Source organism: Actinia tenebrosa, unplaced genomic scaffold, assembly GCF_029948245.1.
Source record: "Actinia tenebrosa isolate PJP-AT-01 unplaced genomic scaffold, QUT_ActTen_1.0 PGA_scaffold4__44_contigs__length_22323623, whole genome shotgun sequence".
NCBI lineage: Eukaryota > Metazoa > Cnidaria > Anthozoa > Actiniaria > Actiniidae > Actinia > Actinia tenebrosa.
In genome coordinates, this window is record NW_028292581.1 from 14,072,308 (window position 1) to 14,197,653 (window position 125,346).

The 125,346-nt window shown below is 36.9% G+C and overlaps 11 protein-coding genes, 1 long non-coding RNA gene and 2 other non-coding genes across 14 annotated transcripts in view; 7 read left to right on the forward strand and 7 right to left on the reverse strand.

Annotated features, from left to right (window-relative positions):
* The window catches only part of LOC116288116 (uncharacterized), an 8,930-nt gene extending 297 nt beyond the window's left edge, over window positions 1–8,633 (reverse strand). The window contains exons 1-6 of the mRNA XM_031694857.2: window positions 8,405–8,633; window positions 8,174–8,248; window positions 7,834–7,911; window positions 4,003–4,143; window positions 2,999–3,097; window positions 1–2,393 (exon numbers count right to left, since the gene is read on the reverse strand). The exon at window positions 1–2,393 is cut by the window's left edge and continues 297 nt beyond it. Of these exons, the coding sequence (XP_031550717.2) occupies window positions 1,347–2,393; window positions 2,999–3,097; window positions 4,003–4,143; window positions 7,834–7,911; window positions 8,174–8,248; window positions 8,405–8,533 (1,569 nt within the window). The 5' untranslated portion in view covers window positions 8,534–8,633 and the 3' untranslated portion in view covers window positions 1–1,346. The remainder of the gene's footprint in view (window positions 2,394–2,998; window positions 3,098–4,002; window positions 4,144–7,833; window positions 7,912–8,173; window positions 8,249–8,404) is intronic.
* Window positions 8,634–12,931: 4,298 nt separating this feature from the next.
* On the reverse strand, window positions 12,932–37,053 carry LOC116288108 (tetratricopeptide repeat protein 13). The gene is made up of 25 exons (XM_089036444.1): window positions 36,846–37,053; window positions 35,901–35,980; window positions 35,439–35,517; window positions 35,162–35,232; window positions 34,459–34,524; window positions 32,995–33,087; window positions 31,807–31,923; window positions 31,031–31,141; window positions 30,113–30,268; window positions 29,572–29,640; window positions 28,612–28,716; window positions 27,856–27,919; window positions 27,365–27,483; window positions 26,776–26,813; window positions 25,917–25,962; window positions 24,773–24,987; window positions 24,322–24,414; window positions 22,907–22,990; window positions 22,253–22,334; window positions 21,974–22,089; window positions 21,111–21,234; window positions 17,247–17,326; window positions 15,402–15,480; window positions 14,106–14,185; window positions 12,932–13,134 (listed from the first exon to the last, which is right to left on the reverse strand). Exons 1-25 carry the CDS (start codon window positions 37,051–37,053, stop codon window positions 12,993–12,995), a joined length of 2,517 nt encoding a protein of 838 aa, XP_088892570.1. The 3' UTR covers window positions 12,932–12,992.
* Window positions 37,054–37,335: 282 nt separating this feature from the next.
* LOC148907164 (uncharacterized) lies at window positions 37,336–54,424 on the forward strand. The gene is made up of 5 exons (XM_089036446.1): window positions 37,336–37,968; window positions 38,198–38,297; window positions 52,290–52,622; window positions 53,913–54,173; window positions 54,243–54,424. Exons 1-5 carry the CDS (start codon window positions 37,336–37,338, stop codon window positions 54,422–54,424), a joined length of 1,509 nt encoding a protein of 502 aa, XP_088892572.1.
* Window positions 54,425–65,287: 10,863 nt separating this feature from the next.
* Window positions 65,288–78,928, forward strand: LOC116288112 (uncharacterized). The gene is made up of 14 exons (XM_089036636.1): window positions 65,288–65,360; window positions 65,449–65,525; window positions 65,616–65,724; window positions 65,965–66,017; window positions 67,467–67,617; window positions 68,407–68,756; window positions 70,185–70,240; window positions 71,112–71,170; window positions 71,746–71,855; window positions 72,503–72,583; window positions 73,352–73,373; window positions 74,055–74,914; window positions 75,030–75,060; window positions 75,845–78,928. Exons 1-14 carry the CDS (start codon window positions 65,330–65,332, stop codon window positions 78,058–78,060), a joined length of 4,206 nt encoding a protein of 1,401 aa, XP_088892762.1. The 5' UTR covers window positions 65,288–65,329; the 3' UTR covers window positions 78,061–78,928.
* A 1,244-nt stretch (window positions 78,929–80,172) lies between these two features.
* Window positions 80,173–80,393, reverse strand: LOC116288129 (small nucleolar RNA U3). The gene has a single exon (XR_004196147.2). It is a non-coding gene; the product is annotated as a small nucleolar RNA U3 (small nucleolar RNA).
* Window positions 80,394–81,148: 755 nt separating this feature from the next.
* Window positions 81,149–81,369, reverse strand: LOC116288130 (small nucleolar RNA U3). Its single transcript, XR_004196148.1, has one exon. It is a non-coding gene; the product is annotated as a small nucleolar RNA U3 (small nucleolar RNA).
* A 1,046-nt stretch (window positions 81,370–82,415) lies between these two features.
* On the reverse strand, window positions 82,416–85,648 carry LOC116288122 (methyltransferase-like protein 27). Its single transcript, XM_031694865.2, has 3 exons — window positions 85,420–85,648; window positions 83,332–83,704; window positions 82,416–82,698 (listed from the first exon to the last, which is right to left on the reverse strand). Exons 1-3 carry the CDS (start codon window positions 85,552–85,554, stop codon window positions 82,505–82,507), a joined length of 702 nt encoding a protein of 233 aa, XP_031550725.1. The 5' UTR covers window positions 85,555–85,648; the 3' UTR covers window positions 82,416–82,504.
* Window positions 85,649–86,778: 1,130 nt separating this feature from the next.
* Window positions 86,779–89,514, forward strand: LOC116288124 (uncharacterized). The gene is made up of 5 exons (XR_004196146.1): window positions 86,779–86,793; window positions 87,031–87,225; window positions 87,326–87,356; window positions 87,497–87,519; window positions 89,157–89,514. It is a non-coding gene; the product is annotated as an uncharacterized LOC116288124 (long non-coding RNA).
* A 1,211-nt stretch (window positions 89,515–90,725) lies between these two features.
* On the forward strand, window positions 90,726–93,414 carry LOC116288118 (solute carrier family 35 member G1). The gene is made up of 2 exons (XM_031694861.2): window positions 90,726–91,471; window positions 92,013–93,414. The coding sequence occupies exons 1-2, from the start codon at window positions 90,730–90,732 to the stop codon at window positions 92,312–92,314; spliced, it is 1,044 nt and encodes a 347-aa protein (XP_031550721.1). The 5' UTR covers window positions 90,726–90,729; the 3' UTR covers window positions 92,315–93,414.
* LOC116288119 (thioredoxin-related transmembrane protein 1) lies at window positions 92,694–99,712 on the reverse strand. Its single transcript, XM_031694862.2, has 8 exons — window positions 99,558–99,712; window positions 97,886–98,001; window positions 97,738–97,783; window positions 96,985–97,113; window positions 96,626–96,671; window positions 96,159–96,260; window positions 94,734–94,907; window positions 92,694–93,897 (listed from the first exon to the last, which is right to left on the reverse strand). The coding sequence occupies exons 1-8, from the start codon at window positions 99,704–99,706 to the stop codon at window positions 93,874–93,876; spliced, it is 786 nt and encodes a 261-aa protein (XP_031550722.1). The 5' UTR covers window positions 99,707–99,712; the 3' UTR covers window positions 92,694–93,873.
* Window positions 99,713–99,770: 58 nt separating this feature from the next.
* Window positions 99,771–102,729, forward strand: LOC116288126 (uncharacterized). Its single transcript, XM_031694867.2, has 3 exons — window positions 99,771–99,838; window positions 99,910–100,022; window positions 101,202–102,729. The coding sequence occupies exons 1-3, from the start codon at window positions 99,785–99,787 to the stop codon at window positions 101,389–101,391; spliced, it is 357 nt and encodes a 118-aa protein (XP_031550727.1). The 5' UTR covers window positions 99,771–99,784; the 3' UTR covers window positions 101,392–102,729.
* Window positions 102,730–103,906: 1,177 nt separating this feature from the next.
* Window positions 103,907–106,211, reverse strand: LOC116288105 (poly(A)-specific ribonuclease PARN-like). The gene has a single exon (XM_031694844.2). It carries the CDS (start codon window positions 106,148–106,150, stop codon window positions 104,342–104,344), a length of 1,809 nt encoding a protein of 602 aa, XP_031550704.1. The 5' UTR covers window positions 106,151–106,211; the 3' UTR covers window positions 103,907–104,341.
* Window positions 106,212–106,326: 115 nt separating this feature from the next.
* Window positions 106,327–114,946, forward strand: LOC116288120 (uncharacterized). The gene is made up of 11 exons (XM_089037117.1): window positions 106,327–106,591; window positions 107,195–107,398; window positions 107,850–107,960; window positions 108,271–108,342; window positions 109,154–109,260; window positions 109,768–109,924; window positions 110,409–110,521; window positions 111,100–111,213; window positions 111,731–112,428; window positions 113,113–113,150; window positions 114,013–114,946. Exons 2-11 carry the CDS (start codon window positions 107,258–107,260, stop codon window positions 114,121–114,123), a joined length of 1,662 nt encoding a protein of 553 aa, XP_088893243.1. The 5' UTR covers window positions 106,327–106,591; window positions 107,195–107,257; the 3' UTR covers window positions 114,124–114,946.
* A 1,427-nt stretch (window positions 114,947–116,373) lies between these two features.
* On the forward strand, window positions 116,374–120,397 carry LOC116288121 (EH domain-containing protein 3). Its single transcript, XM_031694864.2, has 2 exons — window positions 116,374–117,437; window positions 118,843–120,397. Exons 1-2 carry the CDS (start codon window positions 116,523–116,525, stop codon window positions 119,563–119,565), a joined length of 1,638 nt encoding a protein of 545 aa, XP_031550724.1. The 5' UTR covers window positions 116,374–116,522; the 3' UTR covers window positions 119,566–120,397.
* The last annotated feature ends 4,949 nt before the right edge of the window (window positions 120,398–125,346 follow it).

Below are 125,346 nucleotides of genomic sequence, written 5' to 3' on the forward strand. Positions count from 1 at the left end.
ATCTAAAAATTTAAAAAGAATCCTTTGCGCAAATTGACTACACAATGACTACACAAATAAAAAGTATGCATGTCATAAAATTATAAATTACTTCTCTTATTACTAAAGAAAAGCTTTTTCGATTACTATTATTACTTGTTAAAATAAAGTATGACAACTTGAAGGGGAAAAAAATCTATATAAAAAAAAAGATAAAATTGATTGGAATGATTGCACTAGTATTATAATAAAACATCTAATTTGCTTAGCCTGACCAATAAAATTCCTTCATCTAGCTGGTTTTTCTTCGTTATATTGAAGCCCTAGAAGCCGACTAAATTATTTCAAGAACAGCAGCGAAAATATACAAGAAAAAAAATTAAAACAGGGCTTAAAATAACAGCCAGTCATCTGGGGAAAAAAGTCAGGCCAGAAATAAAACTTGTCTGGTCAAATATTTGCCTTGACGGTCATTTTGACAATGTGCCAGAAATATGACTGAGCTATGAATAAGTTAGCTAGTCATCATGACCATCGATAGACTGACTATTATTTTAAGCCATGCTAATATTAGAGCATGTTGTGATATACTTCACGCCATAACCACTGGTATCTTGGCCTTCTGTATTCAGTACACTTACCAAGGACTTTGAACTATCGTGATTGATATTCGACTTACTAATTTTCAATTAATGTAAAAATGTGCCTTTTTGAAATTCTAAGGAAGAGAGACAGCCCCTGGTGCATGGAATTAAGAGATTGAATTTGATCATGCAAGACGACAGAGCTAATTTTCACCTCATCTCACAATTTTTTTGCATGACAAAGTCATTGTAGTCCTCCATTGAAGTTTGAAAAGTCAAATAGACTTCATTGACCATAAAACGAGATTCCAATGTAATCTTGCAATATTAAACACACCTTTCTTTTCTTAGGGACCCTTGCTTTGGGGATATGAGTCTAATAATGAATGCTGTACAGAGTTGATAGAATAAAAATGGTCTTAAATATCAATGATTTCTAATCTTTTATGCCATTGTATCCTGCAAGATGTGATATATCGTCCAAAAATCTTTGACCTGATACTAAGACGATTGTGTGTGTCTACGTCTTAGCCTTCATCTCCCTTTGGGAGTTGGAGGGATTTTTCGTAACGGAGCTGGGAGTAGTGAAAACTGTTTACCAAACAAGGACTTAGACCTTAAAGATAAATGGACAATAAATCACTTGATCTTGTTGTGGGAGATTGGCGCTCTTCATCTTGGGTAATTGCATGGACCGTTCGATAAGACCATTACAATATTATACTGTTTATAAAGGAATCCTATACTATAATTATTAGTATTATTTACTTGGTATTACTGCATTTACACCCAATAAACCTGTGATCCTTGACTGAAGGGATTCGTTGGCGCTGGACTTGACAATGGTGACCCAGTATGCCTAGTCGCTAACGATGCAAACTCATCTTCTTCAGGTACAGTTGGAATACTAGTTTTGCCCCAGACATTCGCATTTGGTTGCTGTGCAGCAGGTAATGATGCATTCATGTCCTGAGTCCATGCACCTGATATTCCATTATTTTGGCTTGGCACCGCAGAAAACGGATTAACGGTCGTCAAAAGACCTTGATTTGAGCCATTAACTTTGTTTATTTTTTCAGCAGATTCTAACCATCGTTCAGCATCAGATGGAGTGCGTTGTAATTGAGATGAAGGTGTCCACGCGCTGCCTTGTTGTCCACCAAATGGCTGGGCTGGACTTGCAACATTCTGGGCTGGTGTACCATAAGAAGTGTTCATTGTTGTGCTGGTTGAGCCAAGCCCATTATAAACTGGGGTATTCTGAGCAAGGCCAGGACTCATATTGGATACCTGTGGTGCAAATCCTCCAGGGTAATTCAAAGGTTGTTGTGGTGTGGTGGTTCCACCAACCAAAGCATCCACTGTTTGAGGTAGTTTCGGAGCTTGTGATTCCTCATGTAGTGCTTCATAACCTTTGACGTTATCTCTCAAGGGTCCAAGAGACATAGGTGTTGACTTATACCTAAGAGACATGTGACGTGTGAATGGTGATGGCGCAAAAGGCTGAGGCCTGGCTCTTGCGACAGGCGGTGGTGGCTTTAATACAGGCTGAACAGGTGATGTTTGCTGTGTGGTAATGACTTGCTGCGGCTGTGGTTGTGCAGAAGCCACAGGAATAGGGCCATTCATTGAAGTGCCTGAACCAGTTATGATAGGAGAAGTAGACGTGGGTTCTGTAGCTGTTGCTGCAAGTTGTTTTAGTGTTGCATGTTGATGTGGAGGTGTAACAGTAGCCCCTGAAGATGAAGTGGGTGTAGTTGTTGTACCTATAGTTGTAGTTGTAGGTGTTGCCGTTGCTGTTGCTGTTGTTGTCTGTCCTTCTGGAACGCCCTAATTTTATGAAAACATTTTTAAAGCTGAGTTATGACCCTTCAGCAAGGTAGAAGCTTATCATTGAGTAATAGATCAAAATGAAACACTTGTAACAAAGAACAATCTTGACAAACACAAGTTAATAATGATGATGATGATGATGATGATGATGATAAAAATAAAAATAATGAATTGGAATGGTAATATGTGCCTCAAAAAATCCATACATTTCTAAAATCAAAGTAGATTAAATACTTTCTACTTCAGGGACCCCAAACCCATACCACTTTTGGCCACTATTCACTACAGTTTCAAGTCTCAGCCCCTTTCTTTAAACAGTGCTCTGCAGCATTGTTCTTGTGTATTTGAAATGTGTGAAAACTTATCTTGCACCACAGCACAATGTAATATTTTGGGTTCTGGCAAGCAAAGATGCTTAACCAGGTTAACCATAAATGGCCTTACAGATGTACATGGATTGGGATGGATTCTTAACCAGGTTAACCATGAATGGCCTTACAGCTGTACATGGATAGGGATGGGTTCTTAACCAGGTTAACCAGAAATGGCCTTACATCTGTACAAGTATTGGGATGGATTCTTAACCAGGTTATCAGACTCACCTCTTTATTCTTTGCTTGTGCTTGTAATGCCTGTGCTTTCTGCTTTCTTTGGAGACATGCTGTAAATGCACATCCAACTGCATGGCTCAGCCGTTCACCCTAAGCACAAATACATTAAGCCAATCTGAATTCAATAACTAATGCAGGTTCCTCTTTCTTATACAGCTGTAGGGTAAGAGTCTAACAGAGTGACGTCTGCAGACTACCTGCACCAGGTTGGATGACAGTGACAATTTTAAATAGTTTACTATCATTATCTTTGAAGTGCAGCCAGCGAAGTTTAATGTCTCATTTGCAGACTAGCATTTCAATGAGAGTCAATCAAGGAATTGCAATAAAAACCCAATAACTTGAGTGAAATTTTGGACTGAAATAAAGATTTTAGAGGATTAAAGGATAAAGATGTATTTAATTTGGTCTAAAATCTACCTAAAGATATTGTTGTTTTCTTTTATTCTGTTCTTTGATTGACAGTCGTTGCAATGCTTACAAATGACAAAAAAAAAATCTCCCAGGAGGAAAATGGTTTTTCCACATACAGTTTACTGAACTTGAGGTATTGCCATCTCTGGTCACTGATTCTATCATCAGAATCAAGCTTATGCATACTAATAAGTACTAATAAGTACTAACTATATAGGAAATTGCACAATCTTGAGTAATTCAGAATTTATAGCTACGAGCAATGTTTTGAAACTTTTCAAAATTCAACGGACAAGTCTTTAGGTGAGTCTAATTTGAGAAATTGTAAAACATCATAATAATCTATAAATTCCAAATTCTAAGAGAAGATTGGGCGATTTTTTTTTTTAAATGCACTCAAAAAAATTGAGCAACTTAATAGGGACTTTACAGAATACAGAACTTGGGATTTAGTTGTATTCCTCTTGTCCAATCAGAATAGAGTAATTTTGTTGAGTGTATTATAATAAGTACTAATGAGTACTGATAAGTACTAATAATCATGTCAACATATTTGCTTAAAAAAGGGGTTAAATACTTACCGTGTCTCTTGTTGCAACAAAACAATGACACATCCATCTGCGTGTAGTCCCATCTCGGCATATGTATGAAAACACCCTGTCATCTGATGGATCAGGAGTACAGAATGATACCTTCTCAATTGTCTGGTCGATAACAAGTGACTGTAAAGAAAATGCACGTGGAACATTAACAACCATCAGCAATATTTACTTCCCTAGGCTATTTACTACTGTTTCATTGCTTATGTGCTGATCGAGACAAGTCTTGTTAAAGCAGGGCCCAGTTTTTGATTATCAATTCATTTGAATATGTTACATAGAACTACCAGAGAGCAGCTTACACATAATTCCAATAAGTAATAACTATAATTTTTTTCATTTTTTCTTTTGTGATATCATCACAAGTTGCCCCCCCCCCCCCCCCAAGTTTCTACAATTATATTTGAGTGCCCCCTCTACCAAGGTTTTACATGTACACTCTAACAAGGTTTTTGATTGGAAGTAGACTAATAACTGTCTTGTCTTACAGTAAGTGTTTTTCTTGATCAGTATATTCAGCATGTAGCAATAAAAACAAGGGTAATTAACTATAGGAGGATGATCGTCAGACCTATAGGGGGCCTTGGCAGAGGAAAAACATTTCTCTTCTGTTTTACTGCACATGCTGTGATCACAGTACTTTTTCATTTCCTGCGAATCCCATGGAAATTAAATAAGCTTCTTTCATCTGCTGTTCTCTCCTTTAATTGTTTCTAGTAGGTTTTTTCTCTAACTTTCCTAGTTTAAATTCTCTCATCAATGAATCACGTGAGTTTTAATAATCGTTGCATATCGGAGGAACCTTGCTAGCATCTAAAGTAAAATATTTCAAAACATATAAAAACTAACAATATCAAAATTGATAAAAAACATTTTAACATAATAATTATATTACTATCAACTAAGTAGAGTAGAATTGGAAAAACATTTATTGATCAGGTTACACAGCCTCCACTATCTTAAAGTATAAGGTAATAATAAACAACATTTTCTTCGACACAAAAATATCTAGTGGTGGATAAAACTTATTAATTTTACTCAGCATCTAAATTGTGAGTAAATGATGTCATTTACTCAACCCTTTTGTTCTTCTTGTTTTAAACCAAAAATGTTCAACTGCAAGTGGCTCCCAGGCTAAAAATATACTAACTGGTTTTCATATCATAATCAAGTCACATTATCCTCAAATACTTCATTTATTTCAACTGAATGGCTTACCGACGTTAAATATAGGTACTTTAATACCTTTTTTATATTTGAACTTTCAAAAATTGGGGCGTTTTCATCCTTAGTGCCCTTTTGAAGATTATGTGGAGGGTAAATTCTGGTTTACAATTTTTGAAATATTTTTTGCAGTTTTAATGGGTTAGCTGTGCCTGTGTTAGAAGAGGCCGGAGGTTGTTACAGAGTTTAATCCGTTGGTTAGCCCTGCACTGACTTAGAAGAGTGAAGAGGTTTCTTCAGGGCATGCATGTTCAAGCATATCATTATTGTATTATATATGAAATATGTACAATATGAATATTAAAGTTATAAAGATATAAGGTTCTATCTGTGAGTTAGCCAAGCACTGACTTCTAAAGACTAGCACAGATGTTTTTTCTGGGGTATTGATCAAATTTGAAGAAAGACAATCAGGTAAAAATCGTAAACAGTCTGATTAACTAGATGAATTATTAAATCATCGATATCTTAAAAGTTGAAAGCTTTACTAAATATAAACAAGTTTGTAAAAGTGGTATGTGTATGTAAACTAATGTACACAACTTTCTAGAAATAAAGTAATTATACATAAAATACAATAAGTACACATTTAAAAATAAAAAATATATCATGCATAAATTTAATGAATGAAATAAAATATATTAGATTATTAGCCAGAGCATACAGGAACTAGACATTTCTAAAGAAAAAGCAAATTGTTTAGTTTTTGATAAATATTTAATGCTAAATTAGGAATATCTATTTTCAATTTTTGTCCATATTGAATAGATATTCAAATGTATGTTTCTGTGATAATCAAGATTTAGGTGCTAAAAATACAACCAGAGAATCAGATTAACTATATTTTGTACGAAATGTGGGCTTTGTTATCAGATAACGACCTTCTAAATCAATCTTAGCTAGGATAAAGAACATAATATAAGATGGAATGTATTTACTACCAAGTATTAGGATGCCTTTCATTTCTGTCGAGACCATTTAATTAACATGTACATACATAAGAATGCTTTGACTATGAACTGTGAAAAAGATCAACATGTCATGTATAATTAATGGTTGACCAAATCTCTAAATTGTCAGAGAGAGATTGAATTTTATCAACTCTCTGCTGGATGTAAATGTAATTAAACTTTGATAGAAGGATACTGGTTGATGTATATTGGCAGGTCATGCAGGCAAATGGAGTACTGAAATATGTAGAAGATATTTTTTATTTTTTGGTATTATCTGAATATTTCTGCCTGTTCAACATTAAAGACAACTTAGCACAAACATTAGATCTTAAATCAATTATTTGCAAATCAGTAAAAATGATGAATTCTTGGAAAATGGAAATCATGTGAAAATTTGAACCATGAAAACGCAGCAGGAACAATTAACAAATGTTGTACAGATTGTAAGCCAGTATGGAGGGCTGGTGTAATTCAATAAAGCATATTGTCAGTCATAGACTTGTTTTTAAACAATTTGAAATGAAAAAAAAATTGCAAAACTAAATCACTGTGCCTGAAATACTTTTTGTCTAAATAATGCATGATGATCAACAAAACTATAAAACTATAAAAATAATGAAAACTTTAGTGAGTTTTTTCCCCGAAATACAATCGTAAATCTTGCTACGTATAGGTAATTTACAATTGGCTACTTGAATTGAATAAAAAACGTGACAAATGACAAAAAGAAAAAGAAAAGAAAAATTATATTTGTAACACTATGAAAAAAAAAGACTATGAATACTGCATTAACTCATTTTTACGAGTAATGTTATTTTGTAGATTTGATTCATAACCTGTTAGCTCAAGAACGTAGAGACACTTATCATTTTTAGTAGATAGTAACAGATCATAATATATATATAATAATAATATTATTTATTTTTTCAAAAAGTCTAACTAAGTATGCACATCCAGAAGGATTTTAAACTTTTAGACATTTTTTCTTCATCCAACTTAATCAAAATCAAAATATAATTTATTTACTTGGTCCGAAAGTGGCTTCTAAAAAATTCAATAATATGATAATGTCTTATAATGTGGGAAAGAGTACAGGACAAATATGTAGCAGTTGTAATCCTTTTATTAAAAAGCACACAGGAAAATTAGAATTCGAAATTCGAGATTTAAAGATTATGAAATCCGAAATCCAATATGTTGAAGATTTCTAGTAATTATCATGTGCATATAAAGTACAATTCAGAATTCATTATTTCTATTTTTATTCATTAAAAAATCCCCTTGCTTATGGTGCGCATTTACTTAATTTAAAAATCAGTTAGTCTAGTCAAATATTTTTATAGGCATCTGCTGGTAGAACGAGAGAATTCTAGATATATACGTTAATTATTGGGCCAGTTCTTATCTTCTCGATTATTTTTCAGTTGTGCGAAGTCGTAACAGTCGAAATAACTAAGATTGTACGTTAATATATTTTTTGTTCAAAAGTTATTCTGATTGCGATTTTTCGCTTTTCGTTCTCTTCTAATCAAGCAAAGAGTTCGTTTTGGACCAGAATTAAATTTATTCATGTAGTAACTCAAGCGATAAACACAGAAAACGTGTTTGGAGAACAGCTTTACGATATAAAACTTACTTTGGTTTCTTCATCCACGACTCGGATGCAGTCCGAAGTCACCAATAAAGTCATTCGTTTTTTCTTGTGTATTCCAGCCTACACAACAAAGAATATAAAGCTTTTTAGAACATAAATAAAGCTTTAATTCACGAAAAAGGGACGCTCGAAGCAATTCGAACTTTTGAACTTGGAGAAGTTGAAGTCGTTCAACTGCTCGACTCAAAACTCCAGAATATTAAGGGTTTCTATATTTGGCATATCCTGTATCGCTGGATCAACAACATGAACAGAACTAAACCCCAATCACCTTGCTTCAGCAGTATTAACAAAAAGAATTGTGGATAAACAATGAACTTACGTCCTTCATACGGCGAAAAGCTTCTGCACAAACTTGAGTCCCTCGTGACTCGGTAACTTCGATAGAACCGGCATACTGCAACAGAAAACACAAAAAAACACTCCGTTAGTTTTAAAGAACGGAGTTTCTGTGCCTCTGTTATAAATACCAGGACTCTTCTTTACCCTTTTAGATGGCAAATATAAATGAATTACGCAGAAAAGCTGTCAAAAAGGCTATGAATTCACAGACCTTAACGGGGAAGCTAACGCCTCCATTGCGAACTTTATAACTATCGTTCTCCCAAACTTGTGGTCGACTGCTTTCTGGAATATGCCTTCTGGAACTTCTTAAGCTAAGACTACGCTTCAAGCGCTTCATTTCCGAGTTAAAATGTTAAAAAATATCAAGTAAAAAGGTTTAAATGAAGGACGAGAATCCTCTTCTATTCAAGGAATGTGTATTTATCATTAGATATTTGCAATTTCGTGTTTTTGAATTTCCACCACGGCGCTTGCGCAGTTCTAGTTAATTATGCTAATGTATGCAAACAGGGTTTCAGGGCAATTCATCGCTAAATTTATCGATTACTGTATATATATATCCAAAGTTGATTGATTTCCAAGTAAAATGTACTTCTAGAGTTTCAGGCTAATTGTTTAAGTAATTCTTTCAACAGTTTTTCTTACGCTGAAAAACAGGAACACAATGTTCGCCGCATCCTTAATTTATTTTTGATCACTTTCGATAGTTCAAGTTATAGCTTCCATTTGATATTATTTATTGGTTATAATTGTCTTGTTTTACTTTGATTATATTAATCTTCGTTGCCATTGTTAAAGCAAATTGTTTGAGAAAAGTTGAAGTTTTAACTTATTTATTTCAACTTAGTATAAAGTAGCGTCATCATTTCCTCTTTGATATCATTACCATCCGATCATATTATCATCATCATAAACAATAATATCTTTCCTTGCCATTTGTCAATGACATGCAGCAAGTCAGAACAATTTCTGCAAATAAGAAACCACTTGTTGCATGTTTACCGTCCATGGTCTATGCTGAGGGACATACAGCAAGTTAGACGAGTTGCCACACCTGAGTAAGAAAAGAGTTGCTGCATTTTACACTTAGATTTGCTACAAATAAGTGACAAGTTGCTACAAATTGAATACGAAACGAATTGCTGCATTTTTGTGGAGTTGCTGCATTCAAACGGTAAGTTTGCCGATAGAAACTGAGTTCTAGAGAAGCTTGATGTGTTTGTCTTTCGTGGGCTTCGAATTTGAAATACCGTCTACGTAGCACCTTGAAATATATTTTTTTATTATATAATTACCAATGAAATATCTATTTTTCTCCTTTTCGAAAAATTGATATCTTCACACGTGAAAATAACATGTTATTTTCACGTGTGAAAATAACACCATTGCGATGGCTATCCAAAAATACACGGAAAGAATTGCCTGAAAAAGCCAAAACATACTTTCATTGATAATTATATAATAAACAGAATATTACATGGGCGCTTGGAGATACGAAATTTATCTTCTCGTGTTGAAAATCTCTCACTCGTTCGCTGCGCTCACTTGTGAGAGATCTTTTCAACACTCGAAGATAAATTTCGTATCTCCGCGCACCCATGTAATATCCTCTATATCACGATTATCATGACTGCCGGGCACGGATAAAGTGCCCGCCCTGCAGCAGTTTTTACTGTAATTTTCGACAACTTCTCAACTAAAACGGTTGTAATCCATTTAACGTTACGAGAAAAAAATGCATTTCTTTTTGGTACGCACAAGTTTCAGGTCACCCATCCAGGTATTCAAACCTCTTTCAACCAGACCTTGACTAAGTATTATGATATCATGGCCGGAAGCCCAATCTTTTTCCACTGGACCACGGCTAGTAGAATCAGTATAACAATTGCCGTGAGAACGATGCAACATTAACAAATAGACTAGACTTTTTAACATCAACTTTTCAACCGATTCCGTTCAAGGCAGATCTAGAATGCAAGAAGCTGTAGATATGGCCTGGAGTCGCCTAGTCTCTCCACTGATGCTTCGGCTAGAACATTTTCTCGCGTAATTCGTACACCCAAGGGCGGATGGCCTTGATTGCCGTCAGGTCCAAAGGCTCTCAGCATCATTAAGGCATGGCTCTCAGATGAAAAACTGTTTAGCTATATCATAGCCAGTTTTCTAAGAATCTTCCCCAAACTTGGCAAGTTAATGTCTTTTGTGAAAAGTAGGAACCTTAGAGCCTTGGTTACCATGGAAACTAAGTCACGTGACCACAAGGCCGCCATCTTGGATTTTTAAACAAGCCGTTTGAAAACGTACCTAAACATCTTTAAAAGTCATGAAAATGCAGATTACTATTCATATTTACAATGCCTATATGGATCTAATTGGATATCTTGGAAATTATTTTAAGTTTAGTTTTTAGAATATTTTCTATTTTTTCCAAAAAATTAAAAATATTCTAAAAATTTAGCTTAATATAATTTGCAAGATATCCAATTAGATCCATATAGGTATTGCAAATATAAAAAGGAATATGGATTTTCAGGTCTTTTGAAGTAGTTTCAATACGATTACAAACGATTTGTTTAAAAAATCCAAGATGGCGGCCTTGTGGTCACGTGACCTGGTTTCCATGGTAACAGATATGCGGTAATTGCTTGCCTTGAAGAATTACTACTACGAGCCAAATTTGGGAAAGATTCATAGTAAACTGTCAAAGATATGAATAAATAACTGACTTTCCATCACTTCCTCAAAAGAGCCATGCCTTAATGGTGCTGAGCTATTCGATATTTTGGGGGTATGGAACATTGGGATCGATTATTAGTTTATTTCATATTTGACGGTGGGTTCGAACACCTTGTATCCAGATGAGATTATTTTCATTTTTTAATGCATATTTTAATCAAGTTTGCAATATTTTTCAAGAAAGAGTAGTGCACGAGACTAACAAATTCTTTTTTGCTCATGATTAGTGAGAACTAATTGGTTTAGTACTAAGCAATCTCGATCGGAAAAATTGAGTGTATTCATGAAATGCCTCCTGGGACTATAGTACTTGTTTCTTTATCAACAAGAGCTAGCTTTTACTAGCTCCACTTGTTTTCCATTCTCGATATTTTTTTCTCTATATATTGCTACAGTTTTCAGGCCGTTTATATAGATAAATACCAAAACCCCACTCGTTTTTGTTCAGAGCTACCATTACTATTCACCATTTTCCATACATTGGTTCACTGGTCAAACACAAAGCGCTCAAGCGAGGCGCAAGGTACTTTCTAAGGATTATTCAAATTTGAACCTTGCAACCTCGACTGAATGCTTTGTGTTTGATCAGTGAACCGATGTATAGAAAATGGTGAATCATGCCTCTCCGAGAAAAAGAGGCACTGTCAGTTGTATTTCAAGGTAAAAACTTTTTAAAAACTGAGGGGCATTTATTCAGTCTGGCCCGCCAGTCTGATAATGAGCAATTATCCTACAGTACCATTATAGATAGAGTCGTTCGCATCTTCGCATTTTGTGCCGAGGAAATGAAGACAAACTCGTCAAAAATTGAAATCTATTAAAATATTTCTAAATATCGTTCAAACTCCACTCACGCTTAACACACCGCGGCACACACGAACATTTTAACCAACTCTCTTTCGCAACAATAACAATAAGAGTAATTAGTAATTCTAGGCTATAGTTATTTTCGATAGGATTAACCATTTTGGCTACTTTCGCACTACAATGCGAATAAATTGTCTTTTGTTTTGTTGTTGTTCTAGTTGTTTTTTTTTCAAATTTCAGTGTCTGCGTTTCTTCGGTTATAGCAAATTCTGCGCATGCGTTCCTACATGAACATATCCGCGTTATAAATATATTATTATTATTATTATTACATCATCTCAATTAAACGCATCTTGATTGGTAGACGAGTGTGCTCTCTTAAAGAACACATCATTAGAAATAATCTGTTATTTTGCGCAATTGCGACCACTCTTCGAAAGTGAAAGCGGAAATCTTTTAACTTTCATATTCGGCAGACAATTAAGTGTTCTATTTAGTTATAAAGGAAGGAACTAACGAAAATTGAAACACTTGTTAACTGAGGGGACACACTTGAGAATGACTCCAGTTTCTCCGGCTCATTTGACTCATTCGCTTCGATAAAAGTGAAAAACATCTCGATTAAACGTTCAAAATGTTGAGAGCCTCGAGAGGAATCATTTAGACTCGTACCCAGTCGCTTCTCTTACTCGCGCTGTGGTGGATGGGAAGGATTCATATTCTTCCCCTTCCTGTGTTCCATTGCGAGTACAAGGAATAAAGAAATTAAACTAGGCGAGGTCAAAGGCGGATCCAGGGGGGGTGGGGGGGCAAAGGGGGGCTGAAGCCCCCCCTTCAGCAGAAAAAAACGATGCTTTTTTATATTGTTTTCCGTTGTGTTGACGGAAGAAACTCAATTAGCCACCCCCCCCCCCCCCCCCCCTAGAATTTTGGCTGGATCCGCCCTTGGAGGTACGATTGGGTAAGAGTCTGAGGTAATTCTGATTCACGAGAAATTCGCACAATCAACACCCCACCCACCCCTCCTCCCCCATCATAATGTTGCCCCAGGTTTTATTTGGTATCGTTTGAGGAAGTGTAGAAATGAGTTATTCAAGTTAATGGGAAGCCATTTCAATCGTTACAGCATGTCTCACTTCATTAAGTCAGTAGCGCGAGTTACTTATATATTTCCACACCTGAGAACAATTCCTTTCTTTTCTTCTTTCCATTTTATTAAAAACTTAATTAATGAGAATGGAATTCTTTAAACATCAATTAACAGCGTTTCCTAGTTTTATCTTGTGTTCACGACAGTTTGCCTCGGTGAGGTCGACGTTTAGGGCCTCTAACGATGTTCTTAAGGTGGGAAAGGTTTCTTGTACAGATGGATAGGATGAGATTGGTTTGGATGGCCTGTGACAGAATGTAAGAAGAAAACGATGAAAATTATGACTTATTCAGTTGGTTATTACATACTTATATGTTACTTTATAAAGTTGTTTGTAATAGTTTAAAGATTATAATGTACACCACTAAACCACACTAAATACCTATATAGTTATATTTTTATATGTTTTATCAGATCTTTTTGTAAAGCGCCGTTGAACCATGGGGATATTTGCGCTATATGAATCATAATTTATTATTATTATTATTATTATTATTATCATTATTATTATATTACTAGGTGGCTACTAGATTGCTTCGAATATCATTCAGTATTTTGTTTAAAACTTTTAAAAAATGAAGACTGCTATTGAGCAATACAATACAACGTATCCAAACCACGAAAGAAAACTACAGAAAATTACATTATATGTACACCGTAGCCCAGCTATGCTACGCCACACCTTACTATGTAACACAACACAACATCATAACATACCATCCCACCAAGGCAAATCATATCATCAGCATTTAACACAACACAATCACAACATACCATCACGTCCTTCGCAACAGCCCACGTCACATCACACAGTACCATACACCATGTAATACAACACAATACAAGATAACACAATACAAGATAACACAATACAAGATAACACAACACTATCAACAAGGCTAGACCCAGACCGCACAACACATACCACACCGCGCAACACCCCTCCAGACCTCACGGCACCAAATTAAAAAACTACAAACATATCCTCTTACTTCTTTACTAAGGCTAGACCAGACAAGACAAGATCACACAATACATACCACATCGCGTAAAACCATACCACACCACACACCACACACCACGCACCACACACCACACACCACACACCACACACCACACACCACACACCACACACCACACACCACACACCACGCCACATCACATCACACCACTTCACACAAACATAAAAATAAGGATATTTCCTTGTAAGACTTACTTCTTCAAGGCTAGCCATCCTCTGACTTGTTTTGTAAACACTTCAGCGGTCCCTCCTATTATCGCTTCAAGATCCACTTCCTAGCAAACGAGGAAGAAAATGCTGTTATGATTCTGACAATCCGGAAACAAAATATCAGGAAAATGTCAGAATTCAAACAATACAAAAGTGATTGCGGAAACTAAGGATAAGATGGAAAATCCTTGAAGCAACTTTAGAATAACGGGAAATTTTAATTAACAAAGTTATGGAAAATTCATAATTAATTTTTTGAAAATCTTCTTCGTAATAGACCTCTTCGGCTTGGGGTAATGTTTTCCCATTTCAGACCACGTGTCATTCCCTTGAGAATAAGATTCTTTGTTTGAGCTGTATCCTTATTCATGTGTCTTCTCATGTGCAACCGAGCGCAAACCTTAAACAAAGAAATGATACCCTAGGGAATGACATGTGAACTGAAATGGGAAAACATTACGTCAGAGCCAAAGAGGTCTATTACTTGGTGATCCTTGCAAAAAAGGCACATAAAAATTGTCTCTAAATTTAAATTTGTAAACGGCACTAGTCATATACGTGTACTGTAATAAATGCAGCGTGCCGGCGCTAACTTGAATTTAAAACCGACTGAGGAAAACTTAAGAAACAAACAAGCAAATAAATAAATAAACAACAACAAATAAACAAAAGGCCAAGTGTTAGATAACTCTCATGGTTAATTGTGTCCCCCTCCTTAAATAAAGTTTATTGTATTGTATTGTATAAACAGGCAGGACAGACAGACAGACAGACAGACAGACAAAACAGACAGACAGACACAAAGAATATGGATGGTTTCTTGTAAGGTAGACTGTATAAAGCCTGGTTTTTACTAGCGACGGGAGCAGAAGCAGAAGTACAAACGGAAATAAAAGAAAGGCTCGTGTTATGCCAGAATTTCCAATTCTGATTGGCTAATATAAACAACTGGACCATGCTTCTACATGTGGGCGACAGAGGCATAAAAATCGGAGGAACGGAAGCAGAAGCGGAAGCATAAGAAAAGGTAAAACTTTACTTGTTTCTGCTTCTGCTTTCGTTGATTTTAAGCTTCTTCTTTCGTCTTCGTTTTTGATTTTCTAAAGTCAAAACTAATTGGTTTTACCACTTCATGTGGACGGAAAGTCTAACAGGTTTTGCAACCTACTTGAAAAGATTACTGATTTTTGGACAACTTGTCTGATTCATCTCAAGGTTAACACGAGTGGCGGGTTGGGAGATTTGAAGGCATATTTTCCAAGAAGCGAGCATTGCACTAACCTTTCCCTTAGGTATCTTTCCCGTGGCTTCTCTACCTGCGGCTAAAAATAGTCCTAACGCTACTGTATATGCCACCGCACTGAAAGACAAAAACACCAAAATTCAGTAGAGATTAAAACCTCGTGAAAAATAAATCACGTGTAAATAGCTTGAATGGGATACCACAGATAAACAGAAGAAAAAACATGTGGTGTATGATATTTTCTTGGCAGTGCACCAATGACGAGCAGAAAAATCGTTTTACTGCCCGGCTGGACTTTAACAACACGCAAGCTGATCAATAGACCCCTTGCATGTGACGTCTAAGGAGATCAATTGGGAGGACAAAAACAAAAGAATTTCAATCTCCGGAGAATCGGAAACCTATTGTTTTCCTTTCCAAATTGAGCTACATTCTGAAGAAGTGCCGCAAGGGGTCAATGGTACAAGGAAGATCTTCGAGTAGGGATTTAAAACAAAAGTTTTTTCGATTCTTAATCTGCTAACTCCACACCTTCCAAAATATCACAAAACGAAACATGTCTTGGTTTTTTATTTTGAAAATACATTGAACGAATGTGGAAGGAAGCTGTGTGTTCGCTATCGAACTTGTCAACCGACACTGTCTATTTACAGGGACCAACTTGGAATGATTTACAAGAGAATTTAACAGCAAAAGAAGATGGCGCTACGTTGGTTAATATGATAAAAACTATCTTTTGTTAAATTTTATCAACACAGCAGATATGAACACCAACAATTGTTACCAGACCACGTAGCAAAAATAATCCCCACAGGGGACCCACTAGGGGAGAAGGTAGTCATTGTTGCCCCGAGGGATTCCCGTAGAGAGATTAAACATCAGCATGAATGGCGTGTAAAATAACAAACGAACAAACAAGGTTAATAAAAATTGAAACTGGAACATTGTTTATGTCCAATAGATTTACAGCAACAAGGATATGTGCGGCGTGTATTTAGGTCCCGTCCACACGTATCCAGAAATTTTTGTATCCGCAAATTATTTTTTGCGGATACGAAAATGTTCGCGTCCACACGCAGCGTATTCGAATCGTTTTCACCGTCCACATGTATCCGTTTTCGTAAACTTTGCGGATACGGACACAAAAATTTGCGGACACGTGTGGACGCAACCCGTATCCGCAAAAAAAAATTTGCGGATACAAAAATTTCCGGATACGTGTGGACGGGGCCTTAGAAACAAATTATGAATAATGTATTCACTGAAATCGCAAAATTATGACTATGATTTTATAGAAAGCACTTGATATTAAGTTTTTACATTTTAGACCATTTGTCATTCACTTGACAACAAGTCGTTATCTTCTCATAAGACTTAATAATATGTACATTGGCTTTGATTTCATTTTAACAAAGAAACATATTCCAAAGGGATGTGAAGTTGAAAAGCGCTGTGTCCTAAATAAAATTGTAGAAATTTGGAGGACAAAACAATCAATTTCAAATTTCATGAGAGTAAAGGCGCGGACACCCGGTGCAACATTGCGCGCAACATTGCAGGCAATGTTGCTGAAGTAGGATAGTTTTCTACTTCAGCAGCGTTGCGTGCAACAAATTGCGTCGTGTGTCATGGCTCGCAACATAAATTGCATGCAACATTGCGCGCAATGTTGCACCGTGTGTCCGTAGCTTAAAATTCTGTTGTGTTGTCCTCTACGTTAAACTGAAATTCCCCGAAGTGCGAACTTTTTAGCGGGATTAGCAACAATAATACATGATTTTTTATGAGTTTTTGAAATAGTTTGTTTAAGTTAATATTTTTCAGGGATATCATTGCTGACATGATTGACAAATAAATTAAGACAGGGATTTTTTCGGATTTACCTTGAACCTCTTGACAAAGGCATTAAATTGAAGAAATAGTACGCCAAGGATAAGATATTCTGGCCTAAAGCGTCTAAGTCCTGTGAAAAACAAAACGACAAACATGAAGAATTTTCGATATTTGGCATAGCTTTTTCGATTCCGAAATGCCTTGACTGGAAAAAGAAAGAAATTTCAATGAAAAAAGTTTGAAAGAACTTTAATACAAAGACATTTTTAAATGGAAAAAACTGAAAGTACAAAAACTGAAAAAAATACAAGTATAAAAACATAGAAAAATAAGTATCAAAATATATGGAAAAAAGCAAATTAAAATAAATTAATGATACCACTACAAAAACAGAACATACAAGTACAAACAAACAAAAAAACAAAAATAAATAAATAAATAGAAATAGAAATAAAAAAACACAAGTACAAAAACTGAAAAAATACAAGTACAAAAACAAAAAATACTAGTACAAAAACAGAAAAACAAATACCGTATTTACTCGTTTAGACGCTGCCCCCGAATAGAAGCCGCCCTCAAATAAACGCCGCACCTGGGACTAAAAATGATAATCGACGTCGCCGAATAGACGCCGCATCTGCGGTGGCGTTAATTTGAGGAAATAATAATTTATGATAAATGATAAACAAAAAGTATATTTCAAGTTTAAACCAGCAACGGAAATTTATTTTCTTTTAGAACAACATTTTAAAGTTCAAAGTGACTGTACTATTTTGCTCTTGCGTTAAGTTCCCTTTCAAATTCTTATTGAATGAAGTAATTTTTGGATTAACGCCGCCCACGAACAAACGCCGCCCCCAAATAAACTTTGCGCATGGACTACGAGACTAAAACGAGTAAATACGGAAAAAGTAAAATTCTACAAAACGTTTTAAAAATTCTTTTAATAATAGATTGATTTTTAATTATAATTTAGCTATTTAGTGTCGTTTTTATAATACTAAGTTTATTTATTTTTATATCATATTTATTAATACTGTATTATGTATTTGTAAATTTGATGTGTATTTCATCAAATGTAATAAAGACTTTATTATTATTATTATTATTATTATTATTATTATTATTATTATTATTATTAAAAGTAAAACAACAAATTAACCTTTAAATTACCCTTCAAGTACAAAAACAAATAAAAATACAAGTACAAAAATGAATATAAATGTAATTACAAAAACAAATATAAAATGCAATTACAAAAACAAATATAAATGCAATTACAAAAACAAATATAAATGCAATTACAATAACAAATATAAATGCAATTACAAAAACAAATATAAAATGCAATTACAAAAACAAATATAAATGCAATTACAAAAACAAATATAAATGCAATTACAAAAACAAATATAAATGCAATTACAAAAACAAATATAAATGCAATTACAAAAACAAATATAAATGCAATTACAAAAACAAATATAAATGCAATTACAAAAACAAATATAAATGCAATTATAAAAACAAATATAAATGCAATTACAAAAACAAATATAAATGCAATTACAAAAACAAAAACAAATACAAGAAAGAAAAAAACAAATAAAATGTAATTACAAAAACAAAAACAAATAAAAATGCAATTCCAAAAAAATAAAGTGCAAGTACAAAAAGAAATAAAAAATAAAAGAGCAAGCGCAAAAACAAATAAGACAAATATACAAATACACTTTCCTCCACAATCACTAAGAAATCTGTCACTTTATTCATTCTCTCAATTAAACATAATTCCCTGACGCTATCCACCTTTTGGATTAAAAACATATCGCTTGAACTATCAACCCTTGATGCACTTGGACGTATTGATGCAGATTGTTAATGGGGCTTAAAGGCGAGATTGGAATAAAAGCTCAAGGATAATGTCAAAATTTCGAATAATTAATTGAACTTACTAATGGATATCATTATTTACAGCTATATATTCCAAAATGCGTTTTTGTGTCAATCTACTGAATATTGGGTCGAGTCATCGCGGTGAATCATCTTTGAGGCCCCGTCCATACGTATCCTGATATTTTATAAAACAGACTAGTCCATATATAGCGTTTTCGAATCGTTCTCGCCAGTCCACACGTATCCGTTTTCATTTCGCAAAGTTGCGTTTTCAATTAGTGCATTTACGGATACCGTGTAAACCGGGAAGGTCAATCTACAATAAAAAATTTCTGTTTTCAAAATTATCTTGATGCGTGTGGACGGGGCCTTAGAAGCCAAAACCTGCACAAACTAACAAATTTGACCAGCAAATGCATCCATTTTTGTATATCAACACAAATTATGCCTTATCATTGCTCTACTAATCTCACTAACGAGCAAAGGCGAATACTATTATTTAGTATGCAGAAACTGGACAGTGTATGCTGCAAATAGATCAAAAAGTTGAAAAAATTGATAATCGAGATAATCTAATCAGAATGTACGATAAAAACCATTAATAAAGGATTATAACTAATGGGGAAGGCTGTTATTGTGTGTAACACTTTTCGGGAAATCCGTTTTTTCCGGCCCGCTAGTATCAACTTTAAGCAAACGCCTTTAATAAGCACTTTATCTAAAAGGGGTTAAGGAAATTCGTTACATTATTATAAACATGAGGTGGCTTAGGAGACAACTCAGTTTAACAGAAGACTGGAACGCCAAATTAGAAGCATAAGTTGTTACGTTTCAAAAATAAAAGAAAGGAGAGGCAAGGAAAAGCATGTAAATATGTACGCAGAAAGCACTGAGAAGGATTAGCGAAAGTTTTCCACTTTTATGCTTCAATCGCCTCCCCCATATTCAGGGCTTAATATAAGATGGTATTAAGTCACAAACTCGTAAAGCTGATACTAATTTGTTTTTGTTGTGGTCAGTTTGCCAGGTGTATTAAAATTATTTGATATTATATTCAAGTGTTTTTGTGCAAGGATAGTTATTAAAGATTTGAATTGTTTCTTCATAGCAAAATTTTTCTCGAAAAAAAAATCCGAGCTCTTCAGGCAGTGAAACACTTTTGGCTTAGTCGCTCTAACCAACTGAGCTTCTGGAACTCATGTGGTGCGCGAGTGATGTTGTTTTCTTATTCGTCTTTCTACACGATTGTTTTTGTGAGTTGATTTGCTTTCCTTCGCTCTAGCCGCGGTTTTAGTTCTCGAGCTAAATTAATTTTTGGAACTTCACGGCAGTAGATCTTAATTATTCATTCCTGATTTTGTTTGCTTTTTATTAGAAGAAAAATACAAGCGAATATTCGGAAGCCCTGTTATTTATTTTCACATAAACATTTAACATGTTCACCCTACTTCCTTCGCTTCCCAAGCAACACACGCAAACTGAAAAAGAGAGGGAAACCATTTGACTTCCGGTAAAAGAACAACGCGCCTACCGGCGTGCGGGGATACACAGGGAGCCCATTTTAGAAAAAATTGAAAATAAACAAAAAATTTAAAAAAACTTTATACAGTCAATGTCATTAACGTTGTCCACCGAAAAAAGGCATTTACACATTTACACATTTAGACTAAAAGAAATATCACGTGTTTCATTATGTATTCTTTGCCTTGCGTACGTCAGCCTGAACCGTTTAAATGTAAAATTCAGCTCGTGAATCGAAAATCCAGAATGCCCCGACCATTTAGTGAGGATTTAAGATGGATAATGGTATTTCAGCGTTTGTTTTATGCCAGAACGTTCGAGGAAATATGTGATATTTCTTTTAGTCTAAATGCGTAAATGTGTAAATGTGTAAATGTCTTTTTTCGGTTGACAACGTTAATGACATTAATGACTGTATATAAAATTCTATCTAACAATTCATTAGTAATTAATACTGGGGAGATAATGTCATTTCTTGTCAGAAACAAGCTGTTTACCTTGTTTGAAGGTTTTCTTGCTTCGTTTAAAATCTGACTCCAAATAAAGTCTAGCTCGGAGTGGTAAGATGACGTACGACTTGGTGTAGTAGCCGTATCCATGGAGAACATTAGATTCTGACCACTAGATATTAATAAAACATGACTATTAATATATCAATATTGAATTATTAGTTATTAATGAAAATATTATTAATATATCATTTATAAATTAGCTGTATCCATGGAAAACATAGGAATTTGAACATTAGATATAGATAAAATATCAATAATAAATTAATAGAGTTTAGTTCAGAGTGGTAAGATGATGTATGACTCTAGGCATATCCATGGAAAACGTTAGATTCTGACCACTATATATCAATAAAACTATTATCAATATACACCTAATTGAAAAAACGTTGTCGGGTTCAAAAAAAGGTTATATCATCAAAGCTAATACAAAAGGGGAGTATGTGAAGACAAACAATTATCATGCTAATTTTATGCATATTGCAGTTTTCCCTTCCTGTGCACATTTTATGCATCATGGCTTTTAGCATGTTGTTAAATCTAGGTCGACCGAATTTTCTCTACTGTGCATTTTTACATGTCTATATGCAAATATAATACACATTTCGGAGTACCCAAAATCCTTTTCGGTCTTAGCTTCGATGATATGACCTTCTCGAAACCGACTACGTTTTTTCAATTAGGTGTATGTCTCGATAGACTGATTCTATAAGTCGTAGTTTTCGCTCCTTTGTGGGTTGTGCCCGCTCAACCATGTGTGTTAGCGATATCCAGAAGCGACAAAAGAGTGAAAACACCGACTTATGGAATCAGTCTCATGTCTCTAATATTATCAAGTACTCTTAACAAACCTTCCTTCAGACAACATCAGGATAATCCCATCCAGATTACTTTTCCCTCCAGTCTTCAAACTACCCACGTGAGTAGATAGCATGAGCCCTGGCTGAGGGTTACTGGGATTCTGGAGCTATTGAAACATGAAGATGAATCTAATTAATAAAACGTTAATATCAAAAGCATTGTAAGGGGTCGTTGTAAGAGAGCTGCTATTCCCCCCCCCCCCCCCCCCTTCCTTACTCACGAATACAAAAACACACTTTTAAAGTCGTTCCGCCGCAGTAGGTACAGACCTTTAAAACGTTAATTAAGTCATCACACGTTTTTGATTTTTCGATTCTTCTTTTAAACTCCTTTGTACTGAATTCATCCATTCTGAAAGAAAGAAATGTTATAGACTCGATCAAAGAGTAAACTAAGAGACTATAAGAGCCCAGTCAATCAGAATAAGACCATACCACGTTACGTCACGTCACGTCGCGAACGTCATCGCAACCCTTTAGTGGTACGAGAAGTCACAGCGGCCATGTTGTTGTACCAAAACAATACATTTTCTATCCTCCGGGAATCGAACTCTATTGTTTGGTACACCAATATGCCTGCCTTGTCACGTGAGTGAAAACGCTCTATAATACTTTATTCAATTTTTCGTTATCCCTTTAAAGAATTAGCCATTCGGAAATTGAGGAGGAAAATGGGTTGATTTGCCTTATTTGTTTTAGTGGATGTATTTCCAAGATGGCGTCTATTTTCTCTCATAAAACAGCCCCAAAATGCACTGCAATGCCAACTCGACCCAGTTTTTTCTCAACCTCGGAATAGCTAATTATGCAATTTCTACAAGTTATACAACTCATCTTATGATGTCAAAAGCGTGACCTTTTTGCGTTTGTTTTCTTAATAAATTATAAAATTTAGGCAAAATTTGAAACAAATTAAACACTTACTTGTAAAAATGCAGAAGCATTGTCTTCGTAAATTGAAATATTTTATCAAAATATTCTGCGTATCGGATATTTTTCATTTGCCCTCTGTAAAACCAGAAAAGGTTAACTTAATTTTCTCCGAGGTTAGATAGAATTATGTCACATTTCTCCATGCCACAGAGGGGAGAGGCAGGGGATAACATAACTCATTAATAGTCTCCTTCACAGTTTTCTGCGCCATCTTGAAAGGCAGCCGTGCCATTGCCATAAGCTTGCAATGATAGAGACCTTTTTTAAACACCTTGAACATGTCTCTATCATTGTAAGCTCACCGTTCGTCTCGCTTCGATGCAAAGGCACGGCTACCTTTCAAGATGGCGCAGGGAACTGTGAAGGGGACTATTTTTGGTAACTTTTAATATGGCTGCCCCCTACCCCTCCCAACATTTCTGGTTCCTCGCCATGCCCCTGCTTCATGCAATCCCTTTAGCTGACATCTTGTATTCTTAAATTCTTTATCATTTTGTATGTATAAATAAGGACGTTCATGGACAAAACACCGCCATCGTCAGATTAAAACAAAATTGCATGAAAGTACAGCAGTATCATAAAAGAAAAATAAAAAGTGGGGGTCACCGACTTTGTTTTTTAAAAAGCTTGAAAAAGCTTGCGGTAAGAGTTTAAGTGTTTTGAAAAGTGTTTAAGAAAAATGCTTTTAAACCTTGCAGTTTGTTTGAAAACAAAGTATGTTGATGGCTGTTTGTGTGGACATGTTTTAATTTCACTGGGAAATTGCTGCTACAGTGATTGGTTCTTTATTAAACGAGTTTTAACCACGCATTCTTTGAGGTCTTCCATCTGAGTGATGGAGCGCACAAGTAAAATTGGATGCAAAAGTTCACAGATGCAGTGAATAGATCGTTTTCGAATTAGTCAAATACCGCTGTGTTCCTTGATCACATACTCATTTGTACAGGGTAAGCCTCGATGGGAGCTTCAACAATACAAACACTTTGAAATTCCAAAGAACTTCACTGGAACACATGAATATTCAAAGAAATCGAGCCACCTAGCCACAATATTTTTCCATTTCAAATCACGTGTAATTCTCTAATAAGATTCGTTGTTTGATACAATTCCGTGTTCATGCGCACCCACTAAACAAAAAAATGATACGCTAGGGAATGACGTGTGGTCTGTAATGGGAAAACAGTGTATCAGATCTATTGCTGGATTATACTCCAGTTTGAAGTTCTCTGTTGCTCACCTCGATTTTATGTAGAACATTTACGTGTTCCACTGAAGGTCCGTGGAATTTTAAAGTGTTTGTATTTTTTGAGTTGTGCATCCTTTACTTTACTTTTGGCATTTGTGAACATTTAGACACTCGAAAAAGGTCTATTGCTGGAGTATTGCTGGATCAATGCGCCACTTACTTGACGAGGGTCATGTGGACGTTGAACCCTGCTTTAACACTCTTGCCAGGCATTTTGTCCAACCACAGTACAGGCTGATCTGGATCAACGAATCTAATGATATGAAGATGAGATCGGTTAGGGAAAGGAAAGTAAAAGAAAGGTAAGGAAATAAAATGAATTATAAAGGAAAAGAAAAACGTTAAAAGAAGGGGAAGGAAAGGAAAGGAAAGGAAAGGAAAGGAAAGGAAAGGAAAGGAAAGGAAAGGAAAGGAAAGGAAAGGAAAGGAAAGGAAAGGAAAGGAAAAGGAAAAGGAATGTCACCAAACGAAAGAAAAAGGAAAAACGAAAGAAAATTAAAGCAAAGGAAAGGAGAAAAAAGAAAAACAAATGAAAGGAAAAATAGAAAAGGAAAAGTGAGGAAAGAAAAAAGGAAACAAAAGCGAGACCCCACCTCACTCCCTTCACTCACCTTCGCCACTTGACAGCCAAATCAAACAGTTCTCTCCACGTCAATCTGTTTTTATTGTCTTTAGATGACCGTATTGACTTCCAGTGTTTATGGGCTACCTGTGCTACATCCAACATGCCTAAGCCCATAGCCCTGAGGTGACGCGTATTGGGCATAAATCCTTCTGTGTTGTACTGTATTAGGGAACCCAAGGTTGACGACTTACACACCAGTATCTTGAATGATACAGAAAATCATCAGGCGACAATTAACAATCACTGTTAACAGTGCGTAAACATTTTATCCCATCTATCAAACCCCATCTCTCCTCAACCACCGGTGCGCACATATTCCTTTTCTCCTTGCATTACAGGTATTCGCTGTCCATTCAACCCCTTAAAAATTATATTTTACAACTATCACTGCGCGTAAGCGGCTCTTCCGCGAGGTTCCCTCCACACTCACACTCACTACCACCACATTTATTTATTTACAACGTCACACAAAACTCAACTCACATGTTGATGATCAGGGAACAACAAAACAATCAAACTTAATTCACATTCAATGCAGTCGAGGACCGAAACCGCGACCTCAGGCAACACAGTGGTGAGAGAGTTAGCGTGGTAGCAGAACATGGGTGACAGCAACCCAAACTATCCCCCCCCTTCACCACTCTCCACTCAACCCTGGGTGTTGAAGTTTACTCTACGATCTACGTAATAATAATATTTTTTCTCCGCGTAGCCGCGCATTTAAACACTTCGGTCAGGAAGAGGTTACGCGGGGGTAAACCAAAGGTCTGTTTGCTGTGTGAGTCCAAGCCTCTGAAAAACTCATGGTACGGCCTAGTCCCGCCGTGATCATGACAGCACTGTATTCGAGAATTTTCACTGGCCAAAAAGTGGAGACAATAGAGACCTTTAGCGTCAGGTTTACCGCTTACCGCTAGGCACCAGGCCCAGAAACACCCCCGCAAACACGGAGAGACACTCAGCATCAGTGAAATTCAATATGGCTGCACTTCCAGCAACAACTTCAATATAACGCCTTGCTTAATGTCGAACGTTTGACGGAAAACGCCTGTCGTCGAACGGCATTTTGAGGTTTGCCGTCCCTAGTAAGATCGCCCTCCTAAAGGTCTCTAATATCTAAACAAACGTACCTGTGCATCGGGTGTTAGGTCTCCAAATGATACATCTTCCACTTCCCTAGAAGAAAATCATAAGTGTAACGGTAAGGAAGGTAAAATAGGCCACGTTTGAGATATTCAAATTCTAGCATAATACCGAGATACTCCGAAAGTAATGTTCAAAATTGCATTCAATTTCAAAAGGTTCAGTATAGATATAGTGTAGAATCGATTATACTATTGCTGAGTAGTGAACTGACAAGCTTTTTTACCAGTTTTTTCTTATTGCCGAAAGGTAGGAACGTCGTATGTTGTACATTATTTATTCCTACCAATAAATATATTTGGTGATCCACGTGTTTGTACCATACATGAAGTACCATACGACTATAGCTCAAAGTCTGAATTTTTAGATATCGAACGTGGCATCAAAGTCTGATTCAAGATGAGGGGGATGATAAAGATGGACGTACGATGACGTCATTTGTTTTCTTTTGGTGTTTCGAATTCCAGATGAAGATGATCATCAATGGAGCGTTTTCACCCATGTACCAAACAATGGAAACTTTCTGCACAGTTTTTGCATAAAAATAGAGTTCAATAGAACTCCTCGGTTCCATTTCAGACCACGTGTCATTCTCTTGAGAGTAATATTCTTTGTTTTTTGTCGTATCCATATTCATGTGTTTTCTTATGTGCAACCGAGCGCAAACCTTAAACAAAGAAATGATACTCAAGGGAATGACATGTGGTCTGAAATGGGAAAACATTACGCCAGAGCCGAGGAGGTCTATTCCCGATAGAAAATGTATTGTTTTGGTACACCAACATGACTGCTGTGACGTCACGTGAAAACTCTCTATATCAATAACAGCCTAGAGTAGTTACGTACCTTATATTCGGCTGTATGCCTGGTTGTTCAGTGTAATTCTGTCAATAACAAAATAGCTAAATCACTATATTTTCACTTTCAAGTATTGAGAAAAACCGTCTAACTTCCTCTTTTTTGTCATTTTTTCTTTTCCTTTCTTTTCTTTCTTTTTCTTTATTTATTTTTCAATTTCCATTCCCTATTTTGCTTCAATTCCATTTTTTCATTTCCTTCCTTCTCTTTCCCTTTTTCATTTTCCCCATTCCTGACTTGAATCAACCCTCGAGGTCGTTTCAGGGTTCCTTATTTTTTAGGGTTTTTTTTGAGTTCAGAGCTCGTGCTGAGGTATCCACTTAAAATTCAAGGACTATTCAAGGAGTATACAAGGACCCAAAAATGAATTTTCAAGAACTATGTTTAGCTAACTATGCCAAGGTTTTACACAGTGGTTGCACATGGGCGACTTTCAGATTTTCCAATCTTTCTGACTAGATCTATTTCAGAACCATGCAAGTAAAGATCAAAGCAAAAATTCAAGGAGTTTTCAAGGAGTTTAAGGAGTAGCACGAACCCTGATTATTACTTCTCTTAAGGCCTTGCTCCGACTTACATTTAAGTTAAGTGGGAGGCTTTTAACCCAGTGGTCTCTCAGACGTCCGTCTAAATCTACATCGGGTGAATATTCAGTCAAGGGAGTGTCCAGATAGGAATGCAAATAGCGGGAGTATTCTAAAGAGAGACAAGAGACTCATTAACGTATTAAGCATTATCGGGTCTCCTCGAGCATCATGCTTGGCCATGGCTTGCCTGTTCTTCATGCACGCTAAGATTTCGCTAGCAGACTGTAGCCCAGTATCACGCTTAAGCTGATCTAAAAAAGTAAGCTTTTGGCGTCCACGAGAAGCTCAATCTTGCCGGACTTATTAAGTATAGCATACAAAAAATATGGATATCAAAAGTCAATGTGAAGTAAGGGAAAAATAATTTCCCCCCCCCCCCCCCCCCCACCCCCCTTCTAATGAGCCCCCAGTCCAAAAGCACTGGAAAAAGAGTTAACTCCTAGGGGGCTAATAGAGTAAATATATTAGGTAGAGGGTTCACCTCTAAGGTACTGAGCTTTGACAGTTATTCCATTCGATAGATATGCAGGTTCATCAACAATAATCTAAAACCAAAACAAAAAATCCAAATTAGGGCCCTGACGATGATAATATCAAGTGTAGGACTCAAAATTGAGATCTCGAAATTCTCGCAACTTGCGTCACACATTCGACAGCGAAAAAAATGAAGCAGAGGGAAAATTTCAAAACGTTGAAACTCAGAGATAAAGAATAACAATAGTATTTGTTTGTTCGGCAATAGACACTTTTACCTTGCGCGTAATCTTCTCTCATTTCAGACCACATGTCGTTCCCTAGAGTATCATCTCTTTGTTTCAAAAACCGTTATAATCACAACCGTCAGTACAGCTGTGGCGCAGCTCAACGGGGTCGAACTGCAAGCAATGTGAAAGCGCCTGTGGGAACTGCTATACAGTCGACGCATGACCCCGGAGCTGTGCTCTTACCACTAAGTTTGATTTAGTCAGGGTTGGTTTGAGAGGAGGGAGGAAAAACCCTCGGAGTCAGACAGAGAACCAACCAACTCAGTTCACATGGGGCGACTGAATCAAACCTCGGACCGCAGATGAAGAGGCAGGCGTTTTACTACCATAGTTGTCCGACTCTTCACAGTTGTGAGTGAGAAGACATGAATATATGAATAAAGCCCAAACAAATGCCCTTATTCCTAAGAGAATGACAAATGGTCTGAAATGGCTGCGCTTAGATAAAGAGGTCTATGAAATGAATGAAATACCTTCGTTGTTGCTTTGACAGCCTCGTAGAAGTTTCCAATAGCCGCGTAACACAATCCTTCCATGTAGACACAAGCTGCATTGTATGGGTCTAGTTCTAGACAAGACTAATGATATAACGATATGTGAAATAAATAAATGACATTCGCAGATCCAGCTTTCAAACGAACACATGACACACCGGGGAATTTTTGGAGCATTTCAAAGGGAAAATGGCGGACGCACACTAAAAATGTGGAGGGTTGACATAAATGAACCATTCTAATTTCCTAAAGCAGTTTATGTCCACTTAAACTCTTATACCCTACTCACACCAGACCTTTAGTAAACATATTTAAAAGTTATAAAGTTTTTAAACTTTAAAACTAGTGGCCATTTACACTAAGCGCACGGCTAATTAAGTAATATATCAAAAACGATTGCGAGAGCGTTTCACTAGGGTTTGCAAACACGAGAAAACATTTGAAAGCACGAGGCTGTAGGCCGATGATGGGGAGGGCTGGGCAAAAAGTTGCCAGAGAATTGGAGTCCTTTTGAGACCCAATAATTAATATGTAGATTAAGGAATATTTTCAGCGCCGGTGATGAACATATTACAAACACTAACTAGTGGTTTTCAACTCGTGTTTCATTGGGTTTCAAAATATCCATCCTTTTAATCTCAACAGTGTGCTCACATTGGTCGTTCCAGCCTTGTTTAACTAAACTAACAAGGGGAAGTAGTTTTAATCCCGTTAAAGATGGCGGTCAAACAACAAACCAAACAAGGTTAATTGGTGTGAACGGGGTAAAGGCCTCTTTTTCAAGGAGCGTTGGATACGAGCAGACTTCCCCTTCCTTCTCTCCTCTCTTTAAGCGAAGAAGGAGGGCGCGTACTATTTCCCCTCTCCGCTTGTACTAAAGGAAAATATACATGTACTATGCTTGCAGGCACCGATGTTATCAGAACTACAGACACCAACCTGGAAATCTTTAGCTGCCTTTTTGGGTTTCCCATTCATGTAGTGGAGAACACCACTTAACTGGAATGTCTGGCAAAATGAACAGAAAAATTTTCAAGAAAATAAAAGATAGTTAGGAAATCCTTTTTTTTTTTTCAATGAATAGACCATTCTCGAGTTCCAAATTACCACTGTGTTCCTTGATTACAGACTCATTTACTCAGGGTGAGCCTCGTATCAGTGTCTAAATATTCACAAATACTAATGGTAAAGTAAAGAATGCACAACTTTAACCGATACAAACATTTTGAAATTTCAAGGACCTTCACTGGAACACATGAATATTCTGCACAAAATGGAGGATAACCCTGAGCAACAGAGAACTCTAAACTGAAACCAGAAATGAAAAGAGTACCTCGAGAAGGAGCAAAGAAAATAGAGACAAATGGGAGAAGAAAATAGAAGAAATGGGAGAAAATTAAACGATCAAACAGTGAAATAAAGAAAGCAATAATTATATCGAATTTAATGAAATGAGATGTAAACATTATTGTCTCCCTACCGGTGCACTATCGGGTTCAAGAGCCAAAGCGGCTTTAAAATGTTCTAATGCTGTCCTTGCATCACCTAGTTCTCTATAGGCGCTACCAAGACTACGGTGTCCTTCAGCATGGTTGGTTTGTGTCTTCAGGATCTTCTTGTACCATGTGATGGCTTGCTGCAATGATAAACGAATAGAATGGAATAGAATGGAATAGAATAGCTAAGAATAAAATAGAATAGAAAAGGAATAAAATGGAATGGAATGGAATAGAGTAGAATAGAAATAGAATGGAATAGAATAGAATGGAATAAGAATAGAATGGATTTAGGGAATGGAATAAGGGGGAATAGGAATAGAATGAAATGAAATGGTATACAATTGAATGGAAAAGGCAGAGGAATAAAATCAAATGGAATGAAATAGAATAGGAGAAAAATAAAATGAAATAGAATGGCATGACATGGAGAATGAATACAATGGAATAGATTGAAATAAGAATAGCACAGAACAAAAAATAGTGGCAGAGAACAAAACTAAAATAATATAAAACAGAATAGAATAGAAGGGAATAAGAATAGGATAAAGTAAAATAGAATAAAGGGAATTGCTACATGTTTTTCATGCCCCATGATGAAGACCTGCTCTGTGTATGCTGCACTATATATAAAATGCAAATGTGCCACTAAATAATTATCAATATACAATTAATTATTTTCTATTATGTCCATTTTCCACCCAATTATTTTTTTGTTTGTTTATTGTTATATCGTATAGTTTTTTAATAATTATATTTTTCAAGTTTCATAAATTCTACTTTTTGCTTTTGAGGGCCATAAGTTAGATAACTGAGATGTTAACTACACTGTATGTTACCCTCATTAAATAAAGATTTAAATAAATAATTAAAAATAAAAATAAAATAAAAATATTATTTACCTTGATCATACCCCTGTGGTAAAAGGATAGTCCTAAGTAAAGCATGGCAGTAGGTTCGTTAGATTTTTTCTCAAGAGATTTTTCGAACATCTTTGACGCTCCTTCATAATCCTATCAATAGAAAAAAGACAAATGAATGAAGGACTTTTCTGTCTCTTCCTGTACATTTATAGAATTTTTGCTGACTCATTACTTCTAGCAAAACATGAAGATGGCTAAAATGATAGTGATGAGGACAATAATGTCGATGATAATTTTCATAACAGTAAAGATGATTAGCAATAGTAGTGGTAGAAATGATTGTGTATCTTAATGATGGTAATGATAATTGATAATGGTGATGATAATGATAATGATGATGATGGTATCATAGGATGATAATGGTGATCGATGATGATGGTGATGGTGATCGATGATGATGGTGATAATGATGATATTATGATGATAATGATGGTGATGATGATTATGATGCTGATGGTGATGATGATGATGACAACAATGGTTGCAGTGGTGGTGATGATAGACCTAATTCATCTTGGTGCAATATTTACCCATTTCAGACCATGTGCCATTCCCTAACAGAATAAGATTCTTTGTTTGAGTTGTATATATCCATATGCATGTGTCTTCTCAAACAGCACCATTAAACAAAGAAATAATTCTCTTGGAAATGACACATGGTCTTATAAAATGTGATTAAAAACATTGTACCAAGATGAGATGGTCTAATGAAAAGAATGGAGTAATGGCCAAAACCTATTAAGTACTGTATTCACCTCTGTCATAAAGAGCAAAGTTCCTTTCATCAAATATAATTCTGCTGATGGCTGCAGATCCAATGCAACTGTGATGTCGGCAAGGGCTTCAGGGATACGTCCTAATGGAGAATATACCTAAAACAACAGTTTTTTATTGAGCTGTCAGCATCTTTATCACATGACTATACATTCTGTGTATTTTTTATCTCTCAATTTAATCAAATTACTACTAACAATTTAATGAGAATATGAAAGGAGTAATTTTTATTATTATTATTTTATTTATTTAACCAATATGTTCTCATTGTTAGCTCCAAGAGCCATAACGCCTCATCTAGGGAGATCACAATATTATGATAATAATCATTATTATGTATTTATAAAATAGCTGTTATAAATCTCACATTCTGATTTGTTGGGAGGGTGTGCTTTATGAGAGCACACAGCATGCGCGCCCACTTTCTCCTTTTTCTTTTGCATCCAAAATAACGGTTATTGTAATGTGTATTATATAGAAGAAATAAAAAACTTGTTTGCTCGTGCTGTGTGAAGCACTATGGGATTGGCAGAACACTCAAGAAGTGTTGAGAAGCATTCTGCTATTGTCCTAACATTTCTCTCGTGTTCTGCAAGCTTTACTTATATAACTCAACACAGCACATGGCACGTTTTCTACCCGGGGGGAGGGGGGTACTCCCCTATATTTGCTTGCCATAGAGGGTATGGTTTTCAGCGATTTTACTCTGGAACAGGTTATATAAAATCATGCTCGCTCTGGGACAGGGTATATGAAATCACGCTCTCTCCTCTCTGGAACAGGGTATCTATTTTCACAATACAGGCACTGGGTATGGTTTTCAGTGATCTTACTCTGGAACAGGATCTTTCAGCAATTTTACTCTGGAACAGGGTCAGGGTTCAGAGGGCTCAGCGGCACATCCCTACCCTAAACGGGCAAGAGTACCCTCCCCCTCCCCCCCTGGGGTTTTCTATGTCTTCAATAAATGCACAGCCTTGGAAATTCAAATCCTCCTGCATACATGTGAGAGGTACTGTGTGCATATTTGTGCTGAAACAACACAAAATTCCCTCCTCAGATCCTTCCTGACTCTTGAAAATACCAGTCTCCCCTAACGGGGAGGTATGAAAATTTTAAACTGAAAATAAAGAGTCAGTTATTCATTTGAAAATAGGAACATTTCTCACCTCTGCTCTTCGTATCCAGCCTTCAGGATTTTTTGGCTGATGTGTTATTACTGCTGAAAAGTCTCTGATTGCAGCTTCAGCATTCTTGTGATCCTTTGGGAATAAAAATAAAATTGAAAAAATTGGGGATTAACAGTGATTCTAATGAATTCCAGTTGAAATTTAGTTGTTGGTTTTTGTAGAGGGAGGAAAATGGGAGAACCTGGAGAAAAACCCTCAAGCACAGGAGAGAACCAACAAACAACTCTACTCGCATACGATCAACACAAAGCCCAGGAACCAAACCTGGTTTACATTGGTAAGAGGCAGGGGCTCTCAATTTGATGCAACCTATGCTTTATTTAAAAGATCAAGTCCATCAGAATGGAGTATATGTACAGGAGAGTACCAACAAAAGACTCTACTCGCATATAATCAACACTAAGCCCAGGAAGTAGGAAGCAGGGGCTCTCAATTTGATGCCACCTGTGCTTTATTTAAAAGTAATGATAAAATGGTAAATTACACACCGTGAAAAGCTCACACTAGTTTTTAGCTAATTATCTCTTCTTTATTTAAAAGATCAAGTCAGCCAGAATGGAGTATGTATGATTTAGTCTCGGCAATCGACTTATGTGTATCTCTGGATCAGATCTATATCTGATACAGCATGTCCTTTCTTTTTGATAACAGGGGGATAATGGTCAAAATTGGGTATTATTTGAAAAAGCTTGCAAGATATACATATAAGATTTTGACTTTTAATTAATTAAAACACCACTAACATACCCGGGGGGGGGGGGGGTACTCCCCTAATTTTGCTATACGGGTATGTGCCTCCCTATAGGGTATGGTTTTTCGGCTTTTGGGTCTGGGGTAGGGTATCATTTTTTGACATTTTGTCTGGGATAGGGTGTCATTTTAGTCTGGGATGGGGTTAACGATTTGGTCGTTTTTGTCTGGCTAATAGGCTACGCTTTCTGCCGGCACAAAAACATTAAAAATGTTAGTAAATATTAATTGCAATCGATTGTAAAACCATCTTTTCTGTCTTTTAGTCTGGGGTAGGGTATGTAAAATCAAAATTTTAGGTCTTGGATAGGGTCAGGGTTTTGAGGTCCTGACGGCACACTCCTACCCAAGTTGGGGTGGTAGTACCCCTCCCCCCCCCCCCCCCCCCCCCGGACTGACATATGAATTATTGGACATCCCTTAGTCAAACTATTTTCATGTTTTTTTGACTGCTAAATAGAGTGTTAGATAAAGCAATTTTTTAAGCCTACATGTACAATACCTCAGAGCAATGTTTTGCCGCTGCCATGATTATCAAAAAATAACATAAAAACAATGCTCTTGTTGATTTTTGGGGTTGGAATGCTGTTTTTCTGCAGCTTGATTCCACACTGTCCTAGAGAGCCCTCTCTCACAAAGTACAAATTTTGACTGAGTATAATTAATATCCATTTATCATGACAAACAATGTACCTGAATTCCCTTCCTTACATGAGCTGTCCCTCTACCAAAATATGCACTTGCTGAACCAGGATGCTCCTATGGTAAAATGTGGTAAATAATTTTAACCTCTCTACAGATTGGATCATTGAGCATACAGAGGGAAGAAGAGACGGATAAAATATGAGTAGATAACATTGCTAATCCAGCAGGATCGATGCTCCTATAAAATTGTAGAACCATCGAAATAGAAATAGAAACACATCTAGAAGAGATGGATGGACAGACAGAGAATGGAAGGAAAGGAGAAATGAATGATTGAATAAAGATTTAAGCAGGTAATGCACATGCTGATCAAGAATGCTCCTATCATACCATAAAAATGGAAAATAAAAATGTATTGATCAGATTGAAAAAGTCAGAATGTATAGATGGGACAGGCAGACTGTAGAGGGAGGGAGGAATGAATGAATGATAAATAAAATGGCTTACAGCAATATGGGCAGCCATATATGTCGATGGGTGAGTGATTGAACTAAATAAGAAGTAGGTGGGTAGGTAAATAAATTTTAAAATTACTCTAGTTAGATGTTTAGATATCAGATTAATTGATAAGCAACTCTACACTGTATAAATAAAATAGGACAGAACAATGAATGGGAATGAGACAGATGAATTGGACGATGTAAAAAATGGATCTTTCTTTTCATTTGATTGTACAAAATAGAAATTATACCTTGATAACCTTTGTGAAGTGCTCAACAGTACCATTAAGATCACCTGAGTTCATCAACACCATTCCATAAGCTGCCAATTTCAAAAACAGTAATGTCAGCTGGCTGGTGGGTTGATAAAATTAACTTGACAGACAGCAGAGAAAGCTAAAAAGTCTCAAACATATAAGGCTATTTGGAAAATGTTACATGTAACAATAGTTATTCAAATTGGTCACCATATTTTGATTTGGTAAAGAAATCTATTTATTTATCTGTAATCAGATATAAATTACTAACCAACTTTCTCATCTAGTTCATTGTTGCCTGTAGAAAAAAGTTTCTTTGCTGGTTCATGGGTTATGACAAGTTGAAGTCCCTACAACAAGTAAGAAAGAAAAACATTTATAAAGAGAGCAAACAATAAAAGTATCCATGAAACAGTCTGAGTTTTCATTAAAGTTTGAAATAATAGAAATGGAACATGAACTGCCGGAGATTATTATTACTATCATAACTTATAAGCCACAATATAGCAGTATAGTCTGTACATATTAATTATACTCTGATTGCATGTTTTACAATGAAAAAAATGGACTGCCAGTGTGGTGCTTTAAGGTGCTTAAAATGTTTCCTTTGCTTCCTCCCTCTCTCCCTTTCTAGCTCCCTCCCTCCCTCCCTCCCTCCCTCTCTCCCTCCTCCCTCGCTTCCTTCCAAAAAGAATCAAAGAAAATTTAAAATAAAATAAAATACAAGACAAACCTTAACGAGGTGACTATGAATGACAAAGTGATCTTCACTGCCTTGATTAAAATGCACATTAGACGAGCAACCATCACTTGCTGCAGTTGAACAAAAATAATAAAATAATATTCATAACTATTTAAGACTTCTTTCATAAATGATTTTTTTAAATTCTGGCAACTAGAGTAACTGTAGACACTGTAGTTGCACGCTTCATGCTGAAATTAGGTTTTTCAAGGCCATCAATCAAAAATAATCAGTCAATGTGTACCTTTTATACTTTTGGCTGGTGGCAGTAAAAAAAAAATTTACAACAAATCCCTGGTTGATAGTAATGGGTACCATGTTAATGCAAACCTGAATGAAAGACTTGAAGATATTTTTTCATTCATATATTCAACTATTTCATAAATTATGAATCTCAATTACTTAGTGCTTCATTTGAAATAATAATTTAAAAAAATAATAACTCATGGATGATCTATAATAAATCAAATAATTGCAAATAAAAGAATTTTGTATGCAGCTCCTTATGAGTCCACATGTGAATTATACGTTTGGACACGTTAGCTTTTTCTTTCTGCTTGGATTCTCTACTGTTGCACCTGAACTACTCGCATGTGGATTAGAAATAATCAAAAGCGACTTTGATTATTCTAGATATACATGTATGTATCCTTAATCGTATTTTAAAAACACTCGAATTCAATTCAATTTCAGTTTATTTACACTATTTTTTTCAAAGATCAGGATAAAAGGTTAGTGGGGGGAAAACAGATCTACAAAAAGTAAGGTTGGTGAATAAGAACCCCCATTGATCCATTGATCATAAGTTCGTATTGATAGTATTTCACTATGCTCAAGAAAAATTCAGTTTTAATAAACTCTAATGCTACCAGTATTTAAGCTTCATACTAAATAAACATCTCAAGGGAGATATAAAAAGACTTTTTCTCTTGGTACCTTTTTTGTCCTGTTCATTTGAGTGCAGCCCCATTGGAGTAGCGTTTAGTAAACCACAGGTGGAAGAGTCGTCACTGCCGAGATTTATGTGAACTACTTGTGAGGTCTTGAGGCAGAGATATTTGGAGTCATGACTGGAGGTGAATGGTTGAGCGCTGAGGAGATTAATGAGGGATAATGAAGGTAGAAACCACCAAAAGAACGCCATGTTTACGTGTAGTACTGGACCAGTTGTTGACTTTGATCATAGTTAATAACTATGCTTTGATGGAAGACACCATTACACAGGAAGCCCGAAGAAAGACCAGTAATACTGCGACTCGCTGGAAGGACGAACGAACGACAAAAAAACGACGAACAAACGAACGGTGAAGGAACATACGAAGTAACAAACGAACATAAAACATACATTATTTAAGAATTTTGGAAGCAAACTAAACCGTCTCTAGACAGCCATATCGAGATAAAACCAAATATAAGGGTGTTAAATATGGCCAGTAGTCGAAATCCAGAAGAAGTCTTTCAAGCATCACGAGGAAGAACCAACTATACAAGACTGACAACACTACTGATATGCGGAGGAACTACAATTTTAAGAGAGCTATTCGATTCTATCCATCCACCAGCAAATCTTTCAACTGTCTTGGCAAGTCCTTCTGTACTCACAACGCTAAATCGAATGCGAAGGCAAAGGATTTTAACCGTTTCTCAATGGAAAATTCTATTCCCGTCGCGTGGTACTTATGGTCAGTCGAAGACTTTTGATATTTCTTTGCTTTGTAAACTTCTTAGAGAGATCTGCAGCCTAACAGCGCCGGCTACCGGTTGGGACAGAATACCAAACAGCACGGATCTTTCTTTAACAGCTGATTTAGCTAGAATTAAATATTTTCGAAACGAGTTTAATGGGCATGTGTATGAAGCCATGGAACTGACAGACGAGGAATTTGTTCGCCTCTGGGATGAAATTAAAGACGCCTTAATAAGGATTGTAAAACACTACTCCACAAGTGTCTCATCTTCAATCACAGAGAATGCATGGGAGAATGCTATTGAAAAACTGCTAACTGCACCTCTAACTGACGAAGATAAAATGCACCCTGAAGAATTAGAGAAGATGCAGGTGAACATATTATGTGAATTGAGTTTGTTTGATGTGTTGTTTTTTCCTATGCTACGAGGGTTTTCTCCGGGTTCTCCGGTTTCCTCCCTCCGTAAAAATCAACATGAATATTGAATAGAATATTAAATGTAGTGGTAGTGCAGTGAGAGTGAAAAGTGTCTCCAATTAGTGCGAAAGCGCTAGTACGACTAGACACTTAAATAAAAGTGATTCGTTTATTTTATTTAAGAAAACACTAGAAGAAGCTATAAGAGGAAGAGAAAAATATGCAAGAGCAACAGAAGAAAAGACAGATACCTTACGAACTCAACTTATGACAGTTCAAACAGGTTAGTCTTTAGAAGGCAATAAATAGAGGTTATCAGTCGGCTAAGCATCTGATACTGCTGTGTATTAGTATTTTGGTGACCCTTTAGGCGAGTTGTTGTTTAGCATTGCTAAAAAAGTGAATATTCTTATACCACTATAATATAAGGAATTCCAAGGACAAAGAAAGTTTCAAAAAACACCTTAAAGTGCCTATGACCCTTTTTTTTTACTTTTTCATATCGAAATATAAGCTATTCTAACAAACGTGTCGAAAGAATTTTTTGATTCTGACGCTTCTTTCTATTTTTTTCGAGCGGTCAAATGTGAGAAAATCGGCATTTCTTTGACCTCTGGCCGCGTGAAATGATAACCTAGGGGACTGGGCTGTGACGTCATAGTAGTAAATTGGGTTTAGATGCTTCCTCATTCTCTCTAGATTTCACTAGTATTTATGACCAATTTTCCGGGGGTTTTTTTCTTCAAAAGGCCTCATATTTTTGGTTAGAGGATGTTAATTACTTCAGAATTCAGGAATGAAATTTTTTTGGAGTTAATTTAAGAAAAAGAGAAGCAGCGAGAACTTTTAACAATTTAAAATTTAAAATTTTAAAGTTTTAAAATCGCAACCCAAGGAAAACCTCATACTAGGTTGTCGAGCTCAGAATCAAGGGTAATAGATTAGCTTCAAAAACTTATATATTTCTCATACAGTAACTCTAAACACTACATGTACCTACACCCTTTAACTCATAGATTTTTTAGCATTATTCTTATTAATATCTCATGTATTTATGGATCAATATGCGAGTCCTTGCCGCGCGAAATTCTTCCAGGTCGTTTCTAAGTCAGAAACATCAAATATAAACAAGAGAAACAATGAAATAACTCCAGGTAGTTCACAAAATCATTTTCAATGTTCATGGCTTCGTCGCTTAACAGTTTTCAAAATCTAAACATGAATTGCATTATATGTATTTATACTGTAGTAGTTCAATCGAGGAAATAAGGGTGCATGACACTTCGTATCATCAGTCTAGAGTTATCTCTGGAGTTATCTGTTACTCTGCAGGTCAACATGGTTTCACTTCATAGTCAAATATAATATTTTCTACTCTATTAGTTTTCTATCCTTTCTCACAGTATCTAGCATGCCTATCTTTTAAGATAAAACGATTGTCTATCGAGGGAAATTCAAGTAAAAAATCTACAGAGCATTCTAAGAGGTAGCAAAGAATTAAAATATTGTGACTAGTAGTATTATTATGTTAATCGTAGACATCGTACCGGTATTTTGTCTCAACCATTCATTCCAGCCCTTTTAGGATTGCACTAAATACTTCTAAGAGTTTAATAATCACTGAAATGTTACCACACTCACCAAAACTGTTTGATAAATCCCGATGAGAACTGGAAATGGAATATTTAGATAATGAACTTCCTCATAGAAGCCCAAGAAAGCAGTTAAAAGTCCAAAGACTCCTAAAAAACCCCAAGAAACGCAAGGACGTTGTCAGTATCCCATACATTTCTTTGTAAATCAAGAACAAAGTGTTGCTACTATGACGTCACTAGCCCAGTCTCCCCTGTCGCTCGGTCATAATTTGGAATCTTCTTATTTTCGCACTTTTGACCGCTCGAAAAAAATAGAAAGAAGCATCAGAATCAAAAAATTCTTTTGACACGTTTCTTAGAATAGCTTATATTTCGATATAAGAAAGTAAAAAAATAAGGGTCATAGGCACTTCAAGACTTTTCTTTTTGATTATTTATTTTTTGACAATGCATAGTTAATTTGTTTTTTGTTGTTTTTGTTTTGTTTCTTCTTCTTCTTTTTTTTTCTTTTATTTTGAATTAGCCAACCAGTGAACAATATATTACCATGTTTTATTATATTATTATAGGGCAGGGCAGGGATTCAAATCTCGTTTAAAACTCAGATTTTTTTCTGAATCTTATAATTAGCAGCTGCATAGTTGTTTGATAATGATTTATAATGATAATGATTTATGATTTATATAGCACTCTTTCTATATGGATATAATCAAAGGCGCTTTACATTGCATTTTACAAGCATGAGAGATGGTTAGCACGAAGTGTAGGCACTGAGGGTGGTCACTGCCAGGGTTTTTTTACGTCCTCAGTGGTTCTTTTATGTCCCTACAATGTTGGTTAGTAATGATGAGTGTGGAGAGACGGGACCACCATTTAAAGTGGTCATCCAATCCACTTAAAAGTCTAACCATTTGCAGAAGTAATTACAGAGGCAGCACTTTCTCCTCAATTATTTTAAGACCCCAAGTGTTGGTCCACGATTTGAACCACGACCTCCCACATGAAAGTCTGATGCCCAACCAACTGAGCCAACCAGTTGGCAGTTGACATCCCATACAAGAATCATAATTTTTTCTGAGTCTTGTGATTAGCATCTGCATTTGTTGCTTGATGTACTGTGCAGATCAGCTCAATTTGATATATTATTATTGTTTGTTAGTACATATATATTTTGTGTTTTTTTTTCTTATATGTATTTTAATTCGTAAGGGCATTGAGATTTTGGGAATGCTAGAAATACATTATCATCATCATCATTAATATCATTATTATTATTCATTTATTATTGTTATTGACGGGAACTTGAATTAACTTGAATTAACTTGATATGGCTCAAAAGATATTGAGAAAGCCTTAACTGGCGAAATGTTTATTGACCTATTAAAGCGTCTGTGCCTGAAGAAGTTCTATCTTTAAATTATTATTATTATCATCATCATCATCATCATCATTATTATTATTATTATTATTAGCAGCCAGTTGTAAATTAACATGATATGGCTCTAAAGTTATTGAGAAAGCCTTAACCGGCAAAATGTCTATTGACCTACACTATATTAAACTGTCTGTGTCTGAAGAAGTTCTATCTTTATATTATTATCATCATCATCATCATCATTATCATCATCATTATTGTTATTAAGCAGCCAGTTGTAAATTACCTTTTTTAAAGAGATATTTACAATTGTATATGTAGCCAACAAATAGTAAAAAAAAGTTTCCATTATCTTTTTTATTATTATTCCTTTATTTCTCAGCAAGACATGAACATGATTGAGTAGGCATAGTACATGTTTTAATCCACAGTCTTTCTATTTCTATTTTAAGGTTCTGATAATTGTTTATTTTCTCTTTCTCCTTTCCATCTTCCCTGTCATATATTAGACTAGAACCTGCCTAGCAACAGCCACTTCCGGTTGTCACATACGGGACTTTATCTTTCTTGTTCTGTACTCTGTTTACTGAAAGGCTAGGTCTGAGGCTGTCTTGCAATGCTGTGGCCTCCTCAGCCACGGTTTCTTGAGCAATGGCTATCTTGTAGGCTTTGGCGAAAGTGAGGTCAGACTCCACGAGTAGTCGGTTTTGAATTTTCTCGTTCTTAATTCCACACACAAGTCGGTCTCTCAGCATATCATGTAGACTATCACCAAAATTGCAAGATTCGGCGGTTTTCCTCAGGTCAGCTACGTAATCGGCTATTTTCTCTCCTTCTCTTCGTACACGTAAATGAAATTTGTACCTTTGTACTGTCTGGGATTTTGTCGGTGCAAAACGGTTTCGTAAGACCGCTACCAACTCTTCATACGTTTTCTCCGCTGGTTTGCTAGGAGAAATTATGTTTCGTAGGGCTGAGTATGTCGCAGGGCCAATAATACTTAAGAAAATAGCACGTCTTTTCCTTAAACGGGCTTCAACGTCTCCCTCGTTTGAACCATCTCCATTCAGGGTTAATTTGCCCAGGTCATTCGCCTCAAAATACTGCTCCAGTCTCTCTACGTATTCTTCAAATTCCGCTTCTTGTCCATTAAACTGCTCTATTTTTCCAAAAGACGCCATAATCCCATCCTCGTCGCCAATTGTTATGTCTTGAAAGGTTTTTAATGAACGCAAGATGGATCCCCAATCCGTGTTGAAGTAACACTCAATGATATGCCTGTTAATTTCCAACTAGACACAGGAGCCCGGGTGTCCCTAATGAATTAGGACGATTTTAAGAAGTACTTTAATGATGCTCACCTTATGCCTTCCAGTTCCAAGTTACGCTCATACACAGGTAATCCTATTGGAGTTCGCGGCGAAAGGTTAGTCTCAGTTAAAATTGGAAACCAATATGCTAACCTGCCACTTGTCATTGTTGATGGTCAAGGTCCCCCACTTCTTGGAAGAAACTGGTTGTTGAAGCTGAGACTACCTTGGGAAAACATCTTTTCGGTCCTAAACCCTGAGCCTGAGCCGTCACAATTATCAAAGCTGCTACAAGAACACGAAGAATTGTTTAAACCAGGAGTTGGGTGCCTAAAGGACTTTGAGGCACATATCGAATTAGAAGAGAGTGCACAACCTGTGTTTTGCAAGTCCAGAGCTTTACCTTTTGCCATGAAAAAGAGAGTTGAGGAGGAGCTCAACAGACTGGAGAAAGATGGAGTGATCAGAAAGGTGCAGCACTCTGACTGGGCTGCACCAGTGGTACCAGTGGTGAAACCTTCTGGAGCTATACGGCTCTGTGGTGACTACAAGTCCACAGTAAACAAGTCAGCTAAGATGGATAGATATCCTTTGCCTTTGGTGGAGGAGATTTTTGCTAGCCTAGCTGGGGGACAGAAGTTTACAAAGCTGGACTTATCTGAGGCATACCACCAAATAGCCTTAGATGATGCTACTAAAATAGACAACCATTAACACACACTGTACCACACACGAGTACCTCCGCCTACCATATGGTATTAATTCTGCTGTTGGTATTTTCCAACGTGCTATGGAAAATATCATGAAAGGACTGCCTGGAGTGAGGGTTTACATGGACGACCTGCTGGTGACTGGTAAGGATGATGAGGAACACCTAGTAAACCTGAAGGGTGCTTTGACGAGACTACTAGATAACGATCTGAAACTTAAAGAGTCTAAGTGCAAGTACCTGTTGTCGGAAGTGGAGTACCTTGGCTATAAAATATCATCTGCTGGAATTTTACCTACAGGATCTAAGGTAAAAGCCATTAAGGAGGCACCTAAGCCAACCAATGTGAATGAACTCAGGTCATTTATTGGCCTTGTGAACTACTATGCAAGGTTCCTGCCAAACCTAGCTAGTAGCCTGGCCCCATTGTATGACCTGCTGAAAAAGGATGTGAAATGGAAATGGGGAAGTAACCATGAATCTACTTTCAGAAGGATAAAGGAGGAGATGTCTGAACATGCGTTGTTAGCTCACTATGATCAAAATGCTGAACTTGTGCTAGCCTGTGACGCGTCGTCAACAGGGGTGGGCGCAGTCCTTCAACAAAGAACAGCAGATGGAGACCTAAAACCCGTTGTTTTTGCCTCTAGGAGCCTCACGCGCACTGAAAGAAACTATGCACAAATAGAGTGGGAAGCCCTGGGTATTATTTTTGGAATGCAGAAATTTCGCCAGTACCTCTTGGGAAGAACCTTCACCTTGCTCACAGATCACCAACCACTGGTCAAATTGTTTGGTGAACACAGTGGAATCCCAGAACTTGCTGCAGCTAGAATAAAGAGATGGGCCATTATCCTGTCCGCTTACAGTTACCAAGTTAAGTACATTGCATCCAAAGAGAATGTTTGTGCTGACTACCTCTCTAGATCTCCTATTCAGAAGACACCCACTGAGCATGAAATGGAGAATGAGGAGGTAATGTCAATAGACATTAATGCACTGAGTGGAATACCACTTACTTCCAGAATTGTTGCCATAGAAACAAGCAGTGACCCATGCCTCTCCAAGGTACTGCAGCTGACCAAAGAAGGATGGCCTAACTGCTGTCCAAATGAGGAATTGAGACCTTTCTTCACGAAAGGATGAATTATCTGTCGAGCAAGGATGCTTGTTGTGGTCTAACAGAGTGATCATACCCCCTGTACTCAGACCTAACCTACTACTTGACCTTCATGAGGAACACATGGGAACAGTTAGGATGAAAGCCCTGGCCAGGCAGCATTTCTGGTGGCCAAAGCTAGACACCGCTGTTGAAGAGATTACAAAACAATGCCCCTGCTGTCAAGAAAATGCTCCCAAGCCCACCAGCCCTCCTGTCACTGCCTGAAACTGGCCGTCAGGTCCTTGGAAAAGGTTACACCTGGACTTCGCTGGCCCGTTTATGGGTCGCATGTTCCTAATAGTTGTAGACTCCTACTCTAAGTGGTTGGAGGTTTTACCTATGGGTTCCACTACAGCCCAAGCTACCCTACTACAGCTACGTAAGTTGTTCGCCACGTTTGGAATTCCAGAACACATTGTCACGGACAATGGGCCACAATTCACTTGCGGCGAGTTTCAAGAGTTCATGCTGAGAAACAACATAAAGCATACTCTTACACCACCAGGACACCCTGCGTCAAACGGAATGGCCGAAAAGTATGTTCAGCATTTCAAGTCTCACATGAAGAAGATGAAAGACAATGGAAGTACTCTAGAAGAAAATCTTGCAACAACCCCACACTCTGCTACTGGCGACACACCTAGCCACCTGCTCATGAAACGTCAGCTGCGAACATGGTTCTCTAACCTGAGACCTGGGCTTGTCAGTGACAAGGAACAGTCTGTGTTTGAGAAAAATTGTAAGTGCGAACCAAGATTCAAGGAACTTGGAGATGCTGTTTTCGTGCTCAATCTTCGTAGTGGACCACGCTGGTTACCAGGTACTGTGATTGATGTGCTGCAGCGCTCATACTACATCCAAGTGGATGAACACGTCTACAAGAGGCATGAAGACCAGTTGAGGCCCAGGATGCTTGACATGAAGGTTAGGCCAGAAGCTGACAGAAACTTAGAACCCCTGCTACAAACTCCAGTGCCTCTAGAAACAGCTGCAACCCCAGAAATGGCTAAAACACTAAAGACCTCAGTTCCAGCTCCATTTCAACCAGCCGAGTCTCCTCATAAAGAAAAGGAACCTAGCGTGAGTGAAGTGCCCAAGATGGAGGAAGAACAACCTCCTGGACTAAGAAGAAACCCAGAGAGACAGAGAAGGCCTCCACTTCGTTATAGGGAATGAACTATATGGACTTTTGTTATTTAACTTTTTTTTTTTTTTGAGACTGTTATTTCCAAGCCCTAAATTTAGAGGGGGGAAATTGTCATATATTAGACTAGAACCTGCCTAGCAACAGCGACTTCCGGTTGTCACATACGGGACTTTATCTGTGACGTCAGACACTTTTATCTTGGGGACTTTTAGAGTTAGTTTGTCCGACTTGTAAAACCTATTCTGAATGAGCGTTCATTAAAAACCTTTCAAGACATAACATTCCCTATGATTGTCGTCATTGCGCCGGAAGCAAGAACATATCACTCCTATGTACAATGCAGCAACGTATCGTTTTTAAGATTTTTTTACTTACTTTTAAAATTTTACATACTGTAACACCTTCCTATCTTTGTGACTTAGGTCAATTCTTATGTTCCTTCTTGCCCTTTAAGATCCGCCTCTTCTTTAAATCTTTTGATGAAACAATCTTAATACTTATGGCAAAAGATACTTTTACTTTGTGGCCCTGGAACTATGGATTGCTCTTCCTCCTAACATAAGATCTTCAATTTGATTTTTTAAACATGAGCTAAAAACTTAGCTTTTTAGCCGGGCTTTTGATTCCTTTGTATTGTTGCATTATTGTGCTGACCACATCAAATTCAAGATTCTGCTTATCATGTACAAATCACTTTATAACCTGGCTCCATCCTACATTTCTGATTTGATTTCTCGTTATATTCCACCAAGATGCCTTTGTTCTTCTTCTGCTTTTCTTCTCAAACACAAAAAGTACCAACTGAAATCTTATGGTTACCGTTCTTTCTCTGCATCTGCACCTGAACTCTGGAATGCCCTTCCATCTTCAATTAGGAACTTTGAAAGCTTGTCATCATTCAAGACTTCTTTGAAAACTTATTTGTTTAAATTAGCATTTAATGTCTGACCTTTACTACTTTTCTGGTTATCGTAATCATCATTTTTGTATTATTTTGTATTTCATCTTTCACAGCGCCTAGAGCAGCATAACTGGTTAAGCGCTTTACAAATTGTAATTATTATTATTATTATTATTATTATTACTAACAGTTGGTTTTGAATCAAATTTGAAAAATAATGTTGATCGAAAATACAAAAAGTACAAAAATATCATAAGGAAATTAAGTAGTGATTTTAAATCTGTTAAATTTGTAAATCTCTCGATTAGTTCTGTTCGAGTTTTCTCTGCGGAAAGCTCAACATTTTTAGAAATGTTCGACCAGCTGCATGTAGGATATGAGAAAAAACATAAAATGTATATAATAAGAAAAATAATCAACATTGCCATTAGATCCACATATTTCATTTTTTTGTAAACGAAACAAAGACTGGGAAAATCCTGATTTAATGAATTTTTAGTATCTTCATATCATTTCATTTCTTACTATTATTGTTTGTTTTTTTCCTCATCTTCTTGTATGTATCCAAGTACATATCTTGAGGTATAAGTCTTTCATTTCATGTATAACTGAATTTATCTTTAATTCAAGTAGCCGATTGCAAATTACCTAGTTACCAGCAAGATTTGCAATTGTAAAACAAAAAGCAACAAAATAAAGTTTTCATTATTATTATCATTATTATAATTATACAGCTTCTCATTAATCCCATATAGGCAACTGTCCAATTATTTTCTCTATTGGACAGGTCTTGTTGATATGGGATTAATTAGGCAGCTATATGATTAATAGGTAATGGGATTTCATGCTCCCCAATCAAGAAATAATTAGATGCAAAAAATTCCTCTGACTGCCAAATATGACTCGGCTTGCGGCCTCATCCAATTTTGTCAGTCCTCAGAATTTTCCTCGTCCAATTATTTCTTAATTGAGAATTTGGGTAGGGGTGTGCCGCTGGGATTCTGAAGGGGGTACCCTGTTTATGACAAAAAAAAAAAAATCAAATTTGTAGACCCTGTTTATGACAAAAGATATAATTAATTGCATTGAGTTCCTGTTTCAATTATCATGTCATCTCGCATATTGTTTTTTTACGACCATGATAACCAGTTTCGGTCAATACCAAAGTAGAAACCCTGAATATGACAAGAAACTCAGGAAGAACTTGGAACTTGAGTGAAATTGCATACCCTGTTTATGACAAGAAGCTCGAAAAACCATACCCTGTTCAGCGGATTATCCCCGTATAGTCCATATATGGGAGTACCCCCCTCCCCCCCCCCCCCCCCCCCCCCCAGGCATTATCGTTATCATTACCATACATAAAGCACCATACGACCTCAGAACCATGCACTGAAGTCTGAATCTAAAGATATTGGATGTGGCCTATTCGATTATTATTCAAAAGCAAGCTTTTCCCCCAGACTTTTTCCCACATTCAAGTCCCGGTTGTACAAAGGGTGGATAGTGCTATCCAATGGATAAATCCTTATCCAGTGTTGTTGATGCTGTTGCAATAAATAATTTATTTATGAATTATTCATCCACTGGATAAGATTTATCCATCACATTTATCTTTAATCGAGTGTTATAAGATAGTCTTTCAATCTTGGAACAACCTACCTAAGAAAGTAGTTGAGGCTGACAATCTTTCTGCATTCAAAAATGAGCTGAAAGCTCATTTAAGTATATAATTTAGTATTTTCATATATCATAATGACTTCAATAATTGATATATAATATATTAAACAAGACGCTCTAAGAGCGTATACTGGGTTGCCTTGTTATGACGTCTTCCAATGTTTTGATAAGCAAAATCTCATAAACATAAACGTCCGTAATCTCCGTGCATGTATAAACGAAGTCGTCCACCCTCCTTTTTTACAGCTGTATTTCAAGTTTTTGAAAATACTTCGCTGTAATTCCTAACTTAAGAGGAAAAATTGACAAAATTGACTCAGCACTTAGTGATTGTATTTCACTCAGAACATTTTTATTTACTCACCCAAATAAGACGAGCTTTTCCACAAATTCCTTTACATATTTTATTCTGGACGTCAAAGCTCCGAGTTTAGCTTCTGGTTTAACCGATTTGATATCAATCAAGCCGTGGAACACAAATAAACAGTGTTGCGTTATGCATGTCACACTAGTCTACTATACCTAGCTTGCCACGACCCGACAATATGAAATTGCCCAAACTTGCCCGCTGTAAATGAACCCAATGGAAGAAGTTATGTCAGTATTTCACTCATAAAACATTCATTTGCTCACTCAAATAAGCCAATTCTTTCTACGAATTTCCTTAGAAATATCATTCAGCTTGTCTTTATTCGGGTTTGTATATCACTGGTTGTTTTTTAGAGCAAATCTTCGAGTTGTTGACCGAGACGGCGTTTATATGGTCTGATATCGTTTAAAGCCTAGTTAAAAGAGTTCATTGAGAAACACTTGATTTATATGGTAAGTTAGGCTGATTTTTCCTCAAGATTCCATCGGAACTGGTATTCTTTTTGTTCTTTAGTGTTTTTTCAAGTTCTTGTTTTGTCGTTTATTATTTTATTGAAGAAATAATTGCGTAGAGTTGACTGTTACTAAAAGTGTTTGCCGTGGCATTGAAGCTTGTTGATTGCCCTTACAAAATTATTTTGGTCTTCGTTCAAATCAAAATTAAAACTCGAACAAACTTTTCTATGCTTTCTATGTTCGTTTATAGCATTTAATAATCTCACTGAATCAGTGAACACGAATGAGAATAAATGACTTACTAGTAAAACTCTGCGATGAAAGTCTACCGCGAGAAATTGAAGGTCGCCAACTTTATTCAATGATGGACTTTGCTCATCTCCCGATAAAAAGCTAAAGATATAAAATTTTGGCCACATATATCCTCAAAGAACATGCACATTCGATTCCACAATAGCCTGCATGTGAACTCGCACATGAAGTTATCAACACGTCATCCAATCCATATATGGGTAATATTGCGCAATTTTTCCATTTTGTCGAGGAGGAAAAAAAAATCCAGACGTATTCTAAGACTGTTTTCCACAGGCAACCCAGTAAAAATAAGTACTATAGACATATATCATTTTTCTCTAAAAGTCAGTGATTTAGATTTAGATTTCATCAGAGAATTTATGTATTTATTAACTAATATCACACCGCTGCTTTTGTTTCGTTTGTATGTTTGCATTTAGGGAGTTTTTTCACATAAGGCTAACCTCCAAACTTCCTTTCAGGGTGCTTATTTAATTCGGTTTATTTTTGCTGCGTTTTATAGTTTTTGCTTTCGCTCTTACTATTTTATTGTATTTCACTGATTATTTGCGTCCTGAATAACCTACTATTGTATTGTATTGTATGGGGCTATATCCACCGTTAGCACACCGGTCCCTGAATTTTAAGATAATGAATGTGGCCTATTAAAAATACTATATTGAAAGCAACCTTTTCCCCTTGACTTTTCCTTGACCCATTAGAACCCTGTGCCTGGAGGTGAAAAGTCCCAATGAATATTTATGTCTTGTTGAAAAGTCTTTTTTTTTAATGACAGTCTGGGCGGCAGTTTGCGGCCAGTTTCTCTCTACAGCAGCCTGAGAAAGCCGACGTTCTTTGTATTTTACTGTTTACCTTAGGAGATGTTTAAATGTGTGAATTTATAGGCTTGTGGTAGGGAAGAACTCCTACTTCCTATAAGTTCCTTTCGTAAAAAGATCGAATAACAACTTTACAAACTAATTTACTAACCTCGAATTTGCCGTCTTTTTTCGCTACAAACTTCTGGGGAGGAAACCATATGGGAACCATATTAAAAAGTACCATAAGTTTACTGGAGGAGTACAATGTTTGGGTTTTCCTGTTTCTTTTTGAGAAAAAAACATTCGATCACAAGGATTTCCGCGCGCTTTCCGAAGACGCGTCTGTGCCTTTCAGAAAGTAAGGAATCGGCAAGCGCCGAAAAATAAGCGCCTGTGAATTAAAAAAACATGCCCAAAACAAAACAGGCCCAAAACAAAACAAAAAGTGATGCAAAGAAAACTGAGATATGAAAGGAAAAAATGCTTGTGGAAGAATAACGCAACAAGCCCATCGCTATCAGTACTGCTTATAGCTTGCAGTTATCAGGTCAGAGGGATTTTCATTTTTTTTTTAAAGCTTGCTTTCATTAGCTTTATTGATTCATAGCACAGTCTTTAGTCTTCTAAAAAAATTAAGCGGACTTCTGAAATTTGGTATGATAAAATATGATACAAGGCTTCTGACTTCTTTAGCAAAAACTATTAACTAGAAAAGTTGTTTTAGAGTGGTTTCCATAAACCCTCCGTGAAATACACTTTAGATTATTTAGTACTATTACTTTCTAATACTTTTGTTTTCTATTGTGTTTATCCGACTATTCTCTACTTTCACATCCCCATAATACTTTGCGTCTTTGGGGGGTAACCAGAGGGTAAAAACCCACTTATTTTGCTGAAGGCTGATCAGACAATGTTGACAATACCTTGTTTGGTATCCAATAATAAAATGAAGAAGTAAAAAACAGAAAAAGATAAAAGCTTGAAGACGTTTAAGGTAAATCTTAAACGTTTTTTCATAAGTCAATACATTTTCTGTAAGACCAAAACTCTTGATGATCTGTACACGCAAAAATAACTTGGAATAAACTGATAATCAGTATTGTACCGATAAAAGCAGGTATAGTATAAATTCAATTAAGAGACCTTTCAATTTGGGACAGTTTTTTGATTGGTTACCCCCCAAAGACGCAAGGCATTATATGGATGTGAAAGTAGAGAATTACACTCTAATTAGTACATTTTGTTTCATGGTTTTATGAAAACCACTCTATTGACAAGGGAGAACTTAACACTCATTAAAAATTAAGAAGAAAAGGGAGCGTTCACAATTTATGGGGTGGCATTGGGGGGCTATGTGGATTTGGAGGTGGACCAGCCATTTTTTTTCCGACAACGATTTTGGAACCATCGACAATATGTTTGATATTTATGATTTTAGTGTCTACTAAAGGTTTGTAGTTTGAAGGTTCACTAAAAACGTGTTGAGTGGGTATATATATAAATTATGAACGCTCCCAAAATGGGTTGTTCCAGGCTCGTTTTCGCGAATTTTATGAAACCTAACTTCCGTCAATTTTGGACGCCAATTTTTCACCTTTTCCCCGACTTAACTTTCCTGTGGTATTGGCGCGAGGTACCTCGTAACAGGTCATAGAACCGCCACTGAAAATTCAGCATTTTGTTCGCTTAATGAACCGGAAATCGTTCTACGACAAGACAAAAACTCACACGGCGCTGTTCTATAAGTAAAAGTAATTTTTTTTTTTTCAAACTTTGACCAAAGATTGATTAAGGTGGCTGCCTACTTTTGAACGTTCGATTTGAGCCCACGATGTGTGCGCGCTCAAAAACCGCTGAAAAATCTACAAGATTTTATTGAAGAACCATACGCGTTTTGAGCTTCAACAGGGCAAAACTCTCAAATTTTGCACGGGACTCTCTATCTTTTAATAGCTTATTTGAATAAACTCCTAAAAATCTAGGTTATATCAACATTTTAGAAAAATTTAAATATTTTTTAGGAGCACCGAAACTACAAAATATGACAAATCAATGCATCTCTTTGTCTTTTTGTCGAAAATATCCACGTATTATTGTAGAATGATTGACTAGCCTTCATTCGTGCTATCATAGTGTCTGCAAATAACTAGTATCTTATGAATCTTAATTTGATTCTAATCACTTCCGGTGGCGCAATTTTTGCTCCAAAAGCTCGCGCGTAGGCTTCCATTAAATGCTGATTATCTCGAAAACAAGCTCGGGACACCCAATTTTTCCTTACAGATTTGGAATTTTGACTCGTAAAGCAGTTCAAGTATCAAACCATATAGTCCAAAATAAATTTCATATTTTGGATTACGTTTGCCAAAAATATCAGTTCATGATCTGGACCTATAATTGATAAAGTTTACTAATGTATTACTGATACGTATGATACCTCTGTTTCTAAATTTCAGGAAGTGGAAGTAGTTTTAACGTGGAAGATGATCAGAAAAGATGGCTTGTAACCGGTTTTTGTCTCAACAAAACCCTCCTACCACCTCTACGAGATTTCGTTGAACCAGAAATGATCAAGCATTACGCTCGTCTGAAAACCACCCAAAATATTGACAAGCAAAATCACGAAAAACACTTACCCAAAGATGGAAAGTGCAACAGTTTGAATTATGGCAGCATCAATAACAATGAAGCAAAACACAAGAAGAAAACCAGCCTTTACGACTACAATGTCAAATCTGAAGTTGACTTGGCTAAGCTGTACTTGCAGCCTTCCATGGCTAAATTCACAGGTTAGAAAATGTCCACATAATGATTTCTCTTTAAATCCTAAGGACTACAAGTTCTTTGCTGTTTTACGAATTTACCTGGAGATTTATTGAGGGGAACTTTATTAAAGTAAGAGTACTTTATCATTTTAATTTTAGTTAAACTGTTGACTCAATGGAATCCGGCTTATAAGCTTTCAAAAGGAAGTTGTGGTCGTGAAACTTTCTCAGCATCATTAAGGCATGGCTCTCAGATGAAAAACTGTTTAGCTATATCATAGCCAGTTTTCTACGAATCTTACCCAAACTTGGCAAGTTAATGTCTTTTGTGAAAAGAAGGAACCTTAAAGCCTTGGTTGCCACGGAAACTAAGTCACGTGACAACCATTTTTTCCAAAAAATTGAAAATATTCTAAAAATTAAACTTAATATAATTTCCAAGATATCCAATTAGATCGATATAGGTATTGCAAATATAAAAAGGAATATGGATTTTCATGACTTTTGAAGTAGTTTCAATAGGACTTCAAAAGGCTTGTTTAAAAAATCCAAGATGGCGGCCTTGTGGTCACGTGACATGGTTTCCATGATAACACATATGTGGTAATTGCTTGCCTTGAAGAATTACTACTACGAGCCAAAATTGGGAAAGATTCATTATAAACTGTCAAAGATATGAATAAATAACTGATTTTCCATCATTTCCTCAAAAGAGCCATGCCTTAATGGTGCTGAGTTGTTGCATTGCAAGTTGTAGAGCAAATATCTCTCGCATTTTAAGCAGCAACCCATTTTCACTTTTACGAAGAGTAGAGCCGGAGAGATTCTACCGAGCTTAGTGCAACAACAAAATTTTGTTGTAGTTCAACAACAGAATTTTGTTGTTGCATGGGTGGCAATGACAGTGACACTGGCTCTACGATTTGCAACGTACCGCACCTTAACATTCGTGTCCTGACGAGATTAAATGGCATGCTCAACCAGCGAGATTTGAGAAAATATCCCACTCCCCCGGCCGTTGAATTACAGATTCAAATTGCGCTTGTTATAGTATTCGATAAAATTTGCATATTTGTCATTAAAATTTCAGCTGCCTTCTTTGAGGGATGCTGTCCTGGCTCCCAGATTCTTAATTGCACACCATTGTCTCAAAGTAATTAAATATGCAATTTGCTACATATTAGTGTTTTACTTCGTGATTGGCCGTAGTATACGTAAATAAGAGTGTACATGCCTTGTTTGCCAAAGGGTCTTCAAAGCTCCAGTGTCCAAAGTGCACTGACTTTCTGTTTATTTTTTCTCGTCTTTTGACAGGTTTTGATGCTACTTGTGATATATCTGCAGTACTTGTTATTCTCTCTTCTGCTAGTGTATTTTCTACTGCAGTTCAACTGTCGTCCAGCCATGTCCGAAAAGACGTCAGGAATGAATGGGCACATTGTAACTTTGGGATCTGGAATGGAACAAAGTTTGCAGAGTGCTTCCAACAGATGGAGTCACTTGTACAAGATCTAAACTTGTCTCCAGCTGAAGAGAAGCAAATAATCGATGAGCTTCAAGACTGGAAAGCAAAAGGTATGGATGGCAGGTTGTTCCTAAAACTCTCTTTGAAGCATTATTTATACCATGTTGCATCATTTCCAGGTTTACAACTTTGTATGGGTAACATCGTGGACGCAGATCTGGCCAAGGTTATCGAGACAGGAGTTGCCCAGCTGAATGAAAATGTAAAACGTCTTGCAAAAAGCCAAGCAGATGAAGCCCTTCGAGTGAACAATGCCTTGCAAAGTATCCTCGAAGCCCTTAAAGAATACAAACGAGATTGAATCTATGAAAGAATCTCAGGAAATTATCAGCCGAAGAGTAGACGAAGTGGTTGATAGCACATTTGCTATTGCTGAGAGTGTAAGCTCTTTGAAAGATGATCAAGAAAATCTTACTGTAAAAGTTGATAGTATAGAGAAGAACCAAGACACGCTAACAAAAAGAGTAGACGAAGGAGACGAAAAGCATGCTTGTCTAGAAAAAAGGGTTGAGGTCTTGGAAACTGCAAAAGACACAAGAGGCAGTCAAGAAGCAGTTATTACTTTTCAAGCTCCCAATCGTATCCCGTGTTTCCATGGTCGTGTTGACGAGCTGGAAATTCTAAACCAGCCATTAGAGAAGAAAACTGCTCCATGCAGTGACGACTGTGTATGGACTTGGTGGAACTGGCAAAACCTCACTTGCTATTGAACACATTTGGAGGAACAAAGATGTCTACAGTGGTGGTGTATTCTGGATATCAGGTGAAAGTAATAGTCTGTTTAATCTTTCAATGAGGGAAATGGCTCGACAGATAGGGACGTTTGATGAAGATTTTCAAGAAACATTGTCAAAAACAATAAGTTGGCTACAGCAAAGAAAACAGTACTGGTGTCTTGTGATCGACAACCTGGACGAACTTGAGCTTTCAACTGAAATGTTGAAGCTATTTGACGGCCACTGGAAACGACAAGCTAAAGGACATATTATGATTACTACAAGAAGAGAGAAAAATCTTCTAGAAGAAGAGATTTCTGATTTTTCAAAAGAAAGCTGCATTGAGTTGAAAAATCTTTCGGAAGCTGAAAGCATTAAGTTTATCAAGATGCGAACTGGTAGAACAGGCACTCAAGATGACGCAGTGATTCGTAAGTTGGTTGTAGAGTTGGGAACCCTTCCTCTGGCTCTGGACCAAGCTGCAGCCTTTATAAAGAACAAGAAGGAAATATCATTCGTCCAATACTTAGATGAATATAAAAAGCAGAAGTTGCAGATATTAAAGAGATCTAAAGCTCACCGTCCAGTCAAAGATGACACGTCCAAGGACAGGATTGCTGTGCATACCACATGGCAGCTAAACTTTGAATATGTCTCTAGGCTGTCCGAAGAATATGGTATTGGCCAGGCAGCAGCTCTTGTAATGGAAGTGTCCGCGTTCCTGTCGCCAGATGATATCCCACGAGAGATCATCAACCAAGGCTTGCCTCCAGTAGATAATGAAGATTTTATAAAGTGTCTTTCCTCATCATTTGGAGTCACTGACATAGTGAGTGTGTTGACCAAGTTCTCGCTGTTCCAGACATTCACAAATAACTCCTTCAGTGTCCATCGACTTGTGCAAGAAGTGATTAGAAGTAGAGTCAGCAAAGAACACCTGAAAGATGTCCTACTGTGTGCTTGTAGAATGCTATGCTATGCGTTTGATAACGCTACGTCACCGTTTGAAGTTTGTAAAAGTTTTGAAGGCGATTCCGTCTTCAGCCAAGAGAAACTACCTTCATTACATTTATGGGGGAAACTTGGTGCTCATGCTTCCGTCTTGCAAAAATACTTGATCCAGAATTCTCAGACGAATGTTGCGCTTCGTCAAGAAGTACTTTACACGGAAGAGTCTGCTATGCTTCTCAACGAGGCCTCGCTTTATTTCAGCGTTTGTCATCAGAAATTTGAAGCAATGGAGCTTCAAGATTCTAAATTAAAAGTGATGACACAATTAGAGGAACTCTCCCAAGAAAAGCTTGACCACCTGAAACACTTTGATATTCCGTTGAAAAATCTTGAATTCAAATTGATGTCGCACTGTATGACAAGGCAGGAGAGTACTCCTACAAAGTCTACAAACAATTCAAGGCCTAAAGGAGAGGCGGAATCTGCAAAAAAAGAAATAGAAGTGGCAAACCAGTTAAGAGAAAAGGGTAATGATGCTGTTAGGCAACAGAACTACGACCAGGCAATCAATATTTACACTGAAGCAATAAAATATAACAAGGATGATCCTCGACTGTACAACAATCGAGCTCATTGCAAATTGATGCTAGGGAAACCAGAGGAAGCGTTACTTGACTGTGAGCTGTGTCTAAAGTTGGAGGAAAGCAATGGTAAAGCATTGATGAGAAAAGCCTGGGCTTTGTACGAGATTTCCAAAACACAAGGAGAAAAGTTGAAAGGAAGGATGAGAGCAGCTGCTGCTCTTGCTGCATATGTCGATCCAATAATCGCGGATGGAGAACGGTTCAAGAAGATGTTTCCAAGTCCTTCATTTAAAGTTATTCACAATTCTATGCAGCTAGCTGGAGCATTTATGTACGGCGTCGAAGGCGGGAAAACACTGCTTCTCAACGAAGGATATTACGAACTGAATGGAGCAATGTTAGACCAAGACTTGCAGTTTGTTGCTCTCAGTAAAGGTGTCGTTTTGAAATTCAACAGCTTAGGTATATTTGGATGTACTTTTTACGCAGAAGGTGTTGTGTTTGCCAAAGAGAGCGGGGGAATAGTATGCAGACATAAAGGATTTCTTGATCTTTATAAATGCAAAATATCTGGAGGTTTTAGCTGTTGTGATAATTACCCAGATTGTAATGGCGGACCTGGATGTGTAGCTGCAAAGCTCGCTGGACGTAAACCGTGTAACCGAACTGGTAAGTATGGAGAAGAGGAAGTGTCTGGTATTACTGGGAATCCAAGCATTCAAATCATACGGGAAAGCACTGGTTACATAGAGAGTTGTGACATCGGAGAGTGCGGCGGAGAAGGTGTCCTGTGTCAAGGCGAAGGCTCTCATCTGACAATGAAATCATGTCGGGTACACAACAATCGGCAAGCTGGAATTGAAGTTCGTGAAGGTGGTCGTCTTGTTGCCATTGAAAATGAGATCTACGCCAATGGATACCGCGGCGTTAATGTTGGCCCGTCAGCTGGTGAGTGTGAAATAACCAAAAACAGTATATACGAAAACAACAAAGAAGGAATCTTTGTTGAAGAGACGACGGGGAAAATGATTGTTGTAAACAACAATCATATCTACCATAACCTCGGGTATGGAATTTCTTTAAAGATTTGTCAAGTGGAAATAAAAGAAAACAACATATTCGAGAACGGCTTTTATGGGATTGGGGCAGTGGACGACACGAAAGCCGACATCGAGAAAAATGATATTTACAGCAACAAATGCGGTGGTATTCACGCGGGAATCGACTCCTCTGGTCATGTCAGTATCAAGTCAAATACTGTAAGGGACAACAGTGGACCCTGGCTGGACAATGTTCCATGCGATGAATCAAATTCAGGGGCGAAAAATCCGCGTTCTTCAAAGAAAGGGAAGAAACATCAAAAAGCAAACACCAAGGCAGAGTCGAAACTTACTATTTTCGATGACAATAGCATGAAAGGTAATGATAAAACGTTCCATCCAGAGGAAATGACCGAAATCAGTGAAGCAGAGTGTGGATTTTGCCGTAAGACAATGAATCTCTTAAGGTGCTCGAGATATAAAATAGCATCATACTGCAACTCGACCTGTCAAGAAAGACAATGGGAAAAACACAAAGCTTTGTGTTCAGTTCTGACAAAGCAGTACTGCATAACTGTTGATTTAAAGTCATCACCAACTGCCAATAAATCAAAAGGAGGTGGCTCAAGGCCAAAGAGCAACAAAAGGTTTGTCGTGAAGGTTGAAACACGTCATCTTAATTGTCATCCACTGCAAAGCTTGTCTGTTTGCAGCCAGAAAAGATCGGTCGATGGTTTTACACAAAGTCCTGAACTGTTTCACGTGGTTATGGAGTGTGGTATTCTCGGCCAAAAGTCTCAGTTCACTCGCAAGAAGGCTTTCTTTTATGCAACGTTTGCAGATGGTGGAAAGAAGTTGAATATATCTTTGGGAAAGTTGGCACCGAAACAGGACTGGTAATGGAAAAAAATAGCCCAAAACATCTGCACATCTGCACAATTTGTCTTACAAGTGTATCACTAATAGTTAGTAGCTAACAAACTTTGTGGCCCTCGCTTCGTGATCGAACTAGTATTTGGATAAGATTTGATCGTTGTGGAGGAAGGAAAACGTAAGAACCTCGCCAAACGACACGCACCTTCCAGAGCTCCTATATCATATCAGCTGAATTAGTCTTACCTTAATTCTCTGTATAAAGTACATGACAAGTAGATGACAATAACAAAAAGTAAACACGAAGAAAGAATGGAAAAAAAAAAGACCTCCTTGTTATTATCGTCATAAGAAGAAATCAATCGGGCGTAAGAAGAAATCAATTTGTGCACAAATCGAAGATTGACTGTATCAAGCTTCCAGACATCTAAATAACTCTCGTCGGATAATCTGCTATAATTATAGTCATAAGCGACTGTGAATATCCATTTTTTAATCAGCACTAGAAACAACAAATTTTCATAATCAAAAAGGTCACTCGGAGTTTTACCTAGCAATTATATTCTCATATCTGATTTTTAGTTGTTTTGTTTTTAATAAATATGTAAACGTCTCAAAAAATGTAATTACTTAATCAAAAGTTTGTAAATAACTGGGACATATTTACAAACTAGACGCATATCTGCGTGAACTCGGGCTTCATAGCAGATAATCGAAAGAATTCTTCGTGAACACTGTCATCCTTCTGACGAAACCTTGAAAAATTCCGCCATTGCTCGACCATGTGCTTATGTGGCGCATACTACGCACGTGCATAGAACTTGCGCATGCGCTTTGAACCCAACTGCGATTTGTGACAGAATGCAAATAAAGCCCAATTTACACCTCGAGAATTTCTTTGAAAGCCCGAGTAAAAATATCACTTTTAAAGCGTTGCCGGAAATGTTTCACTAAGGTTTTTTATTTGCCAAATAGAATTTTAAACATTAAATTTACAATTTGTGTCTATTTATTGGGTAGTGTAAAAAAACCTAAAATGTTTAAAAATAATCATTCGGTGCCTTAAAATAATGTATATACTTATTTATAAAGTAATTGGGATAGTACGCGCGCTACGATTGGTCGAAAACCATGTTTGATGAGGGTATCAAAGCACGCTCAAGTCATCCTTTACAAATACATCAGAATAATACCATATTTTTTTCCGCTTTTTTCGAGAAGCCGGAAACCACTCCGCTACGCGTCGTGGTTTCCTACGCTCCTCTCGTGTTCTCTCAACATCCCGTGTGTTTTGATCAGAGTATCAAACACGGAAAACTTCTTTTCATCTGTTAATTCAAGACCGACAATTTACATGTTTCAACCACTTGATAACTATAGCTGGTTTTCAATCATTCCCAAAAGAATGTAATTACAAAAGACACGGCGGCTATGTTGGATGACATGTGGATGATATAACAAAAGAGACTAATGAAGATAAATTCATCCAACATGGCGGCCGTGTAAACCATCAATTGATGACTTGTACATCTTTTACCAGTTATAGTCTCACCTTTTCTGAGCATCTTCAAGCTGCAGTTTGTATCCAAAAAAACTAGTTTTATATGAAAAATGTCCCATGACCCTCGGCGATCTCAGCTTTTTGGGTTTTTGGTGACTAACTTTATTGCAATAAGTATATACAAAATTACACGGGAAAATAACGATCTAGAATAAACAAGAGAATGAAATAACAAAAGACACGGTGGCCATGTTGGATGATATAACGAAAAGAGACTAATGAGGCTGTGAAACCATCAAGAGGAGATATTAGAGTTTTATTGCCTCCAAACAGTTGTTTCAAATCGAATCATTTGGGTCAATAGGGTGCAAACCATATATCAGTGAAAAAGCAAAAAGACTAAATAGCACTAAAAACTTCTATTCCTAATGTTTTCAATTGCTTCATTGTTGCTATTTTGTACTAATAAGTTAGTACTATTTCACGGATATATGGTTGGCACTCTATTTCATGGGGACAATATTGACTCGAATTCTTTTGTTTGATTGACCATTCAACGAGAAAATCGAAAGTTGGCTATTAAGGCCCTTTTATTGGTGCTATTTTGTACTAATTGGTACCAGCATTATTTCACGGATACATGGTTAGCACTACTAGTCTACAATGAAAGTATGGGAACTGGCCCTTAAATGCGACACTAATTGTTTGAAGGCTATAGAGCGCAACTTCAATTAATATCCTCCTATGATTTTACTGTAAAGGCAATGACACGAAAAATTACTGTAATTTTCAACAACATGCAAACTCTGCGTCTGCGAGCTGCACGCTGAAATATGTTTTTTCGCTGCCGTCAATCAATCCTAATCAGTCGGTACCTTTCATATTTTTGGCTGGCAGCAGCGAAAAACCAAATTTCAGCGTGCGACTCGGAGACACAGAGTTCGCATGTTTATAAAAATTGCAGTAAATGGACGAGATTTATTATATTCCAATTAATGTCTGAAAGGCATTAATGACTGGACTGGCTACATTCCGTACTGATGCCCCTCCCAGTTCGGTAGGGTGTGTTCATTACGTCACCTGTCACTTGGATTGAAGACGATCCTCTAAAGCACCAATCAATCACTGAAATAGATGTTCGTGCTGACAAGCAGTTTCCTAAGACCGCTCTATTAGAGGTTTTCACAAGGTAAAGTCAAGTCATTACTTGCATGGACGCATAAATTTATGCATTCTTAGTAAGAGGATTATTATTTCACGTATAGAGTGGTTTTCAAAAACCCGCGTGAAACAAAGTGTAATAACTAAGGTGTAATAAATTGTAACACCCCGAAAACACAAAAGAAAATGTGGACAAATTAATAAAGTGTATTAAAGTGTATTTCACGGGTTTTTGAAAAACACTCTAATGTCGATGTCATTTATACATGCAACGAGCACTGAGGGGGTACTTCCGCCTCCAGAGCGGGCCGAGGCTAATCCCTACAACAGCATTCTAGGTCACACTCGGGGATAAAATAGTTGTTAAAGATAGGGGAAAACGGTTGTCTCTTATATTTTACCTATAAGATTTTCGGTGTATTTATACATGCATCGAGCACTGAGGGGGTACCTCCGCCTCCAGATCGGCCAGAGGCTCCTACAACAGCGTTATACGGCCACACACAAAATTGGGGGTCGTTGTTAGGAGATAGGAAAAAACTTATTTTTTACATATAATTTTCAGTGTAATTTATACATCGAGCACTATAAGGGGGTACTTCCGCTTCTCGAGCGGCTGCAAGAGGCTAATACTGCAGTTTCGGGTTCTGTTGCTCAGTTTATAGCCTCGGTTGTTAGTCGACTCGATTTAAATTGTGCAGAATATTCATATGTTCCAGTGAAGGTCCGCGAAATTTCCAAGTGTTTGTGTTGTTGTGTGCATTCTTTACTTTACCGTTGGTATTTGTGAATATTTCGACAGTGATTCGAGGCGAAGGCCCGATTCATACGTCGCCTATTTGGGTCGACACAATTACAATAGTATCGACGTTGATTCATACGTCGCATTTAATATGTTGAGCCAAATACTCTGAGCAAGAGTAAGCGGTAAAATCAGTCAGCGGAATTACGGTAAATTGAAACAATTCAAATTAAAACAAAAATGGCGGACGATCCAAAAATACTACTTTTTCTCCGTGCTATTCGATATGCAAGGGAAAGAAGGCAAAATATCATGCAGTCAATGCTGTTACTTGTTAGCAGAATAAGACATATAGCTGGTTTCGCTGTAATGCTGTTGCTTCTTTCCTTACAAAATGGTGTTTACACTTCGGGGACCGTTGCGAGATCGTGTCGCCGCCTCTCAAGAAATGCCGGGTGGTGGGAGACGAGTTGGACTCAGTACACCAACAGAAGATTCAAAAAAACAAAAAACAAAAACCGTATCGCGCATACTCATTACCAAATACCGCTGCTTTTTAGGTACGGGCTTACCTAATTTTAATGTATGCATTTGATTCGGCACAACAGGAGCTCGACGTTTGAATCAGTGTCGAACTTTTGCCGTGCGGCTCGGCTGGCGCGGTCGAGCTCATGCAGTACCGTGTCGAACCTAATCCAGTCGTGCCTTCATGTGCCAAATAGATACTATTAGGTTCGGCACATAAAAAGCGCGACGTATGGATCGGGCCTAACTCTGAGTAAATGAGTCCGCGTGATCAAGGAACACAGCGGTAATTTGGGAGTTGGAAATGGTCTATTCTTGTCCAGAGCGTTGTAGGCCACATTTTTGAAGCAAAATCGCTTGTTAGGGTGATTGTCATTTTACAAAACCTGGATTTAGAGGGGAGGGTTGCGGTTACCCCGGTACCCACTACCTCAGAAAGGAAAATCCTTGATTTTGTCCTTAAAATAGTAACCAAATAATAACCAAAAGTTAAATCCCACAATATAAAAGCACTGAACGTTTTCATGTATACTAAACGTGTATCTGTGTGTAGAAATAGTAGTTCTGACTAGACAGAGCTTTTCAAAAGGTTATCCATAATCATGCATGCATCACTCCAGTGTACGTCTGATAAGACAGTCAGCTAGCCTTGCTAAACTTAGCGGTGTTTACCACAGCGCTCCATTGGCAGACTTAATAATTCATGACACCATGCATATGAGTTCGGCACATGAGTAAGGTATTATTTTACATAGCTATAGAAGTTAAGCCGCGTGGCAGATGCTGTCAGTACATGAGGGCGTAGAAAATTTCGGAGCAAATCGCTAAACATTTGGATCAGAAAGAATTCAAACAGACTCGTCAAATTGTTGACACTGTTCCAAAGGGCGTCGAGTATTAATTCTGCCTTCGTACATAATCAGCGTTCAAGTTTATTACTGAACTATGTACCTATGAAAGGAATACGCAAGGACGGTGAAGCACCCTAAAAAGTAGAGATGCTGAGATTGGAAAAATATAGGAGGCTAGTATGCAAAAGGAAATTAAAAAAGCAAGGGGGATATAGCTTAGCTAGCCAGCTCCTCCCCTCCCCCCACCTCCACCCCCTGGCTGCGGCTGCGGCTGCGGCTGCGTAGGAGACTCAATTCGAGTTAGATGGTAAAGAGTTGTTATTTAACCGGTATTTACCACCTCTGGAGGTGAAGTACTGGATTTTGTCCACTTAAGTCTCCAAAAAAATAAGCCAATACACGGCATAATGCTATACACCGTATTTGTGCCGTGTAGAAATAGTCACTACGCAACCGGCTATCGAGCATTCCTCCAATATGTCTCTGAGAGTATTTATTTGTCACTGTTCCAAAGAGCTTTGACTATTCTGCCTTCTTGATTATAAGCCTGCCAGTTTATCGCCGAACTACGAAAGGACAAGGTTAAACATGAAATTGTATTCTTAATTACGGAACCAAAATTAGAGGGGTGGGGTGGGGCTAACCCGGTACCCACCACCTCTGGAATTGAAGTCCCTGATTTCTTGCACAGATATATTCGAATATAAAAGTTGTACGATATAAATGATTGTACTTTATGTTTACATGCCAAATAACGTCATTGTGTATAGAAATAGTCGGACACCGAGTATTGAACATTTCAATAGGTCTTTGAGGGACGGGAGGGTAACCACATAATATAAAGTCGGGTCCCTATTTTGAATATTATTTTGACCTTGCCCCAAAGAACTACATTTGGTCTGAAGTCAGGGAAATCGCCGAGACGTGAAACCGTAGCTTGCATTGGATCGCCTGACCAGAAAGAATTCAAGTTGTTATTAACTGTCTTCTACGCCCCGGAAATGAAGGGAACGAGGAACGTTAATGAAAGAGAGAGAGAGGAAAAACCATATATTCGAATTTAATTATAGACTAGAGGGGGGAGGGGGAGGGGGAGGGAAGGGGTGGGGAGGGGGTGGGGAGGGGAGGGGGTAGTAGAAGAAATGTTGCGCGCACATTAACAAGCATATTTTCCTTAGATATTTCACCCTTAAACCACCGCAACCCAGTACTCTTCCTCAACGATAAATATGCCCTAGTCTTCAGTGTGTTGACTAAACCGTCTCCTTCCTTCTCTCCTCTAGTTTCCGGTGTTGTTGATCCGCCGTTTAAATTTATTGGAGATGTTGTTTAGCTTGGGACCACCCAACAAGTAATCTTGGTACAACCAAGACAGCGTGTTTTCCAACGCCTCCACAAAAACTCTAGAAACTAAGCACCAATTGGTTTAAAATCCGTAAGGTCAATAGTTGACCTAAAAAGGGGGTTTCATTTTTCCTAGGGAAAAAAACAATCAACAAAAGGAACTTTTGTTCTGTTTCTTTATTGCAAATTCAACGCAAATCTTCGAGTATCAAGAGAAGAAAAATCAACACTATCAAGAAAAGGCAATAAAAAATTATCATTATGTTTAAAATAAAAACAACAAAAATTGCATTATTTTGAAAGTTAGCCGAAATAATTTCGTTTACACATTATTTTATGTTAGGACAAATAAATGAAACAAATGAAAGAATTTTTTATTTTATTTTATATATATATTTTTTATCTGAATCTATTTTGAGAAAATGTTGACCTTTAAAAATACAAGGGAAAAATTCTGAGAACTCGCTTGTTTTGAGCAATCTCTTTACAATTTTAAGTAATGAGGATTCTGATTGGTTACTCGACAATCGGGGGCGGAGACTACATTCTCTAGCGCGCGCTCTTATGATTATGGTTACGGATGTATCTTGCAAGAAAACCTATATTGATCAGTAATAAGAATTTTAAATTTATTATATTTTTATATTTTGAATTTATATAAATGATATAAGTTATCACTATATGACTTCAATAATAATAATATTTTTATTTTTTTCAATCTTTTTAAAAAAATTGTTATATTTTTCTTAGAAAAGGTAAAGATGTAGAGGCTCTTGTTGTAAATTCTCTTTAGAGTTAGTAAGGGAGAATTCATTGTTTCATCAGCGTCGATTTAAACGTTCGAAGTTGATTAGCATATGCGTTTTGGAGATATTTTCCTCACTGGTAGAAACCGGTACTGCATTGCACCAAGTAGAGATGTCGAGCAAGCTGGATTCTAAAAAATCTGGTGAGTTTTTTCGGAATATAGCCTATGGATATTTCGTAATCTATCATCATCTTTAGTTATATTGAAGGTAACACTTTGTCCATTACAGATAACATTTTTAATGACAGTGGAAATGGACAAGCTCTCATGAACTCCGCATATCAAAACACTACAGTCAAGTCTAAAGTAAGAACCCTGTCTAGGAATCTTTACTGATTGAACTTAAATGTCGAGCAGTACACATAGTAATTCTGATTTCTCTTTTGGGAATTTTAGGTCGATTTTATCTATGACGCTGTTCCTTCCAGAAGTAAAAATGACATACTCTTAGTCTTGCAGTCGTGCGATTACAATGTTGATGCAGCTATTTCTATTTTTTCTCAAGGTAAAATGGACTCATAAGATTAAATGTTTTGATACCAAGCTCTAAGAATTGCTCTTCAAAGGCTTTACAAATAGCACCTGTGTTTGATCTTTACTTAATTTCGATGCGAAACTATGCTTATAATTTTAAATAGTGTGTGAACTGGGGAAATCTTGCGTTTGCACGTAAAAGTTTATATAAAATTCTTTAATTCATCGCTAAATATTATCAGCGAAGAATAATTATTTGTTTTTTTTTTAGGTCGAGCTGACGATATCTTGAACCAATGGAGCCATAAAGTGAAAAAATCCAAGGTTAGCAGGATAAAAATGAAAGTTTCCGAGGCAATTCCTCAGTCGTTTCTTCTCTGATCCTCTCGTTATGTTTTTCAACGTTGCACACAAGTTATGAAATATTTATCGATTAACAAACTTTGGTAATCGAGAAATATTTCGCCTTTTTTACTCGAAAGTTTGACCACTGCAGCTCCTATTATCGAAGATTAAGACTTCTTCTTTTTAGGATCTTTTCGTCTTGTTAATCATATGAATTTTTCAGAGACCATAACTCTCAGTGTTATATAACTTCCTAAGTCTATAAATGTTTAGTTAAGCATTCTTTCATTTCATAACAACCTCGAACGTGGCTTCGCTCAGACAAGTCAACAGAGCAACCATTTATTTTTCTTTTTAACCTGCCTGATGTTTTTATTTGCTCTGAATTTTCTATTATGGTTTTGTTTTGTTGCAAGTACTATTTTATTTTCTGTCACCCTGTTTATTAAACCGTTTTTTAAAGGAAACCGGTCGAATTGTTACGAATTATTGTGTAGTTTGACGTAGTTGAGGTTGAAATACCCTTTCACGAGGCAAACTTGCATAAAAAGTCAAGAAACCTCACAAGAAAATTGTTTTTACTGCAAGTAAATATTTCAGGTTCTTAGATCACCGTTTTTAAACTTTAAATATATAAGTAAGTTTCATTTCGTACAAGTATCTTTTTTTAAAGTACGAGATTTAAAATCTTGTACTTTTTGGAACTATAATTTATGCATATGACGTACATAAGTCTTTTTTCCTTGAAAGGTTGGATTTTTTGTTTACTATGTGAATTTTATGTCGTCTTCAATTCCAGTCTTTTACAAGCTGTTCTAAGAATTGCATATCATTTATTTAAAAACGTTCTTTTTAAGGAATTTCGAGAGCAGAAATATTAATCTAGAATTTTCTATACTGTATGACATTTTATTGGAAACATTTCAGGAAGTTATGCTTTTACACTCATCTTTTATATCCATAGAGCGAATAAACTCTGAATTTATATCCCTTATTTATTTTCTTGAATTGATATTTCTCAAGAAATCTAAAATCTGAATTAGAAAATCATGTATTTATAAGCAAAATATTTGCACATATTAACCTTTTTGTAATAAACTACTAAATAAGATTTAAGAATTGTTTCATAGTAATTACGTCTACAGTTTTAATAATAAAGGGGGGTTGGTTTCTGGGCTAACTTCCTGGATAGAAAGGAAATGAAAGAACGGATGAAAAAATGGAAAATAAATACCTTTCTTTGCATAAAATGAAATATATTCAAAAGATATTTAAAAGCCTTTAAAGATATTTAAAAGCATTTTTTTCCTTTTTGCTTGCATTTGATTAAAAAGGTTTACCAAAATGGGAGTTAAAATGGTTGAAAAAACTTGGAGAATATTCAACAATTTTGGATTTATATTCATGAACAGTTTGTTATTGTTTTAGGATGGAAATAAAAAGAAGCGAAACAAAAAGAAACAGGTTTCTGTGAATGTACAGGATGTTGAAACAAAAACAGAAGAAGAGAAGAATCCTGGGGAACAACTAATGCTAGACAAGGCTGAACCATCTGTTGCAAAAGGTCTAGGCGCATCAGGTAGAAGGAGTGTTCTAGGTTTAAAATTTAAATGTCTGTGTGGCTTTGTTGTAAGTGTCATCAAAAGATGTCTATATACAGATTATGAATCAATAGAAGTAAGCTCATTTCACTCATTCTTGGCAAATTATTTAATCATTTACTCATATTTGATTATTTGCCTGAATTAATGAGTATTAGCAAGCAAAGTTTTATTTCTTAAATCTCAGTAATTGTAAGCTACATTATGGTTGATTTCAAAATCAAAATCGGATTTGGAAATATTGATTAGTATTGTAAGGTGGGAAGAAGCTGTTACTGCCATTTTCATAAGCATGCGAACTTGGTATCTGTGAGTGGCATGCTGAAATTTGGCTTTTCGCTGGTGTTAATCAAAACTAATCAGTCAGTACTTTTTATAATTTTGACTGGCTGCAACAAAAAAAAAAACACCTTTTAGTGTGCAGCTTGCAGCTACCAAGTTGGCATGTTTATGAAAATGGCAGTAAGAACCAACATCAAACTTAGAAGCAACAAGCAACTGTAATTCATGGCATAATCATCACCAGGTTTGGTGAATAAAGCCTTGGTCACATGACGTAAGATATTACTGTGCACAGCATATCAATTGCATACTCACCCATGATTTTTTACATGTGTGGGACTATTGGCAAGGGACATGAGGCACTCTTTTAAAGTAATCCTGAATAGCTCAAAGTATGACATAACACTAAATCCCAATTGAAAACAATTCCTCATTATATAGTAGCTATTCATAGCTGAAAAATATTTTATTGGATTAAATTTTAGAATGTGCCACAAAGCCTCCAATCCCAACCAATCTCAATTTAAATACCAACAATGAAGCGTCAGTTTGTCCACAACAAACAGATATGAATGGAATTTCTACCTTGAGTTCCAATAGCTCATTAAGTTCTGATCCAGCAACACCAAGCGATGACCCAGTGGCATTGCCCAGTAAACCAAATGACCACCCAAATCACTCATCTTCACATCATCATAAAACTAATAAACACCATCACCATCCAAAAACTGAGAAGCTGAGCCCGACCACCAGCATTGATGCCTTGAAGAAGACAACCAAAGATCTGACAAGATCGAGCTTTTCTCTTGGTCGATACCAACTTGTTCTGGAAGAGGTTAGTGCAATATAATTGATGGTTAATTTGCATTAATACTATTCCCAAAAGAATAATACTTTAAGTATAGATAAATAAATATATATATACACAGGAAAAAGAACGGATTCCCAAATTGGGAATTGATGGTAGTTTCCTTGAATTCCCAATTCGAACACCGTTGGAATTTATTGTTGGGAATTTCGTTGGGAATTCAAGGAAATCCTCAACAAATTCCCAATTTGGGAATCTGTTTTTTTTTTCCTGTGACACGTATGGCAGACAACCATGTTGGCTGCCATGTGGTGCTTATGTAATTTTATAAAGAATGCTAATGGAAACCACCAACGTGACCTTTTTGATGTACAAACACGTAAATAGAGAAACTACTGTGCAGGAAGACTAACCATGCAGGACCACTTGAACAAAATTTCAGATTAAAAAAAAACAACACTTTATCCAATTAAATTAGGTGAGGGCAAAATCAGTATTGACCTTAGCTCTGCAGCCAATCACATGTTACATCACCTATTAATTCTGTTTATGTTGTTGATAACATCATTTTCCCCCCTTAGATATCTAGACTTGTTACAATTGCTTGCTTCTGATTGATTGATTGTTTTCAACCTGTCATGCATATGATTGGTTAACTTTCTCATCCTGCATTTAGTTTGTCGATCTGCACAGTAACAGTTCATGTGCTAATATTTTTATTTTTATTTTAATATATTCTTACTTGAGATTGCATGTGTAAGTTGTTTCGCAGCTCTTTTAATTATCCCTCATATTGTTGTCATTAAGAAACTAGTTTCTTGACCAGGCTCAAATTCTGTGGGCAGCAATAATTTATGTTTAGATGGAATGGAATAACATTATGTTTGAGTAGTCTGCAGAATAGCTAGAGCTGAATAGGATCTTAATTAATTGACTTTAAGCTATGTAGCTATTATTGCTATATTGATAGACTTGCAAGGCCATCTAATTGCCTTTAGAGTAGTAGAAACAAATTTAACTCATTCCAGCTGCATGGATTTAAAAATTTTCAATTATCAAAAAAAATTTTTTGACTATCAATTATTTAGTGGACTTAAATTTCGATCACTACCAGTATTTTAACTTTTTAAGAAGACAATTTAAGAAGAAGAGTTCAAATGTGTCTATTATCTAGACTAGCTGTGAGCAGTCCCAGGACTTTCTCCTGATCCAGACTCAGTAAAAAAGACAAGTGTTTCAGGAAGAAAAACTGGCTCACTGCCTGCATTCTGAAATATTTCCACCATTTTGCATTATTTTTTTTATATACAACTCATGATCCATACTAGATATGTTTAAAATATGTTTATCTTGTCTTCATATCTACTGATTCTAACACCTATACTGCCTCCCATACTACTGGTAACGTTCTGTCTGTATATCCTTTTCAAATATTCCAATTATTTGCTTTTTAAGGAATGTGAACTTTCATTAAAGAGGATGACTAAAACATTTGAAAACATTAGAAAAAGGTGAGTATGGTAGTGAAGGGAATCAAGATTGACGTAGCAGTAAAGCACCTGCCTCTCAGCTCTGGGGTCTCTGGTTTTGTTCCTAGACTTGGTATATTTTGTGAGCAGAGGTTGATCTTTCTCTTCCTCATTTCAAGTGTAATTCACCACTTTTTTCAGTCTTTAATTTCTCCCTTCAGAAAATCTAACATGGTAAATGGCCATACTATACACCTTTTGGGAAATGATGTCACAAAATTATATATTAAATGCCAAACTCTTATGATGTACTAACCATGCATCCCCCTGACACAAAAAAATCCTGTCGCATCAACCTCCTGAGTCTGCCTCTGTAATGGGAAAAATTGCACCCCAGGAGCTGGGGAGGGGGGCACTTTTCTCTTTTTCCCATACTAGTCTCTTATATTTTCCAATATTAACCCCTCCCCCCCTCCTGCTACACACACTTTTAAGAGTGCTCTGAGGCCCCTGCATCCTCATTCTGAACAGCAAGTAACAAATCTGTGAAATAATCATAACATTTCTGCCCATGAAATGGTATCACGATATCCCCCTTAGGTATCCCATAGTGCATCACTATGATCTGAACTAATGTTTATTCTTAAAGATGATATCACTCAGTGGCAGCGGAACCCCCACGAATTTTTTTGGGGGGCCTGGACCCCCCATAATATTGGTTCACATGAAATATAAATGCATAGATTCGATTTTTAATACTGTTATTAAGTTATTGTTGTGATTTTTTCCAGTGCCCCCCCCAAAGATTTTTTCCAGTGCCCCCCCCCCCCCCCCCCCCCCCCAAGATTTTCAGCTTCCGCCGCCCCTGTCACTTCGATATGTACCTTCTTTACATTCTGATTTTATATTACAGCATTGATGAAAGACAAGCAACACTCAGCAAGGCTTTGGAAGAATTCAAGGAAGAAGCAGGTTTATGTTTACTCTGTTTTTAAAAACGTAGACGGTCGGAGATCAGAAATCTGAGACATGAAACGAATTGTGGTCTGCGAGCTGTGAATTTAATTTAAAAGAAAGTCACAATTGTTTTTGTTATTTTAATGAGAAGTTTGCAAAAAATTAATATGCCACCACTTTTGAGTGATGACCTGTGCTAGCTGTCGAGCTGTCTCTGATCTCAGTTCTCTGATCGTTTTTTGAAATAGGTGTATATTTTACATTCAGTCCAGTCTGGGTGTATTTCCAGTGACATATAAAATATGACTTAAAATATGTGTAGGTATACGATCGTAGTGGAGTGTTGGTAAAGTGACGGTCGTCAAGTGTTGGCTGATAGTCGATGAAAGATTACACATTTATCATAAAGTACGGGAGTGTTGGTGAAGTGACGGTCAATGGTTGGGGTAGTGTTGGTCAACAGCCGGAAGACTATCGACCAACAGTCGGGCGATATTCTACCGACACGTGTCAGTTGGTCATGAAGTACACGATTACCTAATAAGGGAATTGAATTTATGTATTAAATAGAGAATGATCTTTCTTTCCAGTAAAACTACTTCAACAACGTGCAGAAGATGCTGCAGCTCTGAAGTTGAAAACCGAAAGAGTGCACAGCATGTCAGAAGATCAAATTGCTCTCCTAAGAGCTGACATTAAGGTATTCTGTGTTTGTCAACATTTAATTTGGCAGAGTCCTGGCTAAATGAAGAAACATGTTCCAGAAACATGTTTACCGTGCACATGTTTTCCCGATGTTTACAAGTTTAGCAAGATGCGAAACAGTGCAAAAAATTTTACTTCCAAGCTGCAAAAATGTTTCTGCTGTGCGGCAAAAATATTTATGCTTCCAAAACGCATGACAACAATGTTTCCCGATGTTTCCTCGTTTAGCCACGAAAGTCAATCCCTGATGCTTCCAGACAGTTTTGCCAAATTTGGAAACATTTAAAGAAATATGTTTCCGGTTTTCTAGTTTAGCCATGGCGTGATAAGTGGAAAAGCGTTTTTCCGTCATATACCTCTGGGAGTTTGCTGGTTGGGATGCAGGTCCCTCGCTAGGGTTGGCTAGATGGTTCGAACGAACCCCTCTCTCCAACTTTGTAGGAGTATAAGAAATAATGTTTAGCGCTATTTTAGTTTTTCAAGAATTGGCATAACTAAGATTGTTGGAAAAACGAACCTTCCCTTTCTAGCGACGGGCCTGTGATGGGTCACTAATTTGATGCTTGTGGAACATATTTATTAGGGGAATTTAGATCATTAGCAAGACTCGTTGTTTGATGTGTTAATTTAATTGTGATTTAGAACTTTGTTGCTGAGAGAAAAATTGACGAAGAACTGGCACAAACAAAACGTTTCATATGTGACGAAGAAAATTTCTTGCAGGTAAATTATCACGTGAATTTATTTTTTAATCGTACACAAGATAGTGTCTATAGAGTAACCCTCCCCCCAAGAAAATGAAACATTTAGGAATTAAAATGGGTCTTGGCTTTCTCGCTGTTACATTCAAAATAAGAAAACACCTTGATATGTCTGGAATGTTGAACATCGTGTTTTGACCAATCACATGCGACAGTTAATTAGAAATGAATTCATTCTCGCATGCGATTGGTCAGAACATGATACTTACCATTCCAGTCCGATTGCTGCTGACGCGAGTGAAAAACGTCTGCGCATGCTCTCAATCCGTATGCAAATTAGTCAAACCATAAGTAAATTTGACTTTCAAGCATGCCTGATAAATTGGACTTCACAAAATGCCAAAACTTAGTGTCCATGCTTTAAACTTAAGGCTAATTCTTTCATATTGTGTTTGTTAATACAGTATCTTGGTCTGACAAAAGTATATTCTCGAACTTTTTTGTAAACTTGGAGAAAACAAGCATTTATTTTCTCACTCAATCTCTTAAAAATTCTTAGAAAACGTTTTGAAGTGCACGCTTGCGCAAACGTTTTTCTCTAGTATCATATTGCTGCTAATGTTGCTGCTTCTTTTAGCATAGCTTAAAAACACAGTACATAGCCTGGGTAATTATATATTGATTCGCACTCATACAATGGACATTAACATATGAATTAAAAATAAATTAATAATCTATTAATATAACTGTTTTGAAGAAAATGTATTTATCTTATAAATTATAATTTCAGGGAATAAAGACATTTGGTGAAGGTAAGTGTCTGTGATCAAAAAGTTACTTCATACTTATATCTAGAAAGTTCGTAAAATGGCGGTCCCATCTCAGGGCCTTAACCAGGGATCTTGCAGGGTGCTAAAACTAACAGCCATCTTGAGTTGCAGAAGAAGAAAAAACTTGCACACACACAAAAAAAAAAACAAGAAAAAAAAAACAATAAGCGATAATTGAAATCCTACCATTTGCAGAAAATGGAAAAAAGGGGGCAAACGAAAAACAAATGATTCAGCGGACCTTCAGCTTACGTGTGGGTGGGGGGAGGGTGCACCCAATGCACCCCACTTGGTTACGGCCCTGCATCTGATCTCCACTCGAGTACACCGATTTCAAAAAATGTTTTCGGTCGAATATCTGATATCTGAGACAATTCGAATTCGCCAGTGCAGAGATGATCTCTCAAAAGTGGTGGCATATTTAGATATTAACTTATTGCAACTACTTATTACAAAGACATTACGATTACAACTTTAATTAATGCTTACAATCCACAATCATGTCATTCTCACATTTAGCATTTCAGATTTCCAACCGATAACGTTTTTTGAAATACGTGTATTCACATAGGAAGGGTGCTTAATAACTCATAGAACATTTTTGACCTTTCTTGATAAATGATTAATTGTTTTCGTTTTCTTTTGACTTGTTTTGACACACAGTTGTTCCCATCAAAAGCACCTATACTCCCGTAGTACTGAACCACCCAATGCCTTCAACAACTCCAAAACACTCTTTTGCCAAGACTCAGTCGTATAGGTTTACTCCCGTAGTACTGGACCACCCATCGTCTTCAACAACACAGAAACCCTCTTCTGCCAACACTCAACCGTCGCTCGTAAACCATCCCTCTACAGTGCTTGATCACCCAACGTCTTCAACAACACAAAAACCCTCTTCTGCCAAGACTCAACCGTCCCTCGTAAACCATCCCTCTACAGTACTGGATCGCCCATCGTCTTCAACAACACAGATACCCTCTTCTGCCAACACTCAACCGTCGCTCGTAAACCACCCCTCTAAAGTAGTGGACCACCCAACGTCTTCAACAACACACAAACCCTCTTCTGCCGACACTCAACCGTCGCTCGTAAACCATCCCTCTACAGTACTGGATCACCCAACGTCTTCAACAACACACAAACCCTCTTCTGCCGACACTCAACCGTCGCTCGTAAACCATCCCTCTAAAGTAGTGGATCACCCAACTTCTTTAATAACACAGAACCCCTCTTCTGTCAACACTCAGCCGTCCCTCGTAAACCATCCTTCTGAAGTCAAACTACCAAACACAACTCAACCATCAAATGCTGCAAAGGTCTCAGAGACATCAGTTCTTCCGAAGAAACCAGAACCAACACCTTCAGCAACAAGACGACACCCCATTGCAGCAACGTCTGGTCGTCCTCCAAAAATCCAGTCCTTGATATCTTCAGCAATGGCGAAGACCACTATTGCTGTTGGAAACTTTCAAGGCGCAGAAGATATACATTCAAAACTAAAAGAAGATGCCAAAAAACAGGTAAAAAAGCGCTCCTGTTTTATGATGCCATCTTGTCGCATTCCACGTAAATTTTGTAATATTTGTGTCTAGAACCTTAGAATCTAATAGTATAACTTTACATTTTTTTAAACAGGGTGTTTTCAGTCAAAACGAATCAAAAAAAGGTTAGTTTAAAATATAAAATACGACAACTGTAATTTTGAAGGCTGAGTTCTTGGCGCCATACTTTCCCGCCAAAACTGTATTGTAACATCTTCTCTCATTGTACAACTTAATGTTACCCTTTAACAGTTTTTGGAGAAAAATTAACTCAAAAATCTTAGATTCTGTAGCATAGTCTGGAATAATCCGGATAAAGAAAGTGGAAAAATTGGCACTGTGATACTTTTTTGCTGAAAATTTTAAAACACAATTTCAAAGTTAAGTAATCTTGTAATACTTTGCAGTCAACCTTCCTTTTCATTTTTGATTAAGATAAATAAGATTATCATTACTCAAAAGAAAAGTTATATCCAGAAATTGAATTTTTTTTTTTTTTTTTTTTTTTTTTTTGGCACAGAGGTTGCAGTAACTGTCATTTGATTTCGGGTCTTGTTTCTGTCTTTTATTGTTTGCCTTGTGAGCAAGAAGGAATTGCATTCCTAGTGTAGTTTCTTCAGGGTGGTAAAGTGGGGACGGTGTACAATTCATCATTTTCCATATATCGGTTCAATGGTCAAACACAAAGCATTCAGTCGAGGTTTCAAGGTTCAAAATTGAATATTCCTTTGAAAGTAACTAGGGGCCTCGCTTGAGCGCTTTGTGTTTGACCAGTGAACCAATGTATGGAAAATGGTGAATGTACTTTTCACAAAAAATAAAAGCGGTCAAATCACGTTTCACGAAATAACCCGTCATTGTTTCTTCGAAAATTAACTCGCGTTTTATTTTTTCCTTTTCCATTGTCAGAAAACCCAAATCAGGAGCACAGACAGCAACACTCAAGACAAACCACAGCTCCATATCAGCAAGGAAAACAACAACCCAAAAGAACGCAAGAACCACGACCACGGCGACCACAGTCGAGCCGCCAAGGCAGCAGATCAAACCAAAGACATAAGAAAGACGAGAAAACTTCCGATAGAAAGCCGAACGAGACGTCTCAAACGGACGAAGCGAGAGCAAAAATGAACCAGCGTAGTTCCTCTGCGCAAAATGAGAAAAGGAAAGAGGGAAGCGAAGTAAATCATAGGTCGACAGAAGGAAGACAGTCGAACCCGCCTCGGGAAGGAGAGAATAAACGTCCACCGCGAAGAAGAAGAAGAAGAGGCGGAAGGGATAATAGGCTGAGTGGAGAAGAACCAGCTAAAGAAGCTTCAGAAGCGAGTGCAGAAAAGGATAATGATTCTAAGCAGAGTGGAGAAGAACCAGCTAAAGAAGCTCCAGGAGCAAGTGCAGAAAAGGATGATTCTAAGCAGAGTGTAGAAGAACCAGCTAAAGAAGCTTCAGAAGCGAGTGCAGAAAAGGATTACGATTCTAAGCAGAGTGGAGAAGAACCAGCTAAAGAAGCTTCAGAAGCGAGTGCAGAAAAGGATGATTCTAAGCAGAGTGTAGAAGAACCAGCTAAAGAAGCTCCAGGAGCAAGTGCAGAAAAGGATGATTCTAAGCAGAGTGTAGAAGAACCAGCTAATGAAGCTTCAGAAGCGAGTGCAGAAAAGGATTACGATTCTAAGCAGAGTGGAGAAGAACCAGCTAAAGAAGCTTCAGAAGCGAGTGCAGAAAAGGATGATTCTAAGCAGAGTGTAGAAGAACCAGCTAAAGAAGTTTTAGAAGCGAGTGCAGAAAAGGATAATTCTAAACAGAGTGCAGAAGAACCAGCTAAAGAAGCTTCAGAAGCGAGTGCAGAAAAGGATTACGATTCTAAGCAGAGTGGAGAAGAACCAGCTATTGAAGAAGCTCCAGAAGCGAGTGCAGAAAAGGATAATGATTCTAAGCAGAGTGGAGAAGAACCAGCTATTGAAGAAGCTCCAGAAGCGAGTGCAGAAAAGGATAATGATTCTAAGCAGAGTGGAGAAGAACCAGCTCCAGAAGCGAGTGCAGAAAAGGATGATTCTAAGCAGAGTGGAGAAGAACCAGCTAATGAAGCTTCAGAAGCGAGTGCAGAAAAGAATTACGATTCTAAGCAGAGTGGAGAAGAACCAGCTATTGAAGAAGCTCCAGAAGCGAGTGCAGAAAAGGATTACGATTCTAAGCAGAGTGGAGAAGAACCAGCTAAAGAAGCTTCAGAAGTGAGTGCAGAAAAGGATTACTATTCTAAGCAGAGTGGAGAAGAACCAGCTAAAGAAGCTTCAGAAGCGAGTGCAGAAAAGGATTACGATTCTAAGCAGAGTGGAGAAAAACCAGCTATTGAAGAAGCTCCAGAAGCGAGTGCAGAAAAGGATTACGATTCTAAGCAGAGTGGAGAAGAACCAGCTATTGAAGAAGCTCCAGAAGCGAGTGCAGAAAAGGATAATAATTCTAAGCAAAGTGGAGAAGAACCAGCTATTGAAGAAGCTTCAGAAGCGAGTGCAGAAAAGGATAATGATTCTAAGCAGAGTGGACAAGAACCAGCCATTGAAGAAGCTTCAGAAGCGAGTGCAGGAAAAGATAATGAATTTAAGCAAAGTGGAGAAGAACCAGCTAAAGAAGCTCCAGAAGCAAGTGTAGAAAAAGAGTCTGTGTCTGACGTCAAGAATGGACAGAGCACGAATGACGGAAGCCACGTCGAAGAAACATCTGATAACAAAGAGGAAAATGCAGAATACGAGAATGAAATAATCGTTGAAAATAAATCAGTAGATGGAGCACTTCCTCAGCGGTCGCCTAGAACTCGAAACCGAAGGAGACTTCGAGGACGGGAAAAAGATAGCTCGGAACAAGCTGCATCGCAACAGGTGAATGATGGTGCAAGCAATGGGTTAGTAAACAACCACGCTACTAGTGAGGAAGAGAGAAAAGAGATAGCTGGTAAAGAAGAGAAAATCGCCAAACTCACTCCCGTTGTCGACCAGCCATTGATAAATGGACATAGTGATGCTCGCGAGAAGAAAACTGCGAAGCAAGAAAATGGTGAGAAAGAAAATATAGAAATCAATGGATTTACTACAAGCAACGGAAATGGTGACGATTGTATGGTTGGTAGATGACAATAAGCTGCATGGATTTCCATTTCAATTAATTCAAATAAAATCTCCAATATTATCGTAGGGAATTAATATATATTCACTACTCATTTCGACCCTTTGCCTTTAAAGGCAATGAATTCAAATATCGTTTTTGTCCGCAATTTTTCAAATTTTCGCGTTTCGAATGCTTTTATAGTTGCATTGGGCAATGTATCCAGGAAAAAATGTCTGATAGTACTTAGATAAATTGAGGTACTCTCAGTTTTATATAGTCAAGAAAAAAATCCATGCAGGTTTTTATTATTGTGCAGTATATATATACCTATTCGTCGAGGCTCATTAATTTTGGTTCGCAAGAGCACTGGAAATTTTAAAATGACAAAGCAGTGTTTAGAATTCCGCAGTTGAACTGTTTGACACGTTAGAGCAGATTTTGTCTGAACGAAAAAAAAGCTAAACTAAATTTTCCTTGAAATTTAATGGCTTCCTTATTAAATTGCTGTGATTGGGTAATAAATGTATTCGAGCTCAATGATTGGTTCAAAATAGAAGCCATTTCTATTTTTTTACTCATACAAAATCTTCCTTTAATTTCACTTGCTTTTTGTCGTTGTCATTTTATTTATGTCATTTTTTCGGAAATAGGTATATAAAAATGAATTTATGAATATATTATTCGGTACCTTTGTGTGAAAGCACTTTAATTATCATAATCAAATAAATTTTAATATATTCTCTATGCAATTTATATGAGAAATGCTTGAAAGTCGAGCAGAATTATATCAAATATTTGTTGTAAAGAGAAAAAAAAGTATTGAATTTCTTGTGAAAAAAAAAAAAGCACGATAAGTAGTTACGGGAAAACGAAATAAAAGGGGGTTCGTACTCAGGTGAAGTTTGTTTTATTTTTAATGACGAGTCAAGCAAATTTAAAAATTCTGTCTTCCAAAGTAATGGATGACACTGGTCTCAAAGAATAAAAGATTCCAACCGGGTGGCCCATTTGGCTTGGAATGTAACCGCTCAGCTACGCGACGAAGGGTTGCTTTAGCTTTCTCGTCCGCCATCTCTGCAATCTACAGTAAGTGTAGTTCGTGCAGCACTAAAGCACGTGTGATGAGCCCACGTCATCACTGTACAGCGGCTTACTATGGCATACGTCAAACGCACTCTTGCGTGAAGTTCAATGGTAGAACTTGAATGTTGGATTGTAATCCAACAATGACGGAAAGATTATGTGTTTGTATCTAAAAACTTTAAAACCTTAGTCCTTGAACGAGAAATTCTAATGGTTCATTTCAATATACTGTTTAGAAAATAACGTTCTCAAAGTTGAATGTTGAACTTGATGTATGTCAAAAGAGCAATGTTGAATTTTGTCCAGACACGGAAAGCTATTAAAGGATTTTGAATCGTGGAACTCGAATGTTGGACGAGATTACAGCTAAGTTGAAACCAAAATCTTCAATGTCGGAAAAGCAACTAACAATATTGCATTGCAAGTGAAACACTGAATTCTTTACTAGAATGTTGAAAACCTGATGTTGAATTTTGTCGGGAATATAACGCCATAAGGCTTGGGGGGACTAGCAAGAACGTCGTGCTAAAAGTCTCTAACGTTCAACCTACGGCAAATCGAGAAAAACTTAAGGTAGTAGCTATTGTTGGGTTTTATTTAACGTTATTTCCTGTGTTTTGTGAAATATTCATTAGCTGAATAACAAGTTTTCCATAGAATTCTTTCTGGTTGATAACACATGGTGGTCAGTGTAACCACCATTTGGAGCACATAATGACATTCACTACGTGGCAACAGTTAATAGAGAGGTACAACAATAAATGCGGTTATCGGTGTATTGAGCAAGATTCTTGTACGTCCCATGAGACGTAGTCTTCCGAGCCACGAGGGATTCACAATCCCCAATGTAAAGAGCCAGGTTTTGACATTTTAACATAAGCAGGTAATCGAATCGGGGACCCTCTACACCAAAGCCGGGAGCGCCAACCAATGCGCCACCGAAACTCTTATACGGTGTTAAAATTATTTATATCATTCCGAACAATTAATTATATACTTCTCTGCATCATCTATCATGCCGTTTTTTTTTTCTGTCTCGTAATGAATAATCTTCAACCACTCTGAATGCGTTTCCTTCCTCCTTACCTTCGCTAAGCAAAGGAGAAGAACGTTCATCAAGTGCCAGTGGCGACTTGCCAATGAAGGCAATGCCCTTGACTAGCTTCGCGCTCAGAAGGAAACGGTACGACTCATCATCGTGGTTGAAGAGGTTACCTTTCTTGGGAAACAAAGACGGGACACGTACTATAGAAATGATCCTAGTAAGTACGGTCTTTATTGGACAGCGATACTCAAAATCAACAGTATCAATTGATTGCGTTAGCTTAATGTGGGATCACAACAATATCACGCATGCGCGTTAATTCGATGGATAATAATAATGACGTACCGCGTGACTCTTTCGAGAAAAAAATAGATGATTCATACCCCCTTCTAAGTGCTTTGTCAGTCGTCTTCGGAGGAAAAGCCTTCAATTTCCGTTCGTTTTCAAGATTTAAACAGGATGCTTCTTCACTATAGTTATTTTCCAGCGGGTCCTGTAAAACCAATAATGTTACAATGTTGAGTAATGAAAAACATTGATGAGACGAAATACAAATAAACAAACGCATAAAATGACAAGTTTTGGAAAGCTTCAAAGAAATTGAAATGAAACTGAGAAATCCCAGAGCATCGTTTGATATTACTTAGATGTTCAATTCTTTCATAGCTTGATAAGATATTCTTTGTTTCCCCCAATTTGTTTTAACACTTGGCAGTCGAAATTCACTTCCATTTCTTGTGTTATAACCAGGCTCATTTAGCTTGGTCAACTTTAGCCTGCGTAGCCAGACGTTCCTGAAGAAGACGGGAGCCGAGAGCCGGCAGCTCCCGTCCTCTTCAGGAACGCCTGGCTACGTAGGCTAGGTCAACTTTGAGATCTGACAACAAGAAATTATTATATATCAACTTCATAGCAACTCGAAATAGTTTGCTCATTTTCTTTTGAATTCTTACATACTATTATACTTTATCTTATAAAAATCTCCAACCACTCTGAATGCGTTCCCTTCCTCCTTTCCTTCGCTAAGCAAAGGAAAAGAACGTTCATCAAGTGCCAGTGGCGACTTGCCAATGAAGGCAATGCCCTTGACTTCCTTCGCGCTCAGAAGGAAACGGTACTACTCATCATCGTGGTTGAAGAGGTTGCCTTTGTTGGGAAACAAAGACGGGACACGTACTATAGAAATGATCCTAGTAAGTACGGTCTTTATTGGACAGCGATACTCAAAATCAACAGTATCATTTAAATGTGTTAACTAATGTGGGATCACAACAATCTCACGCATGCGCATTATGTTGATGGTTGGGTGATAATAAATAATGACGTACCACGCAATCTCGTACATGAATAACTGAATAAAACTGTCATTTTCAATTTTATTGAGTTTAAGGTTATTACTTTAGAGATGGAAAATTAATGTTAGTCGCGACAAGAACATCTAAATACTAAAGGTAATACTTACTAATATCAAATCTAATCAAGGAAATAGTTCATTTCAGAAGTTGCAGGATAAAATTCCAGGACTTTTCCAGGACATTTGTAGGACATTTTTTTCAAGGACTGTTTAAGCGAGAAACTGAATCGCACTTCTTGTGGTTTTCGCAATACCTTTTGGAAAGGGGGGTCGATTAATTCCTGAATACCAAGGAGCCCATACGCCATTTTGAAATTTTTCAACAAAAAAACAAAAACAAAAAAAACTGATGACCAAGATTTATCCTGCTTTGGGGCGGAATGCGAATTATGCCAACCGGAACCCACAAACTTTAAGGACAAATTGGAATATTCAAGAAATATTCAAAAAAAATTTCAGGGCTTTTCAAAGGCAAAAAAATAATTTTTCATAATTAATTAATCGTTTCAAATGTACTCAAATTAGTATTCAACATTGTGTCGGCAGGGTGCGTCGCAGTCGGGCAGAACGCAGGCTAACATCCTGAGGGCCGTATAGGGCAATATATAGCTACATCCCGGCGATTGCGGGCTTTTATCTAGATACATCCCTTGATTTCTTAATGAGCAGGGAAATATGGGATATAAAGCTCTACGAATAGCAAAGCAAGCCATGTCAAATTTAAACTAAATAATGTGAACGTAACTGATTGTGAAGAAATAGAAAACGCGCGCGTGTGCTGTCTGTAGTTATAAAGCACGCGGGGATTGGCAGAACACCAGAGAAGTCTTCTCTCCACAGAGCACAACAAGCAAGTTTTTATTTCTTTCATTGAAATACAAACTAGAGTAACCGTTATTTTCCATACGAATGACAAAATAGAAAGTGCGCGCGTGTGCTTTATGCCCTCAAAACCATCAATCAGAACGCAAGATTCATAACAGATATTTTATAAGATCCTGTATGCAAAAATGTAACAATTCTCATATTCTACTCTTTCTCCTACATTTGTATGGTATACAGCGGGTTGTTTCTTCACCAAGGTCCATTTCCTTGCCTTTAAGAGTTCGTCCATCTTTTCTTTGTACCCGTAGTTCGGGCTGTCATGAACATCGACGCGTATCGAGAAACATATAACACCACCTATATTAGATGATAATTAAGTTAACAGAGTTGCTCCATTCCATATAGATACAACTGTACAGATATTTCAGTTAATTATAATTATATAAAATTGAACCAAAAAGTTCTGAAGTTTAAAATTTGTCAATTCAACTTTGAATCAGTTGCGTTGATAAAATATCCTCGGATTCACAAAAAGGGGATACGATTCCTCTACATTCCCTAGAACTGTCACTTTGCTCCACACTTATGGGAGAATATGCAAGAGCACAAAAAGTTCACGCAGACGCAATTAGGGTCGTCACGCAAGGGTTATCTAGCTTTGCGTGACGACGTGACGACCCTAAGAATGTTTGCCTAGGATGCTACACACATTTCCATCTGAGCGGTCAATTTTGTGTCAGCCAATCACAGCGCGTTTAGTGTTTTGCCGACTGTAACCGAACTTTTGCGTATAATTTTCTGTTTTATTTTTTAACTAAAATATAATATACATGCCTACAAGAAGCAGAAACTATGGAAAGTTTTGCTTCGTTCTTTGAAGCTCCAAAAATGCTTAAGGCCGGTCATTTTGTCCACTAATGCTTTGCGCGTCGCGTTCACCGCTCACTGGCTTAGACTGCTGTAAAATATCTTCAATGCGATTCAATTTACCTGGTTTAACGAGTCGCACAATCTCATCCAGAGCTGGTGGTAATACATGTCCAACCGTTATAGTTCCAGAAGAAATAAGTGCATCATAATAACCTGTTTGGATCTGATCTATCTTCTTCTCACTGAGTGCTGCACAAATCAGATTCTTGTAAATCCCCTTATCGCGTGCAATGTTCAGCATTTTTTGAGATATGTCCAGTCCATCGATGCCCGTGTATCCAAGTTCCTTCAGGTGCTGCCCTATGATACCAGTCCCCGCCCCAACATCTAAGATCCTCATCTTTTGCTTGTCATTGCCAAAAGCGTTTGTCATTTCGACATTAAAAATATCTGCACACGTTTTATGAGACACATATCCATAAAAATTTGCATCCTAAAAAAATAAAAGTATGTATTGTATTTCTGTTTTTACTAAATTCATTTTTGCTCGGCATTTCGAGACCCCGCCCGCAACCAATCTGCCACAGCGTGCATTGCTTTCCGTTTCGAATACGCCAAATTATATACGTCGCAAACATCATAGACTTTTATACTTTGATAGACGTTTGTACATCAATGTCATGCGCAGTGAGGTTTGTACATCAATGTCATGCGCAGTGAGGTTTGTACGTCACTGTCATGCGCAGTGAGTCCAAAAACAGGCTTCCACAAGTTGAAGACAGCATGCCAACTCAAACAAAGGCACTGGTCGACGATATTTTGTGGGTCGTACGTGAGGCTCTAAGTCTTCATGTAAACTTGGATGCACCTTTAATTTATCTCTATTTGATGGAGTCGTCCTACGACAACTCCATCAGAGGACTTTATGGGGAATTTAATATTCATGCACGTGACGTGTATGGTAGCTTCAATTGGTTCAAAGGCTCATTAATTATTCATGACTTTTCATCGTAATCGTAATCGTACTCGCAATCGTAATCTTAAGAAGGTTATGCTCTAGTGTAAATCAATATGACGCAAGCAGAATCGTAAGCCTCGTTTCCTTGTTATTTTTCCGCCAGCTTCGAAATATTCATCATCATCATGATCGTAACGAGCGTAGTGATTGGTCAATCTTTACGATTACGATTACGTTTTCTTGGTTCGCACTCGATCGCAAATTGACTGTAATCGTAATCGTAGTCGTAAGGAAACAAACCTTTTGATCTTAGCTTACGATTACGACGCTGTTACGATGCACCTTACGACGGCGCTCAAGACTACGATTTTTGATTCAGACTGAGTTTTAACGCTGCTTACGATTACAATTACGATTATGATAATGATTACGACGCTAGTGTGAGCAAGGCTTTATATAGCACTTCACTTAAAATATGCAATGGCCAGTTAACTTTGACCGACAACTTCAGAATAAGAATAATAGCACATTAATCCCCTATTGTTCTTCTATTGTTATTGCATCGTTTTCAAAAGACGTCCTTCATACTAAAACGAAGTGCATGGCCGGGTATTCTGAAGTTGCTCCTCTTCTCTTGTGAATGCACTGCCACTTGCTTATTTTTAAGGCTTTAAAGTTGCATGCCTGCATATATGCTTTGCGTATTGGTTCCTCGTGTGGAAAATGAAAATGAATAGAATTACAGTCACGCTGGTAAAAGAGTTATTCACCATTTCCCATACATTGGTTCACTGGTCAAACATAAAGTGCTCAAGCGAGGCGCCAAGGTACTTTCAAAGGATTATTCCAATTTGAACCTTGCAACCTCGACTGAATGATTTTTGTTTGACCAGTGAACCGATGTATGGAAAATATTGAATGCTTTCTTATTCAACACTGAGAGTTGTTTTAAAAGACCTTCTTAGCGTTTATTTTATCGTTATACGTCACACGCTTTTTCGTTTACATGAAGTGAAAACCATGGTTGAATAAGAAACAATGTCGTGGAAAAACATCACTCGCATCCCTCTGCAATCCAGGGCAAACAAAGAACACAAGATATCATCATTCTGATGAAGGCTGTCGCTTAGTTATAGCCGAAACATCATGTTTTTTAAAAGCTCCTTCGCGTTTTATCCGTAATCTTACATTTCATTAATCATGTCTGAATGCCTCAAAGATACTAACACAAGATATAACTCTTACTACACCTTGTCGTAATCTTTGGCCCATCTGTTGTAAAGCTCCTTTACGTCTTTTTCGGAATTTGAGCTTAAAGCAAGCTTTGAAAGATCAAGGGAGCCATTATACGATCCGTGGTCAGCCTCATCATGAATTTGTTGCATTTTTATAGCTTTCTTTTTATCTTGATGGCAGTGATTGGCAGAGACCTTCGTCTTTCGACTGGTAAGACAGTCTTTTACCAAGCACTGTCCCTGAGACAATGACGACCGGAAGGCGCCGGAAGACTCTGGGTACGAGGTTGGACTCTATCTTGAATGTTCCGAATATCATATTGGACTAGACTTAGCCTGCAAAGCATTTGGGAAAAAACCGGGGTTTTGGGGAAGCTTTGGGAATTTGGAACGAGCGAGAATTGAAAACCCATCACAAGAACAAACACTGATTATCTTAATTAATGCTCTAGTTTTTAGTAAACTTTTTTATTGTTCGCCAGTCTGGAGTAATACGACAGAAACTAATCTCAATAAGATTCAGGCTGTGCAAAATTTCGCTTGTAGGATTGTTTCAGGGGCCAAAAAGTATGATCGTGGTTATCAATTAGGAAACAACCATATCTTAGGAAAGCTACTCTAGTTTTTAAGTACATGAACGGAATGGCACCAGGTTAATTAGCGGACAAGTTTGTCAAAAGATCTAGCATCTCTAGCCGTCAAACTAGCAGTTCTCAGATGTTAAATATTCCGCTCCTTAAGACAATCACAGGTCAACGTTCCTTAGGCTTAAACTTTGTAAAAATGTGTAGTCTCTTAAGCATGCCAATCACGAAAAAAGCTTTATAAAGGAATTTCTTAATAATTAAATATTTACTTTATAATAATTATAATTACAATAATTATACAGCTTCTCATTAATCCCATATAGGTAACTGTCCAATTATTTTCTTAATTGGACAGGTCTTGTTGATATGGGATTAATTAGGCAGCTACATAATTAATAGGTAATATGATTCCATGATCTCCAATCAAGAAATAATTAGACTCGAAAAATTCCTCTGACTGCCAAATTGGATGAGGCCGTACGTCAGTCCTCGAAATTTTCCTCGTCCAATTATTTCTTAATTGGACAGCATCGAGTCCTATTACATATACTAATTAGATTTTTTTTTGTTCTTTTTTTGTTTTGTTCTTTTTTTGCTTTGTTTTTTAATTTTTTGGTTTTTTTTCGTTTTTTGTTTTTGTTTTTTTGTTTCTTGTCACGGGCCCTTTTGAAAGCAGGTGTATATATAGTATATTTTATCTCTTTTTTTTCGTCTTTGTATTCAGACCTTAGATATGTACATAATTTATACTACTAAGTTCACTTCAGTTCAACGTCGACCGTCTTAATCTACACATCGTTTTGTAAGTATTCATTCCTATTTCTTTTGCTTTTTCCGTTTGCATTAATCGTTTTCTGTTTAAATATTAGTCTTTCCTTTATTATTAGGAACTCTAACGTGATATCTAATAAACGTAAACGACGAGTAAAGCGTGTGTATTTTTTAACCGCCATACCGCACCAATATTTATACTTATATTTGCATTTATATATTTTTAAAACTTTTATATCACGTAATTTTTATTGTTTTTTTTTTGTAGTTTTAATGCTTCTGAAAAGCCCTGTAAAGGGATGAAGTAATCAAGTAATGTATGTACGTATGTAAGAACTCCTGCTCTGTAGTCTGGCTATATTGGACTGGGTTACCTGTGTACTAGTCCCAGTCCCCACCGCCAGGCTCTGTACATACGGGATATTCCAATAGTTAGTCCTCTTTGAATCATCCATCTTGAAAGGTTAGATGTATATTTTTTTCTCTGCGAATCCATTTAAACTCTCCGTTATTTTAAGCCATCCTTCAAATTAAACAAATTTATTTTGTTCTCTATTTATTAGGAAATCTATTCCTTTCATCATGAGAGACAAGGTACGAGGATTTTAAGAGAATTTTGGGTTTTAATAGAGGGTGTTTAGTGTGAGGGTGACCACTTGTATATCCGTGCTGTTTACTAACTATTCCATGTCTTTTCTTTCCTTTTTCTTCTAAATTGATGAACTAACAAACAGTGGAAGAAGAAGCGCATGAGGAGGTGAGTAAATATCTTTAACTTTCGAATTTGAAAAGGTTCAAGTTGCATCGTGGTAGGCGCTATACAGCTTCGACAACACATGGCTTGTAATAACTTCACATAGAAACGAGCTCCCTGAACGTTAAGTCAACGAAATAGCTGTGATGCTATGTAATAAAAAGTGTATATCCGTTTTTACTACAGAATAGTGTGTGCTGCACTTATCCAAATTAAGATTTGAGTCAAACTTTGATGTGGAAGATGCAAATCAAGTGTTTAACAAGCAACTAGAAGGCTTACCATTGTCATAATTGTTGTTAGGGAACGAATATTTTTTTATATGAATATTATCCAATGCTTTTAGGTGCTCGATTGTGAGAAATGCTATCATGTTTCTGCAATAAACTAAAATTTGTAGATAAAAGCATTTTTGGCTTCAATTCATCTCAGACTCAACTGTATTGTAGAAAAATATGAAGCTTCAGGGCTCGAAATAGAAAACAATTGTAGCCTGCCATAGTAGTTTTAGGAGCATGTTATTAAATTTTGCGTGCCATTTTGTTATTCATTTGACAATGCACTGTTATTTTTGCCTGCCAAACCTGAAATTTGGCCTGTTGTTTAGCCATTGGCAGGCTGCTATTTTGGGCCCTGTTTATGCATTGTTTGCAGAAACATAAATGCTTGAAGGGAAAGAAAAACTTTCAAAGCATAAGTGAGATAGTTAAGGGTTAGAGCGTGACCTTCTGTCGTAGTGTTGGATTTATTTGTTATAAGTCTGAGCTTTCGCTGTCTACAGCATCATTAGTGTCTGATAAGATATTCATGCAGTGCAGAAAAGATAGTATGCTTAGATCTGTGGAGCGTAAATGATGATTAACGATGCTGCTGAAACACATTTTCAAACTATTACATAACTGAAATTTCCAAACAAACAATGATCCTTCCATAAGATCATTCTGGAATCTAACGTAACCATTATGGTGAAAGGTAGTTCGCTAACAGTATACACTACTTAAGCTTCCATTATTTAAAATCACTCTATCAATGGCTATAATCAAATAATAAAGACATCAGATTTGTCTATTCTTGGATTGCATGTTTCATTTTTGTGGCCATGTAGGTGCTATTTAAGAAAAGATTTCTCATTAGCATCCATTGATCACAAGGGTTGCATGTGTATCAGTAACAATGAGGTACTGGAACATGTTTTACCCTAATAAAATTGTTAGTATTAGTATTATATTTACTTATTGACCGAGTGCGAGGGCTGTACGGGGAAATATTTGGCTCGAGGTGACAAATGACAATATTTTCCCGCATGGCCCGTCCTAACTCGGTCAATAAACATTTTATCATATGACCTTCACGAAAAGAATAATAATAAGATAATAGAAATAGTAAATAAAAGCTAAAAAAAAGAGAAAGCTGGGCCATACAGATTCGTACGCCTTGCTCATTTAAAGCCTTCCAGTCCTGCTCACGGCATTTTCCCAAAGGTTTTTTTTAAGAGAGCACGCCCAGGCAGATACGGGTCATATTATTATTATTGATATTGATATTCACACCAAGATAGCCACCATGTTTCTGTCTTTTGGGAATGTTTGCAACCCATCAGTATGCTTATCTTAATTATCGACTTTAAACTTTTTCTATAGATTGAAGCGCAAAAGAAGAAAGATGAGAGCCAGGTCTAAGTAAACACCACGAGCACAAGAGACAATTAACTTCCAGATTACTGTTCTGCTCCTTGGAGACAAGAATAATACAGAAATAGCAAGATCATCTATATTAGAAGTGGCAGTACACTTGTCCAAGAATACATTCCACCTTGACTAAAACTTATAAGCTTCACCAAGAATAATCCATTGTAAACAATATCTACAATAATATTATTCATCAGGACTGAGGATATAATGAAAGTTGCAGTACATCTAGTATTTTGGATGTTAATGGTGTACAACTCCATCATGTAAACCTGTCTTTAGTGCAAATAAATTTGTTTTTCCTTTAAAATGTTGAAAGTGTCTTAGAGATTGAATGACAAGTGAGTCTGGGAAAGCAGTTATGAATACACTCATCTTGATCTATTAATGGTAATAAGTAAAAGATCTTTCCCAAACTTGATTGATAATTAGATGATTCTGAGTTGAGATTGTATAAATTTATCAATTCTGATCTTGGAGTCATTGTTTTATGGTCACTTGACAAATCCAGGAGAGGTCTTTTTGTATATTTATATATACCAGACTCCCTTGCACACTTTCTTTTGAAAAATTTGCGAAGTCAAATGAAGCCAGCATGCAAACGTCTTATATATGTCTTGGTCTCGATTCAAAGAAAATATACCCACCAAAAAAACCAAATCAGTCAAATTGAAAACTAGCAACGAAATTCATTGAAATATCCATTCTCTGTTTTCCCCTCGCTGTCCTTTTGTCTGGTCCCCTTACCCTACACCTCCGTTGTTTTTGAGGGAAAATGCAACTTCGCTCCCATTCAAAAAGGAAAAACCAAGAGAATATGAACTAGTTCATATTCTCTTGGAAAAACCATTTAAGTTTTATTATTAATAATTTCTATTTTTTTAAATGAAATTTTAGCATGAAACAGTCTGAAGCATAAACGATGTGAGCTAGTGATTTACAGTATAAAGTAAATGTGAAGTGATCGTGTAAAGATGTAAAATATATCTAGCTATGAGAATGGATTCCAAGAAGAAGATCGAACGATGGCATGCATGTCTTAGTGTGTTCTGCAGGGTCTCTGGTTCAACTCCTGCGGGTTTATCATCGCATGTCAGGAGTAATAATTTGTTAGGTCCGGTTTTCCTGCCTCAAAACCAAACGATAAATTCAAATTTTGATCAGTTTAGCCGTGTCCTGGCTTCGATCAGCTCAGACTAGTTAAGTTCAGGTATCGTTAAAATGTGAAGTCGAGAGGAAAATCCTTTGACACGGTGATCTGTCATTTTCCCACTCCTACGTGCCCCTACTAAAGCATGAGTAATGTCTCCCCTTAAATCTCCCACTGATTTGTTTAAATTTGACAGAAAATTACTCTAGTTTACTCTGATATTAAAGCATTTAAACGTTGAGAATGTACCAGGTGAATATGCCAACATCTGCGCAAATCTCACAATTTTACAGTGATTAAACGGAAATGGATTAAGAAAAACCGTATATTTGAAAGCATTGAAAGAGCATCCCAGAATTAAAAAGAGTCACCCTCATGGTGGCACAGAAATCCATGGAGAACGAAGATGCCGATTCTGCGAACCGAATTCTTGGTCTTCTCCTGGCAGCTTTTTCGTGCGTTTTCTTTGCCATTTCCTCATTGTTCGTAAAGCTTTTAGGCGAAATCCCTCCACAAGAAGTAGTATTCTTCCGTAGCTTGATTCAACTGATCTTCTTACTTCCACCCATTGTGTACAGTAAAGCGCCTGTATTAGGAGAACTGCATCAGCTACCTTATCTGTTCGTACGAGCTTTGACTGGAAGTCTAGCACTCTGTTGCCAGTTCTACGCCTTCCAGCACATGCCACTGGCTGATGCTACAGTCATTGTTTTTTCATCTCCAATCTTCACCGGGGTTTTGGCGTATTTTATCTTGGGCGAGTCGTGGGGTCTGTTCAATTTTTTCGGCACTCTCTTATGCTTCGTTGGGATCGTCATGATAGCACGTCCAACATTCCTATTCCCACATGCTGCTGATGGAGCCACGTTCAGCAGCAGTAGCTTTCAGCAAGTGACAGCGACCCTGGTTGCTTTGTGTGGTGCTGTGCTCACTTCAATAGCATTGATTACACTCCGCAAGTTGAAGGGAATCAGCTATCTGGTACCTCCCCTATACGTGGCCATGGCTGGAGTCATTCTTACACTGGCTGGGATCTTGGTGACAGGTTCCTTTAAGAGTGTTCAATGTGGGTCTTATCATCAATGGTTATTAATGATTATTGGCTTATGTGGAATCGGTAAGTCAGAAAAATTGTACTAGGCTGACGTTTGAAGACTGCAACGAGGTCTATGCGTCTAGGTCGTTTTCGAGCACTATAACTGTATAGCGAGAGTTCGCCAACATGACCAAACACTATTGCTTAGGGAGGTACGTTTCAAAAAGTTGAGTGCATTTTTTTACTCGCAGTAAAACAATCACGACACTCTTTTAAGTCAACGAGGAATATATCATCTTTCTTCAAAATATAAGGGTTTGGCCGTTCACAAAAGTTCATCATGAGATTTTGTTTGATCGACCCTCCTCTTTGAGGCCTCAGCCCTCCCCCCCATAAAAACGTACATTCCCTGCAAACATAGCATTATGATATTAATTTGCCAACCCTTCTCCCTATAAGTTAGGGAAAGCAAGAAAGGTTACCGGGGAAAAAACAAGGATGAAAAAAGAAAAAAGGAAAGAAAAGGAAAATAGCGAAAGAAAACACAACTCGTTTTAGGAATGCATGTAGTGAATATGATAAGTTTTTAAAGTCTTTTTATTTGTAACGTTATATTCGATAGGTGGACAGACACTCCTAACAAAGTCCCTCCAGCTCGAGAAGGCAGGAATTGTGGCTTTAGTGCGAACCCTTGACATCGTATTTGCCTTCATTCTACAGCTCGTATTCCTGGACTACAAGGCTAACGTGTATAGCATTATAGGTGCTCTGATGGTAGCTGGTTGCAATATCCTGGTGATTTTGAATAAGTGGTGCGACAGTCCCGCCTGTTGTAAAGCGTCTGCTGAGCAGCGGAAAATCGTTGCTTCAGAAGAGCAACAATTATATAATACTAATTCCTCCGCGTCACTCAAAGAAAAGTAAACTTGTAACATGCGGCTGCATAAGACGTGTGACTTGGTTGGCTAGTATTTGTTTTTGTAAGATACTCATCTTTTATTAGCCATGTTAGTGGTACTACCATTTTAGCCTCGCATCCTGATTCCAAGATAATTTGAGAAGGATCCATCAAAAAAGTATTTCTTATTACAGGGACGGTGGAGACCGGGGAGGGGGGCACTTTTTACTAGAATTACATTTTCATTTTGTCTAGGAATTAGAAAAAAGTTCACCTCAAAACAGGGAGGAGAGGACTGTACCCCTGCATCCCCCCCTTAAAAACTGTTAAGCCGTACCAGTATTAACTTCCTTCGTTAACACCAACAGTATGGCTGTTCGCTTAGAGACTCATATTAGACTTAAATATATCTACGGCAGTTTATTTTCACTCTAGTTTATTTGCTACAAAAACTAAGTACTAATTTTACTTCACTCCTAATAGTGTAACCAATGATTGAATATATTATTGACACAGATTCGTTTTGAAAATATTCGCTATTCAGGAGTGCTCACTCATTTTAGTTTTGCCATTAAAAAATGCCAATTGACAATTGCTGGGTTTCAATCAGCATATAGCTTGCATTTGTTTCATTCCCACTTCCTCCTCCCAAAAGCCACTACGCAGGCTACAATCAGCATGGTTTGCCAAACACTGACTATTTGCTATCAACCAGAAATAATCTTACTGAAAAATTGTGTTTCTGATAATGAATATTCTTCACGAGACAGGAAAAGTTGTCAGGTGAAACCCAGCAGTACAAATCAAAATTGGTCTTTGAAGCGCATGGGTGGACTGCAGCATTAATGTGTGGCATACTGTTTCTATTACTACCGTTGTACTGAAGTATCTTTTTGTCAGGGCCTTTGCAGGCTGTATAGCCCAAGGCTTTTTCAAATACAAATGACAATAATGCTGTAATAAGGTGATAATAATAAATTACAAAAGAAATAATACTAAAAGGAAAGAAATATGTAGCATATATTAAAAGTTCATGCAATCCTGCTGAAAATGGGGAAACTATACATTGACTTTGAAACAGATGAGCTCATAGTCTGGAAGTGATGTATTAAATCGTTAAAAGTGAGTGATGCATGGTCTGAAATGTGACAAGATTATACCCATTGAGACCCATTTGTTACACCCATTGGGACTAAAGGATAACGACCTATTGTGTACAATCTTTGCAACAAGATCTGAACCGCATCTGAATCATAAAGGTTAGGAGCTCATCTCTGACACATTTAGATGTCCTAATGCTGTAATAAGAGGCTGCTATTTGTTACACCCATTGGGACTAAAGGATAACAACACATTGAGTACAACCTTTGCAACAAGATCTGAACAGCATCTGAATCATAAAGGTTAGGAGCTCATCTCTGACACATTTAGATGTCTTAATGCTGTAATAAGAGGTTGTTATTCGTTACACTTACAGATCATCAAGGAATGAAAAACTGATTAATGCTAAACTCTATTTGCTGGTAAAGTAGAAAACGGGTGTCAGCTAAATAGAATGCATGCAAGAAGAAGGGTTGGTATTTTATTAATCTGTTGTAGCTTGTGGTTTCTGTTGACAAAAATATAAAACACTAAATGTGAATAAGACATGGTCAACTAGACTGGTCTGTAGGTAGATCTTTAGAGCAAGACCCTAGACTTGGATCTAGACTTGAACCTAGTCTACCCTAGACCCAAGACTTGGATCTAGACTTGAACCTAGACCCTAGACTTGGAACTCGACTTGAAACCTAAACCCTAGACTTGGATCCCAGTCTCGGACCTAAACCCTGCACCCTAGACTTGGATCTGGACCCTAGACCTGGTCACTATAGTTGGACCCTAGACCTGGACACTAGACCCTAGCCCCTAGACCTGGACCCTAGACCTTTACCCTAGAGTTTGACCTCGACCTGGACCCTCAACCTGGACCCTAGACTTGCACCTTAGACTGTATCCTAGACCCTAGACTTGGACACTAGACCTGGGCCCTAGACCTGGACCCTAGACCTGGGCCCTAGACCTGGGCCCTAGACCTGGACCCTAGACCTGTACCCTAGACTTGCACCCTAGACTGGATCCAGGTCCCTAGACTAGGACACTAGACCTGTACCCTAGACCTGGACCTGGACTATAGACATGGAGCCTGGTCCCTAGACCTGGACCCTAGACCTGGACTCTAGACTTGGACATTAGACCTGGATGTAAGACTTAGACCAAGATGCTTGGACCTGGTCCCTAGACCTGGACCCTAGACTTGGACCCTAGACCTGGACTTGGACACTAGACACTAGGTCCCTAGGCCTGCATCTAGGCCTGCAAAAAGGCATCTAAGGTCCCCTAGAACTCCATCCTATCAAACCTGTAACTAAAAATGAATTGGAAAAATGTTGAAGTTGATTTTACCCTTTTCCTGACTGGCTGGTCTGCTGCTTCCTTGTTCTCCTTACATTCTTCTGGTTTCAATTCCTTGTCTATATCATCTTCATCCTTTTTGGAAGCAGGTTTTGCTTCTGGTATGTTTGGTATCACAGGAGGTCCTGGTCTACCAAATATGAAGTCTGACACATAAACTATCACCTGTAAAAGAGGAAGAGGTAGAATGATACCCTGATTAAAACAGCCCCTTACAGTGAAACCCCTCTATACCGGACCCTCAGTATACCGGAATTCTCTCTAAACCGGACAAAAGTTTTGGTCCGGAATGTTTCCCATATATCTTTTGTAAAATAAACCTCAGTAAACCGGAACCTCTCTATTCCAGAAACCGGACGATAATTTCGGTACCAAACGCTATTTGACAATAGAATTCAACCCCGCTAGTCCGGATGACGTACCGTTGTTTCGGAACTACCGTCACTAGCTTATTCTAATGTTTGTGGGTGTATAAATTTAGTCTACAGTGACAAACTTCTAAACTCACAAAATCATCGAAAATTTTCTTTAAATAGTAAATCTTGTTCACAAATAGACATATAAAGACTTTTTAATTGTTTTCAATGTATAAATGTTCAAACAGAATGCATAAGGAAGGTTTATTAATAGTGTTGAGAAATACTAAAGATCGAATGGTTCGCAAAGTTGCCGCCGCCATGTTTTTTCATGTCAAATGGTTTTGGGGTCATTCCCAGTCCATTTTACCGGGGATTTTGTTCAGATCGTATCTAGAATGCTTCTTCTTGGCGTTCTTTTGAAAAAAAAAATTTGGAAAAAAAAAAAGAAATTTGTTTAGTTTTTGATCTTATTGTTGATACTTTTACTTGAACTTTCGTTTACGTGTTTGTTTATACTGACGCCAAACGATTAGACACAAACACATTTTCAATAGGTGTGATATCGCACTTATTCAAATCGAAAATAAAAGTAATTTGCAAAAACCTCAGTATACCGGAAGCCCCGCTAAACCGGAAATTTTTATCGGTCCCCGCACTGTCCGGTATAGAGGGGTTTTACTGTATTAATCAGACACCCCTTATTAAACAAACAGCTCAGGAACTGATCAAGGAATCAGAGAAAGGAGGGTCCAGATATTTAACCTTTATGAATTGGAGAAATGTTGCCAGGAAACCTTCACTGTTAGAAGAACCAACATAAATAGGGGGCCATGGCCCCTTGTGCCCACCCACTCAGCCCATGCAGCTGCAGAGGTCCCAATATTCCTTGAACTGTCTATTTTTATTAGTTTAAGTATTTTCTTAGTTTTTAGTAATTTTACTTTAGTCAAAACATTGTACAGCACTTTTGGGCTTTATTGGAAAAAAGCACATCATAATAAAGTTTATTATTATATTATTACTATTATTATTATCATTACTATAATTATCAACTTACCAATCCAAGAATGAGACCTGCAGAAATTGTTGCAACACCAAAGATTGCAAGAGAAGCCCACATTGGAAGGCCATATGTAGTTGTTAATTGTTCATGAATGTCCTGAAATATATTAGGTGTATAAACCAATGAGTCTATTTAAACTAGTAAAAACCAAGCAGAGCTCCCCATTCAAACCTGCTTTGCTGAACTGGGCACCTCTGTATAAATATTGTTGATAGATAAATAAATAACCGATGAGCTAAACTCAAAAAGATCTGCTGGTATCAACCAATGACCAGTTTCATATATATATTAAAACTAAGAAAATCTAAAATCTAAAATTACAAGAATTTGAACTATAAGTTAATTAAACAAACAAACAAAAAACAGATGTGGTGACCTCTCGTTAGTCCATCATACTTGAGTCATGAGGGAAAAGAGTGGCTAGTGCACTTGCATCATTGTGTTTTCACTTGCAAGATTACCTTCAAGAATAAAGAAAGCTTGAAAAGAATTCCAAGAGCACCCATCCTAATAAATAAAAACAAAAAACAAAATCATATTAATGTGATCAAATCAGACTGGTATTATAATATCAGCTGGGCTTGAGATAAATAATTTAAGGAGGCTCGAAACAAGAGAAAAACCCTCGAATCAAGGGAGAGTCCTAACAAACAAACTAACAAATTGAATTACTCAAATGTGATGCCAAATTTGGGAATCTGAGACCCCAGAGGTGAGTGGACTACAAACCACCTCCTACAAACAACCCACTTGCAAGTACATTTATATAACTAGTATGAACTTCGTAGGTGTAAAGATAAACTAAAATATTTATACTTACACAAAGGAGCCTGGAGATTTCCAAGATGGAACAGGCTCATTGTCACGCCACTTTTGCTCCTTCACAAAGTTGACAAATTCATCAAGAAACCTTGAACCATCATAAACACTAAATCGTCCATCTTTTACACTGAAGATAAAACAGAGCCTTAACAATTTTGTTTGAACTTGGTTTGCTTTTACTGGATATTTCAGTGATGGGGTAAAATCACAGCACCAGGTATGGTCAGTGGCTCGATACGAAAAATATAAAAACATGAAGTCAGTCTGACTCCATGCCAATTTCTTTAGGAATAGAGGCTTTGCCTCAGTCTATTCATCGTGTGATGGCAGCCATACCATCACATGATGGCAGCCATACTATCACATGATGGCAGTCATGTTAGATGGCAGGAAACATTATTGTTTTACAAGAGAAATTATTAAAGCAAAAGAAAGCAAAGGGTTTTCATTGTTCTGCCACCAAGCATTTCCAAGAAATAATGGCCCTGGCTACAAGATGGCAGCAGTCCAAGCTGCGTTATGGGTGCCAGCACATGATGGTTCAGTAAGTTTTTTCATCTTTTCATGGTGTAAAATTTACCCTTTTATCATTACTGTTTCATTAGAAACACTGACACAGCTCACACTAGTTTTTAGCTAGTTATCTCTTATTAGAATTCTTGCAGTCATGATAATAATGTAAATATCTAAACTGTAATGTATTCAATTATTTTCATTATGATTGATCATCATTAATAGACAAGCTACTCACTGATAAATTGTTGGCAAAGAAGATACCATAAATCTTCCACTCAGGGCTAACAAGGATAAGGGACATTAATAAATCAAACTAATAAATAACTAATAAAACTTGAAAGAGAATTAAAACAAAGATAAAGATGGAGATAAAGTATCAATACCAGATTGGGTTGTTACATCTACTTCGGCAACATTAATTCCAAGCTGCTTTCCTTTTAAAGCAAATGCTGACCAGGTTGGTGCAACATGTTGACAGGCAGGACACCAAGGAGCAAAGCTGAAGAAAATTTAAAAACAAAAAAAATCATTATTAGTGCTAACCAATTGGTAAAAAATAGCACCAATGAAACAACTGAAAACCAAAAGAAATAGATGTGTTTAGTGCTATTTAGTTTTTTGCTATTTGTATAGGAAATCGCACGATCTCGAGTACAATATTGAAATTAATAGACACGAGTAATGTTTTGAAAGTTCTTGTAATTGCACAAGCCTTTAGGCGAGTACAATTAAAGAACTTTCAAAACATTACGAGTGTCTATTAATTCCAAATTGTACGAGAAGATCGTGCGATTTTTTGTTTATAGTTCACTCAACAAAATTTCAGTAAAAAATGCGAAGCGACGACGTTCATCTTTGTCTATTTGGCGGCCGATTTCCAGTCCATCGTGCAACTGAAATGCATAAAAAAGATTAGTTCTTACGGCTTTAAAATTTTTTTTAATGCTTTTTAAGTACAAAATGATAGAAAATAATTGTTTTGACATTGTTTTGGCCGTGTTGCCATAGCGACTTAATTCGGTACTCCTACGGAGTACAATTAACGCCATAATTGTACTCCTCTCGACGAATCAGAGTCGAGTAATTTTGTTGAGTGTACTATAATACATAAAGCCAATTAATATTATTTTGCTATTTACTCTCTGATTAGTTCAAAACTGTAGTTTCTCATAGAATATATGGAACCAGCACCTCTATCATTCTGATCGATAGTCTAGATCAAGTTTTAATAAATATCACATGGGAACTAAAAAAGTACTAATTTTCATGTCTTAGGGAAGAAAATTTTTTATTGAGGGGGGAGGGTTGGGGGATTCACAGTAAACTTATAAAAATTAAAAATATTCGTAGCCCTCCCCCTTTGAATCAGTAAGAATTCATGACCCTCTTATTAAGTCAACAAGGAAAGCGTTTGTTAAAATACAAAGGTTTAACCCTCAACAAAAGCTATATTTTTTACCATGATGACCTTCCCCTATGAAGCCACAGCCCCCTCCCAGCCAGATATGCTGTTCATATGTCAAAACCCACAAATAACCCATGCTCACCATAGTCTCCATTAGCTCAGTGGCTAGAGCATCCAACTAGTATACAGAGGGTCATGGGTTTTATTCTTATCTGGGACTCAGAAATTTTTCTGAGTTCCCTATGCCTATATTCCATTAGTTTATAAAAATCATTATTTATTATTGATATATCGTTATTCTATTGAGTCGTAGGTTGAAAAATTAAGAGCAAATTAAAAATTAAAGCTGTAAGACATAAGCTCTTTAACTTAGTATATATCCCAAATTATTTCTCTCAGCTCATTATCAAGTACTCTATAAAAAAACATTGAGTTTGGGTTTCCTGTGGTAAGTATCTCAAAATGTAATTCCACAAAGATAACAGTATGAATTAAATGAAATATTGCAAAACATCGAAGTACAATTAAAGAATATTCAATAAAGGATGTATATCCCAATGATTGTTACTTCGAAACGACGTTCGAAAAGTTCAGCTAGTTCCGTAGATCCGTTTTCAATCTTTTCGCTAGAGTAACAGCTAAAAACTTACAATTTAATCATCCATTCACCCTCCAGAATCTGTTTCCAGTTATCTTCTGTTAGTTCTATTACTTTTCCATCAGAAGCACTCGAAGAGAGGCCTAAACAGATAGAAAAAAGAAAGGTTCCTAAAGAAAACCTCCAAAATGCAGCCGCCATTTTGAACGAACGTGAACAGCAATACTATGTACAGCGGTTGAGAACATTGCGCACGCGTCTCAGTGTTCTGTATCCAAGATGGCGGCCAACTTTGCACGTTTTGCGGCGCGAGGAATAAATTCATCTTTCAGGGTACGATCTTTACTTTTAAACATTTCTTGGCCGTTTATAGTAACATACTTATATACTTTCTCATTTTATAGAATAAATCGGGATTATGTTCACGGGAAGCGGCGAGACTGACGAGCTCTTGTTTGGTCCGGCATTCAAGAGTTTTGTCCAGCGTTCAAGTTATGCAACCACAAACTACCAGCCTGTGAGTATTGTCAGATAGAACGTTTTCTTTTCATTATGAAAATATTAAATATCTTTACTAGTAAATGAAACTTACTGAAGTTTTGCTTGCAATGAAAGTTGTCGTTTTAATGATGCTGAACGTCGACTGTCAAATGTTTGTTGTCGTTTGTTTGTGGTTGCTGTAGTAAACATAAAATGCATGGTACGAACTAACGGGAACCATGTTGTAAAGTATGATTGATAATATTCCATTACTAGGTGGGATACCTGTGGTAACATTCAAAAATGAGATGTTTATCTGACTGGGCTACCTATGGTTGGTTGCCCAGTCTGGTACTTTCTGGCTACTCCAGCTTTCCTTTCTCCATGAAACAAATGTGCTAAATATCTGTGTGTTATAGCAGTGCTCTAACCTAAAGCAGCCCAGATGTGAATTAGCCATGCCCTGACTTAGATCAGAGAGATTGTTTCAGGGTTCAATGTGTGGGTTTGCTGTAACCAGTCTTAGATCAGCCGAGAGGTTTTTTCAGGGTTCAATCAATCTGTGAGTTAGCTGTGACCTGACTTTGATCAGCCTACCTGTAGTCCAGGCTATGAGCTGGCTGTGCCCTGACTTAGATCAGCCCAGAGGTTTTTTCAGGGTTCAATCTGTGAGTTAGTCCTGTCTTGACTAAGATCGGCCCAGAAGTTGTTTCAGGGTTCAATCTGTGAGTTAGCTGTGACCTGACTTTAATCAGCCCACCAGTAGTCCAGGCTATGAGCTGGCTGTGCCCTGACTTAGATCAGCCGAGAGGTTGTTTCAGGGTTCAATCTGTGAGTTAGTTGTGCCCTGACTTTGATCAGCCCACAGGCAGTCCAAGCTGTGAGAAGCCTGAGCATGTTTCAGGGTTTGATCTGTGGGTTAGCTGTGCCCTGTCTTAGATCAACCCAGAGGTTGTTTCAGGGTTCAATCTGTGAGTAAGAGGTTATTTTAGAGTTTAATAAAATTGAAGGGTTTTTTTTAATTGAAAATGTGATTACAAATGCCAAACCAATGAAAAACAGGCTCAATGGAGAGAAATTATTAGTTTTTGTTTTTAAAGTTTAACTACCCTGAGTGTCAAAGGAGTCCATATAAGAGATTAAATTGCAAAAATGTGGACAAAAATTCCACATTTGTATTTTAAAGCAATCATTTTTTCTGTCTTTTTTTAACCAGGGTCCAAATAGCATCAAGAAATTTTTCTCAAAACACTGTACCAATCATCTGTAACATTACTGCTAAAATAATCAGCAATACAAGTGGAACATCAGAAGCATTGGAAGAAAGCTCTGGTGAATGTGAAGATGAGGCTACGAATGGTAGAAAACGCATAAAACCCCATGAACTTCAAAGAGATGATCCATAAAATTGGTCATCTCTTTATTAGGACTTCGCTATAATTCTACAAGTTTTTATGGTCATCTTTGTTTAAGTATGATTTTATCCTGGTGGATTTCAATCAAGAGATGTCATCTACTGCAGCCAAGATTCTCCATATCTGGTTTAAAAATGTGCTAAACCACTTCTGATATCTTTCTATTTTTTGGCCCACTCTCTTTATGGACCATTACGTCTAACTTTCTAGTGTTTTATTGTCTTAAATCGTGTTCCCATTTTATGTTTAGAAAACCTTAAGCAGATTTAGCGTGGCTAAAGACATTATAAACACCATATTAAGTAGTACTTTGTTATATAAGACATTATATCATATGATCCGTATGGCCCTGCCTCGCATGCCCTAATAAAACCTTTGGAAAAAGTCACATGATAGGAACCAGGCGGGTTAATATGGGCAGGCTGGAAAAACCTGTCTTCCTCATTTACGAACACAGTATTTATCAATTTTAGCAGGATTTTTCAACCTTTTTTACAACAAAATTTGGGTCATGTGATATAAATGCTCGACTTTGTTAGGTCGGACCAGATCAGTAAATATTTGGCTTTTGGCCGTTTTTACGGCATGACCTCGAGGCAAATATTTTCCCGTCCAGCTCTCCTACTCAGTCAATAAGTAGATAATATTATGCTTTCATATCAGTTCAGCCTGTTCCAGATGCCACACCACTCATGTGCTGAATTCAATAGATCACTTTACCTTGCATATAATGTTTTCCCATTTCAGACCATGTGACATTCTCTTGAGAATAAGATTCTAGATTCTTTGTGTGAGTTGTATCAATTTTAATGTGGGTAAATCTTCTCATGCTTAAACAAAGAAATGATACTCCCAGGAATGAAATGTGGTTTAAAATTGGTAAACATAACACCAAAACTAAAGAGGATTATTGAATCCCGTGAGAGTATAGTTTAGTATATTGACCCCCAGTTTGGGTAGTACGAGGTATCTACACCCAGGGGGAAGACTCCAAGGTAAAAGTATCAGGTATGCTCGTTGTATCTCTTAGGTGTAATACTCAGCAATTTGGTATCTTTTAGGGTGTTAAAATTTCAGTACAATTTGGTATCTGTTAGGGTTTAAAAATTGCCCAACCACACCCAAGCTTTTGGTATCTTTTAGGGTATTTTTGAAAATTTCCAACGAGCATACCTTATACTTTTACCCTGGAGTCCCTCCCTTCCGGGATCTACAAACGTCTATCTTGGTTCTTAGTTTCTGTCATAATTTCTATATTTGTAAGTTTGAATATATTTGTGAAAGTAAGGAGACAAGATGTACTGAAATAAAAAATCCAGCTAAAGAGAATATTTTTTTGATTTTTTTTACATTCACATTATTGTAATAATTTTGTAACTTATTATGTTTTAATCCAAGAAAGAGTGATTGCTTAGTATCCCAGATGGAGGTGGTGAGCTTTAGACCTTTGATGTCCTTATTGCCATTCATAAAATAATATCTAGACGATTTGAAGGAAAATGTTTTTTTTGTAAAAGTTTTTTCAATGCTAGTAACCTTTTTTGAAAGAAAACTTTCATGCCAATGTTATTGTAATTTTACTTGACCCTATGAACAAATAGTATTATAAGCATAATATATACACGGTAGTAACCATCTCATAATTCTAAGAACCAATCTCATTTCATATGGTGACCAATCCTCCTTTGCTGCTCCTAAACTACGGAACACTCTGCCAATATCTCTGAAAGAAGCCAAGTCTAATGACATTTTCAACTCAAAACAATATTTCTAGCTAAAGAATTATTTTATTCTTTATGCTACTTTATTTATTAGAGTGCACGCACTAAAACCGTGAACATTAAATAGTACTAATTAGTACTATTTCATACAGAATCCTTTGTTTTCTATTGTTTAAGTATCACTATTAAGTGCTAAAAATCAGTATTTGTTTCACGGATTTAGTGTGAGCACTCTAGTATTATTTCTTGAACATTCTACTGTAAAAGCATTGAAACTTCCCATTAAATGTGTTCAAGAAAGGTTATATTATTAGTAGACACTTTCACTGTGACTGTTAGTCACCAATATTATTATGCAACTTTGTTTCATGAACCAAGTAATTTTCTCTAATATTAGTGGTTGTACCCCAGGGTAAAGTATTGGGTATGCTTGTTGAAAATTTTCAAGAATATCCCTAAAAGATACTGGAAGTCTTTTAAAAAGGGCATAGAGGTATCGTAAAAGATACCAAAGGAATGCTGAACTTCTAAATTTCAATTTTAACATCCTTTTAGATAAAAACTCTCTGATTTATAACTCTAAGAGATACGATGAGCATACCTTATATTTTTACCTTGGAGTCCCCCACCTCCCCCCCTAGGGCAGGGGCGGATCCAGTGGTGGTAAAGTGATGGTAAAATAGGTGACTAGTCAATCCCCCCTTTTGGCCAAATATCTTGGTATATTGTTAGTGACAGTCCCCCCCCCCCCCCCCCTTTCCTTGAATTTCTGTTAAAACCCTTGTTTAGTCACCACCCTTCTAAAATTCCTGGATCCACCCCTGCAAGAGGTGTAATGAGAGGAATTTTTTAAACAATTCAAACACAAATATTTAAATACTACAACACTACAGAACAAGAGATTGGGCTGCCTGTGTTCAAACAAAGTCTAAGAAAATATAAATAATCAACTTTGAAAGCATACTGTATGGTATGCAACAAGACAGACCTTTTGATCCAATGATAAGAATGAGAACAAGTTTTTAACTCTTAAAGAATGCACTATCCTTTTGTAGTCATGATCGCGTACATAGATTGAAACTTTAGATTGTAAAAAGGCAAAACTCGACTAACATTCAGAGTGAACCACATGCACAGGACCAATTTTAAAACTTGCACTTGTTCTCATACTTGGCTGATCTAAAGGTCATTAAACACAACTAAACTGCAACCTCGTGGTACTACCAATCTTTTGGTACATCAAAGTGTTGGTCTTTTTTCTTTTTCTTCGTAACTGGCTCTTCAATAATTTCCCCTTCTTCAGGTTCACTGTTTGTATCAGCTATCTTCATCTCTGTAGTTTTGTACTTGTTGGACTGCAAAGTACCCTCACTTCTGCGTCTCTTGCTTCCTGGATGATAATTGCCAGCCTCTGCTTCATTGTCTTCCCCAGGGTTAGCATTACAGGTGTATCCAAAGTACTCAGCATAAGATGTGATTGTATAGGGTGCATCGTCATCACTTAATTTCTCTAGCACTTTATTCTTGTTACCTCTCAAGGCAAGCGACACAAATGCTGACGCGTCATTTATCCAGGAGACATAGACAAATCCAAATGGACTAAAAAGTTCAAGAATATCTCCATATCTCCAGGTACTTGGGAAAGTAAGAAAGAAGACATGATCTCGTGCAGGCTTCAAGTCTTCACCAGCAAGATTCAGGTAAGGTATATCTTCCATTCTGTAGAGGAAGATTTTGTTGAGGAATGGTGATACCAATGTTGAATCAGGTGATATCATTGACTTTGGTGGATCTTGAAAACTACCCAGGTAGTTAGCCATGGAAATAAATGCCAGCCCAGTTATATAGGCATCGTAAGCTGCTTCATGGAGCTTTTCTGTGCCCTCCTGGTACCTTGAAAACTCCTTGTCCAGCTCTATGACTGGTTTCTTAAAAGGAGCAACTGTGAGATGTTTTACTAGGTCACCTAATATTGTAGAAGGAAGTTGATCTCGAAATGGTTGCGTTGTTGCCATTACTTTTGTATCCACAATTCTTGGGTATAGAGCTTGGATTATTGCTTTGAACTCATCAACATCTTCAGGAAGTGGGCAACTGAATTGGTGTACAATATGCATTAGATCCAACAACATATTGTGACCGACGATTAGTTTACCAGATTGGGAGACCATTTTCAAAACAGTTGAGAACCCCACTGCATTTTCAATCATCTCTTTCTCCTTGGCTTGTTTCTCTTCCTCAAATTTCTTTTTCTCATCTTCATTAACTTTAGTGACTACGATAAAGCACTCCTTCTTGTCATTGGTGCTCTTCTCCAACTGAATCCCTGAAGTGAATCTCTGCTTTGCACTTTGGTAAATGAGTTTTAGCAAGTAACCATTACAGGGGGGTAAGTTGGTAGTTTTACTCTCTGGATTTTTAAGCATTTCTTCTATCTCATTACAAGCTTTCTCGACAAATGGTTGATGTTCTGGAGGAATGATTACAGGAGTTTTGGAAGAACTGGTACTAGACTTATTGGATGAAGCTGTCGAGGCTGCTGGTGATGGAACTGGTGCTGGAGAGGTAAAAGGACCAAAACTCTGCTCGTGTCGTTCTTGTAAATTATTCCTCAGTTTTTCCTCATCGTGAGGTCTAAGATACGATATTCCTTCGTGAATCCACTTATTGAAGTCAAAATTGTGCCCTCCAAGAAAATCAATGCTTGAACTTTGACACAAAAACCTCACATCTGGACTATCACGCGTTAAATGCCTCGGAAAAATATAGAAGTTAAAAGGTTTGGCATTATAACAGTTCTTTTGACTATCCAAAGTAAAGGCACACAAACCAAACTGAATTATGAGAAAGTCCTTGGAAGTATTTAGGAGTTTTGAGTAGCGTTCTTGTGGGGTGTCAATCGTATTTTCAAGCTTCCATTTTGTATTTAAACCAGAGAATTCTCCATCGATAGCCAAGAAAGATGCAGACTCAATAACCTCGGAGATCATAGGGAGGGATTCAAGGAAGTTTGAACGCACAATTTCCATTTTCTTAGGGTAACAAAAAGGCTTTCTTATTTTCAAGGTTTTTCCATGTGCAACTAAAATTCTGCCGCCATTTTGAAATGATCGTCCCAGTCCTATATCGAGTATATAACACCTCTTGACCAATCAGCGCGTACTTTTCATATGACGTCATTGTGATATATCCTATATGCTGTACGACTTGCTGTACATATATCGCAAAATAATAACTAGAAATTTCATCGCTTCTAAAAAGACTTTAAATTCCTAGAGTTTAAGTTTTGGAGTAAACTGAAATGAAGACAAAGATGTGAGGATGAAGTTTTGAAATTTTCGTATTCAAGTTGAGATCACAAGGACACAAGACTCTTTATTGACTTAGATCGTTGAGTGTTCAATGGTTGCCAAGGAAAGCCGTACGCGCATAGTTTGGACTTGAAAATCAATTCAAAATCCGTCATGAAGGTAATTTTATATTTACTCAGACATGTTTACGTTGAATTAGGAAGATAAAGAGCAATAGAGATCAAGAAAAAAAGACGAATTTTATGAGATCTAGTAGAGTTAATTTGTTGTAAAATAAACTTCATTGGGTGGCCTGCAGGAATGGGTTTACTTTACGTAAACATGCTCTCACATTATCAATCGTTGTATCACAATAAACAATTGATATCATGACACATCAATTAGAACTGTTTTTATATTGGTTTCACTACATTTCTGTCAGTTTTTATCAATTGGCTTTCGCTTTCTGGAGATTTTTCTCGCTTTTTTTTTGCCAGCCTACAATCTTTACAGCTGTTGCTCTGTTGTGTTGAGCGTTTTACAAAATATATTAAAACTTAATCGAGTTATTTCATTTCATGCAGTTCGGAAGTTATCCTAATTTAACTTCCACATATATCTTTGCATTTACGCTTTCTAGCCTTATTTTTTCCTGAGGATTGATTCAATTTTGACCTAAATGAAATAAGTTTACAATCTATTTCTTCATTCAAGTATTAAAGATCAACCTTGTTTACCAAAGACCATATGTAGACCTGATAATCAATGGTTTTCTTGCTCTAGGATATTTTAGTTTCATCATGACTATTGACTTGAACAAAGTCACTTGAGAGATACCAAGTGTCCATGATGATGATGTCGAGACAGAGTCACGAACACAGTCCAAAATATGTTCATTTTGCCAATGGGTTTCCGCCAAAGGAGCTGATTCCAGCACAGGGGCTTTCATCCGGTGTTAACATGCATGGAGGAGTCTTTGTTGGATTGGTGAGTTTATTTTATGTTTTATGTATTATTACTATCATTATTTTTTCATGGCTTGCAATTCAACAGCCATTTTTTAAACCCTGTATTTTGAAGTTTGCAGTTGCTTACTGCCTCCTTATCGTCATGACAACTTTTATGTGATCTTATATTGGACTTGGTAATTAGTTAAAGTTTCATGTACTCTGATATAGTCTAATCAAATATGGCTTTTATAAGTGTTGCTCTAGCAACATGTCAAATACAGCTTGAGTGTTGCTATAGCAACAATGATAAATTAATTACAATGGCAACTTTGTTGCCATGGAACCCATATGGTAGATGTTCTAGCCATTACTGCTTTTCAAAAGAAAAAGGTCCAATTTTGCCATAATAATTTATGGCAGAGGAGCATCCCTTCCCTACGAAGCTAGGGCTCTGTTTATTTATATATACAATGCCTATTGCCTTACAGCATGAAGAAGCTACCTCCAAGTTGACAAGATCACAAAGAACAATTCCACCTCTTGCCAAATGCAGAGCAAATTATTTTCCTGTGAAACACAGGGTATCAAGTAGTAGATATGTAAGTTGTCCATAAAAAAAATCTTGACTTTTGTAAAAGTTGTGTACTGTGTACTGGGAAAACATCCATGCAAAACAGTCTTAAAGTCAAAGGGAAGGGAGCTGAGAAAGTTTAATAGACCAAAATGCTTATTAGTAAGAATTGGACTAAAATGGGGTGTGGTGAAAGTTTAATATATATTAAGTAGATACTAGCTAAAAGCATAGTGAATAGAAGTGCTCTGGTCATAAAAAGCTATACTGTCACAATTTTTTATGATAACTTATATTCTTTGATGATAGCTGACGTCACTTACTGTTATTTTTCTTAGAGAGATGTAGCCAATCCCTTTGATGCACACAAAGGGACAGAGAAAATAGGTTTTACTCCACAAGCAATTAAGGTAAATGCTGTCACCTTTATGGGAAGCATGGGTTGGGTAGCAATGAGAGCAATAGCAGGACCTCTTATCAATTAGTCTCCCCTACAGCCAGTTTCAGATGACACTGAAAAGTGGCTGTTGGGGAGGCTACTCATCAATGTGGCCCGGGTTTGATTCCCAGACTCGGTGTCATGTAAGCAGAGTTTCTAGTCAGTTCTCTCCTGTACTTTGAGGTTTTCCAGGTTTTTTTTCTGGGTTCTCCAGTTTTCCTCCCTTAAAGGTCTACTTCTAAATTCCAATTCAATCATGGAAGGAGGGCCACAGGTTTGTTAGCCACTGGATATTACAGTGCAACATGCCTAACCTTGTCCACCCAACTTATTTTTTTTACTAGTTAGCAGATCAGACAGCGAGAATTTGTGTATTTGCACGTGAACTCACTCAGTGTGACTGCAAATAGTTAAAATTATTTCGTACTCTTTGCAACAAAAGCTTTTAAATATAAATGGCTAAGAATTTGGGGATACCTAATTTGGGGCTTTTGCTGACTAACACTGGATGCTATCATAAAAACTTTTTTTTAATTGATGGAAACACTTGGTGGGAAAGGACTCATTGGGGTTAGTAAAAAATAAGTTTGGTGACCAACATTAAGAATGTGGCACTGTAAGTGCTACCCTTGTAAACAAGGAAGATTTTCTTCACCTTATCTATTACTTCAATGAATGGTTATTTTGAGTCTTGATGAGGCCCTAAGTCTTGCTGATATTAGACCTTAGGTCTAATATCCAAAATTATAGAGCTCTAAACATGCCATTTTTACTCTTTACAGCGAAGTAAGCCAAAACTGGAAAGGACAAGTGCAAGAAATGCGCACACTGCAACTCACATCCCAAGTAACCCAGCTAATAATTCAAATATGACGTCAAAGCTGTCAAGGTACTTTGATATTATTTTTATGAAGGATTTATTTATACAGTGAAGGAAGGAAGGAAGGGAGGGAGGGAGGGAGGGGGAGGGAGGGAGGGGGGAGGGAGGGAGGGAATGAATGATTGAATGAATAAATGAATATAATATAAAGATTGGGATTCAGGTTAACCATTTTAGAAATAGACCAATCCTGGCTATGCTTCAGTATCCAACCAAACAAATTGGGTAGTTTTCCCAATGGCGTACAAAATGTCCAACCAAAAATTAACTTAAATTCAAAAATTTATTAATCAATTTTTCTTCTCAATGTACCTTTAGAATTTAAGTTAAGTTTAAACCAACCAATTCCAAGCCAAAAATGGGGGGGGGGAGTGGGTTGCATGGTCACCATATACATGTGACTTCCCCTTGTATCTGCATGTGACTTCCCCCTTAACCCATTCTTCCCTAAACCTATTATAGCAGAATTTGTTTAAAAAATGACTGTCTCATTGGCATTTTCATTCTTTGCTCTAGACAATCTGTGTGTCCAGTGTCCACTTTACTGCATGGGAATGATGCTGCACCAAGGAATCCAAGTGAAGCAAATTCAAGAATTTTATTTGATGTTGAGAAGGAGGGGATACAGAACGAACTGTTAGGAATTGATGAAGTCTATAAAAAAGTTTGTAATGTAAGTAGAAATGTGTATGTCATTGATGACATCTAAGCAGTTGTAATTCACAAGTGTAACCCATTTAAGAGTGAAATAGAGTAATTTTCCACAGACACTGAAATAATTAGTAGACTAATAGAGGTTATTTATTTCTTTTGTGCCTGTTTGACTATATTATGAACTAACTGCTAGAAACTGTTTCACTGTCTTAGGAAAATCACTCTGATAGAATGATATGGAGTGGTGGTAGGATGGAATGGTATGGAATAGAAAACAAGAGAATGGCATGGAATGGAAAGGAATGGAGTAAAAGAGAGAAGAGAAGGGAAGAAAAGAGAAGAAAAGAAAAGAGAAGGGAAGGGAAGGGAAGGGAAGGGAAGGGAAGAGTTTAAAATATTCAAATGAACCAGGAATCAATATATCCACTGCTATGCATGATGTGACTAAGAGCTACTAAGTCTGCGCATTCATTGACATATTTTATCCTTCTTTGATTCTCCAGGGAAGCATTGATTCTCTGTGCAGCCTCATTTCCCCAGTAAAAAGCAAACAAAGACTAAAACAAGCATCAAGCATGCACTACATACAAACGTCTTCTCCATTGCCTTTAAATACGTAAGTTTTATAATTTATAAAACGTTTTTAGAATAGCAATGCTTGGATGCATCATAGTTAACTATGGACTATGATGCAAGCTAGATAAAGTTATTATTCAAAAGGTTTCAATGTTATGTTTCATTACCATAGTAACGTTGATTCCACCTGAATGTAAAGCCAAGCAAAAAATTCCTGTGGCTGGCTTGGTCAAGACAGAGATTGAATCTACAATTTGGCATACGTAAGATAAATACTCAATAAACTGAGGAAGTGGGGCAAAGTGTTGACACTCTCTGAAAAAGTGGTTCACTTTTAAGAAAATACTAAACACAAAAAAAGACAACTATACAATTTGATAGGGGCAAGGGGCATTCTGTAATCAACCACGTTGCTCTTAAGATGATTGGATATTCATATTTTGGAATGCTATTGGAATTTTACAGAGACATTTTTATCCAGGCCCTTTCTAGATCAAATTAGAATTTAGAAGTTCATTTGTCCTGGAATACTACTCTAACGATCATTTCTAAGCCACATTTCAGTCATTCATTTACCTATTTAATATCATTATTGTTGTTGTTGTTGTTGTATTACAGAAAGCCTTTCAAAGCTTCACATTCAAGCTCCAATGAAGGGGAGTCTGAAGTCCTACCTGATAAAAATGGCAAGGACACAGAAAATAATTATGATCAAGGCCAAAAGAACAAATTGTAAGCCTCCATTAACCCACCCACCCACCCACTCACTCATCCACCCAGCCACCCACTCATCCATGCATCCATCCATGCATCCATCAGTCCATCCCCCTGTCTGTCTTTCTGTCCTTCCTTCCTCCCTCTTTTGGTCCATCCATTTGGTCTTACCCACTCACTTACTCATCTGTCCACCAACCCATCTATCCAATCCAGCCACTCACCCACCCATTATCTACCCATCCACTCTTCCAATCATCCACCCATCCACCCATCCACTCACCTACTAATCCAACCATCCACCTATACATGCAGCAGTCCGTCCATCCCTCTGTCCATCCATTGGCTTCAATTCACCCACTTACTCATTAATCCATCCATCAACCCATTTATTCAATCCACCAATCCATTCACTCCCCTCCATCCACCAGCCATCCATACATCCATCCATACATCCATCCATACATCCATCCATACATCCATCCATATATGCATGTAACCTCTCAAAATGATTCTTTTTTCTTTTTTTTTTCAGAACAAAACAGTGCCCTCACACAATACTAGTGCCTCTTCCATACTTCACTGCTCCATCTCGCCCTCCTCATACAGCCCCAGCACGCTTCAAGCAAAGCTACAATCGGCCACGAATCTACGCAACTCGTTCTTCACAACAAAAACAACGCTCTGGGGCTTTATCATCGCTGTCGGGCTGGTCCTCTCCCTCCGTGATCAACTTTAATGCCTATGATCTACCACAGATAAGCCGACCCGTTACAAGAGGTTGTGGAACAACAGGGTCGATCATTGGAGTGCAGAATAAATCACACACAGGGAAAGTAGCTATTGTTGCAGCTGTAGATACGGAGACTATACCTCCTTTCACTCCTCCTGCTACTGCTGCTAGTGAGTTTTATAAACAGCAATTAGGGATTACTAATGATGGAGCAGCTACTACAAATGAAGAAGGTTTTAGTCCTGAAGTTGATAGTATTAGCTCAGAAGACATTGGACATGATATCGTGAATAACAATGAATTGAAAAACGAACAGAAGACAAACCATAACGGTATAACTGGAAGCGATATTCATACAAGTGCTGAACAGGAGCAAAGAGATGAAGCTATCGAGGATTTATCCAACAGAATATCTGGAGTGAATGTAGCAGTTACCTTGAATGTCATTGATGAAACTGGAAGTGTTAATGATGTGGACATATATAACCCCGAAGATCGAGGTATTACTTCTTATTAAGATTCGATTATTGTCGATGTTGTTTTTTTGTTTTGATTTTTTTTTTTTTTTTCGTTACTTGTCAAGAAAAAAATAAAATTTATTTAATATATTTTTAAATTTCAAAAGAGGGTCCTAATCCCATTTCCAAGTCCCCTTTTGACCAAATCCCATATTCCCAGCTTATGTTTTGTTCAAACTTTCTCTAGTGACGAAAACCTGAAGAAATATAGCGCTTTCAAATAAAGTTAGAAGAATGTGTATGATAAACACAACTAATGCTTAACTATAGCCTTGTTCTTTCTCAAACTTTATTTAGATTTACGGAATGAGCGAATAAAATTCCAATTCATAAAGTTTGAAAAACAATGGATCGCAATACAATTGAATTTCGCAATTGAATACTAAAAACGTTACACTTTTACTAATTTCCTCATACTGCGGGACTTACTGAGAAAATCTTTTTCTTCAATTCCATTTAGATAGACTTAGTTTTTACATTAGGTCGATAGACCGAATTTTAACAGAGTTTATAAATCTTCCAAGGTTGGAAATCTTCACATGAAGTGCCCGCGATTTTTTAAAATCACAACGATTTTTTAAAATCACCGAGATTTTTTAAAATCACACTATTCTCAATTGAAACTTTCTAATTATTTCAAATATTTCAATTTTGTTTGTTTCACAGATTTACAAAAACAGGAAGAAGTTAACAGACATATCCAGGTATTTACATGATGCCTCAATTTTAAAACTGATGGTCACAATCTTAAATTTCTAAGAATGCTAAAAATGACATCCATAACTAAGCCCTTGGAAATCCTTTAAAATCCTGAACGGATACAGTGTTATTTTCTGAGTTTTTACTTGTTTTGTTTCTGTTCAAACCTGTCGTAACTTGATACACTTTTATAAGTGATTTTTTTACTTTCTTTGAAGTCACTTTTAATGCTTCTACGACATGACCAATCCAGACGCGACATGTTTTATGCGCGCGAGTTATGCTATAATTTTGTCAATGAAGTCTTATTAAAGGAGTTTAGAAAACTTCACTAATTGGCGGAGCCCAAAAAAACCGCCGAGTCAAGACGTTTTGGAATCGAACCCACATAAACATGTCAATATATAGTCTAAAATTGAAATATCTACAAAGTCTTTATCGTCTTTCCAGTTTTCTTATCAAGATATGACTTTTTTTGGTTTTTTCCCCCTCTGCGAAACCTAATATTCGATCTGCGTATGAATTAGCTAGGAATCTTGATATTCTATGAAAAATTGGCGGTCAATTTATTTTGCAGTAAAATATGGCTTCTCTTTTAGAGCTTTCCATGTTTGCGTTTTCGCGCGTTTTTACCACAAAATGGTGAAATCTCACGAAATCTGATGGCTAAACGAACTCAGTGACCAACATTTTTATTAGCTCGTATTTCTAGTATGATGCACGTACTTTCATCATGCAAGATTGAAAAGGATCTGAAGATGGGATCTTTCGCCCATGAAGCTGTAACGTCCTTAAATGTTACTTTGCTGCAATGTTTTGGCTTCTTATTTATTTCTTACTATAGATTTTTGTTTCCTTTTAATCCAGGAAGCTCAAGAAAATTACCAGAAAAGGAAACAAGAAATAGAAACATTGTTAGATGAACACGTAAATCTTGTTAATGAAGTCAATAACTTGAGCCAAGAGCTGCAAGAATGAAAAACGCGTGGATGGAGATCAAGAATCATAAAAAATTATAGAAGAAAGAATGAAAATGCTGAGCTATTAACTATTATTGATGTCCGTCGTTAATATTTCATGAAGTCATGGAATTAAGACTTAGAAAACTGAGCCAAAATGAAGGCAAGTCTTTTTAGAACTTTTTGGGGTATGTTTTCCCATTCCGGACGATCGCTGTTGAAATTCATCAGTTGAGAAGATACTAACAGTAATTTAGATGTAACTCAAACAAATAATTTATCTTCTAAGGCAATAAAAACATTCATATACAGCCATACTGAAAACATTTATTCGCACAACCCTGCTGTGTTATATGAATAAAAAATCAGCAGTTTCAGAACTTCAAAGAATCTGTATAGGAAATCGCACTATCTTCTTGTACAATTCGGAATTGATAGATACTAGATCCCTCGTGATGTGAGGTGAGTTCTCAAATAGGACGTTTGCATGATGGCGTCACTGGCCTCTACTACCAGACTCCCTTGCACACTTTCTTTTGTTCAGTTTCTTTTGTTCTCATGAGGGAATACAAATTTAAATACTTATTGGACTCATCCTAATGTTCGTCCTAAAGGCTCGTAAGATTTTAAAGATTTTAAAAACATTGCTCGTACCTAACAATTCCGAATTGTACAAGAAGATCGTTTTGTTTATAATATAATAAGATTCATTATGTCAGAATTTATATGGCTGAGAAAACTCAAATGAAAATATTGACACGACAAATTTTGCAGACGTTTGTATCACTGCAGCTAACTGAATTGATCTTTGTGGGGTAACTAAAATAAAGGTGCTCTTTCTAGTGCTGGTATTGGTTTTTCACTCAGTTTAATTTTTACTCATTTTAAGCATTTCCGGCCGCCATTTTGGCAAAGGGTCCTGTTTGGACACCTCCGAGAGACTTCTGAGTAATTCTTCGTGAAGTTCGACATTATCACTTCCAACCTTTCGATAATATTAATTCTTAGCCGAACAAGCTCACTTCACTTGGATCACAAAACGGTCAATTTTACATTCGCAGAGATGGCGCATTTCTTTGTTTTGAGAAGATCCTGGGCAGCAGGAGACGATTAACAGGGTCAGCGGATTTACTATGTCCAACTCATTTTGATACATAGCAAGCGCGCATGCGTGTTACAAATTTACGCTCTCTCACATCACTGATACTATGATGGACTCGAAGAAAATACCCAAATAAGTTTGTTCGCACTACAGGGAATTAATTTCGCTTTAAACATTCCATGCAAATACTGCTGCCAAAAAAGGTAGAATCTTAAAATTGTGTCTAGAGCTGAATCGTAACCGTAGAAACATGAGTTACGCAAGTACCTTACAAGCTGCATGCAAGCAATGGGGTTCTTTCAGGTCCAAATTCATTATTATTTGAGTTTGACTTCCGCTAATAAATACTGTTTGGTGTCAGTTTTCTGTTCTGTTTCGTTTTCTGATCAAACCGTGACAGTTTTCTTCCGCTCTTCATTTCTTCTTTTATAGTCATCCATCTGATTTGCTCGGTCGTTCACAGTACCTCTTTACCTTGGGCTTAATATTTTCCCATGTCAGACCACGTGTCATTCCCTAAAGTATCATTTCTTTGTTTAACCGTTGCACATGATAAAACACACGAATATGGTAACAACTACGCAACACGGAATCTTATTCTCAAGAGAATGGTACGTGGTGTGAATAGAAAAATATCTTGACACTCGAAGTGAAGCCTGTTTGATGACAGTACGATCATTATTATTCAGCACAGCTACCGAGAGAGAATGCTTTGCAAATCAATCGTCTCATTTTTTAATATTTGACTGACAGCTAGGAGAGAGTGTTCATGGGATTCTGGTATTTGTGAGTATGACACCACCATATACCACAGAGTCATTAGTGTTTTTTAACTACTGTTACTGTATGTGTTTACCCTCTCGAAATCTAAAAGCCTATTATTATTATACCATCAGCTATTTTAAAAGCTTTTAAGCTTTTAAAAAAATCACTGACAATTTCAGATCTTTACTTACAAGACATGATATGTATATTTTTCGAAATATGTGGATATCATTATCATTTGTTATTATTATTATTATTATTATTATTATTATTATTATTATTATTAGCAATGAAGTAATAATAAAGCTCGTGATTATTATGAGTCATGAGTATTTGATCCCAACCTGGAAGTGACGTCATAAGATGTGACGTTGAGGCATGCGCAAAGGGAGGCGGAAGGGAGCGGCTTACTCGTTCAGTGATGACTTATATTAGTTTCCAAACGTAATAAGGGAAGTGTGGGATTGAAGAGCAAAAATCACCAAATTAACTCCATAATACCTCATAAAAACCCTCAGAGAGGCAAGACAAGGACCTAAACAGGCCTAACGATGTTTTCTTTCATGAGTAAGAGCGAAAGTGGCCGTAAAAACCCACAAGTTTTCGGGTCGGTGTTGGATGGCTTGAAAAAACTCTACATGAAAAATCTCAAACCTTTAGAAGATCAGTACTTGTTTAGCGACTTCCATTCACCTCCATTGACTGAACCAGACTTCCACGCTAAGCCTATGGTTCTCTTAGTAGGACAGTACTCTACAGGAAAGACCACATTCATTAAATATCTACTAGAACAAGATTTCCCTGGCATTAGAATTGGACCAGAGCCTACAACAGATAGCTTCATAGCTGTGATGCATGGAGACACGAGTCAAGTCATACCTGGGAATGCCCTTATAGTTGACCCAAAAAAGCAATTCCGCTCACTCAGCTCCTTCGGTAATGCTTTCTTGAATCGTTTCTGCTGCTCTGAGCTGCCAAATGCTGTATTAGAGAGTCTTACGATCGTAGACACCCCTGGAATCCTATCCGGTGAAAAGCAGAGTGTCGCACGAGGGTACGACTTCACCGGCGTCTTAAAATGGTTCGCAGAACGTTGCGATCGCATTATCTTACTCTTCGATGCTCATAAGCTTGATATTTCGGATGAATTCCAAAGAGGAATAGAGGTTCTTAAGAACTACGATGAAAAAATTCGCATCGTCTTGAACAAAGCAGACATGGTCACAACGCAGCAGTTGATGAGAGTCTATGGAGCCCTGATGTGGTCTTTGGGCAAAGTCATAAATACTCCAGAGGTTGCACGTGTATATATTGGGTCCTTCTGGAATCAGCCCCTACAGATTGACGACAATCGAAAATTATTCGAGATGGAGGCTACCGATTTGTTCAGAGATATGCAAGATTTGCCCAAGAATGCAGCTCTGAGGAAACTCAATGATTTCATCAAGAGAGCTCGCCTAGCAAAGGTAAGTTATAAGATTTGAAATCTTAAACAATAGTCTTTATTGTCTAGATATCGGTTTGTGGTTTGTTTTATTATTTTAAATGGTGTTACAGATGGTGATTTCCATGTAGATTATTTGATTAGTTGATTCATGCTAATAGACCCAAGTATCACATGTGGTTTTATCAAGACAAATTGCATTTTTCTTGACCTTTGACTGCACATTTTTATCTCATGCCATATACATTTTTATCCCACACTATTGGAAATACAGCTAATCTAAAAAATCTAAAAATCTACAAAGCTTTTCGCTGTTGTATCACAGCGTGGGACAATCACAACAGAGCTAGCCTCCAAACTAAGTGAAAGCCCAGAGATCGAATTAGAATTTAGAAGTTGATTTTTGAGGAGGGAGGAAAGCCGGAGAACTCGGAAAATCCTCAAAGCACAGGAGAAAACCAATAAACAACTCTACTCACATACAACATCGAGATCGCCAGGACTCTAACTCAGGCCGCATTGGTGAGAGGCAGTGCATTAGCGGTGCATGCCACCGGTGCTTCCCTCAATGAGAATGCAGGCAAGCTGTTGTATATTGGAAAGGCCATAGCCACCACTTGGACAGGGGTCCAGTTTTTAAAAAGGTGGTTTTGTTTATTTACTTTTGTAATGAATATTGTTTATTTGTATGAGGGATAAAAATGATTCTGAAGGTAAAAAGTTATGTGGTTAAGACTAGAACAACCATAGCCCATTCTCGTACCCAAAGCCTACTCATCTTTCTAACGAAAAATTGAAGGCTCTGGTAATTTGATTGGTTTAAATTTTTTACATTATCATCTCGTTTGCTGATTTTAAAGTCAACGGTAGAAATTGGAATACTTTTCCGTACACATCGGAGGGTCTCGCTAAATTGCTCATTTTTTCAGAATGTGAATCACAGACGAGAGTGACCATAGCCCCGATTAGCCAGCATTACCCTTTTTTCTTCCATCAGCCATTGCCACCTTGACATCATGGAATGTCCCACTTGTATTTGTATTTTATCAGTAAACACTCTCGTCTAAAGGCTTATATGCTAGACAGTACAAGTGAGTGACTTGTGTGGTGTTCATGGTGTGCCATTCAAAATCATTGTATAAAAAAATCTTGGGAGCTGATATTCTTTAGAATTTGAATTAAGCAAAAAGGTGGTAAAGGTTTTGATGCATGTGCCCTAAATGCCCTATGAGTGATGTGAATGCAATCAGCAAAAGGTCACGACAATATGGAATTTTCCCAAACTTTTTTCAAGATCGGTAAAAAAACATGTGGCATTCAGCATGCGACATGCAACAGAATTCACAAACCTTTTTTGAAATAGCTGTATAGAGTTTATAATAAGTTGTGTTGAATTTAATTATTCATGATTTTTTCCTCTCGTTTAGGTACATGCCTATATTATTTCTGAGCTAAAGAATCAAATGCCATCTATGTTTGGCAAGGAGAAAAAGAAAGAACAGCTCATCAAGAACCTGATAGATATCTACAGTAAAATCCAAGCAGAACACAACATCTCTCCGGGAGACTTCCCATCACTCTCCAAGTTTAAAGATCAACTTCAGCACCATGATTTTTCAAAGTTCAGTGGGATGCGCACCAAACTGATTCAAAATCTGGACAGCATGCTTGCTAACGACATCCCAAGATTAATGCAAATGATCCCCCAGGAGCAGCATGATGACGCTGACAAACCTCCTGTTACAGGTGGCGCCTTTACCATCAGACATTCAACAAATAACCCATTCTCTCAAGGAGCTTGTGAGGGAGTTGCATTGGGTGCAGGAAGTAATGAATGGATTGTAAGAGATTTCCAACCTGTCTATGACAAGATTTTCGAGTCTTTAAATCCAGCAGATGGGAAAGTTTCTGGTGCCAAGGCGAAGAAAGAAATGGTCAAATCCAAACTACCAAATACTGCTTTGGGTCGCATTTGGAAGCTTTCTGATGTTGACCGCGATGGATGCCTAGATAGAGATGAATTTGCTCTCGCAATGTACCTGATCAAAATCAAACTAGAAGATAATGATATTCCAGAAGAACTACCCAACCACTTGATACCACCATCTAAAAGGCAAAACAGTCGGGCTGATCCAATTGAGTATGACTAAGCTTTTTTAGGGAATTCTTAAAAACTGTATGTTGAACGTTTACAGTGTGAACACAATAACCAGGACCACTTTTACAATGCTAGCCAATCACAACATAGAACGAAAACAAAGCAATCAAACTGAACCAATCAGAAGCAAGCATCTATGCCTTGATATCTGAGAAATAACATTAAGATATTAACAACAACTTTGGGAATGAACATGAATGAAAGATTGTGATTGGCTGAGGTTAAGATGCGAAATACCCAAATTATTTTTTTGTGCAATGCGTTTCCAGCTTGTTCTACTTTAAAACAATTGGTTGATAAGCACTTAATACCTGTTAGTTATGATACTGATTTTGCCCTCTTTTCTTCTGATTGGCTGAAGTTTTCACTATACAAAGTGATTGACTTACTTTGTAAATGTAGTCCTGGTTAGTGAGTGGTCAATGCTGTAAGATACTTGTGTATATTATTTTATTGAATTTAAGTGATTAGTTCGAATAAGTAAGAATATTCTATACATAACTTCTTAGTTGAGTTTGGCAGGTTGACAGTTTTAATTATAATAATTATGATGATGATGACAGGGCAGAAAAACGGGTTCTACTTTCTACGTTTATGCGTTAATAAGCTTTATATTTAATAAACAGGCTCTTTTGGGGCTGATTAACAAAATACCAAAATTTGGAGAAATTTAAGGAATGCGTATTTGAGATATAACGCCCTGAACGTTGGGAGAGAGGATGTTTTAATCAGCACAAAAACTAACATTTTCGCTAATACCTCGAAGTAGAATTGCTCGAGGTTAGCAGAATTTTGTGTAAAGTTTAAAAAACAAGAAACATGAATGAAACACTAAGCTTTTTTTAGCATGAATTTTTTTCTTTATCTCTCATTCATGCTAAAAAAAGTTTAGTGTTTCATTCATGTCTCTTGTTTTTTAAACTTTACACAAAATTCTGCTAACCTCGAGCAATTCTACTTCGAGGTATTAGCGAAAATGATAAAGAAAAAAATTGCGAAAGTAGCAGCCTTGTCGTTTTTCTTCTCTGTCTATGATGATAGTGATAATAATGCATTTACTGCAATTTTGACAGTGATTTTATCATCTACTTCAAACTGTTTCCAAGACAACCAACATCATTACCTGTTGGAATGCTTGGCAGTGATTGTCTAAATTTGTTTTTCTATGGCACATACAATATCAGCCAATCAGAATTACCTTTCTCCTCAGTGGTTGTCTTGGAAACATGGGATGTTTAAACTAACTACGTATGACAAGCTCATCTGAGATATATAGTATTCACAAGTACAATGCTTACATCTTACGTCGAACATAAGGGCTTAAAATAACTGCTGGTCATTAGAGAATGTCTGGCGGCTAGAATTGAAACTTGTCCCGTCAAATCTATAACCAAGCTATAGCTAATTTGGCTGGTGATAATAACTGGTGACTGGCTGGCTTTTATTTCAAGCCTTGAACAAGGTAATATAATTTATCTGGATTTGCTATAAAGGTCTGGTCATAAATTAGCACTATGGGGTATAGAAGATGACAGTATCTGATGTGAAATAGAAGCTTTGTAGCAAACGGCTTCAACTTGTGCTTGATAGACTCTAGTGTTTATCCATGCCTTAATAGATGCATACTTAGTGTCAACTATAAAGATTATTGCATGTTTAGATGGTTACATGGTTAGACCTTGAACTCTCTATTAACTAGTCCTTTATACTTTTTGATTATTCCTCATTGAGAAAAATTGCATGTTTAGATGGTTACATGGTTAGACCTTGAACTCTCTATTAAAGTGTATATGACACGAAAAAATTTTAATGTTAAGAATGTGTAGTTTATTGGCATTAATAAGAATATCATGGTTAAATTTGTTCCAAAAACGCATTTCTCTAGAAATTCAAAAAATTTTAGCACGAGTTGTGACGTCATTTTGTTTACAAGTCTCCAGATTTAGTTGCAAATACATGAAATATGTTTGAATATAGAATCTTAATTTCAAGTGGTACACTTTTCAATTTCCCAACATTGGAAGAGTACTACGTAAGCTATCAAATGAAGCTTACTAAAATATGTCTTTTGTTGTTAATTTATATGAATTACAATTTATATTTAGTACATTACTACTGAATCTAGAGTACGTGTCAACAAAATGACGTCACAAATTGGGATTAACTTTCGCAAATATCTCAAGAAATAAGCTTTTGAAACAAATTTTGTTACGATATATTTATTATTACTAACAAACTATACATTTTAAATGATGGAATGTTTTCGTGTCATATACACTTTAACTAGTCCTTTATACTTTTTGATTATTCCTCATTGAGAAAAATGTATCTTTCATCTAAAATATTTTGGTTAAATTACTTTTAGGTGAAAAGTTTGTTATTGGTGAAGGGCACTTATTTTGAAATGCAAATTAACCCATATAAGCAAAAAAATTCTTTCTTGAACAAGGAAGGTCAGGAGTACTGGTTTATTTTTCTTTGACAAAAATGTCTTGTGAACCACAAACTTTATCTTTGTATCTTTTTGTCCTACTGACATTTTGAAATGAATGTTTGTGGTATTTGTATTAGGTAACTAAGCCAAAATACAGCATGCAAAAGTTGGCCTTTCGCCTGTTGAAAAGATATGTGGATTAGAATCACACAAAGTGAATGCTTGATTCAGATTAATGCTGAAACCATGTGGCACTTAGGGCATAGAATAGGACATCAATTACACAGGTTTCCACAATTATTCAAAAATTGTTCTCTCAGTAAATGTATAGGGTTATAAAGGTGCTTGAATCATACATAATTTTTACATAATAGGACATTTGCTTGATGGTATCATTTGACTCCTACTAAAATCCCCTATTCATTTTCTTTTGTTCAGTTTATTAGTATTAGTTGTCTTACTATTCTCATGAAGGGATAAGAATTTGAAAATTAATTAGAAAAAAATCAAGAAAAATCATGGTAGTTGGAGTCAAATTGATGCCATCATGATATAATAATAATAATAATAATAATAGCTTTATTAATGTCTCTATTTCTTCTAGCCGGGCACTAGTGCCCTACAATGCAAACAACCTATTTTATAAAATAAATTAAATAGTACGCACGCTTTGATTGGTTGATAGCCATGTTTGCATGAGGGTATGTAAACACAGTTTTGACGTCACAACTTTCTTGTTTTCCCGGTATAAGTTCAAAAATTTACAGTTTCTTTCGAGAAAAAAAACGCCCCCAAAAATGTATTTTGAAGACGAAGTTCCAAATTTTGACTTGTGTCAGGGCCTCAGGCATAACCCTATGGTCTCATGCAGGTCTTTCTGATCGTAATATCATGACAATCTCTCGTTGGTCACCGCAAAGAGAATTCCCTCAGGAGCTACAACACACGTCCTTCGTCAGGACAGCTTCGGTTGTTCAGCGACGTGCTTTCTCATGATTTAAATGCACCACCCGATAAGGAATACAAGTATTTCAAGGAAACAGTCAGCAGCTTCAAACTTTTTCCAGCGATAGCTCTTCAGCTCCACAAAATATCTTCACGAGGCGAGACGAAACAATCAACTTCGCTGCCATGTTTTCTGGCTGTCAAATTGAGCAAAACCACGTTTCTTTCAACCGAGAATTCCAGTCACAGTGACACTCAGTTATCTACTTTTGATCACTTTCGTAAAGATAATCAATTCTGAAATCTTTTATTAAGATTTATATTCAATCTTTGGACATTTCTTTGTATTTGTTTTAAAGTTTTAGAATGATAAATGTTGAAAATAGCTAGCGATTCTTTCTCGCTTCACATTTGCCTCCTTGGCGTTTATTACACGAAATTTGATTGGCTAACGATCAAAGTTCGTGATGTATGGAGAATTTGTATTTTGATATGAGAATCAAATTCAAATAAAGATTTATTTTCTTGCAAGTGGTAATGTTTTCCCTTAGTATTTATTTTATAAAAGCAATAGAAAACTTTTTTCTCTGTATTTACATAGCCTGATAGCAACACTCGGGGGGTTGGGAGAATTCTCGACAGTTATGCAAACCCTCGACTACGTCTCGGGTTTGCATAACTGTCTCGAATTCTCCCAACCTCCCCTCGTGTTGCTATCAGGCTATGTAAACACGGAAAAAGTTTTCTATTGCTTAAATGGTAGTAGGGCCCATGTCAGATGACTTAACAACATTTTCCTTTCTTTTGGGGGAAAAAAAATATGATTGAAAATTCTGTGAGGCGAAATGCAGAATGTAGGTTGAAAATGTCTCCAAAAAATACACAAGAAACATGTCTATACGGTGGACATGGTATATCTACGAAACATCACTGTTTTTAGATGGTACCAAATAGTATTTTTTCCTTTCATCATTGCTATTTAGTGGATTACTTTTGCATTGGTTGCCATATTTAACATACTATTTAATTCTCTTGGATTTATTCCACTTCAACCTACATTCTGTAGCTATAGTATTTGAATTTTCCTTCTAAAAAGGGCAAGTACAGTCCATGGTTAATTTTTGGATGCAATCTGGTTTAGTTTGGATACAAATAGCACCACATAAGACATGAAAATCAGGTGTTTGTACCCAAGCTAGACCAGAACGCATCATGTTTCAGGGCCGTAGCCACAAATTTCTGATTGGTCTGGTTTTTGAGGGTTTTTCGGTTTTTCTTACATTTAAAAACATTTTTGTTATATTTTCCCCCCAAAAGTTGGTGCGGTTGAAACTGGACCGACGGTACTGGTGGCTATGGCCCTGTGCTTACTCAAAACTCCTATTGCTGGTTTTTGCAGTGACCATCTTGGATGAATTTAACAAACGTTTTGCCATCATTCTCTTTTATTATGTCACCCAACATGGTTGTCAAGTCTTTTATTATTTCATTCTCTTGGGATTGATTGAAAACTAACAAATAATTATGCTATTCACATGCTCTTTTTGGAGGGATGTCAATCAGGATTTTGCTCTCCTCGTAATCCATATCCATTGCAGAGGCATAATGAAAAAGAGCTATTATTTGTTTAAATATTTTTTATTATCTATTCAAGATAATTAAGGTTAATATATTGACCACAAGCATGCTTGCAGATGATTTATTTCATGTTTTTATTTTAAGATTTTGCTCTCCATCTCTTAATTCATATCGCAGAGGCATAATGAAAAAGTGCTATTATTTGTTTTGATATTTTTTAATCTACCATAATAATTACAGTTAATATTTTGACCATAAGCATGCTTGCAGATGATTAATTTCATGTTTATATCTTAAGCTTATTTAAGCTACTGGTGAATTAAATGCATTTATTATATCCAGTTGATCTTAAATGAGTGAACTATCTTCTTGGAAAACAGCTCATTCATACAGTGCAATCATAGCAGAAAATTTTCAATTCATAAGCACACTGATTCAAGTGATATCTTGTCGGTTAGTTTTAATGAGGACTATGCAAGTGCTGAAAAATTCAATCTGTAAATCTATCAGACAAACTTAGAAATAAAAGATTTCAAATAATTAGTGAATCTTGAACCGAATCCTTTTCTTAAGAAAATGATATCAGGGAAGATGTACTAGCATTCAAATGACATAGATGGTGAGACATCCCTTAACATGAAGATGTGCCTGTCATTAGTGTGTAGATGACATCAGTTTCCTTCATGAGATCATATTTTGGTAGTTTCCATTTAGCTTCTTTTTTTTTTTTTTGGCTACTAAAGGTTATATATATGGAATGTTTAGCACACTAAGAAGGAGGAGTCAAAACTTTTTATTTTGAAGAAAATAAATCTG

Coding starts and splice junctions, on each gene's coding strand:
- LOC116288105 (XM_031694844.2), bottom strand. CDS start 106,150: ATGGAAATTGTGCGTTCAAACTTCCTTGAATCCCTCCCTATGATCTCC.
- LOC116288122 (XM_031694865.2), bottom strand. CDS start 85,554: ATGCAACAAATTCATGATGAGGCTGACCACGGATCGTATAATGGCTCC. Junction 83,705..85,419: donor GGGCCAAAGATTACGACAAG/GTGTAGTAAGAG, acceptor TTATTTTTTTAG/GATGCAAATTTTTATGGATA. Junction 82,699..83,331: donor TGTGCGACTCGTTAAACCAG/GTAAATTGAATC, acceptor CATCTAATATAG/GTGGTGTTATATGTTTCTCG.
- LOC116288108 (XM_089036444.1), bottom strand. CDS start 37,053: ATGGCGTTCTTTTGGTGGTTTCTACCTTCATTATCCCTCATTAATCTC. Junction 25,963..26,775: donor GGCATACAGCCGAATATAAG/GTACGTAACTAC, acceptor ATTTTCTTCTAG/GGAAGTGGAAGATGTATCAT. Junction 22,991..24,321: donor GTCCACATGACCCTCGTCAA/GTAAGTGGCGCA, acceptor CTGGTTTTACAG/AGGGCAAATGAAAAATATCC.
- LOC116288112 (XM_089036636.1), top strand. CDS start 65,330: ATGTCGAGCAAGCTGGATTCTAAAAAATCTG. Junction 65,526..65,615: donor ACACTACAGTCAAGTCTAAA/GTAAGAACCCTG, acceptor TGGGAATTTTAG/GTCGATTTTATCTATGACGC. Junction 73,374..74,054: donor AATAAAGACATTTGGTGAAG/GTAAGTGTCTGT, acceptor TTTGACACACAG/TTGTTCCCATCAAAAGCACC.
- LOC116288121 (XM_031694864.2), top strand. CDS start 116,523: ATGTTTTCTTTCATGAGTAAGAGCGAAAGTGGCCGTAAAAACCCACAA. Junction 117,438..118,842: donor AGAGAGCTCGCCTAGCAAAG/GTAAGTTATAAG, acceptor CCTCTCGTTTAG/GTACATGCCTATATTATTTC.
- LOC116288120 (XM_089037117.1), top strand. CDS start 107,258: ATGATGATGATGTCGAGACAGAGTCACGAACACAGTCCAAAATATGTT. Junction 107,399..107,849: donor GAGGAGTCTTTGTTGGATTG/GTGAGTTTATTT, acceptor ATTGCCTTACAG/CATGAAGAAGCTACCTCCAA. Junction 108,343..109,153: donor TTACTCCACAAGCAATTAAG/GTAAATGCTGTC, acceptor TACTCTTTACAG/CGAAGTAAGCCAAAACTGGA.
- LOC116288118 (XM_031694861.2), top strand. CDS start 90,730: ATGGTGGCACAGAAATCCATGGAGAACGAAGATGCCGATTCTGCGAAC. Junction 91,472..92,012: donor TATTGGCTTATGTGGAATCG/GTAAGTCAGAAA, acceptor TATATTCGATAG/GTGGACAGACACTCCTAACA.
- LOC116288126 (XM_031694867.2), top strand. CDS start 99,785: ATGGCGGCCAACTTTGCACGTTTTGCGGCGCGAGGAATAAATTCATCT. Junction 99,839..99,909: donor GAATAAATTCATCTTTCAGG/GTACGATCTTTA, acceptor CTCATTTTATAG/AATAAATCGGGATTATGTTC. Junction 100,023..101,201: donor CAACCACAAACTACCAGCCT/GTGAGTATTGTC, acceptor TTTTTTAACCAG/GGTCCAAATAGCATCAAGAA.
- LOC116288119 (XM_031694862.2), bottom strand. CDS start 99,706: ATGGCGGCTGCATTTTGGAGGTTTTCTTTAGGAACCTTTCTTTTTTCT. Junction 97,784..97,885: donor AGATGTAACAACCCAATCTG/GTATTGATACTT, acceptor TATCCTTGTTAG/CCCTGAGTGGAAGATTTATG. Junction 96,672..96,984: donor AAATCTCCAGGCTCCTTTGT/GTAAGTATAAAT, acceptor TTTATTTATTAG/GATGGGTGCTCTTGGAATTC.
- LOC148907164 (XM_089036446.1), top strand. CDS start 37,336: ATGGCCAGTAGTCGAAATCCAGAAGAAGTCTTTCAAGCATCACGAGGA. Junction 38,298..52,289: donor ACTTATGACAGTTCAAACAG/GTTAGTCTTTAG, acceptor TCTAAATTTCAG/GAAGTGGAAGTAGTTTTAAC. Junction 54,174..54,242: donor TCAAGACTGGAAAGCAAAAG/GTATGGATGGCA, acceptor CATCATTTCCAG/GTTTACAACTTTGTATGGGT.